This window comes from Musca domestica, unplaced genomic scaffold (assembly GCF_030504385.1).
Source record: "Musca domestica strain aabys unplaced genomic scaffold, Musca_domestica.polishedcontigs.V.1.1 37, whole genome shotgun sequence".
NCBI classification, from domain to species: Eukaryota; Metazoa; Arthropoda; class Insecta; order Diptera; family Muscidae; genus Musca; species Musca domestica.
Window position 1 is genome coordinate 8,047,327 of NW_026712321.1, and position 121,616 is coordinate 8,168,942.

The 121,616-nt window shown below is 34.8% G+C and overlaps 4 protein-coding genes and 1 long non-coding RNA gene across 7 annotated transcripts; 3 read left to right on the forward strand and 2 right to left on the reverse strand.

The window, feature by feature from the left end:
* Positions 1 to 1,012: 1,012 nt before the first annotated feature.
* On the reverse strand, positions 1,013 to 1,919 carry LOC131804032 (uncharacterized). The gene is made up of 2 exons (XR_009342871.1): positions 1,583 to 1,919; positions 1,013 to 1,521 (listed from the first exon to the last, which is right to left on the reverse strand). It is a non-coding gene; the product is annotated as an uncharacterized LOC131804032 (long non-coding RNA).
* Positions 1,920 to 34,139: 32,220 nt separating this feature from the next.
* Positions 34,140 to 101,357, forward strand: LOC101889145 (uncharacterized). 3 transcript variants are annotated; one of them, XM_020038558.2, is made up of 7 exons: positions 34,140 to 34,197; positions 83,511 to 84,645; positions 88,609 to 88,735; positions 97,739 to 97,859; positions 98,880 to 98,956; positions 99,022 to 99,403; positions 99,472 to 101,357. In XM_020038558.2, the coding sequence occupies exons 2-7, from the start codon at positions 83,695 to 83,697 to the stop codon at positions 101,315 to 101,317; spliced, it is 3,504 nt and encodes a 1,167-aa protein (XP_019894117.1). In that variant the 5' UTR covers positions 34,140 to 34,197; positions 83,511 to 83,694; the 3' UTR covers positions 101,318 to 101,357. The 3 variants fall into 3 exon arrangements, with proteins under 3 accessions (XP_019894117.1, XP_005188581.1, XP_019894118.1); XM_005188524.4 differs by lacking the exon at positions 34,140 to 34,197 and adding an exon at positions 51,919 to 52,708; XM_020038559.2 differs by lacking the exons at positions 34,140 to 34,197; positions 83,511 to 84,645; positions 88,609 to 88,735 and adding an exon at positions 94,514 to 95,395.
* On the forward strand, positions 41,482 to 42,300 carry LOC105262145 (uncharacterized). Its single transcript, XM_020038560.2, has 3 exons — positions 41,482 to 41,572; positions 41,691 to 42,032; positions 42,093 to 42,300. Exons 1-3 carry the CDS (start codon positions 41,516 to 41,518, stop codon positions 42,243 to 42,245), a joined length of 552 nt encoding a protein of 183 aa, XP_019894119.1. The 5' UTR covers positions 41,482 to 41,515; the 3' UTR covers positions 42,246 to 42,300.
* A 7,329-nt stretch (positions 101,358 to 108,686) lies between the features above and the next one.
* Positions 108,687 to 109,574, forward strand: LOC101888963 (NADH dehydrogenase [ubiquinone] 1 beta subcomplex subunit 3). The gene is made up of 3 exons (XM_005188523.4): positions 108,687 to 108,816; positions 109,064 to 109,204; positions 109,266 to 109,574. The coding sequence occupies exons 2-3, from the start codon at positions 109,068 to 109,070 to the stop codon at positions 109,444 to 109,446; spliced, it is 318 nt and encodes a 105-aa protein (XP_005188580.1). The 5' UTR covers positions 108,687 to 108,816; positions 109,064 to 109,067; the 3' UTR covers positions 109,447 to 109,574.
* Positions 109,575 to 110,098: 524 nt separating this feature from the next.
* LOC101888786 (protein Rae1) lies at positions 110,099 to 111,491 on the reverse strand. The gene is made up of 2 exons (XM_005188522.4): positions 110,688 to 111,491; positions 110,099 to 110,629 (listed from the first exon to the last, which is right to left on the reverse strand). The coding sequence occupies exons 1-2, from the start codon at positions 111,361 to 111,363 to the stop codon at positions 110,223 to 110,225; spliced, it is 1,083 nt and encodes a 360-aa protein (XP_005188579.1). The 5' UTR covers positions 111,364 to 111,491; the 3' UTR covers positions 110,099 to 110,222.
* Positions 111,492 to 121,616: the final 10,125 nt, after the last annotated feature.

Sequence of the window (121,616 nt, forward strand, 5' to 3'; positions counted from 1 at the left end):
ATTTGTTTTTTTATTTATTGCCTATGGCAAGTGACAGATATAAAGACGGACAGACAGTCATGCTGCCAGCTCCCCAGTATAATGACCATAACAAACGAACAATTGTTTGGTGTCAACAGTAAACGTTTGCCGTTGCATAATTATTGTTTACAATTCGTTGTTGTTGTCGGTTTTTTTATTCTTCTCCTCTATTCCGACTCTTGGCAATAGAGTATGAAAAAAAAAATAAATGAAATACATTTTATTTTCTGTTTCTCTTCCGTTTTTTTGGGTTTAAGGAAGAACTTTAAGAAAGATATGATGTTTGAAACTGTTTCTCAGTACTCATTATTGAGCATCATCAGCTGATTGGAAAATCAGCAGTTTTGAGGAAACTTGAACGAATTGAGAGTAGGAATCCACTAGAGGTTTAAGGTGTGTATGGCGTTATCGTAGTTTCTGGTCATTTCAAAATCGATAGGTTGAAAAGTCAAATTTTTTCACAGATGGTAAAAATCCCAGTCTTCTTTTGCTCTCGGCAAGGTATCAATTAATAATAAACAAAGTGAATGCTAGTGAATGTATTTGTGAATGGCTTAAACATTCAACGTGTTTTTTCTCTTCGTTCAGCTTTTCATTATCTATGAACATGTTAAGCTATTATCAGACGATAGGGGTTTTACTGTCACTTTTATTATCCATGTGTATTTTCGTGTGTATGTCAAAATTGCTATTTTACATTAGATTATCAGGCATGTCACAGAATGTAAAATCGTTCAAGAGTGAAAACGAAAACGGTTTTAGCTTCTCTAAAAAACGGAAAACGCAAAAATTTTGCGTTTTGATATCACTTTCAAAAAGCAGGGTGAAATTGAAATGTTTAGTGATTTTAACGTAAAAAATAAACATAAGACACATACATTTAACAGAAAATATTGTATTAACCAAATTCTCTTAGAATGAACATGTTTTTTGGAATTTATATTACAAAAAATCTATTATTTTTCTAATCCATGATGAAAACGCAAAAAAATATGCAGAAATGAACGGCAGACTTGTATTGTTGAATTATTGCCATATGTGTTGAAGAAGAAGGTGTAGAAATGTACAACTGACAGACCAAAAAGCAAGAAAGGGGAAAAACAAAAAAACAATTAATTGTTTGGTTTGAGACAGAGCGCTTCAGTCAAAAAAGGATTCGTCTTCGGAAGGTTTAACCATTCTAAAGTGAGTTCCGTCAATGCATCCTACAATTCCTGGAATTTCATAATTTTCAAAAAAGTACAATTTCGACTTTCTTTTTTCTTCGGAAGACATTCTTAATTTGATCCAATGTGGACAAATTTCAGCTTCAATTGCATTAACTCTCCACATAATTGTAGAAACTGTACTTCTCCCAAGGCTTAGCTCCATATCTCTACCTATAACTCCTTGAAATGCACCCGTATAATAGCCGGTATATTGGAACGTTTGAGGTGGGGAGAAATTTTTTCCAAAACTAAAACAAAAGCTTCTTTATTTAGCCGATAATAAGTTACAAATCTGTAGAAATAAATTATTATTAAAATAAATTTGAAAATAACTCATGCTGGTGGATCCTTACTCTGAATTTGAGTGAGATAAAGGATCTGATGCGTTGCTCAATGTCCGGCGACGAATTTTTTCAGTAGACCGCTGATTTATTTCTGCATCCATTACAGCAAGTATTGAAGCCCCTGGCATTTTTACTTTTGGAGTTTATATTATAAAAAACAATTTAAACTCCTTTTTTAACTGTCAATAATTTGTTTACGACTTTTTTTTCATGGAGTTACCATATTTTTATTTCAAAAATGTGAAATGATTTTTTTTCCGGATTAGTCAAAACGTACAAGTGCTGAAGAAGCAAAAGCAAATCGTAACGATTTGGAAAAGGTGAAATAAATCGATTTCGTAAAACTTCTGTGACATGCCTGTATATTTCATTTTCTGTAAAATTATGATACTTTATGGATGACTTTTTAGCAAATTCAATTTTGTACATTTTCTCACAAAAAACAAACCGAACTTTTAATTAAATTATAGGTGTGTCTAGTTACCCTAAAATTTGTAACAATTGTTACAAATTGTTACTGGAAGTCGTCTGTTAACCCGAAAGTTCTGCAAAAGAGAGCGGTTGGAGAGAGAAATTTTGACAGTTCTTTCAGTGAGAGTTTGCAAATTCTTGCTGGACAAATTTTTTCTTGCAATCTCTTGCAACTCTTCTTCTTCTCATTCATCGACATTCAATCAGATGTTTTCTATTGTTTATTAATTTCTTTTTGTGATTTTAATTTGAAAATATTGTTTTGGAATTAGCAAGACTAATTGTTTTTAGAGAACAACTTTACAAAATGTGAAAAACGTAAATGTTAATATGTAATAAGAAAATAAAAGACTATTTCCAACATTTTTTTTTAAAAACTTGTAAAATTAGTATTGCTTCCTTTGTTTTAATTCTCCTTATGGAAGACAAATTGGTTTGTTTTGATAAATCAGCTGATTAGTTGCAAGTTTCTGCAGGAATACCGTCTGTTTACTTTTCGCATTTTCCTTGCAAAAGAGAATAAAACTACCTTACTCTCTGGAACATGGACAATTCCTGCTGGAAAAGTAACCAGACACACCTTATATTTTTTCGATGAAAATAGGGCTCGCTTTGACCGATAAAGTGCATTTTACCTATGTATTTCACATGGTCGAAGAATATAGGTAGACGCATCGACACAGCTGCTGGGACAATGAACTATCAAACCAATTTTGAAATTGAAAATGTTGAATGAAATATTATTTAAATTTGTAAAAATTGTTGTACTAGCCTCCGAATGACGTAGTATAAGAAAACATATAAAAATCTACTTAGATTTGAAAAAAACATTTTTTTTTGACATATCAATGCTCCCAAGCGTTGATGCATTTACCTGTATTCTTCTGTCATGGTATTTCACAACTGAAATGTCGTCCATGTATCACACGATGTGTAAAATAAGTAGATTTGTATATGTTTTCCTGCGTCTGTACGTCAGTCTATATAATGTTTAATGCAGGTCCCATTTATTATCCGATACAAATGAAATTTTTCAAACAATATTTTTTTGTCCAAGGACGAACCCTATTGAGATGGGTATAATCGAATAAGGTTTAGATATAGCTCCCATATATATTCAATCGATTTCGGGTAAATTGTGCACCAAATGGCCAAAAAAGTCCAAATTACCTGAATTTGGGCACATCCGACCGAATTCAGTTTAGAAGCAAGTACATAAAAATTGATGAAAACCGGTTCAGATATAGCTATATTTCCCATATATATGTTTCATCCGATGCATTGTTTTAGTCCCTCACATTCGTAATATGGATTCGATAACAATCATATTTGGTACCAGATATCTTATGGAGCTCGGAAATACATTTGCCAAATTTTGTCAAGATCGGCTTAGATTTGTATAAAGCTTCCCATATATTTCCTTAATCCAATTTCAGGTTTATTGTGCAAATAATGGCTAAAATCAGCCAAAATGGAGTGAATTTCGTGACGTATGATTTCATTTTGTTGAACTCGGCTCCGATACATACTTATACCCTCCACCATAGTATGGAGGGTATATTAAGTTTGTCATTCCATTTTTAACACCTCGAAATATACATTTAAGACCCCACAAAGTATATATATTCTTGATCAGCATAAAATTCTATGTCGATTTAGCGATGTCCGTACGTCTATCCGTCTGTGGAAATCACTCTAGCTTCCGAACGAAATGAAGTGGGTTGATAAGACTTTACTCAAATGTGTATTATGTCTGCAGGACTTTTGGTATTGAAAATGGATACGTCCACGTTTTGGTATAGCCCCCATATCATGGTACCTCCCTTTTTTCGGTATTTTGTTGATTTTAGCGACATTATACACCGGAATTGTTTCAAGTTTCGTATTTTAGGTTCATAATGGATACTACAGCCTGAGACAGAAAATTGTCTGTGCCGACTTAGCGACTTTATTCACCGGAATTGTTTCAAATTTGGTATTTGAAGTTCGTAATGGGTGCTACAGCCTATGACAGGAGAATGTCTGTGCCGGTCCACGTCTTCGCATAGCCCCCACATAACGGTACCTCCCGAAATTCGATATTTTGATGATTTTAGCGATATTCTTCACCGGAATTTTTTCAAATTTGGTATTTGATGTTCGTAATGGGTGCTACAGCTTATAACAGAAAATTGTCTGTGCAGGTCAACGTCTTCGTATAGCCTCCATATAACGGTACCTACCGATATTCGGTATTTTGATGATTTTAGCGATATTAATCACCGGAATTGTTTCGAATTTTGTATTTAATGTTCGTAATGGGTGCTACAGCCTATAACAGGAGATTGTCTGTGCAGATCCAAGTCTTCGTATAGCCCCTATTTAACGGTACCTCCTGATATTCGGTATTTTGATGATTTTAGCTACATTATTCACCGATTTTTTTCTAAGTTTCGCATTTGAATATTGTAATGGCTTGTGACAAAAGTTACCTATGCAGGTCCATGTCGTCGTATAGATCCTAATATAACAGCTACATTCGGTATTTTTAAGATTTTAACAGAATTATTAACGGATTTTATTTATTTATTTACTTTTTTTTTTTTTTTTGAAAATTGCCAAACTCGTTCCATATGGTGGAGGGTATTCAAAGTTCGGTTCGGCCGAACTTACAGTTCTTTACTTTTTTATTCAATTTTAGAGTTTGAGATCGTAGGATTTCTCGAAAATCGAATAGTCGAATTTTTCGCAGAAGGTAAAAGTTACCGGCAACTTATCCATGGGTTTCGAAAAAGGAGATTTTTCGTGAGAAGGCATTAGTGCGTCGTTTAGTCAATAAAGTTGCCTTTTCTCTTTTTAAACTTCTTCTTTTTCGTATGGGAGACCATCAGATCCACATAAAGGGGACCATTTGGGTTTCTCATTCTCTTCTGTAAGCTTCTTCTTATTCATTTCATAGGAGACCATTAGACCCACCAAAAAGGGAAACTTTCGAGTTTCTCACAAAACATAGTTTTCTGGTTTCTTCAGCAATGCACCTCAAAAATTATCTAAGTGTAGTCTCAGCTACACTTCTTAAAATTTTGTTTGAGAGCAACGAAAACAGCTGCTTTTCCACTTTTGTTGTTGTTATTATAGTTTAGACTTTTCGGGTTTTATAAAATAAGAAAATGTCATTGTTTGGCTAATTTATTTTTGCACAGCAAAAATTGCAAATAGCTCGTCAATGATGATGGTTCGGGATGGGAGGCAACAAAAAAAAAAAGCAGCAACATCTAAATTAATTATTTCAATACCAATAGTATTGAAATGGCCAATAGTATTTGCTTTTTTTTGAAATCGTTTTTACGATAGAAAATGCAAGGCATGTCGACCCGACTGGCAATGCATTTCTTTTACATAAATCACGGCAGCACTTTTCATTCGTGAAAAGTGGACGTGGATGTTAAGATTGAAAAAAATTTTTTGACGAAAGCTCCCCACATAGCAAGTGAACGCAAAAATATGAAATAAAAAAAATTCAGAAGAAAAATAAAAAAGAAGCGCAAAATTTTTACAAAGTGAAATAAAAAAAAATTGAATTTTCAAAACAAAAAATTCTGCAACTCAAATGAAAACACATCCACAATTAATTAAGTTTTTAATTATTAACCAATTAATTCAATGCACATTGCTGCAGCGCATTGGCTGCCACAGCAGAGCCACAAAATATCGCCATTTACAAAAGAAGCGACAATTATTATGCCGCCAGCGGTAGCAGCAGAGGCAGCATCTACGACAGCGAAGAATACAACGAGATCGGCACAAAGAATTGCCGTGTAATTATTCTGATTTTGGAATAAATCCGATTAGTTATCGGCCAGCCATTCAACAGCAGCGTATAAAGTGCGTAGTTGTAATTTTTTCCGTTGGAAAAGAAAAGAAAAAAATCCGTGAAAATCCCGAAGAAATCTACAAAATTCGCCTTGGAATCGTGAAATACGTTGAGTGATATAATTTCGAAAAAGAAAAATAAAAAAATAAAATAAAGAAACAAGGAAGTCCATTTGCAAAGTGAAAATCTTTCGAGCTGTTTTCAAAACAAACAAGAAAAACAAGGAAAGGAAACCTTGAAAGCTTTTGGGGCTTTGAAAGCTTTTTGCATTAAGTCGTGGAAAAAATTTATATCCAATCTCTAAAGAACCTTGAGAGCTTTTCCAGCTTCGAAAGCTTGAATTGAAATCCCAAATATCATAAAATCTTAACAAAAAAATAAATTTAAAACAAATTTATCACCAAAAAATAAGAAAAAAATAGAACTTAAAATTGTTTACGGCTTTGGAAGCTTTTTCTATTAAATCGTGAATCGAAATATTGATCAGTCTCAAACAAGCCCGTAATCGAGTTCAAAAAAAAAGGAATCTGTTATAAAATCCGCAAAAGATACTTTAAAAGCTTTCTCAAAGCTTTATTCTATAATTCGTGAATTGACATCTTAAGCATCCTAGGCATACTTATATTCTGAAAAAAATCTATAAACGAAAATATTATTAAAAATAAAAAAAATATTACCAAAGCTTTTACATAAATCGAGAAGCGGAATATAAAAAAAAGATTGGTGCAACGGAATATTTGAAAGTTTTTATGTTATCGAAAGCTTTTATGTGAATCGTGCATAAAGCTTTGTTCATTAATTTGTGAATTGAAATCTTAAGCATCCTAAGGCATACTTATATTCCAAATTAATCTGTAAACGAAAGTATTCAGAAAAATTGAATATCCTCCATTATTAGGAAACCTTTTGTATAAATCGAATAACGAAATTAAAAAAACGTTTAGTGCAACGGAATATTTGAAAGTTTTTACGTTATCGAAAGCTTTTATATAAATCGTGATTATCGAAAATAAAATATTTTTTATAAAAAAAATCCTTTTTAAAGTTGCATAAAATATAATCCCTGGTGGATATTAAAGTGTTCAAACAGATTTGAAACCTATTTCAAAGATCAAAATAAAAAATAAATAAATTAAAATAAATATATTTAATTTATAAAAAATACACTTTGAAAGCTCAAAGCATTTGATACTAAACGTGTAAATAACGGCATAAAAATAAAAAAGAAAAAAAAAAAAAAAGAAACGTCCACCTGTCACGAAAGTATTTTTTGAAAAAAATAAATCGTCGGTAACGAACTACAGTGAAAAAAATAAAGGTTTAATTATTTTTTTGTAAAAAAATTAAGTGCTGAAGATCAGAAAAATATTTTACAAAACAAGATATTTAAAGATTTAAAAATAAATAAATAAAATAAAATAAAAACGTAGTAATTAAAGCTTTAAGTTTTAAAATCTCAGTTACGGTTTAATGCTTTGTCAAACGGCAGAACTTTAAAAACTTAACTCTCAATAACGATTGGAACAAAAAAAATATTATTCTTCAAAAAAAAATTAAAAACCATTTTTGCGTTTCAAAATCTAAAAATATAAATTAAAAGTCACAAAAGTTTATAAGAAATCAAATAAAGTCTTCAATAAGTGATAACAAAAATTTGTTGATCTTCATTCGCATCTTCGATCAGAAGGTAATTTGTAATATATTTGTAATATTTAACAATTAAGCAATTGTAAAAGCCTTATAATATGTTTCATTTAACCCTTTAACTGCCGAGAAACGATATATCGGCTCGCGCCTTTTAGCGGTTTACTACTCGCATTTTGGCAGAACTCTAACTCAAAGTAAATTTGAAATGCGTTAAAAATTATCTAATACTTATAATAATATTAGATAATTTTTAACGCATTTCAAATTTATTTTGAGCTGGAGTTCTGCCAAAATAATAATTAAAAAGTATATTTTTTTTAAGTCATATAAATATTGAGTCTCGTTTGGTTTTTACAGGGATTTTGCAGCAATATTGTAAAGCCGTAAAATGGTGCCGGTTTTTTTCGCTTCGGCAGGTGTATTTCGCACGTTACTAAAAGGATTATACACACTATAGTGCATATGAAAGGTTTTCAGGAGAGGAGTTCAAACAGAGGAAAACAAAGTTGAAGGAACAATTGAGTTGATAAGACCAAATAAACTATAGTTCCTTTTAGTTAACCGACCTAGTTCATTTTGAAGAAAGGCATGAAAAAACCGATCAACTCAGTAAACTAGATTGTCCAACTGTGGTATTGATGCTAAACCTAAATTGGTTATACATATAAATCGATCATATAATTTGGTATATAATTTACCAAAATCGATTCGGAAAAGTGGAGTTTGAATTTTTTACCACAGGTCAATGTCGACAATGACTTTCAGATTTTTCCATGGTAAAAGAATATAGGTAGACGCGTCGACACAGCTGCTGGGACAATGAACTGGAATTGAAAATGTTGAATGAAAAATTATTTAAATTTGTAAAAATTGTTGAAAAACGCGAATTATAATAGCCTCCGAATGGCGTTGTATAAGGAAACATATATAAATCTACTTATATTTGAAAAAACATTTAAATTTTTTGACATATCAATGCTCCCAAGCGTTGTTGCATCTACGTGTATTCTTCTGCCATGGATTTTTCTGAAACAAAAATCGATCAGTCGAAAGTCGACTTATATATCCCTGCTTTGGACATCTAATGCCATGTTTCCATTGGTATTAGAACTACGCTGTACGATCTCAAAATACCTTACACGAATTAATTAATTAACTTATGGAGTGATCTTTACGAAATAGAGTTAGAGTGAAAACAAGTAAAAAGCAGCTAGTTTCGGCTGGGACGAAATTTTAATATCCTCCAACGTTTGGAAGGAACTTGAACATTTTCAAAAATACCGTTTAAATGATGACCTTTATACAGGGGCATACGAAGAAGTGGACCTGCATAAGTATTTTTTTTGCAATAGGCTATAGTACACATTAAGATATTATAATACGAAATTTGAAACAATTCCGACGAAAAATGTTGCTTAAATCATAAAAATGTCGAATATCGGGAGGTACCGTTCTAGACGAAAACAAAATTTTTACAAAATTTTAACCTTCTATCTCAATTCGTTCGAAAGATAGCGTGATTACAACAGACAGGTACACCGACATACGGACAACGCTAAATCGTCTTAGAACGCTGATCTAGAATATTTATACTTTGTAGGGTCTATCATGAATATTTCGAGGAGTTACAAAAAGAATGACAAGGCTAAGGAATTGTTTGATGATTTTGCAGTCGCTCTATAGGTCTTTATTATGAACCGAAGTGTAATTATATGTGGTGTTAAAGTTTAGTAAAGAAGAAGCCTATAATTTTGTCGGGTCAGCGGATAATATTTTGTGGGCAAAATGGAAGTTTTTGTGAAAAAAAAAAATCCAAAATGTCCAACGAATATTTTATGTATTGAAAGTCACTTTCCAAAGAAATCGATAATAGAAAAAGTGGCACATCTTACCCTTACATTGATGCTGATTTCGTAGGCTTATACATTATGAAATCGAAGATATAGCTAAATATCCACATGAATCTAAAAATGTTGTTTGTTGGAATTTACTACATTATTTTGTAACCCCTTTAAAAGTAACTCTAATATTTAGTCCGAATTTACATTGGGCAAGTTTTTTTTCCAACAAGTCACTGTTTGTAGGTGAAGAGGTGGGGGGGGGGGGGGTTTGGGGTTAAAGGGAGTGTAAATGCAATTCCTTTTTATAACCGCAGCCATATGGCTAGAGAGGGTATATATCATTTGATACGGCCAAAGCGTGCCTCAGCGAAATAACGATTTTAGACCCCAGGTCTCTTTGGTCGAAATCCGTTTCAGGACATTTGGAGTCGATCTAGCGATGTCCGTCCGTCCGTCTGTCTGGCTAGTGCTCACGATAACTCTCGAAGGGAGTATCCGATTTGATCCAAACTTGGTACACCATAATATTATTGTCAAACTTAGATCGAGTTCGAAGATGGGCAATATCGGTCCACTCCTTCTGGTACCTCCCCCACAAAATGTCAACATTTTCAAAGAAAATAATTTACTGCCCAGAAGGAGAAAGGATAATTTGATTTTGCTTCAACTTTGCGAATCCTAATATTTACATCAGTGATAGGTCTGGTGCGAAAATGGATAATATCAGTCCACTCCAAGTACCTCCCCCACAAAGTGTCAAAATTTTTAATAAGAAAAAAGAGTATAAAATCCAAAATAAGCATCCGTTTCCCACAAAGCGTCAGAATTTTGAATATTAATGAAGCCATAAAACACGAATTATATATCCGATTCCATCCTTACTTGGCTCAATATTTCCATAAACACAAGATCTGTTATAAAGGTAGTACATATCGAACCATTTCTTCTGGTATCTCCCCCACAAAGGCTGAAGTTTTGAATAACCAAAACGATTATGAAATCCGAAATAAACATCCAGTTCTCTTTATATTTCACACATCCCATTTTTTTCACTAACTCAAGATGAAAGATATCGAAATGTGAAGACGGAATATATCGGACCACTCCTTCTGGCATCTCCCCCACAAAGGGTCAAAATTTTGAATATCCACAAAGTTCATAAAACGAAAAAATTAAAATTCGATTCCATTCAGACTTGGTACATCTCAATATTGCCATCAACACTAGATCTGTTATAAAGATTGTACAGGTTGGACCATTTGGTGGGCCTGGTACTTTCCCCAAACAGGGGAAACAAAACGCTCAAAGAAAGCTAGATAAGCATCCAACTCTCTTCAAATTTCACACATCTATAACTTAAGAAACAAGTCGGCGATTCTTTTCAACTAACTATATCTTAATATATCTCTTAACCAAAAAACTGAGATGAATATGGAATTTATCGAAATTTATGATGTCGCATAAGATTGGATATAAATGTTCGATTTGCTTCAAATTTTGGACATAACAATATTTTATCTGTATTTCATGAAGAAGGAAAATACTTCGGTCCGCTATATCTCTTAACTCACCCATATTTCCACATTTTCCATCTGTCTGTCTGTTGTAATGACGCTATCTTTCGAACAAATTGAGATAGAAAGCTAAAATTTTGCACATATGTAAAATTTGCCAGTAGATGTTATGATATAGCCACAAATATAACGGTACCTTCCGATATTCGGTATTTTGATGATTTTAGCGACATTATTTACCAGAATCGTTTCAAATTTGGTATTTGAAGTTCGTAAAAGATACTGCAGCATAAAACAGAAAATGGGCCATGTAGGTCCACGTCTTCGTATAGCCCCTATATAACGGTACCCCCCGATATTCGGTATTTTGATGATTTTAGCGACATTATTTACCGGGATTGTTTCAAATTTCGCATGTGAATTTCGTAATGGATACTTCAGCCCATGCCAGAAAATTGTCTGTGCAGGTCCACGTCTTCGTATAGCACCCATATAACGGTACCCCCTATATTCGGTGTTTTGATGATTTTAGCTACTTTATAAACAGATTTTTCTTCAAGTTTCGCATTTAAATATTGTAATAACTTATGACAAAAGTTGCTGTCGTCGTCCACGTCGTCGTATAGAAATTCGGTATTTTTAAGATTTTAACAGAATTTTTAACGGATTTTATTTATTTTTTTTTTTTGGAAATTGTCAAATTTGTACCAAATGGTGGAGGGTATTAAAAGGTCGGCCCGGCCGAACTTACAGCTTTTTTACTTGTTTTTTTTTACCGCGATGGACCCGGACACCTAGATATTCAATTGGAAAGCCCAGATTCAAAACCACTTGTTAGATATTGTCATGAACTTTTTAATTATAAACCTTTTGTTAATATCAATTAGGTATATCCTAGCCTAACACGGGTTTTGAATATATTCGAGTAACCGGGTCCGGCGCCCAAAAAATAATCCGAATAAAAATATCAAAAAAAAAAATTCAAAAATTTCACTACACTAGAGTTGAGCCAGGGATGGAAAATTTGGTTTAGTTGTGTGTTGAGAGTCTGTTGACATTTCGATCAGCTTTGTTAGTGTTTATGTTTTTTCTTCCAGAATTTACAAAATGTTTTTTTTTTAATTCTTTTCTCTATTTTGAAAGAGGAAAATCGAAAACAAAATCGGAATAAATCATGCTGGAAAAGCTAGAAACATGCATACCCAATATATCGTTCGATTTCGCATTTAATTCAAAATATTAGAATCTGGTACGAATTAGATATACTTCTAACCCACCAAATATTCCTAAATATCCAAAAAGTGTCATTCCTCCTCGATTTTCTCCTTTCTCTCACATTTTTAATCAACTTTGCAATAATAAAAGTCATGCCTCCGGCATATCCAAACTCTATCTGTTTTCCATACCTTCTAGGCGTATGATAACTCTTTTCAGCTTCAAACGTTTAACATTGCTCATACGTTGCAGGTACGGCCAAACCAAACTCCCATAACAAAGCTCCAGCTCTCGAGCATGCCTTCCATGGCATTCCAAAAAAATATTTGCCAAGTTAATTAAAATTTATGAACTCTTTGTTGATTCTACACTTCTTCCGAATAAATATTTGCAGCTCACTTTTTGTTCTAGTCTCGATTTGCACAAATATTTAATTTGGCTGTCGTTTCGTTTCGATTCGAAAATTTTATTTTGGGTAGCTGCAAATTATGGCGACGACGACAACGTCGACACACACGACGAAATGGTTAAACATTTGCTAAAGATTAAAAATTAATTACAGAAATCTCAATGAAAATGCTGAGGTGATGAATGATTTGCTCAGCTGGTGGTACGATTGGAGGAGGTTCTCGTTTTTTTTTTTTTTTTTTGCAGAAGACGAAATCAAATCAAATCAAATGCTTTTCTAATTTAAATTTAATGCTTGAAGTTTTGTAATTTATTGCATCATGCATTGTTTGGTCTCTTTTTTGTGTGAGGGGTATTCGAGAACCGCAATTTTTTTTTTTTTGTTTTTTTTTTTTTTTTTTTTTAAATCAAAATATCCTCCTCCTCCACCCCCATCACCTATTTGTCTATGACGTAGTTAAATAAAGAAGAGCCCCACACATTTCCCCACCCTTAGCAAGTATGTAGCACGCATATCGACCGACCACCCTCCCGCCACCTCTGAATGTGTGTGAATGACACCCAACTGGGGGGCCACAATGGCGGCAACGACATTGCCATGCAAATGCCATTGCCACGGTCAATAAGTGAATGTCTTTTTCCTCTTCAGTTTTCTTTCGTAGGTTTTTCCTTGAGAACACTTATTTTCGATTTTATTTTCTTTTCTGCCAAAGACTTTGTGTTCTTCGTTTTTTGCTGGCTATATTCTCGGTCCATTTAATTGACGTAGTTGCATAAATGTGGGTAAAGGTTGGATGGGTATTTGGCAACAAAAATATCGAACTATAACCATCGGATCAGTAAGGAAAAGTCAAAAGTCGGGCGGGGCAGACTATATGATACCCTACACCACTATGCATATTTAGTAGAGATCTCGTATAAAAATTATTTTTTTGAAGTAGATCATACCACCTATGGCTTTAGGGCAGTTATAGTTTGGTTTCGGAGGAACTAATATATGTGGGAGGCATAATCAATTCTGAATCGATTTTCACTAAATCTGACGGAGATATTTTTTATCTTTTATACTAAAATAATATTGCTATAGAGTGCATGATATCACTTCGAGAAGGATTATATTAAAAAAATATATATCGGAGCCGGGTTCCTCAAAGTGGAAACGTCCATCCCGAAATTTACTCCATTTGGGATGATATTAGTCATTATTTGCACCGTAAACCTGAAATCGGATGAGGGATATATATGGGAGCTATATTCAAATCCGAACCGATCTTGATAAAATTAGACAGAGGCATTTCTGGGCTCCATAAGATATCTGGTGCCAAATATCCTTATTGTCGAATGCATATTACGAATGTGGGGGACTTAAACACCAAATCGGATGAAACCTGTATATATGGTAGCTATAGCGATATCTAAACCGATTTTCTCCAAATTCGATGTACTTGCTTCTAGACTGAATTCGCTCGAGTGTGCCAAAATTCAGGTCATTTGGACTGATATTGATCATTTGGTGCACAATTAACCCGAAATCGGTTGAAGATATAATCGGGAGCTATATCCAAATCTGAACCGATCTTGATAAAATTTGGCAGAGGAATTTCTGGGCTGTATTCGATACCTGGTACCAAATATCACTGTCGAGGGTATATTATGAATGTGAGGGACTTAAACATAAAATCGGATGAAACACATATATGGGAGCTATAGCTATGTCTGAACCGATTTTCACCAAATTTGATGTACTTGGTTCTAGAATGAATTCGGTCGGATGTACCGAAATTCAGTCATTTGGATATTGCCCATTTGGTGCACAATTAATGCGAAATCGGTTGAAAGTACATATGGGAGCTATATCCAAATCTGAACCGATCTTGATAAAATTGTGCAGAGGTATTTGTGAGCTGTATCTGATATCTGATATCAAATATCATTGTTGTCGAATGCATATTCCGAATGTGAGGGACTTAAACACCAAATCGGATGAAACCAAAAATGTCGAAAATAGCATCAAAGTTAAGAATAATTTTAGATTTGTTCGAATTGGTCACCTTTGGCACAAATTATGGCCTTCAAACGGCCACCGTCCTGAAACCGTCAAACGTTACCCGAATGTTGATCTCAGTATTTTTGGCCAATTTCCGGCGAAGCGCTTGCTTGAGATGGTCGACACTTTGGTTTTTTTTTGTTAGTGCCAACCTTGCTTTCCAAAATACTGCAGACACAATAGTCCAACGGATTTGTATCCAGAGATTTTGGTGGCCATTGTGCGCTGAAAAAATGAAGCGAGGAACATCATTTTGTAACCATTCTTGGGTGGCGCGTGCTGATTGCTATGGTGCTGAGTCCTGTTGGAATGTCCAAAGGCTGCGGCCAAAATGTTTGCGTGCCCAAGGCTTTAATACACACTCCAGAATATTTTCGCGATAATATTCGGCATTTATTCTGATGCCACTGTCGATTAATACAAGCGGAGAGCGATCATATGCTGTTATGGGCCCACAGCCCATCAGCGTGCCCGGCGCTTGAGTTCTTTTGTCTGGTGGCCAACAGAAGGTGCACGAAATGTCTGCGTGCCCAAGGCTTGAATACACCCTCCAAAATATTTTCGTGATAATATTCGGCATTTATTCTGATGCCACGTTCGATTAATACGAGCGGAGAGCGACCATCGGCTGTTATGGCGGCTCACACCATCACCATGACCGGCGCTTGAGTTCTGGTGGCCAACCGAAAGTGTACATTTTCACCTGACCTCTTTGGCAAGTATATACGAGCGGATCATTTTGTTTGTTTACAAACTGCTGGACAACGAATGTTTTCTCATCGGAGAAAACCAAATTCGACAGTTCAGCACTTTCGCCCAAGCGAAGCAACTCTTTAGCTTTTGAGTCTATTTTCTTTCTGTTGCGGTGTATGTTCTTGCACTTTTTGGAATTTCAGTGCCTTTACCCCGAGCTCATTTTCCAAAAAATTGCCGAATGGAATATTGCGATATGTTCAGCTCACGTGCCATTTTTCGGTCACAACGACGCGATACAGCCCACATTATTTGACGTAGAGCGTCAATATTTAGCAGAACAATTTGTATTGTGTCTAGGATGATTGGTATTGAAAATGAGATATTTCGGTTCACGTTTTGGTATAGTCCCCATATAACGGTACCTTCCGATATTCGGTATTTTTATGATTTTCGCCACATTTTTTCACGGATTTGTCTGAAAATTGGTATTTGTAGGTCATAATGGGTCCTAGTTCGTGTGGCGAAACATTGAATGTATAGATCCAGGCGTTTGTATAGCCCCCCTATAATGGTACCTCCAGATATTCAGTATTTGGATGATTTTCGCCACATTTTTTCACGGATTTGTCTAAAAATTGGTATTTGTAGGTCATAATGGGTCTTAGTTCGTGTGGCGAAGCGTTGTATGTATAGGTCCATGATTTGGTATAGCCCCCCTAAAATGGTGCCTCCCGATATTCAGTATTTGGATGATTATCGCCACATTTCTTCACGGATTTGTCTAAAAATTGTTATTTGTTGGTCATAATAGGTTTTAGCTCCGGTGGCGAAACATTGTATGTATTGGTCCATGATTTGGTATAGCCCCCATAAAATGGTACCTCCCGATATACGGTATTTTTATGATTTTTGCCACATTTCTTCACGGATTTGTCTGAAAATTGGTATTTGTTGGTGACTATGGGTTCCAGCTCCGGTGGCGATACATTGTATGTATAGGTCCAGGTTTTTTTATAGCCCCATATAGCGGTACCTCCCGTTATTCGCTATTTTGACGATTTTTGCCACATTTTCCCATGAATTTAAAATTTGATATTTGTGGGTCATGGTGGGTTCTAATGTTTCCTTTACTCTAAGGTGGAGGGTGGATTAAAAGTTCGGCCCGGCCGAACTTAATGTTTTTTTTTTACTTGTTCTTCAGAAAATTCTTCTTCAAATATCAAAAACCATGTTATTGACCTCGCCTGCCACACACTTTTGATATAACTGATCGTATTTTCCTCACATCGATTTCAAAAATATTATCTGTTCTTCTTCTTCTCCATTTCGAAATGCAAAATATTCTGAAAAATACTTAAAAAAAAGAAATATTTATTATGCGGACTACATGTGATTCATGGTCGTGCCATATATATTCTTTGTTCCATGGAATAGGTATGCCAAGGCAAGCAGAGGAAAAAAATACATTTCCCCACAGCCAAAAGAACAATGACTTACCCCGTGAGTGGATATCACAACCATTCACATACCCAATGATCTGTTTCCAAATCCATCTTTTTTTTTTTTTTTTTGTATATCCAAAGTGCCAACGTAAAATGGACACAGGAAATTTCCGCCTGTGGTTGGTCGGCCGGACAATCTGTTTGGACACAAAAGCCTTAACAACGTTAAGCTACAGCGAACCCCACATCGAAGGGGTCCATTAATCCATTTAATTGCATTTTGCGTCAAAGTAAATTCCATTCAAATGAGAGCGGGACAATCTGAAACACGTTTTGCCCACCAGCCGTTAGCGTTAACACGTTTTCTAGCAATGCCACATTAGAATAGGCAACACGTGTTTTTTTTATTTTTGATTTTATTGTTCAGCATTCGAGCAGCTAGCCAGCTGGCCAGCTGTCCGAACACATATCCCAAAAAAAAAAAAAAAAAAACTGGCCGCTATGTTGTTTTGTTTACAAAAGTTGATAATTTTATGCTTTTCCCCGCCCACCAAACACTCGTGACAAACACACACGTGCCAACGTTCCGTTTCAGTATTGAAATTTAATAATACAATTTTCTGGTTTTCAGATCTAATCAAAGCTTCCTACCTTATCTCTGAAGGCCTTCAATTTACACAACTCAAAAATAAATATCGAAAAAATAAATATTTGTATTTAAATTAGCCTTTTTTTAAATCACGTTTTTTCGGAACAACAACAAACAAGTAAAAAACATTAAGTTCGGCCGGGCCAAACTTTTAATACCCTCCACCTTAGGGTAAAGGAAACATTAGAAGAAATGTGGCAAAACCATTAAAATGCCGAATATCGGGAGGTGCCGTTATATGGGGGCTATACCAAATCGTGGACCTACACATGCAATGTTTCGCCAAAGGAGCTAGAACCCATTGTGACCTACAAATACCAATTTTAAGAAAAATCCGTGAAAAAATGTGGAAAAAATAATCAAATTACCGAACATCGGGAGGTACCGTTATATGGGGGCTATACCAAAAAGTGGACCTATAATTACAATGATTCGCCACACGAACTGGGACCCATTATGATCTACAACTACCAATTTTCAGAGAAATTCGTGAAAAAATGTGGCAAAAACCATAAAAATACGGAATAGCGGGAGATACCGTTATATGGGGGCTATACCAGAGCGTGGACCTATACATACAATGTTTCGCCACACGAACTAGGACCCATGATGACCAACAAATACCAATTTTTAGACAAATCCGTGAAAAAAATTGGCAAAAATAATCAAAATACCGCATATCGGGAGGTACCGTTATATGGGGACTATACCAGAACGTGAACCGATATATCTCATTTTCAATACCAACCATCCTAGACACAATACAAATCGCTCTGCTAAATTTTGGAGCTCTACGTCAAATAATGTGGGCTGTGTCGTAATTTCAACAGACAGACAGACGGACTTCGTTAAATCGACTTAGAATTTTATGCTGATTATGAATATATATACCTTATGGGGTCTACGACGAATATTTAAGGATGTTACAAACGGAATGACAAGGTGGAGGGTAAAAAAATTAGTTACATAAAAATGAGGGCAATTTAAGTTACATACACATAAAAGATCTTGATGAGAAAACTCCTATTCAATCGGTGGCTGAATAGAAATTTTCTAAATACAGGATGGGATGAAAAAACTGCAAACAACTTCAGACTGGTGTCATTTGTAAGCCACTCTTCCGACAACTGTTAAAATTACTCTCATTATATTATTAAAAATTACAGCTCATTATATTATTACAAAGCATTTTGATAAAAATTTTCCAAAAAAAGTTATTCGTGATGGAATTCAAGCGGGATAGTGTGATTTCTTGATATTTTTGGATGGAAACCCAAAAGTGGCTATCGTTAGAGCATCGTTAGAGCTCCAGCATTTAAATGTGAATGAATCTTTTGCATCTCGTACCATCGCTCATTACGCGAGATACTGGTAGCCTATCCCGACGTCAGGGAAATAGACGGAAGAAAACAGCAGCAACATCAGCAGAAATGGTTTGAAAAGTAAAGAAGCGACTTGATCGTAACGCGCGTCGCATTGACCGAAAAAATGGCTCGTGAGCGTAAGAACATATCGCAATATTCCATTCGACAAATAATGAAACATAAGCTCGGGGTTAAGCCATTGAAATTCCAAAAAGTGCAAGAACTTACACCGCAACAGAAAGAAAATAGACTCAAAAGAGCTAAAGAGTTGCTTCGCTTGACCGAAAGTGGTGAACTGCTGAATTTGGTTTTCTCCGATGAGAAAACATTCGTTGTCCAGCAGTTGGTAAAAAAACAAAATGATCGTGTTTACTTGCCAAAGAGGTCAGTTGAAAATGTGCACCTTCGCTTGGCCACCAGAACTCAAGCGCCGGCCATGGTAATCGTGTGGGCCGCCAAAACAGCCTATGGTCGCTCTCCGCTCGCATTAATCGACCGTGGCATCAGAATAAATGTCGAATATTATCGCGAAAATATTCTGGAGGGTGTATTAAAGCCTTGTGCACCTTCCGTTAGCCACCAGAACTCAAGGGCCGGCCATGGTGATGGCGTTGGGGATTTTGGTGACCATTGGGCGCTGGAAATGAAGTGAGGAACCTCATTTTGTAACCATTCTTGGGTGGCGCGTGCCGAGTGCTGAGTCCTTTTAGAATGTCGAAGGTCTGCGGCCGAAATTATTGCCGCCATAACAGCCAATGGTCGCTCTCCGTTGGTATTAATCGATCGTGGCATCAGAATAAATGCCGAATATTATCGCGGAAATTTTCTGGAGGGTGTATTAAAGTCTTGGGCCCGCAAATATTTTGGCCGCAGACCTTGGACATTCCAACAGGACTCAGAACCATCGCACTCTGCACGCGCCACCCAAGAATGGTTACAAAATGAGGTTCCTCTCTTCATTTTCTGCGCCCAATGGATACAATCAATCTCCGGATACCAATCCGTTGGACTATTGTGTCTGGAGTTTTTTTAGGGAGCAAGGTTGGCACTAACAACACCAAAGTGTCGATCACCTCAAGGAAGCGCTTCGCCGGGAATGGACCAAAATACGGCAGAGCAACATTTGGGCAGCGTGTGACGGTTTCATTGGCCGTTTGATGGCCATAATTCGTGCCAAAGGTGACCAATTTAAACAAATCTAAATTTATTCTGAAATTTGAAGCTATTTCCGACCTTTTTTGATAGCAGTTTTCCTTCGGAAAATTCTGTTCAGCCTGGCTGAGTAGCATTTTCTCTTCGGAAAATTCTATTCAGCCTGGCTGAATAGCAGGTTTCCTTTGGAAAATTCTACTCAGCCCCTGGCTGAATAGTAGTTTTCCTTTGGAAAATTCTATTCAGCCGGGGCTGAATAGCAGTTTTCCTTCAAAGAATTCTATTCAGCCTGGCTTAATAGCAGTTTTAGTTCGGAAAATTTCCTTTAATAAAATTAAAAGAATAAAAAAAATATTCGGAAAATTCTATTATTTCGGAAAATTCTATTCAGCCTGGCTGAATAGCAGTTTTCCATCGAAAGATTCTATTCAGCATGGCAGTTTTCCTTCGGAAAATTCTATTCAGCCTCGGGCTGAATAGCAGTTTTCCTTCGGAAATTCTATTCAGCCTGGCTGAATAGCAGTTTTTCTTCGGAAATTCTATTCAGCCTGGCTGAATAGCAGTTTTTCTTCGGAAATTCTATTCAGCCTGGCTGAATAGCAGTTTTCCTTCGGAAAATTCTATTCAGCCCCGGAACGAATGGTAGTTTTCCCCTGCAGAATTCTATTCAGCCCGGGCTGAATAATAGTTTTCCCTTGGAAAATTCTGTTCAGGCCCGGAATAGTAGTAGTTCAGCCCCGGGCTGAATAGTAGTTTTCCATTGGAAAACCCAATTAGTTTTCCATTGAAACCCCCTATTTGTCTTTCTGATCAGTCTGTAACACCTGCAGCTGTTCTCTCATGTTCATTGTTAGCTGACAATCAGCTGTGCAGATTATCTGTCTGCCACCACCTATCTTGGTCTATATCTTCCTGATTTGGGTGTCATCAACTCTTCTCTTGGCTGGTTATCAGCTTAACGGGCAAAACAACTGGAACGTCTAAAGTGATATTTGCGCTTATCACCTTCACAAGTGATTAGCTTGGGGTAGGCAGGCAGACAGGCGGCAAACCAACAGACTAAGCGTTTTAAACAACATCGGACGATAATGACAGCAATGCGGTGATGATAAGTGATGGCATTAGAAGATAAGCAACAATGAAGTCAGGCAAACGGGCAAATTAAAACTGAGGTGGTAAAAACGTTCCAAATTATTTCCACCTTTACGATGGCAATCGGCTTGATCGGATCGGAGATCCAACATTACAACAATGATTTGTTTCCAAAAAAAAACTTTTTTAGGTTCATATTGGAATTCTGAAAATTGAAACGACCTTGACTGGGCCGCTACAGCCACATAAATTCCATTTAGGATTTCGTTTCCACGAACTTTGAATTACAGCTCAACACGAAGATATTAACAGTGGCGGCAGCGGCGGCGGCATTTTGTAATCAGTATTTTTTGTTGCTGCTGTTGTAAACTCATAACGTCAACCTTGACTTATCAGCCATCACGTTTTTTTTGGTTGTAATTTTGATGTGTGTGTGTGTGTTTTTTTTTCCTAATTTCAAATTACAACAAAATTGAAGTCGAGCGCGATTTGAGGTCGAGCGCGATTTGGGGGGCGTGAACAAATTACAAAAGTTTTTTTTCGATGAAGACAGAATGCCCTCAGCACTCGAATAAAACAATTATTGAAAGATTAATGAACTTTGTTGCTGCCCCATAATGGCACCAGATCTCAAATGAAACGGAATACAGGGTGAGATAAAAACAAACTGTTTTCTTCGGACGGGCCGAACTTTGAATACCCTCCACCATTTGGAGCAAATTTGTCAATTCTCAAAAACAATAAAATCCGTTAAAAATTCTGTTAAAATCTTAGAAATACCGAATGTAGCTGTTATATAAGGGTCAATACGACGACATGGACCTTAGAAGAAATCGGTGAATAATGTAGCTAAAGTCATCAAAATACCGAATATCGGAAGGTACCGTTATATGGAGGCTATACGAAGACGTGGACCTGCAAAGGCTATTTTCTGTCTTAGGCTGTTGTATCCATTACGAATTACAAATACCAAATTCGAAACAATTCTGATCAATATTGTCGCTAAAATCATCAAAATACCGAATATCGGGAGGTACCGTTATATGGGGACTATACCAAGACGTTGACCTGCACATACAATTTTTTGTCTTAGGCCGTAACATCCATTTCGAACTTCATATACCAAATTTGAAAGAATTCCGGTGAATAATGTAGCTAAAGTCATCAAAATACCGAATATCGGGAGGTACCGTTATATGGAGGCTATACGAAGACGTGGACCTGCAAAGACTATTTTCTGTCTTAAACTGTAGTATTCATTGCGAACTTCAAATACAAAATTTGAAACAATGCCGGTAAATAATGTCGCTAAAATCATCAAAATACCGAATATCGGGAGGTAACGTTATATGGGGGCCATACGAAAACGTGGACCTGCATAGACAATTTTCTGTCTTAGGCTGTTGTATCCATTACGAACATCAAATACCAAATTTGAAACAATTCTAATGAATATTGTCGCTAAAATCATTAAAATACCAAATATTGGGAGGTACCGTTATATGGGGGCTATGCGAAGACGTGGACCTGCACAGACAATTTTCTGTCTCAGGCATTAGTATCTATTACGAACCTCAAATACCAAATTTGAAACAATGCCGGTAAATAATGGCGCTAAAATCATCAAAATACCGAATATCGGGATGTACCGTTATACGGGGCCCATACGAAGACGTGGACCTGGACATACAATCTTGTGTCATAGCCTCTAGCACCCATTACGAACATCAAATGCCAAATTCGAAACAATTCTGATGAATATTGTCGCTAAAATCATCAAAATACCGAATATCGCGGGAGGTACCGTTATATGGGGGCTATACCAAAACGTGGACCTACATAGCCCATTTTCAATACCAAAAATCCTGCAGACATAATACACATTTGAGTAAAATTTTATCAATCTACTTCAATTCGTTCGGAAGCTAGACGGATTTCCACAGACGGACGGACACCGCTAAATCGACATAGAATTTTATATACCCTCCATACTATGGTGGAGGGTATAAAAACTGCAACAAAGTCAAACTCCATAATTTTTAATTTTTTTTAATTTTTCTAGAATGAAAGCAGAAAATGTCGGACATAGCATCCAATTTTAGAATAACTTTAGATTTGTTCGAATTGGTCACCTTTGGCACGAATTACGGCCTTCAAACGGCCACTGAAACCGTCACACGTTGCCCGAATGTTGCTCTGCTTTATTTCGGCCCATTCCCGGCGACGCGCTTGCTTGAGGTGATCGACACTTTGGTATTTTTTGGTGCCAACCTTGCTTTCCAAAATTCTCCAGACACAATAGTCCAACGGATTGGTATCCGAAGATTTTGGTGGCCATTTTGCGCTGGAAATGAAGCGAGGAACCTCATTTTGTAACCATTCTTGGGTGGCGTGTGCCGAGTGCTGAGTCCTTTTGGAATGTCCAAGGTCTGCGGCCAAAATGTTTGTGTGCCCAAAGCTTTAATACACCCTCCAGAATATTTTCGCGATAATATTCGGCATTTACTCTGATGTGAAAGAGCGACCATTGGCTGTTATGGTGGTCCACACCATCACCATGGCCATAGGTCGGTCTGTGGTCAGCTATGCGGTTCCAGTGTGGTCTGCGAATACTAGTGCTGCACAGTGGAAGCACATCCAGGAAGTGCCATAACGCTGCCCCCTGAGAACTGCGACAGGGTGCCTTTTCATGACACCAGTCGACCATCTGCATGAGGAGGCGAAAGTCCTTCCCTTACGTCAGCATAATCATATGCTTTCGTTGTAGAACCTGCTTAGGTGTTAGCGTAAGAGTCATCCCAACCATCATATGTGGTGGATAAATCTCCCTCCCCACCCAGGCGTTTCAGGAAGGTCTGAGTAGCATTCATACCGTTGCAGTTGCAGATGCTATTAGCAATTATAAAATAAATGCCGTCCTCGGAGTCCACCCCCCCCCCCCCCCCCCACTCCATTGCAGTTGAAGAACGCCAGCTGCCTAGATAAAACAGGGTAGTTTTGGCGCAATTACGTTCAGGATGGTGTTGTCGTCTCAATTCGTATTGGGCACGAATTGATGAAGATGTGCATGACGCCTGCCCGGCGTGTCATACAGGCCCGCACAATACGCTACACCTCTTTAATTGCATAGCCAAACCTACCCAACTCACTCCAGAAGATCTCTGGATACAGCCAATGAAAGTAGCCGAATTTCTTAACCTGGAGCTGGAATCAGATTAGAGAACGCAAACACTTGCATGTACTACTGCTACAGCAACAACAACAACCATGGCCGGCGCTTGAGTTCTGGTGGCCAACCGAAGGTGCACATTTTAAGCTGACCTCTTTGGCAAGTAAACACGATCATTTTGTTTGTTTACAAACTGCAGGACAACGAATGTTTTCTCATCGGAGAAACCGAAATTCGGCAGTTCACCAATATCGGCCAAGCGAAGCAACTATTTAGCTCTTTTGAGTCTATTTTCTTTCTGCTGCGGTGTTAGTTCTTGCACTTTTTTAAAATTTCAATGGCTTTACCCCGAGTTCATTTTCCAAAAATTTGCCGAATGGAATATTGCGATATGTTCAGCTCACGAGCCATTTTTCGGCTCGACTGCGACGCGGGGTTCAATCAAGTCGCTTTTTATACCCTACACCACAAGGTGGTCAGGGTATTATGTCTTTGTACATTTGTTTGTAACAGGCAAAAGGAAACGAGATAGACCCATAGTTCCTTTTGATGATCTGCATAGAATCACATTCTGAGTCGATTTATGCATGTCCGCCCGTCCGTCTGTCCGTCTGTCCATGTATTCATTTGTTTGACCCAAGGACGAACCCCATTGAAATTGGAGATAATCGGTCAAAATTTAGATATAGCTCCCATATATATCTTCGTCCGATTTGCCTTTTATTGTGCACCAAACGTGTAATATCAGCCCGAATAGTATGGAATTTTGCACTTACGATCAGATTGGACCTGAAAATAAGTATGCCAAATTTGATCGAAATCGGTTCAGATATAGCTATAGCTCTCCCATATATATCTTCGTCCGATTTGCCTTTTATTGTGCACCAAACGTGTAATATCAGCCCGAATAGTATGGAATTTTGCACTTACGATCAGATTGGACCTGAAAATAAGTATGCCAAATTTGATCGAAATCGGTTCAGATATAGCTATAGCTCTCATATATATTTTATCATCCGATTTGTTATTTTTGCCCTCCGCAGCCGTAATATGCATCCTGTAACCACAATATTTGGGGAAATATATCAAATACACCTCAGAAATACATTTGCTTAATTTTATCGAGATCGGTTCAGATTTGGATATAGCTCCCATATATAACTTCGTCCGATTTACCTTTGATTGTGCACCAAACGTCTAATATTTGCCAAAATTGGATGAAATTTGGCACTTATGACCGAAATGCGTCTAAAAGCTAGTATGTCAAATTTGGTAAAGATCGCTTCAGATATAGCTATAGCTCCCATATATACTGTTCATCCGATTTGTTATAATTGTTACCCACAGCCATAACATGCACTCCGTAACAACGATATTCAGGGAAATATATCAAATACAGCTCAGAAATATCTTTCCCAAATTTTATCGAGATCGGTTCCGACTTGGATATAGCTCCCATATATATTTTTATCCGATTTCAAGTTAATTGTGCACCAAATGGGCAATACAAGTCCGAATTTAAAAGCTACAAATGCTTCGGCATATTTAGTCCTTTGAACTATAAATTATAATTATAATCATAGCGTGTATGATTGAATTCTCCCATAAAAATTTTTAATTGTTATGCGGATTTAAACTAAATTAGCAAAGTGGTGTAGGGTATCATAAAGTCGGCCCCGCCCGACTTTAAGACTTTCTTTACTGGTTTAATTTTTCTTCCGTTCAATTCCTTGATGTCAGGCTACGCTACGGTAACGAGCGATGGTACGAGACACAAAAGATTTATTCACATTTAAATGCTGGAGCTGGTGCTCTAACGATAGCCACTTGTGGTTTTTGCAGACAAATATAAAGAAATCACACTATCCTGCTTGAATTCCATTACGAATAACTTTTGTCCTGGAGAATTCTCACCAAAATACTTTTGTACGCTTGTAAGGAATGTAATGAGCTGTCACTGGAATAATTTTAACAGCTGTCGGACGAGTGGCTTAGAAATGACAGCAGTCTGAAGTTGGTTGCAGTTTTTTTCATTTCACCATGTAAATGGATATCGAAAAAAATCCGCCAAACTCAAGTAATGTTCTCAATATGAAACCCAGATGAATATGAGGAGGAAAGTTTAAATTGAGCCCAGTTGAGTTTTCCTCCTTGTTTTTTTTTTTAGACGGGCTAAATAGTAGTGGTTGTCCACAAGAAATATTCTGTCCGTCCGTAAAATGTAGGAGGCTATCTGATACTCAATCCATCTGAATCTTAATTTTCGATAGAAATTTAGTATTCAACGCGTTTAAAAAAGAAGTACTCCCAATTCAAATAATTTTTTTTTTCCAATTTTTATTTATTTATTTATTTATTTATTTATTTATTTTTTTTTGCAATTTTACATCTCTCAATTTATCGGCTCAAGGTTAGGGGGGAAAGTAAGCAAACACAAGAGCACTCAAATTGCTACAGCAAATAAGCTTTTTTCCTCCATTTCTCATCATCTGCTTCTGAGTTAATGCCCCAACTGTAGAGGATTTTACAAAAGTGCCTAAATTGTTAATAAGCATCAAGGCGAATTGTCGAACCTCTTTGTCTTTTTTTAGAAGACTAAAAATAGCCGATAATAACCACCACCATCACCACAAAGCAAAGAGGAGGCAAAGAAAGACCTTGAAATCCGACATAATGGCACAGAACCCATAACGTGAAAGAAAGGAGGAAGGAAATTCGTGAGAACAGCTGCACCTACAATCCTGTCGGCAAAAAAACAGTAAAGAAAGTCTTAAAGTCGGGCGGGGCCGACTTTATGATACCCTACACCACTTTATGATTATAATTATAATTTAAAGTTCAAAGGACTAAATATGCCGAAGCATTTGTATCTTTTAAATTCGGAATTGTATTGCCCATTTGGTGCACAATTAATTTGAAATCGGATAAAGATATATATATATATATATATATATATATATATATACTAGCTGGCCCGGTCCGCGTTGCCGGCCCTTACTTTTAGTCTTTAATGCATATTTTTTTAAGCATTATAGAATTATGAAAGCGGCACAATTTTTATTATAAGTAAAATAACTCCATAGTAATTTCTAAATAGAAATAAACATTCATGGGAAAAATTATAATAGATAATAATCTACCGTCGGTTTTAGATATTTTGAATAGCCTGATCTTATTTTTCAGCCTAAGGCTATAATTGAGTGTTAAAAACCTGTATGATATAGAACTTCTATAATAGCCCCATGTGAAAACTCAGCTAAATTTTTGGTATTGAATTTCCAATGTTAAGAATATCGTGCTGCGTGGTATTTAGTTTTGTCCACCTCATAATTGAGGGCGGAATGATTTCAAAATAGTCAAAGATAATTGCTTTTTTACACCCATTACCGTGAAATATTAATTAATTTATTTTTGTCATTTAAATTGTGAGTTGGAGAACCCATAAAGTCCATATTTTTCATCATAGTATAATTCAATAACGAACAAAAAAATTAATATTCGTGATTTTTTCATGTTTCTGCCACAATTTGATATTTCGGAGTTTATGGCATGTAGATGTTAATCCCACATCTACGTTCCCAACCAATATTCTCTTGGGAGTTTCAAATTCAATAGTATATCAAATTTTCTTTTCTGACCAAACATTGGTTAGGAAAGCGGATTTGTGGGTACACTAATGTGAGAACTATACTCGAATAAATGCCTATGTGGACAATTATCTGAGGGACGATTCTCTATCCCAGAGTTGCCTAATACAATTTTTTAGCCAAATCAATTGATGAATGTGGTCAAGACCAAGATGGACTCTACTCCGAAAATTGAAAATATTATGAGAAGAGGTTTTTTACACCCTTAGAAACAAAGATGCCAAATAAAGGCCTAAAGATGAAAAAAATGTCGAAGACCCCGAACATGGCTTAAATTATATGATGGTTATACCAAAACATGATCATATTTTGTGAGGATGGTTTCTTATCAAATTAAAATGAGTGTGAGAAAAATGTGGTTAAAATGTAAACAATACTTGAAATAGGGTTGTACCCTTATCCGGGGGTCATATATCATGACCTGCAAAAGCGATTTAAAATATCTTGAAAGTTTAGGAACAATTTCTTTCTTTTTTCCTAAATGTCCAATTCGCTCTACCATTTAGCACCCTTTATATTCGGTATTTCACTGACTGCAGTTCCAATGAATTGCATTTTGAGTTCTCATTGGGCGGATTATTGCCATATGAAAGATGTAGGTCCACGTAGGTCACTCATTTTATTTTAAATATTATTCATTCAGATTTCAAGGCAATAAAAAATGTTCACTTCAATATAGTATGACAATTTGAAAAAAATCACACCAAAAAGAAATTTGTTATTAATATTTTTATTGGATACCATTCCAAAATTGTATGAATTGTCAAGCCGTTCTTTAGTTATACCTTATGTAATTTTTTCCCCGATTTGAGAATTTTTGCAATGAGATCTCTTTTTTCAAGATTTTTAGAAATTTTGACTTAAATTTGGAGTGACCGCGTTAAATTATTTCGATAACATCTATTTCGTTTCGCCACCACATAATTTGGTACTACACTTCAATGTAACCCTGCTTCTATTTCAGTTCTCAAGAAATCGAGTCAAAATTAATTGGTATTAATATTCGAATCAAAAAGAAAAAAAAAAATATTAAAAAAAAACACTACAAATGTACATTCGAAAAAAGTAAGTCAAAATAGAAAAAAAACATACAAAATAAAACATTACGATTGTACATTTCAGAAGTCAAAATGAAAATGTTAATATATCACATTTTTACGCGATTTTTTTGAATATTATCCTTTTCGGAAAAGAGACAATTCAGAATTTGTATGAATCGTTAAAATCAGATCAGCGGTTCTTGAGTTATAAGCGTAGTAACTAACACAACTTACATTTATATATATATATATATATATATATATATATATATATATATATATATATATATATATATATATATATATATATATATATATATATATATATATATATATATATATATATATATATATATATATATATATATATATATATATATATATATATATATATATATATATATCTATATATATAAATGTAAGTTGTGTTAGTTACATTTATATATATAGATATATATATATATATATATATATATATATATATATATCTGAACCGATCTTCACCAAATTTGACATACTAACTTCTAGATTAAATTTGGTCATAAATGCCAAATTTCATCCCATTTGGGCAAATATTAGACGTTTGGTGCACAATAAAAAGTAAATCGGACGAAGTTATATATGGGAGCTATATCCAAATCTGAACCGATCTCGATAAAATTTAGCAAATGTATTTCTGAGCTGTATTTGATATATTTCCCCAAAATATTGTTGTTGCATAGTGCATATTACGGCGGCGGTGAACAAAAATAACAAATCGGATGAACAATATATATGGGAGCTCTAGCTATATCTGAACCGATTTCGATCAAATTTATCATACATATTTTTAGGCCTAATTTGGGTGTATATGCAAAATTCCATTCCATTTGGGCAAATATTAGACGTTTGGTGCACAATAAAAGACAAATCGGACGAAGATATATATGGGAGCTATATCTAAATTTTGACCGACTATCTCCAATTTTAATAGGGTTCGTCCTTGGGCCAAACAAAAGATCTTTGCAAAATTTCATCTGGATCGGGCAAAAAAAGCGACCTGTACTTTGTTTACAAAAATACATGGACAGACGGACAGACGGACGGACGGACATGCATAAATCGACTCAGAATGTGATTCTATGCAGATCATCAAAAGGAACTATGGGTCTATCTCGTTTCCTTTTGCCTGTTACAAACAAATGTACAAAGACATAATACCCTGACCACCTTGTGGTGTAGGGTATAAAAAGCTATGGATCAGGAGCAGAACATTTCGAAGGCATTGCCTGTTCTACTCCCCTCCCACCCCCTATTTTTAAATCGTTAATGGCAACTACATTCTGAATAGTATAGGATTTTAGTATAAAAAGTCCTACGCCATGGATTTTGAATAGAAAATGTTGCTTCTCCTGCTGCAAACACTCAGACACACCCACACACACACCTGTAACAATTGTTGTTGTTTTTTTTTTTTTTTTCAACAAAATTTGTTGTTTTTCATTTCTATAAAATATTTTTATTTTCTAATTTATTTACAACGATGTCCTTGATATGCCATGAATTCCAAGTCCCCAGCATCGTTACCAGTCTTCAGCAGCATCCGCCCGGCAAGCAAACCTCCTTTCAACACTTTATTGTCGGCTAAGGACATTTCAGGAAATGTCAATTTGCACATCGTCGTGTCAGGAACGATGAATAGATTGTTTGCTGCATTTATTATTCAGGCGGAAGATAGAGAGAGAGAAAGGGAAAGAGTAAGAGAGAGAGATGAGAATCGTGTCCTCATCATGCACTGGGGGATAGGACGAAGTGAAAACAGATATTCAGGCAAGTTGAATAGAAGTTTACTTGGGAAGAAAACATTTGCGAGGTTTTTTTCAATACACAGCGATCTGAAAAATATTTTTAAGACACATGTAGGGAATTTTTTCCATATTTTTTGAATAATTCCAGACTTGTATGTTTATTTATAATGGCGGATTATTTGAAATCATGTAGTTGTTATACCCTCCACCATAGTATGGAGGGTAAATTAAGTTTGTCATACCGTTTGTAACACCTCGAAATATACATTTTAGACCCCACAAAGTATATATAGTCTTGATCTGCATAAAATTCTATGTCGATCTAGCGATAGCCGTCAGTCTATACATCAGTCCGTCTGTGGAAATCACTCTAGCTTCCGAACGAAGTAGATTGATAAAATTTTACTCAAATGTGTATTATGTCTGCAGAACTTTTGGTATTGAAAATGGGTCATGTAGGTTCACGTTTTGGTATAGCGTCCATATAACGGCACCTCCCGATAATCGGTACTTTGATGATTTTAACGACATTATACACCGAAATTGTTTCAAATTTGGTACTTGAAGTTCGTAATGGATATTACAACCTATGACGGAAAATTGTCCGTACCGGTCCACTTCTTCGTATAGCCCGCATATAACTTTACCTTCCGATATTCGGTATTTTGATGATTTTAGCGACATTACTCACCGGAATTGTTTCAAATTTGGTATTTGAAGTTCGCAATGGATACTACAGCCTGTGACAGAGAATTGTCCATGCAAGTCCACTCCTTCGTATATCCCCCATATAACGGCACCTCCCGATTTTCGGTATTTTGATGATTTTAGCGACATTAATAACCGAAAATATTTCAAATTCGGTATCTGAAATTCGAAATAAATACTACAGTCTGTGACAGAAAATTGTCAGTGCAGGTCTAGGTCTTCATATAGCCCCCATATAACGGCATCTCGCGATATTCGGTATTTTGATGATTTTAGCGATATTCTTCACCGGAATTGTTTCAAATTTGGTATTTGAAGTTCGTAATGGATATTACAGCCTTTGACAGAAAATTATCAGTGCAGGGCTAGGTCTTCATATAGCCCCCATATAACGGCATCTCGCGATATTCGATATGTTGATGATTTTAGCGACATTATCCACCGAAAATGTTTCAAATTTGGTATTTGAAGTTCGTAATGGATACTACAGCCTACGACAGAAAATGGTCTGTGCACGTCCACGCCCATATAACGGCACCTCGCGATATTCGGTATTTTTGTGATTTAAGCGACATTTTTCACCGGAAATGTTTCAAATTTGGTATTTGAAGTTCGTAATGGATACTAAAACCTATGACAGAAATTTGTACGTGCAGGTCCACTCCTTCGTATAGCCCCCATATGATGGTACCTCCCGATATTCGGTATTTTAATGATTTTAGCGACATTCTTCACCGGAATTGTTTCAAATTTGGTATTTGAAGTTCGTAATGGATATTACAGCCTTTGACAGAAAATTATCTGTGCAGATCCATGTCTTCGTGTAGCCCCCATATAACGGTACCTCCCGATATTCGGTACTTTGATGATTTTAGCGACATTATTCACCGACTTTTTTCGTCAATTTTCGTATTTGAATATTCTAATGGCTTATGACAAAAATTGCCTATGCAGATCCACGTTGTCGTATAGACCTCATATAACAACTACATTCGGTATTTTTAAGATTTTAACAGAATTTTAACCGGATTTTATTTTTTTGAAAATTGGTTATGATCGGATCAGATTTGGATATAGCTCCCATATATATCTTCAACCGATTTCGGGTTAATTGTGCACCAAATGGCCAATATAAGTCCTAATGACCTGAATTTTGGCACATCCGAGCGAATTCAGTCTAGAAATAAGTACTTCAAATTTGGTGAAAATCGGTTCAGATATAGCTATAGCTCCCATATCTAAGTTTTAGCCGATTTGGTGTTTAAGTCCCTCACATTCGTAATATGCACCCCACAAGAATAATATTTGGTACCAGATATCAGATACAGCCCAGAAATGTCTCTGCCGAAGTTTATCAAGATCGGTTCAGATTTGGATATAGCTCCCATATATATCTTCAACCGATTTCGGGTTAATTGTACACCAAATGGCCTATATAAGATTTAAAGTCCTCAATTTTGGTACATCCAACCGAATTTAGTCTAGAAGCAAGTACATCAAATTCGGAGAAAATCGGTTCAGATATAGTTATAGCTCCCATATATAAGTTTCAGCCGATTTGGGGTTTTAAGTCCCTCACATCCGTAATATGCGTTCGACAACAATGATATTTGGTACCAGATATTTTATAAATCTCTGAAATACCTTTGCCAAATTTTATTAAGGTCGGTTCGGATTTGGGTGTATATCCTATATATATATCTTCAAACGATTTCGGGTTAATTCTGCACTAAATGGTCAATATCTGTTCGAATAACCTGAATTTTGCCACATCCCAGGGAATTAATTCTAGAAGCAAGTACATTGAATTCGGAGAAAATCGGTTCAGATATAGCTATAGCTCCCATATCTAAGTTTCAGCCGATTTTGTGTTTAAGTCCCTCACATTCGTAATATGCATTCGACAACAATGATAGTTGGTACCAGATATTTTATAGAGCTCTGAAATACCTTTGCCAAATTTTATCGAGATCGTCTCAGATTTAGATATAGCTCCCATATATATATATATATATATATATATATATATATATATATATATATATATATATATATATATATATATATATATATATATATATATCCCTTAATCCGATTTCAGGTTTATTGTGCAAATAATGGCTAATATCATACATACGTTTCCATTTTATGGAACTCGGCTCCGATATATATTACTTAAATATAATCCTTCTCGAAGTGATATCATGCACTCTTTAGCAATTTTTTTGGTATAAAAAATTAAAATGTCTCCGTCAAATGTAGGGAAAATCCATTCACAATTGGATATGCCTCCCCCATATATCCGTTCCCTCTGGAACCAAACTATAACTGCCCTAAAGCCAAAGGTTGATAGGTGGTATGATCTACTTCAAATAAATTCTTTTGTTACGGGAGCTCTACTACATATGTGTAGTTGTGTAGGGTATTATGTAGTCCGTCCCGCCCGACTTTTGGCTTTTCCCTAATGGTTTATTAACAGATTATTTTTTAATTTTTTTTATAACATTATTTTTTAAAAAATATTATTTTTTTTTTAATTTTTTCAAAAATATTAAAAAAATGAGTTAAAAATAAATATTAGAAAATAATTTAAAAAATGCTGTATATCATTTTCAATTTTTTTTTTCAAATTTAAATATTTTTTCATTTTTTTTAAATATTTAAAAAAAATTTTTTTTTTTTTAACTTTAGATAGTTTTTTCATTTTTTTAAATACTTAATAAATATTCTTATTTCTAAGAATCTGTTTTTTTTACTATTATTTGTTAAGTATTTCATTAAAATTTAAATAAATATTCAAATTTTTTTCTCTCCCTATTTCCAGCTCAAAAATACCCAGTTTTCTCCATATTTGGCTAGCATTTCCACACATCACTCACCAAGTAAGTATTTTGTTTTATTGTGACATATCTGACTGTCTATCCGTCTCTCCGACTGTTTAGATATTTAAAACCGAACCGGAAACCATTTCGCTTTAAATGGCAATTTGAAATACCAAAACATTTCAAGTTGTTTTTAAAATAGACTCACAAACTAAATATAGATTTTAGAGTGAAAAAAATTAAGAAAAACAACAACAATGTCGACAACGACGGTATCGACCTGCCGGCCACCACCATCGGAATCATCTACGACGTCATCACACCATCAGAGCTGACAATAAATGCACTTGACATAGTCTCCTTTTATATTTTTGGTTGAAAGATTTTGAAAATAATATTCAAAGAAAAAACAACAAAATATTTATTTTTGAATGTGTTGTTGTTGGTGTTGTTATTTTGTGAGAAAATTAATAATAATACGTAAATTTTATATGCGATTCAATATTTGCATGTTTTTTTCGAGTGGTGCAAAATCTGTTGGTAGAAAATGGTGGGATTGTTTTTCGTAAAAATGTTAAAAGGGGAAGGCCATTGCAGGCGTCATTGGGAACCTATTTTGGTAGATATTTTTGTATGGACCCACAGATATATACAGAAGACCTAAGGTCTTCTACTTCTACACAGAGAAGAAGAGGAAGAAGACCTAAGATCTTCTACTTCTACATAGAGAAGAAGAAGTAGACCTAAGGTCTCCTACTTCTACACAGAGAAGAAGAAGAAGGCTTAAGGTCTTCTACTTCTACGCAGAGAAGAAGAAGAAGACCTAGGGTCTTCTACTTCTACACAGAGAAGAAGAAGAAGACCTAAGGTCTCCTACTTCTACACAGAGAAGAAGAGGAAGACCTAAGGTCTTCCACTTCTACACAGAGAAGAAGAAGAAGACCTAAGGTCTTCTACTTCTACACAGAGAAGAAGAAGAAGACCTAAGGTCTTCTACTTCTGTATAGAGAAGAAGAAGAAGACCCAAGGTCTTCTACTTCTACACAGAAAAGAAGAAGAAGACCTAAGGTCTTCTACTTCTACACTGAGAAGAAGAAGAAGACCTAAGGTCTTCTACTTCTACACAGAGAAGAAGAAGAAGACCTAAGGTCTTCTACTTCTACACAGAGAAGAAGAAGAAGACCTAAGGTCTTCTACTTCTACACAGAGAAGAAGAAGAAGACCTAAGGTCTTCTACTTCTGTATAGAGAAGAAGAAGAAGACCCAAGGTCTTCTACTTCTACACAGAAAAGAAGAAGAAGACCTAAGGTCTTCTACTTCTACACTGAGAAGAAGAAGAAGACCTAAGGTCTTCTACTTCTACACTGAGAAGAAGAAGAAGACCTAAGGTCTTCTACTTCTACACAGAGAAAAAGAAGGCCTAAGATCTTCTACAGGGTGAGATAAAGAAAAACGGCAACCAACTTCAGACTGCTGTCATTACTAAGCCACTCGTCCGACAGCTGTTAAAATTATTCCACTGGCAGCTCATTATATTGTTTACAAGCATTCCAAGGCATTTTGCTGGGAATTTTCCCGAAAAAAGTTATTCGCGATGGAATTCAAGGGTGATAGTGTGCGATTTCTTTATATTTGTCTGCAAAAATCACAAGTGGCTCTCGTTAGAGCACCAGCTTCAGCATATAAACGTGAATAAATCTTTTGTGTCTCCTACCATCACTCGTTATCGTGATACTGGTAGCGTAGCCCGATGTCAAGAAAGTGGAAGAAAAAACAGCAGCAACATCAGCAGAAATGCTTTGAAAAGTAAAGAAGCGACTTGATTGAAACCCGAGTCGCAGTCGAGCCGAAAAATGGCTCGTGAGCTGAACATGTCGCAATATTTCATTCGGCAAATTTTGAAAAAAGAGCTCGGGGTAAAGCCATTGAAATTCCAAAAAGTAGAAGAACTTACACCGCAACCGAAAGAAAATAGGCTCAAAAGAGCTAAAGAGTTGCTTCGTTTGGTCGAATGTGGGGAACTGCCGAATTTAGTTTTCTCCGATGAGAAAACATTCGTTGTCCAGCCGTTTGTAAACAAACAAAATGATCGTGTTTACTTGCCAAAGAGGTCAGCTTAAAATGTGCAACTTCGGTTGGCCACCAGAACTCAAGCGCTGGCTATGGTTATTTTTGTTGTTGTAGCAGTAGTACATGCAAGTGTTTGCATTCTCTAATCTGGTTCCAGCTCCAGGCTTAGAAATTCGGCTACTTTAATGGGCTGTATCCAGAGATCTTCGGGAGTAAGTTGGGTAGGTTTGGCTGTGCAATTAAAGAGGTGTAGCGTATTGTGCGGGCCTGTATCACACGTCGGGCAGGCGTCACGCACATCTTCATCAATTCGTGCCCAATACGAATTGAGACGACTAAACCATGCTGAACGTAATTGCGCCAAAACTACCCTGGTTTGTGTAGGCAGCTGACGTTCTTCAGCTGCAATGGAAGGGGGGTGTACACCTAGGACGGCATTCATTTTATAATTGCTAATGGCTTCTGCGACTGCAACGGTAAGAATGCCACTCAAACCTGCCTGATAGGCTTCTTGATCTAGAGGTTCTCTCTTGTAGCGTTGGACCACCCTCTCTAGATCATGTATGTCCTCCCCGACACGCCTGGCTGGGGGAGAATTATCCACCATATGATGGTTGAGATGACTCTCACGGTAACACCCAAGCAGGAACTGCAACGAAAGCATATGATTATGCTGATGCAAGGGAAGGACTATCGCCTCCTCATGTAGATGGTCCACTGGTGTCATGAGAAGGCACCCTGTCGCAGTTCTGAGGGCAGCATTCTGGCAGGTCTGGATGTGCTTCCACTGTGTAGCACTAGTATTCGCAGACGACACTGGAACCGCATAGCTGACCACAGACCGTCCCATGGCCATGGTGATGATGTGGGCCGCCATAACAGCCAGAGGTCGCTCTCTCGCATCAGAATAAATACCGAATATTATCGCGAAAATATTCTGGTGGGTGTCTGAAAGCCTTAAGCTCGCAAACATTTTGGCCGCAGACCTTGAACATTCCCAACAGGACTCAGCATCATCGCACTCAGCTCGCGTCACCCAAGAATGATTTCAAAATGAGGTTCTTCATTTCTTTTCATTTCCAGCGCCCAATGACCACATAAAATCTCCGGATACCAATCCGTTGGACTATTGTGTCTGGAGTGTTTTGGAGAGCAAGATTGGCACTAAAAAAACGCCAAAGTGTCGATCACCTCAAGCAAGCGCTTCACCGAGAATGGGCCAAAATACCGCAGAGCAACATTCGGACAGTGTGTGACGGTTTCATTGGCCGTTTGAAGGCCATAATTCGTGCCAAAGGTGACCAATTCGAACAAATCGAAATTGATTCTAAAATTTGATGCTATTTCCGACCTTTTTTGCTTTCATTCAATAAAATTTAATAACAAGTTAAAAAAAAATTAAGTTCGGCCGGGCCGAACTTTTAATACCCTCCACCTTAGAGTAAAGGAAACATTAGAACCCATTATGACCCACACATACCAATTTTTGACAAATCCGAAGAGAAATATGGCAAAAATCATCAAAATACCGAATATCTGGAGGTACCGTGGACCTATACGCACAATGTTTCGCCAGCGCAGCTAGAACCCGTTATGACCAACAAATACCAATTTTTAGACAAATCCGCGGAGAAATGTGTCAAAAATCATCAACATATCGAATATCTGGAGGTACCGTGGACCTATACAATGTTTCGCCACCGCAGCCAGAACCCATTATGACCAACAAGTACCAATTTTTAGACAAATCCGTGAAAAATGGGGCAAAAATCATCAAAATACCAAAAATCGGGTGTTACCGTTATAAGGGGGCAATACCAAAGCGTGGACCCATAAATCGCCACACGAACTTGCACCGACCTACAAATACCAATTTTCAGACAAATCCGTGAAAAAATGTGGCAAAAAATCATCAAAATACCGGATATCGGGAAGTACCGTTATATAGGGGCTATACCAAAACGTGGACCTATATATACCATGTTCTGCCACCGGAGCTAAAACCCATTACGAACTGCAAATACCAATTTTCAGACAAATCCACGAAAAATGGGTGCGAAAATCATCAAAATACCGGATATCGGGAGGTACCGTTATATGGGGACTATACCAAAGCGTGGACCCATAAATACAATATTTCCCCACACGAACTAGGACCCATTGCGAACAACAAATACCAATTTTCAGACAAATCCGAGTAAAAATATGGCAAAAATCGTCAAAATACCGAATACCGGGAGGTACCGTTGTATGGGGACTATACCTATATATACCATGTTCCGCCACCGGAGCTAAAACCCATTGCGAACTACAAATATCAATTTTCAGACAAATCCGTGAAAAATTTTGGCAAAAAATTATCAAAATCGGTAGGTACCGTTATGTGGGGACTATACCAAAACGTGGACCGATATATCTTATTTTCAATACCAACCAACCTAGACACAATACAAATTGTTCCGCTTAATTTTGACGCTATACGTCAAATAATGTGGACTGTATCGTGATTTTAACAGTCAGGCGGACGGACACATTTCCAAGGTGGAGGGTATAAAAAATGTAAAAATTATGGCGTTTGACTTTGTTGCAGTTATTTTTTTATCTCACCCTGTACTGCTATTATTAAAAAATTTTGTTTAAAATCGGTTATGGCTTCTTTGGTATAGGGTACCACACAATTCGGCCCTGCTAAATAATTTGTAACAAATATTTGTGGCATTTATTTTTCAAATTTTCACGGTTCACATGATTCGGATGTGTCATCATCATTCCGGCACTTCTTTACATTTTGAATTTGTCGGTTTTAATGACCCAGATTTTGTTTTTTTTTTTTTTTTTTTGAAAAGTGTCATATGATTTATTGGCTGATTACAACGGCATGGCGAACCCATTTTGTTTTTGGGCCGCAGACAAATTTATGAAAATTTCACAGCAGGTGATGAAAAAATAGAGAGAAAAAAACAACCAACCCAAAAATAGAAAACTATAAATTTGAAAAAAAAAAAAAATAAATAAAAATAAAAATGCCAATTAAAAGTTCAAAAATTACAAAGTGTTTTCAACAAATTACGATATAATTTAAAAATAATTTCAAATTTAAATTAAAAACAAATATTCCTACAAAGTTTAAATAATGTTCTTGGTTGAGTCTTCCTTAGCGTCCTCTTGTGCATTATTATTTTCTTTCTTCTGTATTGGTGTCGCTGCTGCAAATACTTCTCAAGTACCATTGCCCAAGTGCATACTTCAAATTATTTCCAAATATGTCCCTGACCTTCAATGGCGTTTGTGTTCTTCCTTCATTTCTGCCGTCCTTCCTTCCTTCCATGCATTCTTTCTGTCTTTCCTTCCTAATTGATGTTCGTTTTTCCATTACATTGGGTATGTTTACTCACACACACATACACAAATTTCCGCATCTTGAAAGGCAAATGAACGAATAAAATGTGGTCTTGGATAAAGCTTAAAACGGATATTTTTTCAAAATCAAGGATGTTTTTTTCAAAATCCAGTTTTTTTTTTTTCAAAATCAATGAATTTTAAAAAAAACTTTTTTTCAAAATCGAGAATTTATTAAAAAAATCCTTCATAATTTCGAAAATTTCTTTCCTGGATTTTTTATACCCTCCACCATAACTTTGCCATTCCGTTTGTAACTCCTCGAAATACTCATGTAAGATCCAACAAAGTATATATATTCTTGATCAGCGTAAAATTCTATGTCGATTTAGCGATGTCCGTCTGTTAAGTTCGTAAATGGGTCATGTAGGTCCACGTTTTCATATAGCCCCCATATAACAGTACCTCCCAATATTCGGTATTATGATGATATTAACGACATTATTCACCGGAATTGATTCAAATTTAGTATTTGAAGTTCCAAAGGGATACTACAGCCAAAGACAGAAAATTGTCTCTGCAGGTCCACGTTTTCATATAACCCCCAAATAACGATACCTCCCGATATTCGGTATTTTGATGATTTTAGCGAGATTATTTCAAATTTCGTATTTGAAGTTCGTAATGGATACTGCAGCCTAAGTCAGAAAATTGTCTGTGCAGGTCCACATTTTGGTATAGCCCCATATAATAGTACCTCCCTATATTGATGATTTTAGGTACATTATTCACCGATTTTTTTTCTTCAAGTTTCTCTTTTCAATATTGTAATGGCTTATGACAAATACTACCTATGCAGCTCCACGTCGTCGTATAGACCCCAATATGACGGCTACATTTGGTATTTGTAAGATTTTAACAGAATTCAACAGATTTTATCTTTTTTTTTTGAAAATTGCTAAATTCGTTCCAAATGGAAGACCTTAGTTCTTCTCCTTCTCTGTGTAGAGGTAGAAGACCCCGGGTCTTCTTCTTCTATGTGTAGAAGTAGAAGACCCCAGGTCTTCTTCTTCCCTGTGTGGAAGTAGAAGACCTTAGGTCTTCTTCTTCTCTGTGTGGAAGTAGAAGACCTTAGGTCTTCTTCTTCTCTGTGTGGAAGTAGAAGACCTTAGGTCTTCTTCTTCTCTGTGTGGAAGTAGAAGACCTTAGGTCTTCTTCTTCTCTATGTGGAAGTAGAAGACCTTAGGTCTTCTTCTTCTCTGTGTGGAAGTAGAATACCTTAGGTCTTCTTCTTCTCTGTGCAGAAGTAGAAGACCCTAGGTCTTCTTCTTCTTCTTCTCTGTGTAGAAGTAGAAGACCCTAGGTCTTCTTCTTCTCTGTGTAGAAGTAGAAGACCCTAGGTCTTCTTCTACTTCTCTGTGTAGAAGTAGAAGACCCTAGGTCTTCTTCTACTTCTCTGTGTAGAAGTAGAAGACCTTAAGTCTTCTTCTTCTTCTCTGTGTAGAAGTAGAAGACCCTAGGTCTTCTTCTCTGTGTGGAAGTAGAATACCTTAGGTCTTCTTCTTCTCTGTGTAGAAGTAGAAGGCTTTAGGTCTTCTTCTTCTCTGTGTAGAAGTAGAAGACCTTAGGTCTTCTTCTCTGTGTAGAAGTAGAAGACCCTAGGTCTTCGTGAACGAAATAGGTGATAATTATAAATTCTATGGTATTTTGTTCCTGCCATTAGAGGTATTACTGTATAATACATAATAATAATGAAATGGCAATTAAAATGATGCAATATTCGCAGTATCTGTGTTTGTAGATCTCTTGCTAATCGATATTAGAATAGAAAACATTTTTTAATGCTTCAATGATGACGATTTGCAAAATTTTTGGCACATTAGCATAAATTACTTCATAAAATGGAGGACAATTCAAATTCAAAATATAGTTAATAATATAGTTTGTGGTTGCCATTCGAGTACGGAAGATGAAGCTCATAGTCATACATTTAATATTCACATTGTATATAATCGCTTCGATTGAGGTTAGTTTTTATAATTTCAAAATTTACAATAGTTTGAGAAAAAAGGAGAAGAAATTTGAAGTTATTAAAATTAAATTTAATATTTTTTCATTCTCTGCGCTGATTTTCCCATTTTTAGTCCTCCACCAGACGTTTCAATTTCGTTCTGACCGAATATTTTTGTAAAAATTTCACGAGTTTGGCCCGTTTCTCAAATTGTGGTTTCATTACACCAGATAAACCTAATATCTTTTATCTGAATCAGCAGGCCGTGTTCGAACGTGATTTGGGTACAAAGTTCTATGTACGAATATGGTTTCACTTCCGGCAGGGGAGTATGCGTAACAGTATTCGAATTATGGATTTGAAATTTAAATTTTGTGACATTTGGGATGGATCGACGGAAAATCGCCTGCTCAAGACAATCTTGAGTGAAGTTCGTAGGACATCGAATCTGCCGCATATGTGTCCGGTAAAAGGGGTGAGTTATGGGATGAGTTTTGTAATTTGGATTTTCTTATTGGAATTTCTTTGTTTCTAGAATTTCTTGTATAAAATGGAAAATTTCACCGTCACCGATAAGTTTGTGCCCACCTATGCTCCGTTTATGAATTTCACCGTTGCCCTGGAGTTTCTGGAGAATGACAAACTTTTTGCCATCACAAAAGTCTCCGGAGCTGTGGCACCGAAATGATATGCAATTTTCGAAAAATATATAAAAAAGTGATGAAAAATAATAAAATTTTTAATTGGAAACATACAACTCAAGTTGATCGTTATCGATATCGAATTTCGATAAATATTCTATAAAACATCAGTGAAGAATTAGCTACAAAATAGTTATCGATTAACAATGAATGGGTTTATTGCTGAGCGATAAATTTTATCCCTTTTCGATAACTTATCGATTAATAACTATTATGTATAAACCATTTACGAGAAATTTTCTGTAGAATCTTTTTTGCTTATCGATAATGTTAGCTTGAAATCTTTATAGCTGAATGATGATCGATAAATATTTTAAAGCAAAGATGTCAGTAGTCGATTTTCGATACATTTTCTATAAAGCACTTATCAATCACTAACCAGTTTTCAGTAAGAGAGTTTTATATTCACAAGCAATAGACAATCACGGAGGAATTTTCTGACACCTTTTTTTCGATAAATTGTTATTTGAATATGGTCGAATGGCATTTTAGAGTGAAGTTATTATAATCGATTTGCGGCAAACATTTATCGACGACCATCAAATCTTCTATATTTATCAAGTAATGATACGATCGAGTCATCGAGTAATGATACGATTATATAAAAAGTAGATCGATTAACGGAAAATTATTTCCGACCTCCATAAACTATTCAAAGAACATTCATTGTTAAGCGATAATCGATAAATATCCTAAGTCAAAGAAAGCAGTGAACAATAAATATTACATATGGATAAGTTATCGACGTTCCATACATATTTTATAGCACGCCTTTTTAATCGGTTGAGAGTTATCGGTCACCGATAACATTTCATATAAGACGGGTGCAAATTTAATAGAAGATTAGTAGTTAAGGGATTATTATTATCAAATATTCTAAAGAAAAATTATCGATTAATATTTTATTGTTAAGTTATCGATAGATATTCTATTAAATAAATATGATATGTCAAAGATATCTGTAATCGGTAAACACATACTAGTATTTTATATATTTTACTACAATGTTATTGGTTATCGATAAATTGGCTATACCAAACTTATTTGTAAACGGCAAATATTCTATACAAAATTTATCGCTTATCGATAGATGTTTTATAGAAAATTAAAAGTGGTATGTTCTATAGGAAATTTTCTATAGGAATTTTTTTTTCGATATCATAAAGGAAAAGTAGGTCGTTCAGAAATTTCAAAGTTCGAAAAAATATATTCAGTATTCAATCAACGAGATATATTTCGATATTTTCTCACCGCTCAATTTTCATTGGATCAATACACTCAATTATAAATAAAGTATATTGATCGATTCATTTTTAGTCTGCTCCAGAATGTAAAGGTTTCTACTACGATAACCGATTTCCGAAGAACCCATATCGAAGAAAATTGCGAAGCTAGTAGATCCTGTTAGAACGGAGCAATTATAAAGAAATGTTACCAGTAATCGATAAATGTTTTAATGATATGGTAAAGTTATCGGTAACTGATAAGGAACTATAGAATATTAATATTCTATAGCCCTTTATCAGTTACCGATAACTTTACCATATCAATAGAACATTTATCGATTACTGGTAATTTATCGTTCGTTAATAGAAGTTTAATAGAAAAAAAAAATCGGCATCCGATAAATCTTTTAGAGCAAATTTATCAAATGTCACGTTAATATTTATTTACGTATTTCACAAATTTCATTTGCTAAACAAAAACAATACGCATTTACTTCCTTGGCCCTAAACTGCGTCTTAATCTCCAAAAACAATTGACTTTTACTTCCTGCGGAAAAAAAAATGCTCCACCTGAGCACACGGAAATTCGCATTAGTAGGCTTGCCTCCTATTAATCTTTGCTTGTTTTCTTTCCTCCAAAAGAATCCAAACAAGCAAACAAACCAACAACAATAATAAATTATCTATGGATTGTTTAATTATTATATTTAATTGCGAATTTTCCAGATTACCAACCAAAGAACGAGAGGATTGAACGAGCAACCACTTGAGAAATTTAATCTCTATTTGAATTTATGTTCAGGTGAAACAAAAAAACCCAGCCATTTTTTTAAAGTGGCTCATTCATGGAAATGTTGATAGCGGGTGGGGACCAAGCATTTATTATTTGTATAGAAAACAATTATTTAACAACAACAAAATAATACTTGTTTTTTTTAATTATTTTATGGAATAAGACCTTTCCTTAAGTACATATTATTATTATTGTTGTTGTTGTTTTTTTGAATCATAAACAAGGGAATCTAATGCGGTAGCTTAAGTGCAAATGACGCAAATTGGGTGGTAAATATTTTCTAGGCCATAAAAGACTAGGGTAATGAATGAGAAGCAATAAAGGTAGGATTAAAATTGTTTCAGTTTTGTTTGGGGTCAGATGTATATATTTTCTATAAAAAAATCGAACTGCAATATAAATAATATACTCCGGAAAGAATTCTACTGCAATGCACCATAATAAGTAGTCAAGGAAGGATTCAATGAATCCTTGAATTCCTGAATTTCCTTGAATTCCTGAATTTCCTTCTACTTCAAAAGTCTTAAATTCGTTGTGTGAGGCCTTTTTATATCCTCAACCATAGCATGGAGGATTAAGTTTGTCATTCCATTTGTTCACCGACATTGTTCACCGGAATCGTTTCAAATTTCGTAATGATAGTTCGTATTGGTTACTACAGTCTGTGACAGAAAATTGTCTATGCAGGTCCAGGTCTTCGTACAGCCCCTAAGTATCGGTATCTCCCTTTTTTCGGTATTTTAATAGTTTTAGCGACATCATTTACCCGAATTGTTTCAAATTTCGTATTCGTATTGTTTCAAAACAGTATTGTAGCACTGGGTACTACAACCTATGCCTAAAAATTTCGTATGTGGGTCCACATCTTCGTATAGCCCCCATATAACGGTACCTCCCTATATTCGGTATTTTTATGATTTTATTTATCGGATCTGTTTCAAATTTCGAATATGAAGTTCGTAGTGGGTACTACAGCCTATGAAAGAAAATTGTCTATGCACGTTCAGGTCTTAGGATAGCCCCCATACAACTGTACCTCTCTATATTGTTATTTTGATGATTTAAGCGACAGTATTTACCGGATCTGTTCAAATTTCGTATTTGAAGTTCGTAATGGGTAATACAGCCTATGAAAGAAAATTGTAAATGCAGATCCAGGCCTTCGTATAGCCGCCTGATATTGGTTCCTCCCTATGTTCGGTATTTTTATGATTTTAGCTACATTATTCTCCCGATTTGTTTCAGATTTCGTATTTGAAGTTCGCAATAGGTACTGCAAGCTATGACAGGAAATTGGAATTGTTTTAAATTTCGTATTTGAAGTTCGAAATTTCTATTACTGCCTATGACAAAAAATTACTTCTCCAGATCCACGTCATCGTATTTTTGATTTTCAAGTTCCTTCCAAATGGTGGAGGGTAATAAAAGTTCGACCCGGCCGAACTTTTCTACTTTTTTTTGAGAATTCTAGCCCTACCCCTTCATCCAATACCAAATTTAGTACCATTTAGTACTTTTCGTACAATTGTAATACACATTTATAAAACCATCTCCACGTCTCAATTCCAGATACCAACAGAGACGTCAATACTAAATTTGAGGATTCCAGCCCTATCCCTACACTCAATACCAATTTAAGTACTATTTAGTACTTCGTATAGCCGCCAGATATCGGTACCTCCCTATGTTCGGTATTTTTATGATTTTAGCTACATTATTCTCCGGATTTGTTTCAGATTTCGTATTTGAAGTTCGCAATAGGTACTGCAAGCTATGACAGGAAATTGGAATTGTTTTAAATTTCGTATTTGAAGTTCGGAATTTCTATTACTGCCTATGACAAAAAATTACTTCTCCAGATCCACGTCATCGTATTTTTGATTTTCAAGTTCCTTCCAAATGGTGGAGGGTAATAAAAGTTCGACCCGGCCGAACTTTTCTGCTTTTTTTTGAGAATTCTAGCCCTACCCCTTCATCCAATACCAAATTTAGTACCATTTAGTACTTTTCGTACAATTGTAATACACATTTATAAAACCATCTCCACGTCTCAATTCCAGATACCAACAGAGACGTCAATACTAAATTTGAGGATTCCAGCCCTATCCCTACACTCAATACCAATTTAAGTACTATTTAGTACTTTCTGTACAATTATAGTACATAGTATATATATATATATATATATATATATATATATATATATATATATATATATATAAACTATACTATAGTACCAACAGAGACCTAAATATCAGATTTAAGGATTCCAGCCATATCTCTTCACCCAATGCCAAATTTAGTACCATTTAGTACTTTTAGTACAAATATGTGACACATTTCCAAACCAACGCTAAAATCTCAAACACAGATACCATCAGTAATCTAAATATCAAATTTCAGAATTTTATCTCTTCCCCTTCACCGAATACCAAATATAGTACCAATCAGTACTTTTAGCACAATTATGGGACACACTTCCAAAACCACATCCATATGTCCAGGATACAAATGAATTGCGGCCCTAATAGCAAATTTCAGATTTTAAGCACTTTCCCTTCATTCAATATCACAGTGTACGAAATATAGTACTATTTAGTACTTTTCGTGCACTTGTAGTACATATTTCCAAAACCACCTCTTTGTAACAAACTTACTACGAACAGGGAGGCCAAAACAAAATTGCAAAATTTAACATTCACCTTTAAGCAAATTGTTCCAAATTTAGTACCATTTAGTACCTCAAAAAAATTTCAAAAAAATTCCAGCTTGATCCGTTTACCCCAAACCAATGGTTCCAAATTTAGTACCATTTAGTACTGTTCGCACACTTAGTACATACTTTCAAAACCACCTTCATACATCGAACTTACTATCCAAACCCAAATTTTAGCCTCAAACCAAATTTTAGCTCTATCCGTTCACATGGTACCAAATGGCACCATTTTCCCATCCATGAGAGCCATGGCACATTCCAAATTTCAGAGTTCTGGCTCGTTATGTTTGTCCAATACAACATATTCAATGTTTAGTACATTTTTTCTTTTAGCACGAATTTTGCACATCTACACACCAAAACTGACCATGGAGTGAAATTTGAACATTCTAACCTCAGCCGCTTCGTCTGGGTGTTAATTCTCGATCAGTTAGTGAGTCAATTATTTCACTACTCTTTTATATGTGTCAAAGACATAGAAGTGTAAAGATGGGACAAGACAGTGTCAAGATATGGCAACCCTGTGAAAAAAGCTCTGTTGTTATGATATCGTAACAACATAGTTAGCAATGTTATGCGATTTAAACCGCTTAGGCAATACGCAATTAACTGGGAAAGTCTATGGAATAGAATTTTGAAGCCACTTTTTTGGATTTTTCAAACTCTTATTTCTCATTCGTGTTTGTAATTATGTTTTTTATATTAACATTCCTCTGTCATGAACCGTATTGTAGACACAAACCATTTGCTCAAAATGCATTTTGTCTAGTCTTTACCATTTTAGGTCTTTGTATGTGTATAGGTAAGGGATATGTAGGTCGACTTTCGAACAGCTGTAGGCAATTATTTTCCATATGTAACAGGTGGAGCAAAAGTAATCCTCTTATCAGAAAATGCTATAAATTTTACGATTGGTCCCTAATGTCTACAGCCAAAAAATATTTATAACATTTTCTGATAGGAGGATTACTTTTGCGCCACCTTGAAGAACTTTAAGATATCCTCTGATGCTTGAACAATATTTCAGTTGTGAAATACATAAGTATAGTTCATATGTACTTTTTCGATCACAGCGAGCCCTATTTTCAACGGAAAAATTCAGTTATTTCATTACTCTTTTATGCATATAGATAAGGGATATGTAGATCGACTTTCGAACAGCTATATGCAATTATTTTCCATAGCTAGAAGTGGAAGATATCCTGTGATACATAAACGATACTTCAGTTGTTGGATACATGAGTAAAGTAAATATGTACTTTTTCGATAACAGCGAGCCCGACTTTCATCGGAAAAATATAATTTAATCAAAAGTCTTGCTTGTTTGTTTTTTGTGAGAAAAAATATAAAATTAAATTTGCGGTAAAATTTCATTTACCCTATTGAGGAAAGGAAAGAGGGATTCTGAGGAGGAGAGGAAGGATTCTGAAGCAACGACCCTTATTAATCATTTAAGGCACACAGACACTTTAATAAGTACTGTAGTTATTATTCCATTAAAACTATCAATAATGAAATCAATTTGGTATTTATTGAAAATACTTTGACAACTGTTTTCCATGTTGTCTTCTTTAAATCGAAATATAAATTCCCATCAATCACAGGTGGCAGAGTGGGGCTATAGCTACATGTAATTAGGTCTTAGCGGCTCGTGAAAACAATTTTTTCAATTACCAAGAACAGCATTACAACCCACCCACCGCTAAGGGATACAGGTGATATCCCTCGAAAGAAAAACAATTTATATTCATATGCTGGCTTAAAATCGTCAGCGTCAACGTCACATTAGTGAGACAACACTGGAGGAGGCAAAAACCAATGGAAATGATGGCTAAATCGCGTGCTAGACATTTTCAAACAAAACGCGAAAGAAACTTTGTTTCTTCTTTAATTTGCCAGGTTTTTTTTCAGCAGTAGTTTCTGCTAAAATTAAATACAAAATCACTGTTACCAATGGCTAAATGACGTCAACTCTTGTTATCAGTCAGTCTGTCAGTGTTTTTTTTTTACAGAAATAAATTTTTGCTTACAAGAGAAAGATAAAAACATGAAATACTGCTGTAAAATGGGCAGACAAAAGTTCTCACTGAAAGTTTTTTTTTATGGAAAAGTTTTAAGTTTTGGGGAAACCTTAGAAAGAGATTTTAACAGAAAACTACTCATAAGGCCTTTTCTAGCTGTGATACCTTATAAAAAGCCGTGGCATATGTCATAAAGGACGTGAAATGCCAGACAATTCGAGATTATACTGAAAGGAGGACATAACCTCAACCTCAGGTTATGAACCTCACTTATGACAAACCGATTTTTTAAACTTGGTCAGAAGAGTAGCTAGTTCCATATTCTCCATGTTTCGAAAACTAGTAAAAATATCAAAATTAGATACTGAGATGAAAAAACTGCAACCAACTTCAGACTGCTGGCATTTTCAAGCCTACAAAAGCATTTTGGTGAGAAAAAAGTTATTCGTGAAAGAATTCAAGCGCGATAGGGTCATTTCTTTTTATTTGGCTGGAAGACCACAGGTGGCTATCGTTAGAACACTCCAGCATTTAAACATGAATAAATCTTTTGTGTCTCGTACCATCGCTCGTTACGCGAGATACTGGTAGCGTAGTCCGACGTCAAGAAAGGGGACGAAGTAAAACAGCAACATCAGCAGAAATGGTTCGAAAAGTAATGAAGCGACTAGATCGAAATCCGCGTCGCAGTGGCCGAAAAATGGCTCGTGAACTGAACATATCGCAATATTCCATTCGGCAAATTTTTGGAAAATGAGCTCGGGATAAAGCCATTGAAATTCCAAAAAGTGCAAGAACTTACACCGCAACAGAAAGAAAATAGACTCAGAAGAGCTAAACTGTTGCTTCGCTTGACCTGAAGTGATGGACTGCCGAATTTGGTTTTCTCCGATGAGAAAACATTCGTTGTCCAGCAATGAGCTCGGGGTAAAGCCATTAAAATTCCAAAAAGTGCAACAACTTATATCGCAACAGAAAGAAAATAGACTCAAAAGAGCTAAAGGGTTGCTTCGCTTGGCCGAAAGTGGTTTTCTCCGATGAGAAAACATTCGTTGTCCAGCAGTTTGTAAACAAACAAAATTATCGTGTTTACTTGTCAAAGAGGTCAGCTGAAAATGTGCACATTCGATTGGCCACCAGAACTCAAGCGCCGCCCACGGTGATGGTGTGGGCCGCCACACGCTCGTATTAATCGACCGTGGCATCAGAGTAAATGCCGAATATTATCTTGAAAATATTCTGGAGGGCCTATTAAAGCCTCGGGCACGCAAACATTTTGGCAGCAGACCTTTGACATTCCAACAGGACTCAGCACGATTACAAAATGAGGTTCCTCGCTTTATTTCCAGCGCACAATGGCCACCAAAATCTCCGCATACCAATCCGTTGGACTGGTGTCTGGAGTATTTTGAAAAGCAAGGTTGGCACTAAAAAATCGATCACTTAAAGAACGCTTCGCCGGTAATGGACCAAAATACCGCAGAACAACATTCGGGCAGCGTGTGACGGTTTCATAGGCCGTTTGAAGACCATAAATCGTGCCAAAGGTGACCAATTCGAACAAATCTAAACTTATTCTAAATATTGATTGTATTTCCGATTTTTTTTCTTTCCATTATATAAAATTAAGAAAAAATGTAAAAATTATGGCGTTTGACTTTGTTGCAGGTTGTTTTATCTCACCCTGTATGTACCCATTGAGCCAAAAATGGGTTGGAAGAAGCACGCGATAAACTTTCCTAGCAGAGCACGCTTTTTGACTATAAATTTCAATGATTTGCAATATTCCTTTTGTCATGGATAAATTATAGATCAAATTTAAGATGTTCGACAGTGAAACAATACATGAAACGTACGTAAGCTCTCTCTCTTCCTTATGAAGATACCATCGATTGAAAAATCAAGTGAACTTTATTATTTTATATTTTCTCTGATGTTCTGTTTACTTTAATAATGTAGCTCCAGATTTTGGATACATAAACTGTGCGCAATGGATAAAAATCACCTAAGGTCTTCTCTTCTATTGATCTATTGATTGATCTATTCTTTTCTTCTCTGATATATGCAGCTCCAGATTTTGGATATATCAACTAATGTTAGAGGCAATTTCTTTATATCCATTAATGGCAGAAGTGACAAGCTTCCAAAATCTTTTTATTTCATATCGATATGACCATTTTTACCAAAGTTACAGCCATTTGAAAATCACCATAAATGTACTCTTTTCTGTTTGCCCCATTATTTTTCGCCGTTAGTTGGCGAACTATACATCACTAATACAGGGTGACACATACAACTACTTGATTACACCAACTCATCATAATATGACAAGGTTTTATTAAAACACTAAAAGAAGCCAAAACACCCTGTTGATCGCCAGGATCAGGATTATGCCTTGTTATACGGCTTGTGGCAGCTGATAAGAATCCCAATTCTTTTCCACATAATTTTGTCCTTTTCAATAACCAACATTCCAATGCCTCTTTACCGTATACTCTACCCACAAAGCAATGAGTGTGTTTTATATGTTCCCATTAAAATAATTTGCCTACTTTACTCATGAGAGCATCCCTGCAAGAGAGCGAGGGAGAGAGCGAAAATGAGTTTGCGTTTTGCCTCGGAGAGAGTTCATTGACAAAAATAAAACAGTGAGAAATGAAATGAAATAAAAAAGAAAACCCAGCAAATGAAACGCCAGACAAGGCATGTGGAATATGAAAAAAAAAGTTCAGTGCTCTATTAAAGAAAAAACAGCTGATTTCTTTTCATGTGGTCTCTTTCTAGCCAACACCAAAGAAATGGCAATAATGATAATAATAAAAAACAATAAGAAAATATCAGAATAAATCTAATCGTTTAATGGCAAGCCAGAGGCCCCTAGACAACAAGAGAGTGGATTTTTATACGAGAGCCAAAAGTGGCGAGTGGAAAACGACACACACAAAACACCCACAAGAGCAGGCCAGAGTGGGCTAGAGCAGCAATGAGTGCGCCGTGAACTATGATTGGATGGATTTTGTCGGAAACTCACTCAGTCAATTCAATTGAGGCACTCGTTTCAAACGGACGTGTGGACGTGTGAACGCGGAAGATAATCGAAGGAAACAAAAAACTTCTCTAAGAAAGCAAAAAAGCTAAGATTTTTTTGGTGATTTTCATATTGCCCCTTAATTTCTTGTCCTGTAAAGCGTGTGAGGAAAATAATTTCCGTTTCTATATCCATATACTGAAAGAAGTTAATACAAGCAAAGTAAAAAGAAGAAGCATATGAAAAAATATATGTATAATATAGAAGAAAGCTAAACAGCAAACAAAAAAAAAAAAGAAATAAATTGTTAATTTTGTTTTTATAATTTCACTTAACAACCACCAACAAGAAAAAGTGATGTGAAACAAAAATAAAAGAAGAGCAAATAATTAAATTGAAAATAAAAAAAACAACAGCAAAGTGTAACAAATTTTGTGCAACAAAATTCCGAAAAAAAGCAAAAGCAAGAAGAAGCAATTTACAAAAATCAAGTGAAAAAAGTAAATGGAAAAAATTTCCATTCAGAAATTTCTCAACTAAAAAATTTTGTCATCTTCGTTGTGTCGTGTTTAATAGCCATACATTGTGTCGAAGTATCTGCAAGATTGCCACCACTGCTGGGAGAACGGGTAGTGCAAGTCATAAAAAAAACGGAAAAACAAAAAGGTAAAGCAATAAAATAAAAAAGCAAAAAACATAAAATTAAAATAAAATCTAAAAAATTGCAAACAAGTTTCTTTTGACATGGGTAAATTTTTTTTCTGTTCGCTCGTCGCTCGTTTGTCGTGTCTTTTGCCATCGTCATTGCGATTGTGTGTGAAAAGTAGTGTGCAATAAAAAATAAAAGCAAAGAAGACCAGTGGAAACACAAGAAACAGGCTCAAAAGCAAAATAAAGTGCATGAGTGGATTTGCGTATTTTACAAAGAAAAAAATCATATAAAATAACAGAGAAAGAGAGAGGAAATGAGTCAAATTTTTAAACTCTCAGTTGGAGAGTTAAAATTTTGTCTGTTTGTCTTCTTCTTCTTCCTCTACGCCACTTCAATTGTGTTTTGTCTGCCAAAAAAAAAGAAAAACAAATCAAATAAAAACGAAAACCTACCATCAAGAGGTCGTCGTCGTCGTCGTGAGTCTGATTGCCTGTCTGTTGTCCGTCCGTCCGTTTGTTCGTCACAACAATTACTTTTTTTGTCTGTTTGGAAATGTCATGTTGTTGTGTGTGTTGTGAAGTCACAACAACAAACCAAACAACCATAACTAAATGCAAAACAGTTCATGGGCCACAAACGGCAGAAGACTGCAAGTCTCGTTGAAAGCCAGTGAAGGAAAAAAGAAAATAAAAATAATAATAAAAACCAAGATAAAACAACAACGCCGCCACCACCAACTACAAGTGACTTTTTAACGCAGTTGTAATGATGTGTGCAAAAAATCAAACAAAAGCGGGGATTACAGAAGAGTCTAGATAAGAGTAATTCGTATGGTTTCGGGTAAAGGCGTTAAATAAATTAAATTAAAAAAGGGAATTATCTTAAATATTTTAGGGAGCGAAATTTTGAAATGGTTCCTGAAAATTAAAAAAAGGAATATATGAAAATATCCAAAAAGGAAAATTTTGAGACATGTACATGGTGAGATAAGAAAACTGCAACAAAGTCAAACGCCATAATTTTTGAATTTTTTTTAATGTTTTTGAAAAAATATATTGAAAAAATGTCGGAAATAGCATCAAATTTTAGATTAAGTTTAGATTTGTTCAAATTGGTCACCTTTGGCATGAATTATGGCCTTCAAACGGCCAATGAAACCGTCACATGCTGCCCGAATGTTACTTTGAGGTATTTTGGACCATTCTCGGCGAAGCGCTTGCTTGAGGTGATCGACACTTTGGTATTTTTTAGTGCCAACCTTGCTTTCCAAAATACTACAGACACATAGGTCCACCGGAGATTTTGGTGGCCATTGTGCGGTGGAAATAAAGCGAGAAACCTCATTTTGTAACCATTCTTGGGTGGCGTAGGTGTGTGAAAATTTAAAAAAACGCGGCAAAGACGAAACTGCTCTACATAATTTTCATCTGTAATTCAGAAAAGTAACATCTCTAATTCAGATTTTGGAGCAACTCAGACGGAATGTTTTTATATCCTCAGCCATACAGAGGGTATATTTCATTTGATACGGCCAAAACGTGCCTCATCGAAATAACAGTTTTAGACCCTAGGTCTCTTTGGACCAATTCCGTTTCAGGACCATCCGCCCATCCTTTCGCCTGTCTCTCTGGCCGGCTGGTGGGCACGATAACTCTCGAAGGGAGTATCCGATTTCGCCCAAACTTGGTACATCGTAATATAATTGCCAAACTTAGATCGAGTTTGGAGATGGACAATATCGGCCAACTTCTGGTACCTCCCACACAAAATGTCAACATTTTCAAAGAAAATAATCCACTGCACAGAAAGAGAAAGAATGATCCGATTTTGCTCCAACTTTGCGAATCCTAATATTTACATCAGAGCTAGGTCAGGTGCGAAAATGGACAATATCGGTCCACTCTGTCAAGTACCTCCCCCACGCATGGACAAAATTTGGAATAATTATATAATTCTTATAAAATGTGATGTGAGATTCCGATTGTCTTCAAAATACACAAATAACAATATTTTTATTGATCAAAGGTCTGGTGTGAAGATGGAATATAACGGTCCACTACTTCTGGTACCTCCCCCACAAAGGGTCAAAATTTTGAATATCCATAAAGTTCATTTAACGCGAAATTAACATCCGATTCCATTAAGACTTGGCACATCTCAATATTTCCATAAACACAAGATCTATTATAAAGATGGTAGAGATCCCACCATTCCTTCTGGTACCTCCCCTACAAAGGGTAACATTTTTGAATAACAAAAACGATTATAAAACCCGAAATAAGCATCTGGTTCGCTCCTAATTACACACATCACAATACTTTAACTATCCCAAGGTCTGGTTTGAAGATGGGATATATCGGTCCTCTCCTTCTTGTACCTCTCCCACAAAGGGTCAAAATTTTGAGTATCCATGAAGCTCATAATACGCGAAAATAACGTCAGATTTCATTCAGACTTGGCACATCTCAATATTTTCAACAACACTAGATCTGTTACGAAGATGGTAGAGATCGGACCTTTCCTTCTGGTACCTCTCCCACAAAGGTTTAAAATTTTGAATAACCACAACGACCATAAAACACGAAATAAGCATCCGGTTCTCTTTATATTTCACACATACCATTATTTCTACCAACACAAGATCTACTGTGAAGATGAATTGTATTCGTCCACCCCTTCAGGTACCTCCCCCACAAAGGGTCAAAATTTTGAATATATAAACGAAGCTCATAAAACGTAAGATTAACGTCCGATTTCATTCAGACTTGGCACATCTCAATATTTCCAACAACACAAGATCGCTTACGAAGAAGGTAGAGATCGGACCATTTTTTCTGCTATCTTCCCCAAAAAGGGTCAAAATTGTGAATAACCACAACGATCGAAAAACACGAAATAAGTATCCGATTCTCTTTATATTTCACACATACCATTACTTCTACTAACTTAATATCTGCTTTGAAGATGGTCCACTCAGTCCACTCCTTCTGGTACCTCCACCACAGAGGATTAAAAGTTTGGAAAACAAAACGTCCATGAAACGCGGAGTAAGCATCCGGTTCTCTTCATATTTTATATATCCTAACATTTTTGCTAACACAAAATCTGTTGTGAAGATGATTGATATCTGCCATCAGATTCTGGTACCTCACCCACAAGTGGCCATAATTTTCAATACTTTTATCTGTCATAAATTCCAAAAAAATCAGCGATTCTTTACAACTTCCTATAACTAAATTTTATTTATGATTTCCGCATAAAATTGGTCATAAATGTTCGATTTTCTTGTAATTTTGCCCATACCAATATATTTATCGGTATTAAATGAAGTATGAAAATCAAATACTTCGCTCGACTATATCTAGCACCCCACCCCAATTTGAACATTTTCTAAAAATAATCAATTATCTCATATAAAGTATAGAAAGTAGTCGATATAGTCCAAATCTGGCACGTTGTAATATTTTTATCAGTCTTAGGTCAGATACGAATTGGTCAATATTGGCCAACTGCTTCGAAACCTCCCCCATGAAGGTTAACAGTTTCAATAATCATAACTGAAGGCTGGGGGTAGAAATCTGTTGGCAAAACCGACTGATAACTATTCTACTTGTTTTATTTACATTTAATGGAATTAAAATTATAAGCCCGCAGAATTTACTTAATTCAGTGCAAGATAAACGTAATATTCGACATATATTTGTTCCATCCAATTCCAATGATAGTTAACCTAATTTTCTTCACACAAATTTCCAATATAAACTTCAATTTCTTACGGTTGCCTCTTCTAAATCTGCCTATTATTGTAGGCTTTCACACAGTCCGCTTCGACTGACTTTTTCCTTATTTTAATGATTGAAATTTCATTCACTATTTACCTAATATAATTAATGGCTACAAAATAAATAGGCGCAATTTCTTGCATATACCAAGTTGCAATTATACAGATTTAACTGTATTATTGTCAATGTTTTTTTGCTTTGGTGGTTAATTTCTGTGTTTATCCCCTCAAATTGTTACCACTTCAACGCGTATCTCAGCGATATGGTCATACCACAGACGAAAACGACGTTATGGTTTAGTTGTTGGTGTTGTCCCTCAACAATATTTATATTTTGTATAGTTATTGCATGGTTGGTCTCTTTTTTCCCTCTGTTTCCAATTCCAATCAACACGTCATGTTTTGGGGGCTTGTTACGTTTGTTTTTTTTTTTTCTTCTCTCCCCTGTCTTTAATTATTCGTTGTGTGCTAAAGTTTTGTTTTTGCTTAGGTTTTTTTTGTAGCCAAATCAATCAAACAAAACGGCATATGGCATTTGCATTACAATTCAATTAATCTCTAATGCTACTTCTCTCTTTCTCTCCCCCTCTCCTCCCATAATTGACTCTCATTAATTGAGTAATAAACCGCTACAAAAACTTATTAAAAGAGCTTACATGGTCATGGTATGTGACAATTATCTGTGTTATGTTGTTATTCTCTGAGTGTAATCAATCATAATCATTTACTGTGAATTTTGTTCGAGTGTAGTTTTTTTGCTTCTCTCAATATTTTTTTGTGTTATGTTTTTTTTTTTGTCTTCTGATAAGTGTGAATCTTTTTAGTTGGCTTTGTTTCCTTTTAGTTTTGTCGCCCATTTGTCTCAATATTGTTGTTGTTTTTGTTCTGACTACAACTTTTCAATGCACACTGCCTTTCGCGTTTTTTTTTCTGCTTCCCATGCTGTCTTTGCTGACATGATTGCCATTATTCTTTTTTAAATTTAAGAAAATCCCCTTTTTGGGAGGGAATTGTGTGTTGAGATTTTTTTGGATTAATATTTGCAATGGTAGTATTGCAGGGGAATGGATTTTAGACCAGATTTACACTAGGCAATTATAATTGCTGCAATTTATTGGTGAGAGAGATTGGTGAGAGAGGTTGGTAAGAAATAAGGGACCCCATTTAATCCCTGTCTCCTATCAACAAACTGACAATTACGGCAAATAAAATTACTCTATTTGTATCTGGACCAAAATTCATTCATTTTTCATCCAACCTTTGAAAATATCGACATAAATGTTACGCACAAAATTTTCCCCTTAAAATTAGACGTTTGGAGATGGGTGTCTTAAAAGGAATTTAATTTTGTGTTGAGGTCAAAAAATGCCATAAAGTCGTTGTACCTTTGTTGATTAGGTTGAAAAAGTTGCTGCCCTAGAAGAAAAAATTGAAAAAGCTTTGTTTCATTGAATATATATGTGTGTTTGTATATAGCTACCTTCGTATTACCCTGATAAGATAACAAGAATTGTATGCCTGAATTTTGTTTTGGAGTCAATGTTTTTTTTCTGAATATTTGTAATAAAATTGTTGGTTTTTCGGTGGTAGCAGCCTATACGTGGAACAATATTCTATTTTCAAATAATTTAAAATCATTTTGGAGTAAGGTGGAGACCTAGGATTTCTATAGAAAACTTGGTGGAGACCCAGGATTTTTAAAGAAAACTTGGTGGAGACCACAGATTTCTATAGAAAACTTGGTGGAGACCACCGATTTCTATATAAAACTTTGTTGAGACCACAGATTTCTATAGAAATATTGGTGGAGACCACAGAATTCTATAGAAAACTCGGTGGAGACCACAGATTTCCATAGAAAACTTGGTGGAGACCACAGATTTCTATAGAAATCTAGGTGGAGACCACAGATTTCTATAGAAAACTTGGTGGAGACCTCAGATTTCTATAGAAAACTTGGTGGAGACCACAGATTTCTATAGAAAACTTGGTGGAGACCACAGATTTCTATAGAAAACTTGGTGGAGACCACAGATTTCTATAGAAAACTTGGTGGAGACCACAGATTTCTATAGAAAACTTGGTGGAGACCACAGATTTCTATAGAAAACTTGGTGGAGACCACAGATTTCTATAGAAAACTTGGTGGAGACCACAGATTTCTATAGAAAACTTGGTGGAGACCACAGATTTCTATAGAAAACTTGGTGGAGACCACAGATTTCTATAGAAAACTTGGTGGAGACCACAGATTTCTATAGAAAACTTGGTGGAGACCACAGATTTCTATAGAAAACTTGGTGGAGACCACAGATTTCTATAGAAAACTTGGTGGAGACCACAGATTTCTATAGAAAACTTGGTGGAGACCACAGATTTCTATAGAAAACTTGGTGGAGACCACAGATTTCTATAGAAAACTTGGTGGAGACCACAGATTTCTATAGAAAACTTGGTGGAGACCACAGATTTCTATAGAAAACTTGGTGGAGACCACAGATTTCTATAGAAAACTTGGTGGAGACCACCGTTTTCCATAGAAAACTTCGTGGAGACCACAGATTTCTATAGAAAACTTGATGGAGACCACAGATTTCTATAGAAAACTTGGTGGAGACCACAGATTTCTATAGAAAACTTGGTGGAGACCACAGATTTCTATAGAAAACTTGGTGGAGACCACAGATTTCTATAGAAAACTAGGTGGAGACCACAGATTTCTATAGAAAACTTGGTGGAGACCACAGATTTCTATAGAAAACTTGATGGAGACCACAGATTTCTATAGAAAACTTGGTGGAGACCACAGATTATCTATAGAAAACTCGGTGGAGACCACGGTTTTCCATAGAAAACTCGGACCTTTTAAAATGTGTTTTAAACTAATTGTAAAATGTTCAATTCCCTTTAGTCCGAATGAAAAGCACCATTTTTATAAGAATTTTTACTGGGATCATGGTCGGAGATTTTTAAAGAGCCTTCAATAGACCTCTACCCTATCTGATTCGAAAAAAAATTTTTTAAAGCCAAATTGAAGTTATTTTGCATTTAGAATATTCTAAGAAATTCATAGACCTCTGGACTTCCCAATGTGGTTTCAGTGGTTTATAGCTGTTGTTTTCAGCGTGGTATAAGGTTACAAAAATTGGTAAGTCATTCCGTAAGTGTTTTTCCCCTACTTCATTTTCGAACAATGTATTCAAGTATAAATAAATAAAAATGACATTCGATAGCCATATATTTTTTTCCTTTGTCCAATTCGAAGTGGCTTGTGAAAGGTTTTGTTTTTCCACTTGGCTTTTGTTTTGTTTCATTTTAGGTTTTGTTTAATTAATAATTCAGTTTTGTGTAAACAGTTGTTATTTATAAAAGAGGGCAATGATATACTATATATAAATAAAAATAAAAACGAAAAAGAGAAGAGGAACTGGGAAAATGTTAAAGAATTGCCAGAGCAAAATAGACTAATGAGCCTTCAGATATGTTATTTTTTTTTTTTTTTTTTGGAAGAAAATCTGAGGCATCTGAAGTGTGGATATATGTTAAAGGGTTGCCAGACTCAATATGAAACCTCAGAAATCCCCTTGGGGTCTAGAGCAAAGCATTTAAAATATTCGATACCAAATTTTTCGAAAGAAAATATGTGGGAAAATTTTACAGAGTTGCCAGAGTGATAAGCACACGATTTTGATACCCATTTTTTAAGCAAATATGACGCATTTGGGTTTAATTTCAATTATTTTGATTTAAGAAAAAAAAAAACCCGAAGTTGTTTGGAAATCCTACAATGAAATTTTCGAAAAGAAAAATCTGTGACTCTTGCAATATCGGTCTGACTTCCAAATTATAGGTTCAAAACATTTAGAAATCTTTTGTAGAACTGACTTCCAAATTGTAGCCTCAAAACATTTAGAAATCTTTGGTAGGCCCACAACAGGATTATCCATCTTGGCACTTTTTTTTCACATTATACGCATTTCTTAAATTATTTCCAGTCCAAAATTTCGTTGCCATGTTGAGTGTGGCTTCATTAAAAATTCCATGCCCCATATGCTACGCAGTAACAACAAGAAAAGACAACAAAGACGAGAGACACAAGGCAACATATTGCATGACGTAGATCACGTAGCATCGTTTGTTTTAGTCTCAATATTTTGTTTTTAATTTTTTGGCTGAGTGCGCTTTATTCAAGAAGTAACCCAAAATTGTGTGTGCCTCATGGCAAACTAGTTTCTTTTGGTGGGTATGTTGGTTGCTAAGGCGCAAAAAAAGGGTAATGGAATATTCTACACAAAAATCAAGGCGGCAGTCGGACAAGTTAGTCAGACGTCATCCAACATATGTACGTATCAACTTTATAAGGTACGTTTTTTTTCTGAAGCGAGTTCAAGGGCATTTGAATTGAAAGTTTGAGGTTTGGGGGTTTTATGAAATGAAAGAAGATTTGGAATTTTTGGCAAAAGACAGCTACATTTTAAACAATTTTTAAGACAGAAGATGGAGAACTTCTCGAAATAACACATTGAAGAATATAACTTTGGGAGTTATCTACAGAAATCATTGGTTTTTCCTATGGAAAACCGTGGTCTGCACCAAGTTTTCTATGGAAACCGTGGTCTACACCAAATTTTTCTATGGAAAACCGTGGTCTCCACCAAGTTTTCTATGGAAAACCGTGGTCTCCACCAAGTTTTCTATGGTAAACCGTGGTTTCCACCAAGTTTTCTATGGAAAACCGTGGTCTCCACCAAGTTTTCTATGGTAAACCGTGGTCTCCACCAAGTTTTCTATGGAAATCCTTGGTCTCCACCAAGTTTTCTATGGAAATCCTTGGTCTCCACCAAGTTTTCTATAGAATATTTTGAAGCTTAATGACCTTGGTGGAGACCAAGGATTTCTCTAGAAAACTTGGTGAAGACCACAGATTTCTATAGAAAATTTGGTGGAGACCACAGATTTCTATAGAAAACTTGGTGGAGACTACAGATTTCTATAGAAAACTTGGTGGAGACCACAGATTTCTACAGAAAACTTGGTGGAGACTACAGATTTCTATAGAAAACTTGGTGGAGACTACAGATTTCTATAGAAAACTTTGTGGAGACCACAGATTTCTATAGAAAATTTGGTGGAGACCACAGATTTCTATAGAAAATTTGGTGGAGACTACAGATTTCTATAGAAAACTTGGTGGAGACTACAGATTTCTATAGAAAACTTGGTGGAGACCACAGATTTCTATAGAAAACTTGGTGGAGACTACAGATTTCTATAGAAAACTTGGTGGAGACTACAGATTTCTATAGAAAACTTGGTGGAGACCACAGATTTCTATAGAAAACTTGGTGGAGACCACAGATTTCTATAGAAAACTTGGTGGAGACCACAGATTTCTATAGAAAACTTGGTGGAGACTACAGATTTCTATAGAAAACTTGGTGGAGACTACAGATTTCTATAGAAAACTTGGTGGAGACCACAGATTTCTATAGAAAATTTGGTGGAGACCGCAGATTTCTATAGAAAATTTGGTGGAGACCACAGATTTCTATAGAAAACTTGGTGGAGACTACAGATTTCTATAGAAAACTTGGTGGAGACTACAGATTTCTATAGAAAACTTGGTGGAGACCACAGATTTCTATAGAAAACTTGGTGGAGACCACAGATTTCTATAGAAAACTTGGTGGAGACCACAGATTTCTATAGAAAACTTGGTGGAGACCACAGATTTCTATAGAAAACTTGGTGGAGACCACAGATTTCTATAGAAAACTTGGTGGAGACCACAGATTTCTATAGAAAACTTGGTGGAGACCACAGATTTCTATAGAAAACTTGGTGGAGACCACAGATTTCTATAGAAAACTTGGTGGAGACCACAGATTTCTATAGAAAACTTGGTGGAGACCACAGATTTCTATAGAAAACTTGGTGGAGACCACAGATTTCTATAGAAAACTTGGTGGAGACCACAGATTTCTATAGAAAACTTGGTGGAGACCACAGATTTCTATAGAAAACTTGGTGGAGACCACAGATTTCTATAGAAAACTTGGTGGAGACCACAGATTTCTATAGAAAACTTGGTGGAGACCACAGATTTCTATAGAAAACTTGGTGGAGACCACAGATTTCTATAGAAAACTTGGTGGAGACCACAGATTTCTATAGAAAACTTGGTGGAGACCACAGATTTCTATAGAAAACTTGGTGGAGACCACAGATTTCTATAGAAAACTTGGTGGAGACCACAGATTTCTATAGAAAACTTGGTGGAGACCACAGATTTCTATAGAAAACTTGGTGGAGACCACAGATTTCTATAGAAAACTTGGTGGAGACCACAGATTTCTATAGAAAACTTGGTGGAGACCACAGATTTCTATAGAAAACTTGGTGGAGACCACAGATTTCTATAGAAAACTTGGTGGAGACCACAGATTTCTATAGAAAACTTGGTGGAGACCACAGATTTCTATAGAAAACTTGGTGGAGACCACAGATTTCTATAGAAAACTTTATTCCGGTCATTTGAATGATGTCGAAGTATTCTTGATGATGTAGATACATTATCCAAATTATATGACTTTCCATTTGAACAATCTAGATACATTATCCAGGTCATACAACCAAAGTATCTACTTCATATGGAAAAATACACACGTTCAAAACAACGAAGCTACTACGTTGAGGTTTCTGAACCAGACGATTGCCTGTACCTGCAGCAAAACAGCTGTTATCATAAAAAATACAAATTTTGACATATGTTTACATTTCAAAAAAAAAAGCCAAGGCAATTCGACGGTAGCTAGCAACAACAACGAAAATTAAAATAATAAAAAAAACAAAGAAATATTTTTTCCAACAGCTGTTTAACTTTTCAATTATGAGCTTCATTAACAAGTCTAAGCGTAGCTTAGTAGCAGCTTGGCGGCAGTGGCGGCGTCGGCAAATACAATGACTTCTAGATTTTCAATTTTAAAAAGCTCAATTGTTTGAGCGTGTGCGTGTTTGATGTTTTTATTTAATTTTTATTTTTTTTTTTCGTTGAAAATAAAAATGTTCGGTGCGTCTCGGTCTTTGTTAATCAGGTTGTTTTTTTATTAAATCGTTTGATGTTGTTTTTTTTTTTTCTTTCGAAAAAAATTTCCGGTGTTTTTGTTTTTCTGTTTTTTGGTCGCTGCTGGTAAATTTCCCACATCAAATCGAGAAACGAATTGTTGCATGCTAGTTCCAAGTGGAGCATGAACAATTCAATATTTGTATATAAATGTTATGGCAAAACTTTTTCTCACACTCACTTCCAAGGTGTGATATATTTATTAGCATTGATTGAATTTAATTTGATTTGATTCAAAAACCTAATTTCAAATTTATTAGCATCGCTGATTAAATGTTGATCAAATATTTATAAAGTGTTTTAAAAAATATAATTTGTTATTGATTGATTTAGTTGCGTGATCGACCGATCGCAAAGTGCCAAACAAAATATTTGTCCAGAAAACAACATCCGATCGGGGAAAGTAAACATATTTACAAATTAAATATTTGTAAAGGGTATCTAATTTTTTTTACAATTTAGAGGTCTTTCAGGGATGTGAGGCATTTAAAAGGTCATTAAGCTTCAAAATATTCTATAGAAAACTTGGTGGAGACCAAGGATTTCCATAGAAAACTTGGTGGAGACCAAGGATTTCTATAGAAAACTTGGTGGAGACCAAGGATTTCTATAGAAAACTTGGTGGAGACCAAGGATTTCTATAGAAAACTTGGTGGAGACCAAGGATTTCTATAGAAAACTTGGTGGAGACAAATAATTCTATTGAAAACTTGGTAGAGACCAAGGATTTCTATAGAAAACTTGTTGGAGACCAAAGAATTCTCTAGAAAACTTGGTGGTAGAAATCCTTGGTCTCCACCAAGTTTTCTATAGAAATCCTTGGTCTCCACCAAGTTTTCTAAAGAAATCCTTGGTCTCCACCAAGTTTTCTAAAGAATTCTTTGGTCTCCACCAAGTTTTCTATAGAATTCTTTGGTCTCCACCAAGTTTTCTATAGAAATCCTTGGTATCCACCAAGTTTTCTATAGAATTCTTTGGTCTCCAACAAGTTTTCTATAGAAATCCTTGGTCTCCACCAAGTTTTCAACAGAACTCTTTGGTCTCCACCAAGTTTTCTATAGAAATCCTTGGTCTCCACCAAGTTTTCTATAGAAATCCTTAGTTTCCACCAAGTTTTCTATAGAAATCGTTGTTCTCCACCAAGTTTTCTATAGAAATCGTTGTTCTCCACCAAGTTTTCTATAGAAATCGTTGTTCTCCACCAAGTTTTCTATAGAAATCTGTGGTCTCCACCAAGTTTTCTATAGAAATCTGTGGTCTCCACCAAGTTTTCTATAGAAATCTGTGGTCTCCACCAAGTTTTCTATAGAAATCTGTGGTCTCCACCAAGTTTTCTATAGAAATCTGTGGTCTCCACCAAGTTTTCTATAGAAATCTGTGGTCTCCACCAAGTTTTCTATAGAAATCTGTGGTCTCCACCAAGTTTTCTGCGGAAATCCTTGGTCTCCACCAAATTTTATATAGAAATCTATGGTCTCCACCAAGTTTTCTATACCCACATGACTTGGATAATGTATGTTTACTATCCACAGTAATTCAACAAATTACTGCAAAATATATCCTCATTAGCCATGCAAAACGGCTACTCTATCTACATTATCCGAGAAATTCAAATAATAAATCTACCCAATCAAAATAACATCAGGTATGTCACATATCTGCCACCCTCTAGAGTAAACAAGTTGTGGGAACTTATAAAATCATAAACGTAATCTGAAAATAATAACAAAAAAAAAACACAACAGTGTGATAAGAGGAAAACGTCACTGAAATAAAAGAAGAAAAAAAACAACAACAACGGAACGACAACATTGCCAATTGAAGGCATTAAAGTTGACTATGTTTTTTTTCGCTTTTGCTTCATTTATTTCTTGATAAAAAAAAAAACAAGTTGTGCCCAACAACAATGAGCCACCCATTCGTCGGTAGATAATATTTGGGCTTTAATGGCAGTCACAGTTTACATTACTCATCAACATCGTCAACATCACCAGACATCTTTTATGTCATAGCGTCAATTAGTTTCACAGCCGCCCAGATAAAAGTCGACAAAAAAAAAAACAACAACACCAGTTAACAACAACAGCACGGTGTGCGGCGATGTTATGTCAAATTGCTACTTTATTATGGCATCCAATTGCGACCTGACATTTCTAGAATTGTGCAAATTTCGTGAGGGAACTATTTTTCTCCCCCTCCCCCACCCAGTCGGTACTTTTTTTACAAAAGAAAGCACTTTACATTAAACGATTGTTCGGTAAGGTGACTTCATCTAATAATTTTCATTATTATTTAACAGTTTCTTTTGTTTTTTTGCGGTGATGATGTGGTGCAATAACACGACACCTAGTGTAAGTTCCTCCCATCGAACAATAGGTAGTAATATTTCAATTATCATGCCATTTTCTTAGGAAATTTCAAAATTCGTTGCTAATTTGTGAAATGTACGAACATTTACCAGCGACAAACCACAAAGCATTTTAGACTTTTCGTGATTATTTCCAAAACGCTGTATTAGGGTTAAATGGGTCCGATATGTCCAAAAATCATACAAGTTAAAAAAGTATGATTGCTCGTACCATCGCTTGTTACCGGTAGCGTAGCCCGACATCAAGGAACTGGACGGAAGAAAACGGCAACATCAGCAGAAATGGTTTGAAAAGTAACGAAGCGACTTGATCGAAACCCGCGTTGCAGTAGCCGAAAAATGGCTCGTGAGCTAAACATATCGCAATATTCCATTCGGAAAATATTGAAAAATGGATGGAGCTCGGGGTAAAGCCACTGAAATTCCAAAAAGTGCCAGGAACTTACACCGCAACCGAAAGAAAATAGACTCACTAGAGCTAAAGAGTTGCTTCGCCGAAAGTGGTGAACTGCCAAATTTGGTTTTCTCCGATAATTCGACATTCGTTGTCCAGCAGTTTGTAAACAAACAAAATGATCGTGTTTACTTGCCAAAGAGGTCAGCTGAAAATGTGCACCTTCGGTTGGCCAGCAGAACTCAAGCGCCGGCCTTGGTGATGGTGTGGGCCGCCATAACAGCCGATAATCGCTCTCCGCCCGTATTAATTGGCCGTGGCATCAGAATAAATGCCGAATATTATCGAAAAAATATTCTGGAGCCTTAGACACGCAAACATTTTTGCTGCAGACCTTGGACATTCCCACAGGACTCAGCACCACCCACCACCCAAGAATGGTAACAAAATGAGGTTCCTCGCTTCATTTTCAACGCACAATGGCCACCAAAATCTCCGGATACCAATCCGTTGGATTATTGTGTCTGAAATATTTTGGCAAGCAAGGTTGGCACTAAAAAGTAACAAAGTGTCGATCACCTCAAGCAAGCGCTTCGCCGGGAATGGGAAAAAATACCGCAGAGAAACATTCGGGCAGCGTGTGACGGTTTTATTGGCCGTTTGAAGGCCATAATTCCTGCCAAAGGTGACCAATTCAAACAAATCTAAACTTATTCTAAAATTTGATGCTATTTCCGAAAATTTTTTATGGCGTTTGACTTTGTTGCAATTTTCTTTTATCTCACCCTGTAAATAAAACTAAACATTTTCGAACGTTCTACTATCTTTAATATTCTTAGATTTAATTTCAATTTTTTTTTTTGAAACCTTAACTTTGGTCTCCGTTTTAGATAATCTTTTATTTCCATTTTTCCAAAAAAAAAAAAAAAAAAAAAAAAAAAAAAACACTTAAAAAAATCTTATATATGTGCATCTAATCGATTTTATTTGGAATTCAATTCAACTTGACGCCATAATGTTGTTTAGGTATTATGAGATTCAATTATTTTTTCAAAATTGTTTTGTTTTTTGATTGATGTGTGATTTTTCTCGACTCTCGATATTGTCAAGATTACCAAGGAGGCCCTTGAAAAATATTGACATTATTTTATGGAAATCTCTATTGTTTTAATCAATAATATTTGAAAAAAATGCAAACAATAAGCTTCGCCACTCTGACGTACCAAGACACAAGCTGTTAACGCCAAGACGTGATAAAATTTAATTTAAAACAAGTTTATTGTGTTTTGTTTTCATTTTTTGTTTTTTTTTTTTTTTTTTTTTATTCGGGGTTTCGATATTCAAAAATATCTAACTGAGCTGAGTTGAATAATAAATAAATCTAGTTATGAAAAGTTAAACATCTCTAAACTTCGCCAATGTCGGTTGAGGCGAATTTGTAAATACCCTACTCAAAACATTTTTGATATTAAGATTTTCAAGTCATTGGGCCGAAAGTCTGCCGGGCCGAACTTTGAATTACCTCCACCATTTGGAACAAATTAGGCAATTTTCAAAAAAATAAAATCCGTTTAGAATTCTTTTAATATTAGGGTCTATACAACGATGTGGACTTAGATAGGCAACTTTTGTCAACCTACTTCATTTCGTTGGGAAGCTAGAGTGATTTCAACAGGCGGACGGATATACGAACATCTAAATCGACATAGATTTTATGCTGATCAAGAATATATCTGCTTTATGCAGTCTAAAATGTCCAGGTGTTACAAACGGAATAACAAACTTACTATACCCTCTATGCTATGGTGGAGGGTATAACAACAAATTACAGGCGAATTGATTAATTTTTTTAATGGCGCCCAACATGGGGCTTTTCTCTTAAATATATTCCCAGTTGGATCTTTAGAAATTTTGATCAAAACTTCTTTAACATTTTGAATCCATTGATGCATAGTCTTCTAAAAGCCTCAAGACTTGTTCCGGTTTTCATTAGCAAGAAATAGCAAACTTTGTTATCAAATGTGGGATAGTGAGCTTTACAGAAATAAAGGGAATTTTTGTATTTTTTTTTTTTTTAATTCGTAAATTGTATAGTTGGCGCCCAACGTGAGGTGCTTCGTAACTTCACTTTATGACAATGACAGTGCAATATCTTTTATTCGAGACTCTAGCTGAAATTGATTTTTTTTTTAATGGCGCCCAACATGGTGCTTTGCTCTTAAATATAATCCCTATTAATTTGTGGACCTTTAGAACGCATAAACTAGCAGATTGGTTGAAAATATAATAACAATTCCTGAACATTTTGAAGTACTGAAATGACGCCCAACGACAAACAGCATTGTAAAAACTTCCAATACTTGTAGCTGTTTTTCATTTGTAAGAAATGCGGGATGGTGAATTTTACAAAAACAAAGAGATTTTATTCAAAACAAATGGCCGAAAACCGGCTCGAAATTTTGTTTAAATTCGTAAATTGAAAAGTTGTTGAAAATGGCGCCCAAAGTGCGGTACTTCGTAACTTCACTTTTTGTCCATGACAATGCAATATTTTACTATTCGAGACTCTAAATGAAATCTGATCGGGTTTTTCAAACAGCTAAAACAATTTTTTCAAATTCGTTTATTGGTCAAAAAAATTAGGGTGGCGCCCAAAGTACACATCCTCATAATTTCACTTTATTTTTTAGTGTCATGCCAGCGCAATATTTGTTTATTTAAAATGTGAATTTTATTTTAGAATTTTCAATGGCGCCCAACGTGTGCTATATATGAACCGATTTTCTTCAAATTTGATGTACCTGCTTCTAGATTGAATTCGGTCGGATGTACCAAAATTCAAGTCATTTGGACTTATATTGTTCATTTGGTGCACTATTAACCCGAAATCGGTTGAAGATATATATGGGAGCTATATCCAAATCTGAACCGATATTTGTTTATTTAAAATGTGATTCGAATCTATGTAAATTTTATTTTAGAATGGCGGCCAACTTTTGGTCATTTATTATTCCCTATTTCTATGATTTCATAATGTTTTTTTTTTTACTAAAATTGAAGCCGAAATGTGGCGCCCAACATGCGAAACCTCATAATTTCACTTTATTTTTTATAATTACAATTAATTTATGTAAATTATTAATCGAATCTATGCGAATTACATTTAAGAAGTTTAAATGGCGCCCAACGTGTGGCCATTTATTATTCCCTATTGCTATGATTTCATAAACGTTTTTTTTTTTTTTTTTTTTTTTTTTGCTAAAATTTAAGTCTTAATATATTACTTAAAAACATATATAGCTTATCATTTTCGAATTTCGCAGAATGTGGCGCCCAACGTGAGGTTATTGTTTAAACTCTTACAAAAATGTTGCTAATGGTTCGTGATTTCGCCACAAGTGGTTTACGTTAAATTCAAGATAAATAGTTTAAGATGATGTAGGGTATTCAAAACAAATATATAATAATAAATGAAATAAATTAAAATAACAGTTAGAAAAAAAAAATACAGTTAGACATAATGCTAAGCTAGCTGTGAGGTAATTTGAATTGAATATTGAATATTCGGTATTGTTGTGATCTTTTTTTATTTTTTTTTCTATTCATTTGACAAAAGTGTTCTTCCATTTCTAATATTTTCCTTTTTTTTCAATTTTCCCCCATTTTAAAATTGTTTTCATACTTAGCTTCCTTTTTTAATCAAATTTGTGTTCCCAAAAAGATTACAAATTAAATTACAATTTAAAATGTATTCAATTGAAAAATTGCACTTGAAACTAATCGCCCAATAAAATAGCTGCAATAAACGTCACAATAGAGAGTGGAGCGTTGTGCCAAAATAAAAATAACAGCTGACGTGAAAATATCGCTTTTTTAATTGCTGTGTTTCCTTTTCCTAGTATTTACGACTTGCGTTTTTTTTTTTTTTTTCTCAAAACAAATATTGTCTCGTAACAATCGGTTTGGGTTGGCACTATCAGGCCATAACAAGATTTTTATTTTGAATATTTTTTATTACGAATTTCCAAGATTAGACAACAATAATTATCAGGGCTATTTATAAGGTTTACTTAGTACTAGTTGCGTACTTTTTTTGTAATGAAAAAAAAAAGAAAATACAAAATAAATAAAACTGTGGATTTTTCTAAAAAAAAAGAAAAATGGTCCCCAATGATTCACTGACTGACAAAAAAAGGAAAGGTTCAGATTTCTCGTATGAAAATAAATAAGTTCTTACTAAAATGGCGCCCAACGTGAGAGTGTCTCTATGTTTGAGTTTTGGAATAATTGTTTAAGTTTCAGAATAATTCCAAGCAATTTTAAAAACATTCCACATTTTAATTATATTTTGAAGACACTTAAATGAAATATTTGAAAATTAAATATTTATATTAATTTACAAAATGTTACGTTGGGCGCCATTTTAGGTAAAATTAAATGTTTTTATTCAATAGCAACTCGAGTTAAGAAAAAGAAATGCTTGTGTTCTGGATAGATCATATAATATATGGATGAAATTAAAATAAGTATACGTTGGGCGCCATATATCGAACAAAAAATTATAAATCGAATAACAAACATTATTTACGACAGAATTAGGGAATAAAGGAAAAAGAGGTTTCAAATTTATTTAAAAACATTTGAATCATCCTTTGCTAACCGTTTTTTTAGCATATTTAAAAATTTCAAAAACTTCAAATATGGGTTTATGAAAGCAAAGCTATCGGAAATAGCATCAAATTTTAGAATAAGCTTAGATTTGTTCGAATTGAACACCTTTGGCACGAATTATGGCGTTCAAACGGCCAATGAAACCGTCACACGCGACCATCGACTGTTATGGCGGCCCACACCATCACCATGGCCGGCACTTGAGTTCTGGTGACCAAGCGAAGGTGCAAATTTTCAGCTGACCTCTTTAGCAAGAAAACACGATCATTTCTTTTTTTTACAAACTGCTGGACAACGAAGGTCGAATCATCGGAGAAAACCAAATTCGGCAGTTCACCACTTTCGGCCATTGGCCAAGCGAACAAATCTTTAGCTCTTTTGAGTTTATTTTCGTCTATTTTCGTAGTCATATGGCTGAGGGTCATCGGAGTACAGCAAATTCGGCAGTTCACCACTTTCGGCCAAGCGAGGCAACTCTTTAGCTCTTTTGAGTCTATTTTCTTCCTGTTGCGGTGTAAGTTCTTGTACTTTTTGAAATTTCAATTGCTTTACCCCGATCTCATTTTTTAATATTTGCCGAATGGATTATTGCGATATGTTCAGCTCACGAGCTATTTTTCGGCCACTGCGACGCGGGTCGCTTCTTTACTTTTCGAAACATTTCTGCTGATGTTGCTGCTTTCTAACGTCCAATTCACGGTAACGAGTGATGGGTACGAGGCACAAAATATTTATTCACATTTAAATGCAGGAGTGCTCTAACGATAGCCACTTGTGGTTTTCCAGCCAAATAATGAGAAATCACGCTTGAATTCCATCACGAATAACTTTTTCTTCTGTAAAATTCTCACCAAAAAGCTTCTGCACGCTTGTAAACAATATAATGAGCTGTCACTGGAATAATTTTAACAGCTGTCAGACGAGTTGCCTAAAAATGACAGCAGTCTGAAGTTGTTTGTAGTTTCTTCATCTCACCCTGTATTTGGTTTTTTTTTCTTTGTTTTCTAGAAATCTGCCAATAATAATTATCATTAAATTATAATTTTCCAAATATGCCAAATTCACTCAAGAGGGGATTTTTATTGTTTTAATCATCATCTATAAAGATAATCGCCAACCAAGCGCGTGCACTTTTTTATCTTCAAATAGCAAAAAAAAAAAACACTTGAAATCATAAAATCCCCCGATTAGCCAAGTTTTATTTGCACAATATTTCATAGCTCAATAATTTTATATTTATATTCTGGTTTGCAATTTAAAAACAAATCACCACACAATAAATAGTCTATTTCAATATCACGCCAATACCAAAATTAGCCATTGATTCCAAGAAAAATAGGTTGTTTTTAGTACCACCTCCATATAAGCAAATATTGTCACATTATTAAAAAAACAGCAACTCTAATCGTCTCATAACAATTAAAATGACGCTATAAGCTATTCATAGAACTTATATTTTTCTGTTTTTTTTTTTTTTTCATTTTCCAAGTGGCCTCGATTTCTTTCCCAACTAGACTCATTGGCGCAAACTGAAAACGCCTGTCTTTCTCCTCCTATGATTACTCAACATGGAGGAATTTCTGTTTTGTTTTTTCTTTTTTTTTCATTCATATTTCCATTCTGATTATAAATAGATGAAAAAAGGAAATCACAATTTTAAAAATAAAAATATAACGGATGGAAGAAAACAAGATAAAAAATGTATAAATAAAAAAGAAGATCTACAGCTGTCACAAGGGGGTCATGTAGGCAGATAACAAGACTCTGAGGCCTAAGGCAGCATTTGAAAAAAATAAAAATGTTTAAATAAATATGTAGAAAATTGGAATGACAGATAGCAGGACGTTTGAAGTCCGTAACACAGAAGTCTCATAACCCTTACCAAATGTCTTTCACTTTCCCATTGAAGAAATCCTGGTAGCTTCATTAGCCCCATAAACCATTACCAAGTAATGTATTTTGTGTTACCAAAAATAATCAATATTCTTCTAATATACATCTTTGACCCTAATAAAAATTATAAAATAAGGGTTAATTACTCAGAACGTCGATCCCAACAAAAAAACGTCTTTCACTTTCCCATTGGAAAAAAACTGATAGCTTCATTAACCACATAAGCCATTACCAAGTAATGTATTTTGTATTACCAAAAATAATCAATATTCCGTACATCTTTGATCAAAATAACAATTATAAAATAATAGTTAACTACTCAGAATTTCGATCCCAACAAGAAAAACCTATAAGCAACATGAGCCACTTGAGTCATTACCAAGTAAAGTATATGATGCCTTTTTGCATTGCCACGAAGATAAAAATAATGTCTTTTTTTTCTTACTAACCATAATTACGCTTATTACTACGTGGCACTTATGATTCAAAACCTAATTCGTCAATATCCTATGCAACGTTCCCCATGTTGGGCACCATTTTTTTAAACAGTAACCCCTTACCAAACGTCTTTCACTTTTCCATTGAAAAAATTCTGGTAGATTCATTAGCCCCATAAACCATTACCAAGTAATGTATTTTGTGTTACCAAAAATAATCAATATTTCATACTTCTTCGATAACAATAAAAGTTATAAAATAATGGTTAACATCTCAGGACTTCGATCCTAACAAAAAAGCTATAAGCAACGTGGCTCATGTTGCCTCACTACCAAGTAAAGGAAATATGCAGCCTTTTTGCTTTACCGCAAAAAAAAAAACTTTTTATTCAATTATCCCTAATTCGTCAATCTTCTATGCAACGTTCTCCACGTTGGGCGCCATTTTTTAAACAATAACCCCTTACTAAATGTCTTTCACTTTCCCATTGAAAAAATCCTGGTAGTTCATTAGCCCCATAACCCATTTCCAAGTAATCTATTTTGTATTACCAAAAAATAATCAATATTCCATACTTCTTTGAGCCCAATAAAAGTCATAAAATAATGCCTAACTTCTCAGGACTTCGTTCCCAAGAAAAAAAGCTATTTGCAACATGAACCACTTGTCTCATTACCAAGTAAAGGAAATATGATGCCCTTTTGCATTACCATGAAGATAGAAATAATGTCTTATTGTCCTTAATAACCGTTATTACGACGTGGCATTTACGATTCAAAACCTAATTCGTCAATCTCCTATGCAACGTTCCCCATGTTGGGCGCCATTTTTTTAAACAATAACCCCTTACCAAACGTCTTTCACTTTCCCATTGAAAAAATCCTGGTAGCACATAAACCATTACCAAGTAATGTATTTTGTGTTACCAAAAATAATCAATATTCCATACTTCTTTGAGCCCAATAAAAGTCATAAAATAATGCCTAACTTCTCAGGACTTTGATCCGAACAAAAAGCTATAAGCAACATGAGCCACTTGACTCATTACCAAATAAAGGAAATATGCAGCCTTTTTGCATTACCACGAAGATAAAAATAATCTTTTTTTCCTTACTAACCAAGCTCATTACGACGTGGCATTTATGTTTTAAAACCTATCTAGTCAATATCCTATGCAACGTTCCCCATGTTGGGCGCCATTTTTTTTAAACAATAACCCCTTACCAAACGTCTTTCACTTTCTCATTGAAAAAATCCTGGTAGCTTCATTAGCCCCATAAACCATTACCAAGTAATGTATTTTGTATTACCAAAAATAAACAATATTCCATACTTCTTCGACCCCAATAAAAAAAATTAAAATAATGGTTAACTACTCAGGACTTCGATCCCAACAAAAAGCTATAAGCAACATGAGCCACTTGATACATTGCCAAGTAAAGTGATGATATGCCTTTTTGCATTACCACGAAGCTAAAAATAATTTATTTTTTTCTTGCAAACCATTTTTACGCTTCTTACGACTTGGCACTATTGATTCAAAGCCTATTTCGCCAATATCGTATCCAACGATCCCCACGTTGGGTGCCATTTTTGTAAACAATGTTCTTATCGATTTTTTAACCAAGTTTTTTTATGTCTTGGTACTTTGAATGGTCAGTTACTTTACATATTTCAGGATTATTACCATAGATTTGACTTTTGACATGGCGTGTCTAAAAATCTAACCCTCGTTGGGCGCCACTTTGATATATTTAACATTTTTTGACAATAATCAAAACGAGTACCAATAATATTAGGAATATCTTCAAGTGATTTGTTGATAACCTAATGAAGCTCACTTATGGCGCAGCCCCGCGTTGAGCGCCAACTGAGTTATTTTTTTTGCATTTAAAATATTTTACTGGATGTTTTAAACTCGTTATATACTATTATGAAATGACCCCATATATTTTTAACACAACAAATTTTTTCTCAACACTAAGTTTAAAAACAACTTTGCCTTTGGCACCACTTTATATACCCTTAGTATTTTTGACAATAATCACAAAAAATACCAATAATATTGAAAAATTTGCTTGAAGAAAAACTCGTACATATCCTTCACAACGCCATTTTTATAAACAATGTTCTGGGCGATTTTCTGACTCCGCCCTTTGAATGCTTAGTTACTTTACGTGCCTCCACATATTTTGTGCCACCATTGTTGCAATGAGGATTAAAAACGACTTTTCCTTGGGCGCCACTTTGAATATTTTTAATATTATTGACAGCAGTCAACAAATACCAATGATATTTAAAAAAATCTTCCATATCCCCACGTTGGGAGGTATTTTTAAAAACAATGCTCTAAGCGATTTTTCACTTAGCATTTTGAGTACTCATTACCTATAATTTTTTTAATTATTACAATAGACTCGCCTTTTGGCAAAAGCTCTCAAAACAGTTAACTCTCGTTGGGCGCCACTTTAAATGTAACGTTTTTTGACAATATTGAAAAAGAATATCAAAAATATTAAAAGTAGTGTGGTTGCATTTGATATGAAGTAACCAGATAAAGCTCGCTTATGGCACTGCGCCGCGTTGGGCGCCAACTGTGTAAAATTGCTTTGATATTTAAAGTATTTTACTGAATTATTGTTTTTTTTTAATTCTTCATATAATTATAGATCATGACTCCAAATATTTCGAATATAGTTAAACATCATTAGGCGCCACTTTGAAAACATTTAACTTTTTTTGACAATAATCATAAAGATTATTGGTAATATTTAACAAATTTTCAAGTAATTTGAATAATGGCATCCCTGCGCGTTGGGCGCCATTTGAGTAAAAATTAATTTAAAATTTAAAATATATTTAATGTATTTTTTAAATACGTTACACGATGTTAAATAAGGACTTTGTTTGACATATTTTCAAGATAAGAACGTTTTTTCCCAACCGTAGATTTAAAAACAACTTTACCTTGGGCGCCACTTTTAATGCTCTGACAATAATAACGACTATAACACCAATAATATTAAAAATTGGAAGCATTTTTTCTGTATTTCGTATGAAATGGCTAAAAACATGGCGAAACGAACCTATGATGATATCCCGCGTTGGGCGCCAATTGGGAAAATCTTTAATTTTACATATATTAAACGGGATTTTTCAATTCGTTATAGAAATTTAGAACTTAACTCGTAAATCTTTATTTTGTTCAAAAAAAAAAAAAAAAAAAAAAGCTGAGCATGGTCTTTAATTCAGAACAAAATAAATGTGAAACCCTGTCAAACCCTCTGTTGAGTAAAAAGTGGCTTTGAAATGTTGCAAATTTTTGGGAAAGGGCTTTGAAATGTGTTTGCAACATTTTGAAAATCTTTTTCATTCAACAGAAACTTTGAAAGAGCTGCTCTTTTATTTTGTTTTTAATTAAAATTCCTAACCCACTTTTTTTTTTGATTTAATAACAAATGTACCGATTTCAAAAAGTTTGCGTGTCAAGGTCTCTCCTGGATGTGAATCAATATTTCCCATTATGTCATAAATTCGGATCTGTCATTTAAAATTCTTCTTCTACATTCTGACGGGAAGCATTTACATTCTGTGTCAATTGTTTTGTTTTCGTCAATTACCAATTTAACAAGAGGTTATTGTTTTTAATTAAAAAAAAGACAGAAACAGAGAATATGGGAATTTTCCAAAATTGTTTTTTTTTCAAAGGTAATTGAAAAACAAACACACAATCTCATTGAATCATTTTAATGGGAATGGAAAGGTTTTGTCGAAGAAAAAATATGACATGCAGGAGTGGAAATTTTTCAAAAGAAAAATTAAAAATTAACGAATTAATAAGAAAATAACAAAAACAAATTAAAAACAATTAAAAAAGAAAATATTAGAAAAATTACAATAATAATAACAATTTTTTTTTATAAACTATAATTTTTTTATAAACTATAATTTTTTGCAACAACAATATAATTTTTAATAAATAAAAATAATGCTAATATAAAAAATGTATTAAACAAGTAAAAAAGCTGTAAGTTCGTCCGGCCCGAACATTGAAGGCAGTTTTCAAAAAAATAAAATCCGTTAAAAATTCTGTTAATATCTTAATAATACCGAATGTAGCTTTTATATTAGGGTATATAAGACGACGGGACCTTCATAGGCAACAAATGCGAAACTTGAAAAAAAATTGATGAGTTAGCTAAAATCATCAAAATACCGAATATAGGGACAATTTTCTGTCATAGGCTGTAGTATCCATTACGAACTTTAAATATCAAATTAGAAACAATATCGGTGAATACTGTCGCTAAAATCATCAGAATACCGAATATAGGGAGGTACCGTTATATGAGGGCTATACGAAGTCGTGGACCTGCACACACAATTTTCTGTCTTAGGCTGTAGTATCCATTACGAACTCCAAAAACCAAATTTGAAACAATTCCAGTGAATAATGTCGCTAAAATCATCAAAATACCAAATATCGGGAGGTACCGTAATATGGCGTCTATACGAAGACGTGGACCTGCAGAGACAATTTTCTGGCATAGGCTGTAGCATTCATTGCGAACTTCAAATACCAAATTTGAAACAATTCCGGTGAATAATGTCGGTAAAATCATCAGAATAATAAATATCGGAAGGTGACGTTGTATGGAGGCTATACGAAGACGTGGACTTGCCCAGACAATTTTCTGTCATAGGCTGTAGCATTCATTACGAACTTCAAATACCAAATTTGAAACAATTCCGGTGAATAATTTCGGTAAAATCATCAGAATAATAAATATCGGAAGGTGATGTTGTATGGAGGCTATACGAAGGCGTTGACTTGCCCAGACAGTTTTCTGTCATATGCTGTAGCATTCATTACGAACTTCAAATACGAAATTTGAAACAATTCTGGTAAATAATGTCGCTAAAATCATCAAAATACCGAATATCGGGAGGTACCGTTATATGGGGGCTATACGAAGACATAAACCTATACAGACAATTTTCTGTCATAGGATGTAGTATCCATTTCGAACTTCAAATACGAAATTTGAAACATTTTCGGGGAATAATGTTGCTTAAATCACCAAAATACCGAATATCGGGAGGTACAGTTATATTATTTCTATACGAAGACATGAACCTATACAGACAATTTTCTGTCTTAGGCTGTAGTATCCATTTCGAACTTCAAATACCAAATTTGAAACAATTCCGGTAAATAATGTCGTTAAAATCATCAAAATACCGAATATCGGGAGGTACCGTTATATGGGGGCTATACGAAGACGTGGACCTACATCACCCATTTTCAATACCAAAAGTCCTGCAGATATAATACACATTTGAGTATAATTTTATCGACCTACTTCATTTCGTTCGGAAGCTAGAGTGATTTCCACAGACGGACAGACGGACGGACAATGCTAAATCGACATAGAATTTTATGCTGATCAAGAATATATATACTTTGTAGGGTCTAAAATGTATATTTCGAGGTGTTACAAACCCTCCATAGTGGAGGGTATATAAAGCAGTAACTGTTGCGTAATAAAATCCAAGAGTTCTAATTTTTTAAGAAAGCTACACCTAACTACCCACTCAAGCCTCAATTTTCTTCCTTGGAATTACTTTTTTTCGAGTAAAATAAATAAAATAAAAATAAAAAATAAAAATAAAAAATAATTTTTAGTCACCATCGACGTTACTTCTTCCCAAGCACGTTTTTGGGCCATCGTCTAAATGACGTCGACATAATAGGACAAAAAAACACATTTTTTTGTTTTTACCGTTTTCCAAGCTAACTCTTTTGTTGACAATAAATAAAACGTTAAGTCAAGACAGCACCGTGTATGTGCAAAGAATAGAAAAGAATAGTCAAACGAAGAAGAATGGTTTGAAGGCAGATACACGTCAGACACTCAGACAAGTGGGTAGGTAGGCTCCACAAAACATACAAATAAAAAACAAAATTCTATTTCCAATTAATTTGTTTTTAACGGTGTCATCTGCACACATTTTTCTAGACTTATTTATCTGCGTATGTGTGTGTGTGTGGGTTGTTTGTTGAAAATTTATGGCTGGAAAAAAATACAATTTTTTGTGCCTTCTGGGAATCAACATATGTTGGATGTTTGCCTTTGTTGTACTTGATGTACATAACTTGTATGTTTGGCTGAGCCAGACGGGCAGACCAAGTGGCGTTGTGATTTTAATTGCTGTTGACCTAGTTTTTATTATTTTGAAAACAAATCCCCCAAAAAAGTGGAGTAATATTAGTAATATGGGAATAAAATTTGATTTTTTTTGGCAAAGCTAATTTTTGGAAGTATATTAAGAATGTATTTTGGAAAATCTTAACAAAAATCGATTGATCTCTATATATAAAAGAGTAGTGAAATAACTGACTTAGCCAATCTTGGTGTGTAGGCTTGTAATAAGGCTGTTTTTTGGACATTCATACTAAAAAGATACGAAAAGTACTAAAACCTACTAAAAATTGTATTGGACAATCGGTAGGGGGTAGAATTCTGAAATTTGAAAAGAGAGTCACTGATGGAGTGCAGATTAGACGTAAACAATGGCTTTTGGAAATCCGATCTTTAATGTTACGAAAAGTTCTAAAATGATACAAAACTTCTAAAATGGTACCATTTGGCTCTAAAATGATACAAAACTTCTAAAATGGTACCATTTGGTATTATGTGAACGGATAGAGTTGAAAATTTGAAATCAAGATTGAAAAGTAAGTTTGATATATAAAGGTGGTTTTGGGAGAGTGTACTAAGTGTGTGCGGACTGTACTAAATTACACTAAATTTGGAAGAGTTTGGTTTAGGGTTTAGATGAACCTGGAATTTCGAAAATTTGCATTAGAGTTCCTGTTGGTGGTGCGTATGTGATAAAGAGGTGGGTTTGGGAGAGTGTACTAAGTGTGTGCGGACTGTACTAAATGATACTAAATTTTGGAAAAGTTTGGTTTAGGGTGAACGGATGAAGCTGGAATTTTGAAACGTTGCATTGGGGTCCCTGATGGTGATAGGTATGTGATAAAAAGGTGATTTTGGAAAAGTGTGTACTACAACTGCACGAAAAGTACTAAAAAAGTACAAATATTTGGTACAATTTGGTATTGGGTAAACATGTAGAGCTTGAAATCTATTTTTATATTCTCCACCATAGTATGGAGGGTATATTTAGATTGTAATTCCGTTTGTAACACCTCGAAATATACATTTAAGACCGCACAAAGTATATATATTCCTGAACATCATAAAATTCTATGTCGCCCGCATGTCCGTCTGTGGAAATCACTGTAGCTTCCGAACGAAATGAAGTAGGTTGATAAAATTTTACTCAAATGTGTATTATGTCTGTAGGACCTTTGGTATTGAAAATGGGTCATGTAGGTCCACATTTTGGTATAGCCCTCCCTCCCGATCTTCGGTATTTTGATGATTTTAGCGACATTATTCACCGGAATTGTTTCAAATTTGGTATTTGAAGTTAGTAATGGATATTACAGCCTATGACAGAAAATTGTCCACGCAGGTCCAAGTCTTCGTATAGCCCCCATATAATGGAACCTCCCGATATTTGGTATTTCGATGATTTAAGCGACATTATTTACCGAAATTGTTTCATATTTGGTATTTGAAGTTCGTAATGGATACTACAGCCTAAGACAGACAATTGTCTGTGCAGGTCCACGCCATCGTATAGCCGCCATATAATGGCACCTCCCGATATTCGGTATTTTTATGATTTTAGCAACATTATTCCCCGAAATTGTTTCATATTTGGCATTTGAAGTTCGTAATGGATGCTACAGCCTATGACAGAAAATTGTCCGTGCAGGTCCACGCCTTCGTATAGCCCCCATATAATAGTACCTCCCTATTATCGATATTTTGATGATTTTAGCAACATTATTCACCGGAATTGTTTCAAATTTGGTATTTGAAGTTCGCAATGGATACTACAGCCTAAGACAGAAAATTGTCTGTGCAGGTCCACGTCTTCGTATAGCCCCAAATATAATGGTACCTCCCTATTTTCGGTATTTATATGATTTCAGCGACATTATTCACCGGAATTGTTTGAAATTTGGTATTTGAAGTTCGTAATGGATACTTCAGTCTATGACAGAAAATTGTCTGTGCAGGTCCACGTCTTCGTATAGCCGCCATATAATAGTACCTCCCTAATTATCGGTATTTTGATGATTTTAGCTACATTATTCACCGGAATTGTTTTAAATTGGGTATTTGAAGTTCGTAATGGATGCTACAGTCTATGGCAGATAATTGTCTTTGCAGCTGCACGTCTTCGTATAGCCCCCATATAATGGTACCTTCCGATATTCGTTATTTTAATGATTTTAGCAACATTATTCACCGGAATTGTTTCAAATTTGGTATTTGTAGTTCGTAATGGATACTACAGCCTAAGACAGAAAATTGTCCACACAGGACCACGTCTTCGTATAGCCCCCATATAATGGTACCTCCCAATCTTCGGTATTGTTATGATTTTAGCGACATTATTCACCGGAATTGTTTCATATTTGGTATTTGAAGTTCGTAATGGATGCTACAGCCTCTAACAGAAAATTGTCTATGCAGGTCCACGCCTTCGTATAGTCCCCATAGGACTGACTTTAAAAATCTTAGAAGTTATTTTAAAATTCCCGCAAAAAAACACTTAAAAGTCAAGGGAAAAAATTTAAAAACAAAAAATCACATAAATTGATCTTCAATAGTCGAAGCTTGGAGAACTTGAAATGGAATTGAGCAATCCTTGAAAAATCTTAGAAAAATTGTTTGATAAATCTTAAAAAAACATGCCATAATAGCCATTTAAAGGGCATAGAAACAATCTTGTATGAAAACATACTAAAAACACTAAAAAGGATCTTGAAACTTTTTCTAAAAAAATCCTCGAAAACTCTTAGTAGAATCATTTATAGGGGCTATAAAAATTTTAAAAAAAAATCACCGCAAAAGACATTAAAAGAAATGGAGAAATTCTAAAAAAAAACACGTAAATTGTCGATGCTAAGAAAACTTAAAAAGCCCTTGTAAGAAACCACATAAAAACATTTAAAGAGGTCTTTAAATTTATTCTTAAAAGTCCTTTAAATGCCCCTGAAAACTCTTTGTAAAATCAGTTAATGGGGGGCTATAAAATTTGTTAAAAAAATCTCCGCAAAAACCTTTAAAAGAAATAGAAAAATTCTAAAAAATCCGCATAGCCTCTAAAATAATGGATGCTAAGAAAACTTAAAATTCTAAAACCCTTGAAAGGACCTAGTAAAAAGGTTTTAAAAATCCATGCTGAAAGCCCTTGAAAGGGCGTAGGTAAAATCTTATAACAAACCACAGTAAAATCAATTTAAAGAGTCTTGATTTTTTTTTTTAATATTCCCGCTAAAAGTCCACCAAAAAGGGTATTGAAAACCAATTTTAGAAGTCCACATTAAAACCCTTAAAATTGGTCTGAAAGCCCGTATAACAATTCTTTTAAAAATCCAGGGTTAAAGCCCCTTGAAAGTCTACAAAAATCTCTTTAAAGGGCCTAGTCATATTATTTGATATATCTGCGCTAAAACCCCTTTAGAGGGTCCTAAAAAATCATCAAATCAAAAAAAAATTAAACCCCTACTAAAACTTCGCTCCTACTTATTTCCAATTTTGCTTACTTCCTTCCCTGCTTTTATTGCCAAATTTTATTTCAAAAATTGAATTTTCCTTTATCCTTGTCTTGGCCACCTAATGTGCGAAAGCAAAGTTCAAATATCTTCGATAAAGATAATCATCTCATTCTCATGGTATTGACCTAAATTGACATGCAAAGCATGCCTCTCCCTCTCTCCTCCCCCACTAACAGCAAACGATTGCCATAACAAATAATTGAACCATATGACCCAGTTATCAGGGGGGAATGGAAAATTATTTAATCACACAAACAGAAAACGAGTAAACAATGGCACACCTGGCAGGAAAGAAACACGCATACTTTCCTATAACCACCACCACACCACAAGGTCATCATCATCATGATTTTCCATTGAATGCTTTCAACTCGACCCAATCACATTAAATCTGAAAACAAATAGATATTAAATTTCTCTTTCTTTTTTTCTTTACTTTCAGATATTGAAAATTGACTTGGAAATTTACTTTCCTGGATTCAAAGAAGGTCTGGATCGGATTGGCCACAACAATCAGTCGTCGCCTCCTCCCAAACTCTTGCCAAACGTATTTTTTAGCAACTGTTGCTAATTTATTTTGAACCGAGACGTCGGACAATTGCTTAAACTGTTTTACGTGGAAGGGTATGGTATATTTTCTGGGGGACTGGGGCATGGGAGATTCTGACTGTGCGTCATATCATCAACATGTTCCAAATACAATACAACAACACCAGCAACAATATCATCATCACAATGAGTTGCAAGAACAACAACAACATCATCACCACCAGCACCATCATCAACAACAACATCAGCAGCAGCTGCAGCAACAACAACATGTTGGCCAAGTTGCCCCAACTTTAAATCAATTGTCGCCATTGCAGTTTGGTAGTACAACTGGGTCAGCCGCTTATCTAAGCAACGTAACAACACCACCACCATCAACGGTTACATCGCCAACAATCAGCAGCAACACCACCAGCACCACCACCCAACAACCCCAACATGTTGCCACAAGCTCTTTGGTCACTGCCAATTTGCAGCAATTGTCTGTAAGCAGTAATAATTTGAAATCATTAGCAGCCAACAACAGCAGCTCCAGCAACAATTCCAATTCCAATCTTGTACATCCACTGCAGCCGCGTAACAACAATCAGCAGCAGACGCAGACGCCACCACCACCCCCATCCCAACAAACAACACAATCTCATGCATTGGCCAGTGCTGCCGCTGCCCTCCATCAGTATTTAGGACATCAACGTCAACGTTCCGAATCCTGTGCCGGTCTAACCACCAGCAGCTGTAACAGTGTTGTTGATTTCATACGCGCCAAACATGCAATCTCGGAAACGTTGTCCGCAACAGCAACTTCTTCGTCGTCGGTTGGTAATAAAAACGGTTGCTGCACACCGGGCAATTTTAATCTCAATGGAACAGCAACTTTAGCCACAGCACAGCAGTCCTTTAAACAACCGCTATCGCAACAACAACAGCAGCCGCAGCCGCAGCACCATCATCATCAGTTCCAGTCGCAATTAAGCAAGGATCATTTGGAAAGTGAAGATGAAGTTGCTCTACAGCCGCTATCAAATCAGGTAAATATCAAAAATAAATAAATAATATTTCACTGAACGTATAATTTATTGACATTTGCAGAGAGGTGAAGGGTATTGAAGGAAAGCAAGATTCAAAAGACAAAGAAGTAGAGGGTGGTTATTCAATAAAAACTAAAGAAATGCAAAACAGCCCAAAGAGTAAATTAAGTCAATGGTGTTGTATAAGGAAGGCCGGTTTAGGAGATCTTCTGTTGTACAAAATTAGAAAGTAAATTCCTTAAAAGTGGTTTAAGGAGGTCAATAAAGTACCAGAAAAAATTGTATCTCTACAAAATGGGTCTAGAAAAGCTTAAAAATCCACTTTAGAATGTCTCAAAAAGGGTTGAGGAAAATTTCTTAAAAAAAAAACTCTCTAAAAAATCTTGGAAAGGCCCCGAAAGATATTTACAAACTCACTTTACAAATCTTCTAGGAAGCCTAACGTTGAATATCATAACCTTGAAGAGGCTTTAAAATCTAACTTAAAAGACCTTGAATAGTCTAGATTTCTTAAAAAAATTCCGCCCAACGCTAAAGGCCTAGAACATTTGAACTCACACTTTAGAAATCCCTGAAGAAACCTATCCTTGCAGATCATAGCCTTAAAAAGGGTTAGGAAAAAGTCTTTAAAATCTAACCTAGAAAGGTCTTGAATAATATAGATTTCTTAAAAAATTCTCCTCCCTATGCTTTTAAAAGGCCTAACAAATTTACACGTAATGAACCAAGAAATGTCTTTAAAATCCACGCTAATGTTTATTAAAAGGCCTTGAAAATTTATTGTAGATACCCACCCTAATAGCCTTTAAAGTAACATAGGAAAATCATTTGTACCCACTTTTAGAAACTCACTCTAATAGCCATTAAAAGAACATAGGAAAGTCATTTAAAGGTCCTAGAAAAATCTTGGTAAAACTCTATATATAGCCCTGAAAAGAAAAAGAAAAAATCAGTTAAGAAATCTATATAAAACGCTCTTTAATAGTCGATCCTGAAATAATTTATTATGGGCATGAGTTATTCTTAAAAAATCAGAGAAAACTTCTTTAAAAAAATCTTTTAAAAGCATCTAATAAAAAATCTTTTATCAATCTATACAAAAACGCCTTAAAACGGGCGTGGAATAGTTCTTATAGCTTATTGTTAAAATCCACGTTAAAATCTTAAAAAAGACCTAGAAAATTTCTTTTCAAAAACTATGGTTAAAAGCCTTAAAAGGGCCTATAAAACTTGTTTTAAAAATCCACATTGAAATTTTCGTTTTCAAAGTCACAATGGAGGTCTTAAAGTGGCTCATAACAATTCATTAAAAAATCCGTTCTAAAAATCCATCCTAAAAGCCATTTCAAAAAGGCACGCTAAAAGGAGTTTGAAATGTAATGTTGAAACCATAGAGAGGGTTAGAAAAAATGCCGAGAAAACTTATTTAAAAAGTCCGTACAAAAACCGCCTTGAAAGGAAATAGTAAATTTATTTAAAAAATCCCACTGAAAGCCTTAAAAATCGCCGCTACATTCCCTTAAAAAGGCCTAGGAAAATTCTTTCAAAATCTACGCGAAAAGCCTTTAAAGGGCCCTAGACAACTCTTATAAAATTAAACGTTTAAAGTCGTTAAAGAGGTCGAAAAAAATCATACTTTTGGAAAAAAATCTTTTAAAATTTTCTTCAAACCCCTAGATTCCATAAAAAATCTCATTTAACCCCTTTAGAAAAATTTATTTAAGAAAATACTTTTAACCATTTTTTTCGATCCTAGTTATCAATTTCAACCATAGGATCAATTTCAATTTCCATTGAAATTTCACTTTGGAACAGCCTACCATTGGGCTAGAATATATTTGTTTTCTTAGGGCTAGGAATTTCTTAAGAAGCCCACGTTAGAACCTCCTTCAATGGGACTAGAACATTCCTTAAAAATTCACGAAGAATCCCTATGAAATTCCTTTAAAATCCATGTCAGAACCTCCCGTAATAGATCTTCAAAAATTCTTTAAAATTACTCATTAGAACCAAGACTGGAAAAGTCCCTAAACATTCACACCAGATCAGTCTATTCTGGATCAGTGTAAAATTCGAAATTGATTTAGCAATTACCGTCTGTCTGCCTGTCTGTTGATATCACGCTACCCATCGAACGAATTTATATAGGAGGCTAAAATTTTGCATAGATGCATATTTTCTCAGTAGGCAGGGTAAGTTCGTAAATGGACCAAGTCGGTTCATATTTACGTATAGCCCCCTATAACGATACCTCCCGATATTCGGTATTTTCATGATTTTAGCGAAATTATTTACCGGAATCGTTTCAAGTTTCTTATTGGAAGATATTAATGGGTACAACAACCTATGGCAAAAAATGTCGTATGCAGGTCAACGACAATATTGACCGGAATTTTTTCAAATTTGAAGTTCGTAATGGGTACTACAGCCTACAGCTTCACGGTCCCACGTCCACGTCTTCGTTTAGTCCCGTATAATGGTTTCATGTTAGTGGTAGTTTTCGGATTTCTTTTTTGAAAAATTTCAAGTTCCTTCCGAATGAATGCTATTAAAAGTTCGGTTCGGATAGAACTACATTTTTACTTGTGTTTTGTGTTTTTGGATATATATAATCCACTTTGAGGGGTATTTAAAAAATATTTGAAATATATATCAATATTCTGCTGCTTCTCTTAAAGCACACAAGTACTATGCAATTACATCTATAGCACATCTGGAAGATCACATATGCTAAGCTTAAATCTGGCTGATTGAAGAAACCTTATTTCGTTTGAGTCTGACAAAATGGCTTAATGAAACTAAACCGTCTAAACGACTTGAAGTTCTACCAACGAGCGTTTATCTTATCTATTATCCCTATCGAAATCTAACCTCTTTAAAGTTCACTGTAACATATGGGCCATGACGTCCCAACAAGTCGAATACCTGCCTACTGCTAAAAATGTTTTCATAGTGGGACTATTAACTTAACCCCTTTCTTGCCCAGTTTAAGAATAGTTTTTATTTCGTTTTAAAAGATATTTGAACAGAATTCCAACCTCAAATAATGTCATTTCTTAATATATCTAAATTCCATTACTCAGTTATTGTTTGGAATCATATTTCATTTTTTTTTTTTGTTTTGTTCGTTTTGGTCTTTGTTGTTGTTTATCCGAATACAGAAGTCTCAAGTTCTTTTTTTCTATAATTTATTACTGAAACTGGAGTATAGGGGCGTTTTTTTCACAAAACATTTAATGCTTACATGGGCAAGAAATATGACAACTAACAATGGACACAAATGTGGAAACAAAGAATGTTTATTTGTGGTAATTTATTTCGATTCAAAAAAAAAAGAAAAAAAAAAAATCATTTATGAATAAACAAGAAATGGAACAGAAATCCAAGGCTGCAAAAGACCAAAGGTTCTTTGTGGCTGCCCTGTGATTCAATATGAAGAAATATTGGAAATTATGTGATTTATTTTTCTCGTATTACACTTATGGCATTTATTAATTATACAGGGTGAGATAAAAAAAAATGGCAATCAACTTCAAACTGCAGTCATTTCTAAGCCATTCTGGAAAATATTCTAGAGGGTGTATTAAATCCTTGGGAATATTGTGTCTGGAGTAATTTGGAAAACAAGGTTGGCATTAAAAAATACCAAAGTGTCGATCACCTCAAGCAAGCGCTTCGCCGGTAATGGGCCAAAATACCGCAGAGCAACATTCGGGTAGCGTGTGACGGTTTCATTGGCCATTTGAAGGCCATAATTCATGCCAAAGATGACCAATTCGAACAAATCTAAACTTATTCTAAAATTTGATGCTATTTTCGACATTTTTTTTTTTTTTTTCAAAAAAAAAAATTAAAATTATGTCGTTTGACTTTGTTGCAGTTTTTTATCTCACAGTAAAATTATAAGGCCCGTTACTATTGGATTTTAAATTAATTTCTTTTTTTTGTTGTTTTATATTCCAGGTCGGAGGACACACCCGCCTATTGCTGCTTAACCAATCGACTGTTATAAAACCCTTGAATTTGCGTGAATTGGATTTCTATCAAAACATTCCGCAGGATATACAGAAGTTTGTTCCCAAATATAAAGGTAAGCCTTTGATTCAATTTGCATTTATTTTCCTTTTTTTTTTTTGAATTTTCAAGCCTAGAAAAGAAAATACATATACATTGTTTACCACCCCCTACTCTACTTCGTTTCATCAACATTTCGTTCATGCTATTGAAATAAAGTTTATATGAAAAAGAAAAAAAAAAACAAAAATAAAATATATGACTTGTTTATCAGCAACATTGTATGTATGTATTTTAATGTTTGTCTCTATCATGTGTAAATAAAGTTTGAAAAAAAAAATACAAAGATTTATGAAAAAAAGCTAAACAACTGAAGAGAATATACAACAACAATACAAACATTTATATTTATGTCCGTACCAAAAAATTCATTCATTTTATCATTTATATAAAAATATATATATATTTATATAGTAACAATTCTACAGATAACATACAATCATCATCTCAGTAGTAGTCCCCCCTTACATTTTATGTAAAATGTAAATGTAATGTTTAAAAGCCAAAAACTAAAACAAAAAAAATACTATGAATCCCAACAATAGGTTATACGTTTAGAACACTACAAAGAATTGTATTTCTATTCTATTGCAAAAAAACAAAAACTATTTAAAATATTTTTTCGTAAAAGAAAACAAGCTTTCAACACTTTGAGGGGGGAAAAAGAACTATAAAAATAAAGAAATAAATATACCCAAACAAATAAATAATACAACAACACATCCACATCCCCCCAAAACTGTTGTGAAGTTTTTGCTGCAATCAATATTATTTTTTTATACTTCTTTCTTTCGTTTACTTTTAGTGAGCTCCTCCATACCCCCTTAACTAAATATATTCATACCGAAAAACCATGAAATTATAAACAAATACATTTTTTCCAACTAGTTTTGTTTTTACGTAAATCTAAGGAAATATCTGTGATAAAAATAAATTGTTTTATTATTATTAAATAAACAAAAGTGCAAAAAAAAACAAAGAAGACTGATGTTGTAAATTAACAAGTGCCACAAATTTTAATTATAAAACTATTTTTTATAACCATTTGTTGTATACATTTATATTTCTACATTTATACAAATATTTATTGAAGATGAAAACAAAAAAAAAAAGAGAAAAATAAAATACATAATAAAAATAAACTTAAAATCCAACCAACTAGCAAACATCCTTAAGCATCCCATCATAAACTGCTGCATTGCTTTTGCGAATACCTGGTCTTGGCAAAACTACAAAACATTTCAAGCTGTTGAAAAGAAAATTTCTCGAAACGCGGGCGTATAAACAAAGGGAGTGTACACAGTTTAGAAACGTTTTAGTTAAATTAGAAAAAAAAAAAAAAAAACAATTCTTTAAAGGGCATTGAATGATGAACATTTTCATCCGTCTTCTATCAAAGCTTTTCGAAGAGCAGGCAAATAATTGAATTACAATTTCGAATGGCGAAAATTTTAATTCAATTATTTGCCTGCTCTTCCAAAAGCTTTGATAGAAGACGGATGAAAATGTTCATTATTGTCTGTCATAGGAAGATATATAAAGACATTTAACCTACTTCTTCTGCGAGGGATTGTAGTTTTTCTCTCAGAAAAGTCCTCTCGGTCGGTCCTCCTGTTATGAAAAGGACACGGTAAAGAAAAACAGTTTTAGCTTGAGTTTATCCTTCAAAATATTCGTCGAAGACTCCATAATGTTAATTTTTAGCAACAGCATAGTATTCTGTTGAGCTGCTGTAGGGCTTTTAAATCTTAATATTTTTCCTAGGATGTTTGGTATTGAAAATGAAATATATCGGGTCCGTTCAGATTTTTTGAGGTGTTATTCCTTAATTTCCAACTAAATCAGCTGCTACATGATATTTGGGATTCTCAGTGGAAAGTTTAACTCCTTGCCAAAGTATCAGAGTAATTCCTGATTTTCGGTATTTTGCAGGTTTCTCACCCAATTTTCAACCAAATCAGATTTAATTTTCTCAGTGGGTAGAATTAAACAAAAAATATTTAATTCAGGTCCAATTTGTGGCTTAGCGCCATACAACGCTACCTCCGGATTTTCAATATTTTAGAAAATTTCGGTCTCAAATTCTAATCAAATCAGCTGTAACTTAATATTTTTAGTCTTATGTGGGTAAATTAACTTTTCGCAAAAAAAAAAATCAATGCAGGTCCGCTATTGGTATAGTGTTAGGGTCATTCCTAATTTTGGAGGTTCCGGCCCTAATTTACAACCAAATCAGCTGTGGTTTGACATTTCTGATTCTTCCTGGGTAGTCCTCACAGAAAATATTCAATGCCGGTCCACTTTTTTGTATAGCCCCCATATATTGGTACCTTCTGATTTTCGGTATTTTTGAAAATTTGGCAATTTTTTTTTTTAAATCAAATCAGTTGTAAGTTTGGAGATCAAATATATGCTTCGTTACGCACATGAAATATCTCTTCTCAGTATTGGTATGCAGGCTCACTCATCATCGCACAGTGGTCGCTGCCATTGGCCAAAATTCAAAAAATGAAAATCAGATATTTATTGTCAAATGTGTACATATGAACTCTTAAGAGGTTAAGCTTTTTAGAAAACATAATAATCTTGACTTCATTCTAACGGTACACTTCGAAATTAGCATCAAAAAAGAGAAAATGTAGTTAGTTGCTTTTTTCAGTGGGATCAGTAAAAAAAAAGAGTAAAAATAGATCTGTATTACAAAATTAAATACATTTTAAAATTACAAGTCTTGGCATTATTATTGAAAAGCAAGGTATTGACTTATTTTTAGTGCAATAATTTGTGTGTTTAGTAGTTGTGTATAATATAGACGATGTGAGTGTTCTGAGTGGCCTTTAAGATTAATTTTGAAAATAAAATTGGATTTCAGTTAAAGTTTTAATTGTTTTCCCCCCTGAATCCTCCAATGTGATATTTTTCACGCCATTAGTAATGGTCCTAAGATTCTAGAAGTGCTAAATTAACTTTCAGATTTTGTCAGATTTGTATGTTATGCCCAATATACTGAAGTGACTTCGCTCCAATTTTGTCAGTTCTATGGTGCTAGTAACATAGGATATGTTATTGTTGTTTGGGATTGATAAGGATATAATTGAGGGGTGTTTAATAATGTTGCCTGCATTGTCTTCTGGGTATAATATTAATGTCGAAAAATTTAAGGACTCTGCACAGGAAACGGCTAAAGAGTTAACAAATAGATATCCATGGCACTATCTTCCACCCGCAGCTAATAAAATGTTAATACATGCACCCGACATTATAAATTTGTCATTGTATCGATTGGAGAATTATAGGAGGTGGCCGTGGAGGCTAGAAACAAAGATATAAAAAAGTTTCGACTAAATCATACCCGAAAAAATTCTCGTGTTTCAACAAACACAGATCTTATTAACCGTCTTCTTCTGAGCTCTGACCCTTTTATAACGGGACAGCGAACGTTACCAATCAATAAAAAATCTATATTATTAAAATCTGCATTTGATTTACTTGAATAACACTGAAATTTATAAATATCCATTAGTAACTTTGATTTAATTTTACATTGAATTGTTTATTTTGTTTACAGAAAAATTGTCTATTTTGTTTACAAAAAAAATAATCAAATTTGGAATTGATTTGTATAAAAAATACCTCTATTTTTGAAGGTACCTTTACAGGGGGACTCTACTTAAAGGCGGGCCGTTCCAAATAATTTACAGTAAGACTATTTTTTAGCTCTTTAGAACGTAAAATGTCAAATAACAGAACAATCTAGTGTAGAAATGTGACCAAAATTGGGTAAATAACCCTTATTCGGGAGGTACGTTTTAAGGCGACCATGCCAAAACATGCATCGACCATATCCATTTTGTCACATTTTTTATTTTTATCCCATCAAGGTACCATAACCAAAGAATCATATTGATATCTGCACTGAAAGTATTTTTGGCCGCTGTTCCCATACGACGTCGACCACTGTGCATCGGTTAGTTGGATACAGGTTGACCTTACGTTTCACATGACAATTTCCGTCTTGCTCGTCCATCTCTCACAGATCCCGTCGACTGTACATGGCCAAACAAAGCTAAAACTGATTTATAATAATGAAGGAATTAAGAATTATAATTTTAATCGGTTGAGATATTATTTTGGGTCGATTTCAAATTGAAGCTATATTTACGGATTGAATTTATTATTTGATGTTTAGTGGTTGGCCAAGAGGGCGATGACTTTGATTTTTATACCCATATGGCTAGAGAGGGTATATATCACTTGATACGGCCAAAACGTGCCTCATCGCAATAAGGGTTTTTGGACCTAGGTCTCTTTGGACCAAATCCATTTCAGGACATTTGAAGTCGATCTAGCAAAGTCCGTCCGTCTGTTTGTCTGGCTGACTGGTACGCACTATAACTACTGAAGTGAGTATCCGATTTGATCCAAACTTGGGACATCGTAATATTATTGTCAAATTTAGATCGAGTTCGGATATGGACAACATCGGTACGCTCCTTCTGGTAACTCCCACATAAAATGTCAACTATTTCAAAGAAAATAATTTACTGCACAGAAAGAGAAAGGATAATCCGATTTTGCTCCAACTTTGCGAATCCTAATATTTTCATCAGTGCTGGGTCAGGAGCGAAAATTTACAATATCGGCTCACTCCATCAAGTACCTCCCTCACCAAGGGTTAGAATTTTGAATGATTATAACTCTTATAAAATGTGATGTTTGTATCCGATTGTCTTCAAATTACACACACCACAATATTTTTATTAAACCAAGGTCTGTTGTGAAGATGGAATATATCGGTCCATTCCTTCTGCTACCTCTCCCACAAAGGGTCAAAATTTTGAGTATCCATAAAGCTAATAAAACGCGAAAGTAACATCCGATACCATTCAGACTTGGTAAATCTCAATATTTCCATCAACACAAGGTCTGTTATAAAAATGATATTTACCTCCCCCTCATAGGGTTCAAGATTTTTGCAATACAAAACGCTCAAAGAAAGCGACATAAGCATCAAATTCTCTTCAAAATCCGAATATTTTGCTAACGCACCTCACCCATATTTATATGTAAGAAATTTATGATTACTCGTAAAGTTGGACATAAATATTTGATTTCCTTCAAATGAATACTTCGGTCCGCAATATCTGTTAGCCCACGCATATTTCCACATTTTCTAAAAATTTGTATAGGATGTAGTCGCTATAGTCTAAATCGGACACGTTGTAATATATCAGTCTTACGTTAGATACGAATTGGTCAATATTAGCCAACTGCTTCGGAACCCCTCCATAAAGGGTCAACAGTTTGAATAATCATAACTCAAGGCTGGGGGTATAAATCTGTCGGCAAACCCGCCTGATACTATTTTACTTGTTTCCTTATATTTTTGTATTTTTTTATTAATCAAAAAACTCTTCCCGGAAATGAAAATAAACTTGTTTTTTATTTTATCAAGTTCAACTTTTACCCTGACCACCATCTCCTCCAGTTACTGTGTACACTCCTATTTACAAAAAAAAAAAAAATACAATAACCAATCAATAGTTTTAGGTTGCTTTTACATGTAAGCAATTAAAAGAAACTGTGATTTCAAATTAATGGCAAAATTCTGTTTGTGAATTGCTTTTAATTGTTTTTTTTTTTATTAATGAGAGTGAGACAATTAAAATGGAATTCATGTGATTTCTTTTGATTTTACAGCTTGTTTTAATTGAACTGCTGAACCACCCCATCGACAACAGTTTCAATATAAAACAGCAAAATATCAAGTGTCTGTGTGTTTTTTTTATTTGATTTGTTTTACATGAAAATAGTTAAACAATAGTTTTGATCAAATGAATTCCGAAGAAGAAGGATATGTGTAAAAATATGAGAAGAGAAACGGGGTAAGTGCACAAATTAAAACAGTCCAGAGCACAAAAGAAATACGACATATTAAATCAGCCTACCAGAAGCAAATACTACCAAAACTCTCTAGGATAATTTAAGCCTTAAACAAAAAATAATTGTATTATTTTAAAAACAGCTAGGCCGGCTGCAAACGACCTACCCTTCACATGATTGTTGCTGCTGATAAGGCGTTGCTCTCTGATTCGGGGAGATTAGCTAACAGAGGAAATTCTATGGCTAAAGAAAAGGACGCCTTGGAAGCACAAAGGAAGTGGCGCTTGGTTGGCAAAAGAATAAAATGAAGCCGTTGCCGCCGCCCCCTGTCAACATTACCCCATGCAGAATGAAAGCGTAATATGTTGTAAAAAAACACAATATTTTTTTCTACTACTTCTCCCCCAACCAAAAGTACAAAAGAACAAACAATTTCTATCTATTATTGTTTCCTTGTATTCTCACACAATACAGAATGCATCGCAACGTCCGTCTCGTGTATAGTGGGTCGGTCGGTCGCTCGCTCGCTCGCTCAAATATATGCGTTCGCAAAACAAAACTCTGCTATCGTCCAACGTGTCGTCTGGCCACTTAGGGACCATCTCTCTCTCACTTGCAACACGAAGAACCATAGCAAAACTCCAAAACCAAACCAAATGATATCTCGCTCACCTCCTACCTATACCACTCCTCCTTCTCATCCAAATACAAACTTGTTGGGGTATGAGTGAAACGAGATTAAAACTAAGCCAAACAAAAATCCGAAACAAATACCTTAAGCGAAGTACAACGGGTTTGTATAATATTTGCATTTTTATTCAAATTTGATTATTATCATTATTTATTTTCTGAAATATTATTTATCAATTTTAGATATATACATAAGTATTAATTATACGATATTCGTATTTGTATGAATTTTATATAGCTATTGTATATTTTGTTCTAATAACAATTAAGATTTATAGGTGTGTGCCAAAAAAAAACGAAAACAAATAATTTTTGTTAAAAAAATTAAATCTGAAACGCGAAGGAATTTGATTCCAAGTTGTAAAAAACTTAAGCTCAAAACAAAATATTCAATTTACAACGAAGCCACTGGAAGTGTGTGTTAAGATTCTCCTTATTACTGGGTAGTCCAAACTGAATCAATTAATTTTTTTAATGAATTGTTTTCTTTAGAAATTTATTTGGATATAAAAATAAATAATTCGATCTACGTTTAGATATAGCCTCTTGATTTTTCGTATATTGCAGGTCTATGCCCCACTTTCGAACCAAATCAGGTATAATTTGATATTTCGCGTTCTCAGAGTATAGTTTTTCTTCTCGCAAAAACTTTCAAGGCAGATCCACTAGTTCAGTGTTTTTGAGGGCTTCGGTCACAATTTACAGATATAGCTTCTTTGTTTCGTATATTGCAGGTCTATGATCCACTTTCGAGACAAATCAGGAGCTTCTCACAAGAACTTTGAAGGCAGGTCCACTTTTTGGATTATGTGACGGTATCTCCTGAATATCAGTGTTTTTGATAGTTTAGGTCCCAATTTTCAATCAAATCAACTGTAATTTGACATTCCCGTTTGTCACTGGGATGTTTAATTCCTGACAAGGAATATTCCACGAAGGTTTACTTTTTTCGATTCTGCTATAGGCGTAAAATATAAGACTAGAATCTTCTTCACCGACTCCATGGATAAGTTAATCGATATTGGAAGATTCTATCAGGGAGGATTGTGCCGATCTATAATCCGTAAGCTTTCAGTAATGACACTTGTTTAAATACTACTAAACCCTGCTTGGATATATGTCGAGCTAACTGAACATTCCTACCTGACGGTCTCCGTTATGTCATAAATTCCGGCTGAAAACCTAATGTCTTATTTGACGCGGCATCTGTAGGAAGATGCCATCGATGTTGTTGCATTGGGTGCTGCCGATTGTTATAATTCACATTGTCCAGGCTTCAAGTTTCCCGTAGACATGAACTTCAATTTCAATCGAACCTGACAAATCTGGTATCAATTCCAATCAGACGGTCTCCGTTATGTCGTAAATTCCGGGAGGAATTCAAAGGTCTTTTTTGACGTGGCATCTGTAGAAATATGCCATCGATTTTGTTGCTTTGGGTGCTGACGATTGTTATGATCCACATTGTCCAGGCTTCAAGTTTCCCGCAGACATGAACTTCAATCGAATCTCACAAATCTGAAGAACAAATGTCTTATTTGACTCTGCATCTGTACATCAAAGCCAAATTCGTTTTCCCATTCTCTGACCCCTCAATTACTGTGTTTTATAATATCTTGTTGATTCCATTGATTTTAATTCCGTCAATATTCTTTAGCCTTAAATGCCTTTATCTGTGTCGTAGCGTATAAGTGTGAATATTTTCTGTAAGAATTCCCGCCTTTTTTGATTATCTTGTGATGATCGGTGTAAACAATCATGATACTATCGATTTGATTCCTTCTTCGATATATTTAAAATCGATTATTCCTTATTAAATGGCATACACACCAACGAACAAGTTTGACAGTTATAGTTATTTCATTAATTAAAAGCAATCGACCTAAATTCAATCGTTTGCAAAGTAAAAAATATTTTAAAATAGGAATATTTTTGTAATTAACGTATTATACAATATTCTTTTCAAAATTTTAATATTTAACTAAATAAGTATTATTATTTTTTTTTTATAATTTTGTAATTGGCTTTAAACATTATTTGAAATTTTCATTTGTAAGGGAATTCATTAAATTTATTATCATTCATGGGGACAGCATTTCAAAAGCTTTCATTGCGAAGCCAAAAAAAAACTTCTCATCTGAAAGCGATGTGTGTGTGCTCAAATTCATTCATGCCTTTAACTCTTTAAATATTTTGTTCACAAAACATTTCTTACTTCAACGGGTCTTGTCCCCCTTATGCGTGTGTCTTAATAAACATTAATAATTCTCATTTGATTTAGTTGTATTTTTACTGAAATACCAAATCACAGCATTAAGGCGATTTTCAAAAAAAAAAAAATCAAATATAAAAAAAGATCTGTCTATATATAATTTTATTAACTTCGTTACAATTTAATCTATATTTTACTAATATCTTGTTTGAAATGTAAAAAATGTATTTACAGGCGTTATGCAGGCCACCACCATGGGAGGTTGTAAATTGGAGAAACGTTATTCGCCCAGTTTCCGTGAAGAACCCCAACGCAAGATGAGCGCCTCGAAACGTAAACGGGATGAAATTCTAAGGTAAGGTTTAAGTTTTTTGGCAATTATTTTTGCCAACATTGTTATTGTTTTAGTCGGGAAACAGATGCCGAAAAATGGTCTCAATAGAAAATAGAGAAAGGTGGGGAATATTTTAAACTATTTCATTCCTATCTCAGTTTTCTTATGTATGCAACTGTATGCTTGGTCATCTGTCTCCCGAATAATTTCCCAAAAGATCATTTTTAAAATATTTTCAATTTTTTAGATATTTTGTGGTTATGTTTGTGTGATGTGAAGAGAGGGAGAGTAATTGAGAAAAAATGAATAAAATATTGGGTATGAAGCCAAATCAATTTACTTTTTTTGTCTTATATATTTGAAATGAATTGTATATAAATGTGCGGTTGAAAAAAAAGTTATCGAAATTTCAAAAAACTACACCTGCCCTATAGCCGAAAAGAGTAATATTTGCTAATTTATAGGAAAATTTATAAAAAAAACATACACATTTGAAACTGATAAAGAAATAAAGCATTTGGATGGATAGTGGTATCTGAATCGGATCAGGTGCGATCAGGTTCGAGGTTCACACACAAAGAGTTTTACCACAGAAAAAACTGAAGATTTCTGAACGAGCGGGCCAAGACATAACATCATTGTCTACCCCCTTTCTTCTTACCTCAGTTTTTCTTTTGGAAAAATGTCCCTGTCTAAAACGCGTTTCTAAAAGAAAAAATTGGTTATAGGGTGTGGTGTATTTTTTAAGAAAAACAAAAAACAAAATTTCTCTGCTACTTATTTTAGGGTCCAAAAGGCCGTGTTCAACCTTAGCAAAGAAATGAAAAAATCGAAACTGGTTGACAAAATCTAGTTTTAATGGCCCAGATCACCTACAAAGCCCCCCCAAACCAAACAAATCGCAAAATAATCCAAACCAAAGTCTAATGTTCCTTTGGAAAACAACGAACCACTAGAAGGGTTTTTATGCCAACAATATTTCTTAGAAACCAAAGAATCTTATCGTTTAACACTCTTCAATTTCTCTCTCTCAAATTACAGAATGAAAGTTCACAAGAATGGTAATGCCGCCGATGTTATCAAAAGTATATCACAATTGGACAATTCCAACAAGCAATGTAAGTTAGAGGAGACATCAACGTAAATTGGTATTTTTTTTAATTGAATCTTTTCTCCACCATAGATTTTCTTATGTTGGAGAATATAACATCTCAATTCCGCAATCCATGCATCTTGGACCTGAAAATGGGTACACGTCAACATGGCGATGATGCTTCGGCCGAAAAACGTTCCAAACAAATGGCCAAATGTGCGGCCAGCACATCAGCCTCGTTGGGTGTACGTTTGTGTGGCATGCAAACCTATCAGGTACATTTGGACCAGTATGCCAAACGTGACAAATACTGGGGTCGTGAATTGAATGAGAGTGGCTTTAAACAGGCTCTGCATGATTTCTTCTATAACGGCTATCGTTTGCGTACCAGAGTTATACACAAAATTGTACAACGTCTATTGCAATTGAGACGGGTGATTGAGAAACAGTCCAGTTATAGATTTTACTCCTGGTAAGTTGAAAAGCAGCAATCTCTTTCAGAGAACAAATATTAATCCATTTAAATTTTGCCTTCCCCAGCTCCCTTCTAATTGTCTACGAGGGCTATGAGGATAATCCCATGTTGCAGCCAATGGATTTTGATGATTGGGCCACACCCTCAACACCCAAGAAACCAACCAAGAAATCTAATACCTTCGATTATCATCCAGACAACAGTATTGATGATGATGACGATGATATTGAGGATGAGGTGGACCACGACGAAGAGGAGGAAGGTCATGAGGGTGGCGATGAATTGGAATTGCATGATACCGATGAAGATTTACATTTGGTTGCAGCCGACAGTGGCAATGCCTCGGCCACCAATAGCAGCACAGGTGGCGAACAGTGTTGCTATGATGCGGATGCCTCAAACGATTCAACCACAACCAATGACATGAATCTCAGAACCCGCATAAAACACTTACACAACAGTTCAAGGGCCTCACCATCGACCCCAGTGTCGTCCTCAGTGACCGGTAGTGGCTCCAGCACAGCAACAACGGCGGTGGCAACAGCAGCATCGCGTGCCTTTGACAAGCACAACCTATCATCATCCTCCGATGAACATGAGGAGGATAACCACAACAATACTTTGATGATGAATGACAGTGATAGTAGATCTATGCCACCACCCCCACCATTAGCCGGTTCTAATGTGGGCCTTTGCAAATCTTCGGAATTAATAAGGCCATCAGCTTCATCAACCCCCAATACACCTGCACCATTCATTCCCATATCCGAAGAAACAGTATTCCTAGATCCTGAACCGCCAATGCCTAGCATAGCCACATCATCGCCGCATTCGGGTGATTCTTGGATGAATTACAGCAGCAATAGCAGCGATGATTTTTCTGGTTTATCGGAACAAATCAAGGCTGTGACGAGTGGCCGTCAAACAGGCAATAACAGTTCGGATGAGGCATCATCGGATTATGACAGCAGCATCATCAGTCAAACGGAGGTAATGCTTAAACGTTACAAATCCCAGCAGGATGCATTTGAGGCAGCGGCCGCTGCTGCAGCAGCAGTCAATACCCCACCTCTGACACCCAAGCCCGTTATGCGCAAAAAGCACAAGAATTCCCCCTTGGCCTGTAATACAGTCAATGCATCGCCAGCATCCTCGACCACATCTTCATTGAAATCGGTTAAGGGCGGTGTTAAACGTTTGCGCTGCAAAGACGATGATGATGACGACGACGATGATAATGACGTTGCATACAAAGATGATGCTAGTGGTGTCCAGATGGAGGAAACAATTGTTAACAAATCTTCGCAAGCCAAGAAATCCACCAATAATTCTAAAATAGTATCCTCATCGTCGACGCCGGTTTCCATTATGAATTCACCAGCCAAGACGACAACCCAGCAAATACCTGCCTCAGCAATGGAGCATGCACAAATAAAGTCAAGCCTAGGACAGGCAATGATGGATACAACAGCCGTGAACGCAACACCCACAGCCTCTGCATCCGATACTAATTCCATGACATCCACACCAGCCACAACGCCCACAGGACCCTCTTTGCCCCCTCCACTTCATCATAATCATGGCCAGAAACAACAACAGCCGCCACAGTCACAAAGGGATGTGCCCATTAAACAATTGCCCAAAAAGTCCACACACAGAAAATTCCTGCAACATGTTTCCAAGTCCTTGGACATTGATACTCCGCCAGCCGCCTGCGATGATATGCACTGTGTGGTGGATGTGCGCCTAATTGATTTTGCCCATACTGCATTTGTGCCACGCAATGGTTCCGCACTCTTCCCAACACCGCCCACCACCATACATCATGGACCAGATAGTGGTTTCCTCACCGGGCTAGACAGTTTAAATCGTTTACTAACGGAAATTCTCAACGAAGAGGTTATGTGTTAAACAAACGGCCACCCGAATAGGCTAGGGAAAAGAAAGAAAATACAATTCTTCAATGAGGTATTAACTGAAAGCTTTATAACACAGAAACAAATACAAATGAAAGAAACAAGGAAATAGCTACTTCATAGAAAAAACAAGAAACAAAAAACATACATACATGTATCTTATATAAGAATATACATACATACACACACAGAGATAGAAAGTGGTGATTTCCTTAAGAAAGAAAGAAAAACCCCCAAAAGAAAGTTTTTTTTTAAATTCTCGATTTTGATTTTCTCCTGCCATGGGGAAAATTGCAGGTTTAATCATTGATTTTGTTCAAAAACTAAACATTATAAAGCACAGAGATCCCTACCATCACCAACCACCACTATCAACATTTTAAGGTTAATTTAAGGTTAGGGTTGATTGATCCACATTGTGTAAATTATAAATCATTTTACATACAACAACAACAACAAAAACACATCTTTAGTAAAAAAAAAATAAATACCCTCCTATTATCCATCCCTGTCTAAAACAACAAATGCATTAATTAAACAAAACAAAAGTGTAAACAAAAAACAAACTTAAGAGTGAAATCATGCCAATGTGATACTGTTCAAACAAATTGAAAATGAATACTGAAAACTGATGAAACAACAACAACAAATACTAATAATAATAATAATTATAATATTGAAATAATAACTCCCAAGTAATTTTTTTATTTTAAAAATAATAATATTGTTAAATTAAGACTTATTACATATTTTTTAAAGCATAAGATTTTGAAAATAAAACCATACAAAAATATTTTTTAACAAAAAACACAAAAAGATAACAAAAGAAAAAACAACTTGGATATATTTGATGATCTCTGTCTAACTTTCTCTCTCTCTCCCTCTCATTATTTATCTCCCAAAGAAAATATTTCCTTGAGTTTAGAAAGTTATGTTTTCGCTCATCCTACTACCATTACTTTTAACTCTCTATTTAGAGTTCCTACTTTTTTTGTTCTCCTTTCCCCCATTTGATTATGTTCTTTCCCCGAAACATGGATAAAATGCATTGACAAGAACTATGTTTTTTTTTATTTCTTAATATTGTAAATTATTATTACTACTACAACAACAAATACTACTATTACTACTACTACTACTACTTTTACTATTGTTAATAGAACCTGACAACGATTCTTGACAAAAGTATTTTGTTTGTTACCTGACTTGTACCAATTAAACCAAATGAAATAAAAACACAAAATAATTACTTGTATAAAACTGGACATTTCCTAAAAACATAAAAACAAGCAACTTGCATAAATGTTTTTTTAAACATTTGAAACAATATGTTTATAAGAAAAATGTGGATACATGTTTTATCTAAAGCTAATAAAATGTGAATAAAATTCTCGAAAAATAAAACACGTTTTGTGAGGTTAGGTATCGATTCAAATGAAAGGGAACTGTTGGACGTTTGGATGATTCCTGAAAAGGCTGCAGCTAATGGGGTAATCCTTCGTTGTCATTCCTTCGTTCGTATAATGATATGCATTTACTAAAGAAATCAGTCTTCTTGAACAAAAGTTGAGCTCCGAAGGTTGAGGATTTGGAATGTGAGAATTTGGTATATAATTTCTTGGAAGATGTGAAGAAAGATTTGATTTCTAAAGCTAATAACATGTGAATAAAATTCTCGAAAGATAAAACACGTTTTGTGAGGTTAGGTTCATATTCAAATGAAGAGAGAACTGTTGGACATTTGAATGATTTCTGAATAGGCTTCAGCTGATAGGGTAATCTTTTCTTATCTTATAGGGGTGTAATTATATGCATTTACTAAATAAATCCGTCTTCTTGAACAAAAATTGAGCTCCGAAGGTCGAGGCTTTCTTCACAACTGCGGGAAAATTGGAATGTGAGAAGTTAATTTCTTGAAAGATATAAAGATTTGGTTTCAAGGTTTGTTCTTTAGAGCATCCTAAAAAAGAATGCTATCCTATCAGATTTCAATGCGTTTTTCTGATAAAAAGAAATTGAAAGGAGAAGTTCAGAATATGGAATAAATCGTAAATATTTGCGAGAGCTTATTGGTTAGATCCCAGTGAACAATAAACAGTTGGAGCTATAGGACACTGAGATTAGCCAATGCAAAAAATGCGAAATATTGAAAAATTGGAAGAACCTTACAAAATACAACTTCCTTCGGCTACGTATATTAAATATAATTTTGTATAAGGCATGAATTTTCAAAGGGACACAAGTGATGATCACATAAAAGAGGTGCTAGGCTTGGAAAAATATCTCTTTTCCAAGCCCCGAGATATGTTTGGAAAACACGATATTAAATATAATTTTGTATAAGACAAGAATATTCAAAGGGACACAAGTGATGGTCCAAAAAAAGTGGTGCTAAGCTAGGGAAAATATCACTTTTCCACTCTTTGTTAAAGCCCCGAGATATGTTAGGAAAACATGTAAATATATTCTTCAAATAGGGAGGTGTATAACTGGTTTACTGCCTTCCAGCATTTTAACTTGCTCTTCCTCTCTTTGTAGATGAATGGGTACTGCTACTAATATCCACTTTTATAGAAGATAGTTTACCCGCATCCGAATCGTACCAGAAAGCTGTTGAATTTTTTGTGATTCTTTAATGTTTTAAGACCTCAAAGATTTTTTGTCCGCAAAGGCATATCAGGCGACAAAAAGGATAATAGGTTTCTTGTATTCCCTGCATTTAACGGAGACAGGAAAAAGTGGTATTTCGATGCCCTCTAGCGCCTCTAGTTACCGCTCAAAATATTGTGTGTGTGCTTTAACTGTTTTTGTCTGCAGTCAGCAGGCTGCCTTGCCCTTTGGAGTTTGAGGCTGGATTTTGCCCCTCAGATACATCATCGTTATCCCTAAGGATTTTGTAGCCGCTTGTCCCCTTTCAAGTGGCCATAAGTGCCACCCTGTTGCTGCTCAAAAGATTATGGATGTCTTTGCTTTCAGACTAGCTCTTGTTGTTCCTCAGAAGGTTTTAAGACCTCAAAGATTTATCGTCCGCCAAGTCATACCAGTCTAGGCGAGAAGAAGAATAGGCCCCTTGTATTCCCTGCATTCAACAGAGATAGGAAAAAGAGGTATCTCCATAGTTGACATTGTTCCTCAAAAGCTGTAACTGTCTTTGCCTGTTAGCAGGCTGCCTTGCCCTTCAGAGAGACTGCTGCTGTTGTTGTTGTTCCTCAGAAGGTTTTAAGACCTCAAAGATTTATCGTCCGCCAAGTCATACCAGTCTAGGCGAGAAGAAGAATAGGCCCCTTGTATTCCCTGCATTCAACAGAGATAGGAAAAAGAGGTATCTCCATAGTTGACATTGTTCCTCAAAAGCTGTAACTGTCTTTGCCTGTTAGCAGGCTGCCTTGCCCTTCAGATAGACTGCTGCTGTTCCTTAACTGATTGATGCTGTCTTCGTCCTTAGTAGATTCAGTAGGTTCTCATGAGTTTGAGGCTGTATTTGCCCCTCTTGTACATCATCGTTATCCCTAAGGAGTTTGCAAATGATTTTCCCATTTCAAGTGGCATTAAGTGTCCCTTTTGGAATTTGTCCCCTTTCTGGTGGCTGTATTTTCCCCTCAGGTACATCATCGTTATCCCTAAGGAGTTTGTAGCTGTTTCCCCCTTTCGGGTGGCATAGGTAACAATAAGTGTCCCTCCTATTGCTGCTCAAGAGATTACAACTGTCTTGGCCTTCAGACTTTCTCTTCTGTTCCTCAGGAAGTTTAAATTGTCTTTGTCCCCTCATGTACGTTAGCATTACTCAATAGGAATTTGTCATTTCCCCTTTCTGGGGGCATATGTGACAATAATTGTCCCGACTTGGACTTGGACTGTCTAATTTTTTCGTTGCAGACATTAAGATGATTTAAAATATATATGGCTCGTCTTCATAACGCCTTTGAGATGGATGTCTTTGTCCGTTAGCATGCTGGTTGCGTTTATAACTCGCTGGTAGCCCCCGTTGCCGCTTAAGAGATTGTGGCTATCTTACCATTCCGACAGAGTCTTGCTGTTCCTCAAGAAGCTTTTCCTCGGGCGCCCCATTGACAAGGAGCTGGTAGCTGTTTTTGTCCTTCCGATGGCTATGATTGCCCCTCAGAAGCCCTTAAATGTATTTTTTTTAATTATTTCAGCATTATGATGCTCTGACTCATATGGCTCCACTTCAGGACGCCCCAGGTAATATTAAAGAAAGTATAACATTTTATAAACATATTGTTTCACTTGTCTCATAAATTAATAATCATATACATACAAACGTTTTTTAAGCGTTTTGCAACACACATAGACATGACATTACAAGGAACGTGACCTTATCAATTGTGAGTATACCTCATGATAGGCATCCTAAAATTGCTATATATATACAAATATTAAAAACAAATCTTTGTTTAAAATAAAATACAAAGTAATTTGCTAACATTTGGATCATAAAAAATAGGCAAACTAAGACAAACTATGAAAAATAATAACAGAAAATTAATTCCAAGGACTTAAAATGGAAAAAAAAAAAAAAACAAATAATTGGAATACTATAAAATTCAATATATTTTGTATTCGAAAATCATGTAAAGTTATATGGAAAAATAACACATTACACATAATTGGCCTCAGACCTCCTTGAGCCAGATTCAGTAACAGAAATTGATTTTTATTTTTTATAGAACTGTGTGAAAATCTAGCTAAAAAAATTCTGTTTCTGTTTCAAATTAATTGTAGTCTACATATTGGGAATTTGACAAAAACAAGAAAATTATTTTAAATATTCTATTGAATTAGGACACTTTGTGAAAATGCTTCCATACATAATTAGAATAAAATTTGAGAATATAACATAAAAATTTGCTAAATTAATAGGCACTGATTTTCTACTAAGAAGAGCAAACACAAAATGTTTATTCACATTGATGATTAAAAAAACAAACTAGAATTGGTTACTTATAAAATTAGAATGGCATATTGTGAACTCAAAAAGAAACATGTTTAAGGAGATTTGTAAAAATTAATAAAAAAAATGGTTCTTATTTGAGTTTGTAACGTAAATTAAAATTAGCAATTGTTTTGGCCAATTTCAAACAAAAATATATCTTAAAATTTAATTATTTACATTTTTTTTTTTTTTTGGACTGTCAAGCGAGCTCTCCTATGTTTGGAGTACAAACTGGCTTTTTGTATCCTGAGGATCGCCAATTCTGCTCTCCACAATTTTGTGAAAAAAGTTCTCCTAATATTTGAGTTTAAACATTAAAGCAATTTATGTATGAAAAAAAATACAAAATGTACAGCGTGAGATAAGAAAACTGCAACAAAGTCAAACGTCATCATTTTTTTCTTAAATTTTATTGAATGAAAGCAAACAATGTCGGAAATCGCATCATTTTTTAAAATAAGTTTAGATTTGTTCGAATTGGTCACCTTTGGCACAAATTATGGCCAATGAAACCGTCATACGCTGCCACGATTGTTTTCTTTGTTACAAATTAAATAATTTTAACAGCTGTCAAACAAGTGGCTTAGAAATGGCAGCAGCCTGAATTTTCATCTCACCCTGTATTTTCGAAAAAAAAATATTCCATTATTTTCCATTGGGCAAAAAATACTACATAAAGACACAAGATATTCAGTCACATACATTAATACCCATTTGCAATACACCTAAGGCCTCGTTTACATTGAAGCCCTATTATTGAAATAACACTCATCTGTTTGACCAATACTTTCATTTAATAATTGTCAAATAAATCATGATAGATTTGGGTGTTATATCTATAAAGGATTTTAATGTAAACATGCCTTAAGAAAACACAACAACTTATTTTAAACATAAATATTTTAAAAGTATTTTACTTTCTCAAGAAATATAATTTTTTTCTCTTTTTTTGTACTAAATAATATATCTTATTATAAATATTAATTTTAAATAATATCTAAAATATATACTATATATTGTATTTTAATAAAGAAAAAATCAAATTTAAAACATTTTTCGTTTTTATAAGCACATAGAATAATATCACAATTGAAAAAAAAAAATATAAAAAAATAAATGAAACAAAAATACATAACATGATAACCCTCCTCCCTCGATCCTCCAACAAAAAATAAACAATACATTTAAAACAAATCTTAAAAATACATATATGTATGTGTAGTGGTTAAAACAGAAGACATAATAAATTAAATAAAAATTGAATTTTGAAAGAACATTTAACAAAAAATTACAAAATAATTATAAATTAAATGCAATAAAACTATACCTACATGTTTCAAAATAAAACTTAAAAATGTGTTTCTTTTTTTCGATAATAGGATAAAAAAGGCTATTGGACTGCTCCAAAAACTTGCAACTTCTTATTGAAAACTTGAAAAAAGAAACTATTAAAATTCATAGGCGAATTGGAGCGCAATGAGGTCAAGTATACATAAACGGCGAGATAAAAAAACTCCAACAAAGTCAAACGCCATAATTATTACATTTTTTTTTTTTTAATTCTATGGAATGAAAGCAAAAATGTCGGAAATAGCATTAAATTTTAGAACATATTTAAATTTTGTTCGAATTGGTCACCTTTGGCACGAATTATGACCAATGAAACATACGCTGACCGTATGTTGCTCTGCGGACAAAGGTGTGCGACCAAAATGTTTGCGTGCCCAAGACTTTAATATACCCTCCAGAATATTTTCGCGATAACATTCGGCAGTTATTTACTACTTCCGGCCAATCGAAGCAAATCTTTAGCTCTTTTGAGTCTATTTTTTTTCTGTTGCGGTGTAAGTTCTTGCACCTTTTGGAAATTCAAAGGCTTTACCCCGAGCTCATTTTTCAATGTTTGTCGAATGGAATATTGCGATATGTTCAGCTCACGAGCCATTTTTCGGCCACTGCGCCGCGGGTTTCGATCAATTTTTTTCTTTACTTTTCGAACCATTTCTGCTGATGTTGGTGTTTTCTTCCGTCCTCCGTCCACTTCCATGAGCTGGCACTGGCGTAATTTAAACAGCGGGGTTCTGACAGCAGTCTGAAGTTGGTTGTAGTTTTTTTCATCTCACCCTGTACATTAACAATCAAAAGAAAATCCAAAAAGTTGTAGAAAAACTAATATGGGGACAATTTATATTAAAAACAAATATTCATTCATTTTCGTAAGTGCCTGCAATTAGGATTTTTTTTTTTTCATTTCATGCATCATTCCATCCATCCTCTAGTTTTCGTTCTTGAGGAGTTGCTGGTATTTCATGTATTTTAGTTCCAACTGCTATAAAAATCAAGGAAGTAGCTTTGAGAGCGAAAAAACAGTTCATATGCCAATAGGAACATGATAGAATTCTTGTTTAAAAAACATCGATTAACGGTTACTTTAGCTGCCGGCCCCCGTATATCGATTGCAATATTTATACTATCGATACTGCCATCGGTTGTTTGACAGCTCTAATTTCTTGTGTTTCATTGGTGTGCAGTTAAAAAAGGTAATTTTAAGTTTTTTTGCGAATAATCTTAGAAAAAAGGTGTGCATACGGAAAACAAAATAAATTTCAATACTTTTATTCTCAACAGTGTAAAAATATATGAAATTATTTGCATAGATCTCTTGAAATAAACCAGAGATTTAGCAAACTTACATAACCCCCTATACAAAACCAACGTCAATGTAGAATTGACACTGCTTAGCACAAATAAACAATAACCAATTGCTATTCCATTTCATATTTCCAGCAACATGGGTGGTCACGGACATGGACATGGTGCACCATACAAGGTACCAGATGCCAATATCTATAAAGTGGAAGATGTCCCCAAATTGGTGGAAGTAAGAGAAGCATTGGCCCGCCAGGGTCTTAAGGATCCTTGGTTGCGGTAAGTATTATTTGGAATCTTAGAGAATATATAAGTAAATTGTGTACCTTGCTTTTTTCAGCAATGAAGTCTGGCGTTACAATGCCAAAGAATTCGGTACACATGCCTCTCGCTTGAGAACCTTCATGTTGCGCGGTTTCGTCTTGGGTTTGGGCTTGACTGCCGCTACCGTTGCCCTGGAAACAGTCTTTGGCGGTGACGATCATCACGGCCATGGACACGGTGAAGAGGGCCATCATTAGTGTACTAGTAAATATTAATTTGTACAGAATTTAAGTTAAATTTGTTCGCTATTAAATAAATTGTTCGCCGGAAATGTGCACGAAATTGGAAGCAATTGCAAGGTGGAATAAAGTAATTGTGTTTCGAACTGAAATGGAAACTTCACCTCGGGTAATCCTTGGGATCTGTTTGCATAAATATTCCACATTATATGAAAATCCGAAGTTCCTTAAATACATTTGTATTCTTTTTATTGTTTCACGAGCAGTGAAGGCCTTGGGGTCCTGATCCCTGCGACATATTAGTAATTTTACAACGGATTTACATTTTCAGTTCCACTCCATATTCCCCAAATAAAGGAGGTTAACCTGCAAATACCACTAATCTAAACATGTGAACATTTCCTAGTTTTGTCGAAGATGTGTGCCTAGAACACTTGAAACAATCGATGTCTAGTACGCCTACACAACAATCTTTGAGGGTGGTGCCTATGGGATACCCCATTGTTGGCACTGGAAAAATCTACCCCAACGAATTAGCCTGTAATTTTTCTGTTGATGTAGAATTACTCTGGTTGTGGTATTTAAATTTGGTAGGTACTGTGATTATATTCTATTGCCTGGCATATTACAAACGTATGCATGAGGACAGCATTCATTATAAACTCTCAAAATATTATTTGTTTATAGATTTTATTTGGAAAAAATTGATATCGGGTGCTTACAGTGGAAAAAGTGGGAAATTTGGGGATGGAATTACAAATATTATTTAATCCTAAAAATAAACAAAACAGATTTTACGTTGAACGTGGTTTCAGCTCATCAAAACATGATCTTAAAAATATTTGAGGTTTCTTGGCAGGATTAAAGTATTCATGTCCCTTGGACCAATCATAGCCGACGGCGTAAGCAAAGATATGACCCGAAGCATTGAAACCACATTTTGTTATTGATTGATCCATGGTCTCGGAAGACTTAAGTTTGGTACGTGCATCCTTGTCCCAGAAACTGAAGGTGCCATCAGAGCCAACAGTTACCAAGGTGCCATGTACGGGATGGAAAGATATGTCATTTACAGCATAGATGTCTTGATAACCGGCTGTGCCCGAAGAACGGTGACACTTGAAGGTAAAGTTGTCCTTTGGATTTACCGGTTGTACATACTGGATGGCAACACGTCCCTCAATGCTGCCCAAGGCATAACCTACAATAATGTTTTAGTAAATGACAATTTTCAATCACAAATTAATTTGATTACATACCTGTTGGCTTCTTATTCTTATCCCGGAAAATGGCAATGGTCCTGTGTTGATATTTCAAGGGACTTTCCTGGCGTTTAAATTCGGTGGGGCTATTTTCCAAGGAATAAACAATCAAGCCCCTACCGGCTGTGCCCACCACGGCCATGGGAAAATCTACATCAGCACAATAGCAACGTTCTGGCAAATTTATGGCCATTATGGGATTTGGTGTTCTTGTGTCCCAGAATTTTAAAGTCTTGTCCCAGGAGCCGGTCATGAGGCAAGTATAATTTGTGCCTTTTACCCAGTGACAAACTTTTACCGGTCCATCATGGGCGGCAACTTGCATCTGTTGATCTGATGCCAAATCCCAAACTTTGACCTGTTTTTCACTGGCAATAAATACCTTGGTACCATCATCCGCCCAGCTAACATCCAACACCGGACCGCCCATGGTCTTCATTGACTTGGGCACAGTCTTGCCGGTCTGCTCCACCTCCCAGCATCGTACACTACAATCCCAACTTCCAGCTATAAGGAAATTTTGTTGCAATGTTGCTGGACTGAATTCTAGTGCTGAGACAGAATCTTCTGGAGGCGAAGCCACTTCGAAATCGTTCATACGATTCGTAGAGGTGGTTGTTGCAGCAGAACCAAAGGCCGATGTTGTGCCTCCTAATGTTGATTGGCCGAACATATTGTTGCACGCGGTTTATTGTATTCCCTCAAAATTTTCGCAATGATGCCTTGAGAAAAAACTAGACTTATGCAGCGGCTACGTTCCAAAATGAACTTTTGTTCAATTTTTTTAGTTTATTTTGTTTCATTATTCATTTTGTTCCATGTGCTTCGTTTCGTTTCTTGAATATACTACGCAGGGTTGCCAGTATGTTACAAAATCGCCATTATTAAAATTTGATTTATAACTTAGTGTTTACACTAAACCACAATATTATATTATATATACAAATAACGTAATAATATTATATATATAAATAACATGGAGTTTACACAGAAAATATTGTCTCCAATTGCAATTATATGTTACTCTTGATTTTGGTAATCATTTTGATAATAATAAAAAAATTATGTGGGTTCTGGTACGAAATATTTCCTAAAGTATTATTTTACAGGTTCTGCGACAGAGCTTTCATTAAAAATAATGTAATTTAACATAAGAAAAAGAACAAACATAAAATCGAGAGGCAAATAAATACATTTTTAAAACTTATTCTCGTGGCAAAATCAAATATGGCAGTTCTTTTTCTAAATAAAATTTGTCATAGAAGTTATTTTTAAAATAACTTCTGGGGAGAATATCCCAGACAAAAAACAAGGGAACTGATGAGGATTGGTGGCTCTTTCCGAAACCTAGGTATTCCCTGCCTTTCCCCCTGGTAAACATTACCATCGTTCTCCACTAATAAACAAACATTGTTTTTATAAAAACAACAAAAAAGGGGTAAAGCCTGAACATTTTGCAACAACAAAATACTACGGTATCCCGAACAAACAAGCCACACTGTTCTAAAATTTATTTTTATATCTTGAATAGTTCCATACAGCGAGCACCATAATTTAAAATAAATAATAATTTCTTATCTTCGGCATTCCGTGGTGTGTGAAAACAATTTTTTTTATCCGAGGAAGATACATTTTAATAATTTTTTCTTCTACAAATGTAGATGTCATAACTTTAATCCTTAAACAAGCCTTTTTCGTACTGATAGTTGTTGTGTAGTCCTCGAATGTTAGTTATGTTAGTCTTTAAGGATTAATAAACCAGTGTAAATAGTTGGAACTTGCTGAAAAACTGTCAAAAATGTTTGACATATGGATTATGTACTTAAACTGACAATCATGGTAGAAGAATATAGGTAGACGCGTCGACACAGCTGCTGGGACAATGAATGAATGAATGAATATGTTGAATAAAAAATTATTTAAATTTGTAAAAATTGTTGAAAAAATCGACTTATAATGGCCTCAGAATGACGTAGTATAAGAAAACATATAAAAATCTACTTATATTTCAAAAAACATTTAAAATTTGTTGACATATCAATGCTCCCAAGCGTTGATGCATCTACCTGTATTCTTCTGCCATGCTGACAATTAAGCTGAAAATTTTCTATAATTAATTAAATATCAATTCGACTGAAAAGCGCGATCTGATTCTTCGCCAGGGTTATATTAAAATCAATAAGGCGCGAAATTTAATCTTTCCATAATCTAGTCTCAATAACCTTATTTGACTGATTTATTAATTTCGAAGAACCTCAAATAATAAAAATTAATATATATGGTCTGCATGGTAGATTTAAGAAGGTAAAGCTATGCAATTATATGTTTTCAATTTTTCAAAATTGTTCATTTGACAACATATCATTGTTAAAATGTAAATGTATCCGTTGTACACACACAAGTCAGAGATGGGAACCTGTTTTCTATGCCAGGAAATTTGACAATGTAAATTACAAAAGATGCAGAGATGGGTATGCCTATTGGAAATGACTTTACCTTTTTAATTTTGCCAGGAAGAAGTACAAAATATAATTTTGACAATTCAATAGCATGGAATTACCTTTTTGATACAACAATGCGCATTCTATGTCACCTATAAACACTAAGTTTGTAACGTGCTCCAGTTATCAGACGATTTTTCATGATTCATTTCTATAAACCATGACTCAGCAATGACCACGATATGATAAATAAATGTCATGTTTCCTTTTACTCATTTAATCACTACATAAAGTGATGAAATTATGCGTCAAATAGTGCCCGGCATTGACGAAATTTATTTTGGTATGGTGAAAGTAAAGTACAAACCATAGTAAAAGAATACAGGTAGTCGCAACGATACAGCTGTTGTGACAATGAACTGTCAAATCAATTTTGAAACGGAAAACTTTGAATGAAAAAATATTGGAATTCGATAAAATTTTGAAAAAAGCATATCATAACAACCTTGGATTGGCTATACGACGCCAAAACATTTAAAAATCTACTTATTTTTGATAAAAACATCTAAAAAAATGACATATCGATGTATACTTCTACCATGACAAGTAGTCGCAACGACACAGCTGTTGTGACAATGAACTGTCAAATCAATTTTGAAATTGAAAACTTTGAGTGAAAAAATATTGGAATTCGATACATTTTTTTTTTAAAAAGCATAACATAACAATCTTAGATTGGCGTCGTATAAAAAAAAATAAACAAATAATTAATAATTTTTTAATTGTTTTCTTTTTTCAAATATAATCAGATTTTTATATGTTTTCTTATACGACGTCAATTGGATGTTATTATAGCAAGCGTATTTCAACAATTTTTACAAATTTGAATAATTTTTCATTTAAAAATTTAATTTCCAAAATTTGACAGTTCATTGTATCTTTTCTTCTATAGCCATAGAATAATTGTCGTCTAGTGTAAATAATGGTTTAACCACTAGAAAACTGATTGGAAAAATGCATTAAATCGTAGCATACCTTTAGGATGATAATAAACACATCATGTTCACATCATAAGTTTTAATTCATAATAACATTAATGACATTGAAAATATAAACAATTACTAAATAATTATAGCTATTGAATGAGATTTTTATTAACCCACAATTAAAACATTGAATACTTACAATATTTTATGTCAATAATTTTCTGAATTTTATTTCCGTTAGAATAGAAACATTTTTGTTAAAATATGAAATCTTTCGATTATTGCGAAAATATCTACCTTTACAAAAATATTCAAATAAAACAACAATTTTTGTTTAAATTTAAGATGACCCTTCTGACGTTATTTCGTCACCTCATAACTTACCTTATGCCATTAATATCCGGTATTGCGTGTTTGTCGTATACAATTCTCGAAATAATTGCTCTCCCCCTTTTTTGGTTTACTTCTTGAATTTTTCATCAAAAAAAAGCACACGCTTCGTTCAAAGGTGATTGAATCAGACAATGCATTCCATGTAAAATGTTGTTTTTTGTTTTTACAAAAACAAATAAACTATAGCAGTGAGAAAAATCCCCGCACAATCAGAAAAACAGAACATTTAACTGTGCCCAACAATAACATTGGTAACCTTTCAATATTGATTTGTAATTTGGAACATGTGTCACATGCCTACATAGTACAGAAAGGGTAATATGTATGATGCATATGTATTTGAGCACCATACACAATAAATAGAAATATACTTGACTGGTGGTAACAAAAAACCATGAAGTTACAAACGTGTATGTGTCTTTAGCTAAGACACAAATGATTTTGAAAAAAATAAATGTAAATGCATGAGAACACAAATATGTCAAAACTTTTAAAATTTATTTTTCAAAAATAACAAGATTTTTATATGTTTTCTTACATGACGCCTATCGGAGGTAAAATATGCATTTTTAGAACAATTTTTAGAAATTTGAATAATTTTTCATTGAAAATTGCCAAATCCGAAATTGTTTTGACAGTTCATTGTCCCAGCAGCTGTGTTGATGCGACTATATGTATTGTTCTATCATGTGTAAATGTGAGAGTACATAAGCAGTTTGGTATCATGCATGGTAGTTGCATTGACACAGCTGCTGGGAAAGTAAACTGTCAAACTAATTTTGAAATTGAAAATTGTGAATGAAAAGTTATTTAAATTCGTAAAAAATTGTTGAAAAATTAATGTCATAACAAGCTCCGATTGGCGTCGTATAAGAAAGCATATAAAATTCCACTCATTTTTGAAAAACATTTCAAAACTTTTGACACATCAATGTTCCCAAGCGTTAATGCATTAACCATGGTACCATGGCTAGACATATTAATGTCAAATTATAAAAGGGAACAACGGCAGGATTTGAGTGCGGCTCTGCCATTCCGTTATGATATGTCACATATCATGCGAAGACTTCAAGCTGCTTATGTACCCACAACAACCAAGGTAGATCTAACAGGTAACCGCATCGGCGAATTGCTACAACAAAGCAACTTTTGTGGTCCCCTCAAATGTCAAAATTGGCATCTAAGGCGAAAAACATAAGTTGTGTTCCAGTACTTTTTTAGTAGTAAAACTAGCAGAAGAGAGAACAGTTCGAATTGTCATTCTCATTTAGGTTTGCTCAAAAAATAAGGGAACGGAAAGTTAGCAGAAATGCGATAAAATGTCAAAATTCAAAATTCCAAAAGTAAACAGCCTAAATCGGACTGGTGAAACCTTACTGAAAAGGGCGCCAACATTTAATAAATGAGTATTGAAGACGATACGTTAAAATTAATAATTTATAATAATAATTAATAATCTGATTCCTCATTTAGCCAGTCCTCTTCACTGCTGGAATCATCCAAAAGTGAATACATCAGTTCCTCCATATTTTCTCTTTTTGTTTTTTGCACGACAAATATTAGTTTTTCTTAGTTTTCAAGTTGATCATTTTCTTTATTGAAATGTATCAATACATTTTTCAACCTTGTTAGCCCTGCCAATTAAATGTCAAATTTAAAATATGCACATTTCTGCTCGGCCAAATTCATGTAGCTAAAACAAGCAGAAATGTGCACCACTCAGCGCCATTTTTTCTCGAGAGAGCTGCAAGTTTTGCTAGTTTTTGGAGTACGGGAACGCGTTGTAGCAGAATTAGTGCTAATTAGTACTAATTTGCAGGTTCTGGAACACAACTATTGATTCGCCATGACATTTAAAGGTTGCGGCAAATTTGTTTCAACCAATCAGAAACGAGGTATTTGCTACATTTTATTTTGTGTGCCTCTCGTCGTAAACGAACATCGCAATAAAAGTTTTTATTGTAAAACAAATAAGAGTAAAATAAGTATTAATTGTAGTATTGCGATATTTTTTAAACCAAGAAACTTATAATGACTATATTTTACTGGTTGAAACCGAAAGTTTTCCGGATCTGCAAATGACAAGAGTCGAATTCTCGCACTACTTCCCGTGATGTGCTTTGGGAATCTTAGATGTTGAGGCTAACTTAATTCTTAAAGCTGCACTCCATTCTAACCTCCTTCCTTCATTTTCTTTTAATTTTTTTACTGGTTTCACTCTTAACTTGCTCTTAAATAATTTGAAATATTATAAAAAGGTACTTTTCGGGAAGACAACATAAACAAATTAGTTGTTGCATTCATTTAGGGCGAATATTTCATTACAACAATTTGTTTTGACATTTAATGGTGCCGTCAGCTGGGCTGATGCGATTACCTAGTACATCTACCTTGACAACAACTCTGTAGATACCATGGTAGAATAAAGAAGGTAACATTGACAACATTCAATTGCAGAAGATTCAGAGCTGGATATTATTATTTGAAATGAGGTTACCTTGTACTAATTGGACTTTTGTAGATTCCTTCAAATGTAAATCATGTTACATGCATTTGTTTTGCTTAATCCGGATTTATTGAATCAGGTTTAACATAAAAAATATATCTTCTCACGACCGGATTTATTTTAAATTAGGTGTGGAACCTACAGGGTGAGATCTCGTCAACAGGTCGTCCGACAGCTGTTAAAATTATTCCAGTGACAGCTCATTATATTGTTTACAAATGTACAAAAGCATTCTGCTAAGAATTTTCCAGAAAAAAAGTTATTCGTGATGGAATTCAAGCGTGATAGTGTGTGATTTCTTTATATTTGGCTGAAAAAAACACAAGTGCCTATCGTTAGAGCACTCCAGCATTTAAATGTGAATAAATTGTTTGTGTCACGTACCATAGCTCGTTACCGTGATACGGGCAGCGGCGCCCGACGTCAAGGAAGTGGACGGATAAAAACAGCAACATCAGCAGAAATGGTTCGAAAAGTAAAGAAGCGACTTGATCGAAACCCGCGTCGCAGTGACCGAAAAATGACTCGTGAGCTGAACATATCGCAGTATCCCATTCGGCAAATATTGAAAAATGAGGTCGGAGTAAAGCCATTGAAATTCCGAAAAGTGCAAGAACTTACACCGCAACAGAAAGAAAATAGACTCAAAAGAGCTAAAGAGTTGCTTCGCTTGGACGAAAGTGGTGAACTGACGAAATTGGTGATGGTGTGGGCCGCCATAACAGCCGATGGTCGCTCTCCGCTCGTATTAATTGACCGTGGCATCAAAATAAATGCCGAATATTATCGCGAAAATATTCTGGAGGGTGTATTAAAGCCTTGGGCACTCAAACATTTTGGCCGCAGACCTTGGACATTCCAACAAGACTCAGCAGCATCGCACTCAGCACGCGCCACCCAAGAATGGTTACTAAATGAGGTTCCTCGCTTCATTTCCAGCCCACAATGGCCATTAAAATCTTCGGATACCAATCCGTTGTCTGGAGTATTTTGGAAAGCAAGGTAGGCACTAAAAAAATACCAAAGTGTCGATCACCTCAAGCAAGCGCTTCGCCGGAAATTGGCCAAAATATCGCAGAGCAACATTCGGGCAGCGTGTGACGGTTTCATTGGCCATTTGAAGGCCATAATTCTTGCCAAAGTTGACCAATTCGAACAAATCTAAACTTATTCTAAAATTTTAAGCTATTTCCGACATTTTTTGCTTTCATTCAATAAAATTAAAAAAAAATGTGCAAATTGTGGCGTTTGACTTTGTTGCAGTTTTCTTTATCTCACCCTGTATATTCTACCGTAAAACATCACTGGGTGCTGCGTTAAGGTGGGAGTACATAAGCAGCTTCAAGTCTACACATGGCATATTTTGTGCACTCGAATCCTGCCGTAGTTTTTCTTTATAATTTGCATTTTCTGTAATTTACCTTGTCGAATTTCACTGCATAGAAAGCATGTTTCCATCTCTGATTTGAGTATGTACAATGAATTTATAAATAGACATTTTGTCAATCAGATGTTGTCAAATGGATAATTAAAAAAAATAAAAAATTAACATATGATTGCATGACTTTACTTTCTTATTTACTTTCTTATTTTTACTGCAATTTTAATTTCGCACAACAAAGGAACAAAACTTTTGATTAAATTGTATATTTCTGTTGAAAATAGGGCTCGCTGTGATCGAAAAAGTGCATATGTTTTTTACTCATGTTTATCACAACTAAAATGTCGTCAATGTGTCACAAGATGTGTGCAACTTGTGCATATGGAAAATTGTCTGACAGCTGCTGAAGCTTTTTTTTCTCTTTGACTACTATTTTAACATTTTTATTTTTTTTTATTTTTTATGTTATCAGATGAAGATAATTTAATTGTTTGTAAACTCTGTTTATGGTAAAATTATGAAGGTAAAGTCATTTTAAATGAAAATATCGATCTCAACATTTCTATAATTTACCTAGGTTAATTTTATTGATTTGTGTACATACCATGGTAAAATTAAGAAGGTAAAATCATTTTAAATAAGCATTCCCATCTTTGCATTTTCTGTAATTTGTGTAATGGCTGAGGATTTATAAATATAAATTTTGAAAATGAGATGTTGTCAAATGAATAATTTTGAAAAAATTATAAACATATGATTGCATGACTTTACTTTTTTAATTCTACCATGATTCTGCCGAACTCACTTATAGGTGTTATGGTGAGAATACATAAAACTCTTTTTTTGGCTGGCTTAAGGCTGGGGATACATAAATCGCTTATTTGGCTGTCTTAAGTCATTGGCTGGCTTCTTCGTAAAGGAACAAAGGAATTTTAGGTTGACTTAGTTCGATTTTGACCCTAGACTTCTTTTGTTCATTTCCGAAGAAGCCAGCCAAATAAGCGCTTTATGTATTCCCACCTTAAGTCATCGGCTGGCTTCTTCGTATAGAAACAAAGAAGTTTTAGGTTAATTTAGTTCGATTTTGGCCCTACGCTCTTTTGTTCTTTTCCGAAAAAGCCAGTCAAAAAACCTTTAATGTACTCTTTACTAAGCTAATTGAACGTTTTATTCAATGTTTTTACTAGAAGTGATTGGGTAACCTTTTTTTTTTGAAGAGTTTAAACTTGAAATAAAGAACTCTCTCAGAAAAATAATAATAATAAGATAATGTGACTAACAGCGTAAACTGATTATTGTATTGAAAATATTTTTCAAAAAAAAAAAAAATCTAATTAGGAAACAAATTTCAAACATGAAAATAAAATAATTACACAAAACAAAAAAAATAAAAAAGAAAATATTAGAAAAACAAACAATGGTAAGCATTTCACACCCATTACCTTTCAATTGTTGTTGTTTTCTTTTAGTCGTCTCTACGAAAAACCCCCCAAAATTTTGAAAAATGAACTTTAGCAGTGAAACAGACGAACGATCGAACAACATTAACTGAAACCGGCAAATCACAAAAAAGAGCGACGGACACAACAACAATTTTGAAGAAGATACTAAAATTCCCACCGTTTTAACACATTTGAGGTCTTTTATCGCAGCTGTTGATTGATAAACCAGCCGTTGGCCCGTCTGGCTTCAACGTTTTCGCGCTATTGCCGTTTGGGAGGGCATTCAGTGTGAGGGGATTTTTTTTTGATAAATCAACAAATCTATGCAAATTGTTTTTTTTGTTTCGTTATAATTTTTTAAATGACCTTTTGTTGTTGTTGTTTTTTTTATTTGGATCAACTTGAATGTTTCGCATAGCGGAAGGGTCTAGCGTCTTCGTCGAAGCAAAGAAGAAGTGTAGAGGCATTAATCAAATGGGTTTTTAGCTATTTTTAGAAAAGCTTGTAATTTTTTGTAAATTTGACTAATGAATTTAATTATATGTGTAAAGGCACATCATTGTTGCATGATAGTTGTTTCCAAAAAAAATTTTGGTATTGTGTTTACAGGCATTAGGATTTTGTGTGTCACAAATTAATGAGAAATATGTGCGTACGTGACTCAGTGTTGGTTTCCAAAGAAAGAAATACGAATTGTCTGTTTTTTTTTTTATAAAATGTAGGTTTTATTCCAAAAAGGAATGTTGAAATAAGTGAAGAATTTGAAAAAAAAAGACAGGAACTTAATATATCATAAAGAGCGTTTACATTTAAGCTCATTATAATGATAAAGTAGGTTTTATAAATCAATTTGTGAAAAGGGTTCGATAACTTAGACGTGACTTAAATAAGACAAAAAATTGAAAATGATCGTAAAGACATATTACTTATATTACGTAAAATATATGAAAATATACGTGGTAAATATCAAGAATATACACATATTACAATTACGCGTTTCTATGTAAACGTAGTCTTATTTAAGTTTTTTATTTAGAATAAATCGGCGGTAATGGATTTGTCAAGAAAAAAAAACCACCACAGATCTGTTTCGATATGGTCATGGCCCAATCATAAGATCTTCCTTCAAGCGAATTAAATTAAAAACAGCAGTTATTTTATAAGATGAAATCATGGTAGAAAAATACAGGTAGATGCATCAACGCTTGGGAGCATTGATATGTCAAAAAATTTTAAATTTCTTTTCAAATATAAGTATATTTTTATATGTTTTCTTATACGACACAAATCGTGGGTTGTAAAGATATGCATTTTTCAACAATTTTTACAAGTTTAAACAATTTTTCATTCAACAATTACAGTTCCAAAATTGGTTTGACAGTTCATTGTCCCAGCAGCTGTGTCGATGCGTCTACCTATATTATTCTACCATGCATTTCATCCACGAAGAAGCCAACCGGTGACTTAAGCCAACGAAATATGCTCTTTATGTATTTCCAGCCTAAGTTTAAATTTGTTCGAATTGATCACCTCTGGCACGAATTATGGCCTTCAAACGGTCAATGCAACCGTCACTCGCTGCCCGAATGTTGCTCTGTGGTATTTTGGTCCATTCCCGGCGAAGCGATTGCTTGAGGCGATCGACACTTTGGTATTTTTTAGTGCCAACTTTGCATTCCAAAATATTCCAGATACCATAGTCCTACGGATTGGTATCCGGAGATTTTGGTGGCCCTTGTGCGCTGGAAATGCAGAGAGGAACCTCATTTTGTAACCA

Coding starts and splice junctions, on each gene's coding strand:
- LOC101888786 (XM_005188522.4), bottom strand. CDS start 111,363: ATGTTCGGCCAATCAACATTAGGAGGCACAACATCGGCCTTTGGTTCT. Junction 110,630..110,687: donor TAAGAATAAGAAGCCAACAG/GTATGTAATCAA, acceptor ACATTATTGTAG/GTTATGCCTTGGGCAGCATT.
- LOC105262145 (XM_020038560.2), top strand. CDS start 41,516: ATGAAGCTCATAGTCATACATTTAATATTCACATTGTATATAATCGCT. Junction 41,573..41,690: donor ATATAATCGCTTCGATTGAG/GTTAGTTTTTAT, acceptor TCCCATTTTTAG/TCCTCCACCAGACGTTTCAA. Junction 42,033..42,092: donor ATATGTGTCCGGTAAAAGGG/GTGAGTTATGGG, acceptor CTTTGTTTCTAG/AATTTCTTGTATAAAATGGA.
- LOC101888963 (XM_005188523.4), top strand. CDS start 109,068: ATGGGTGGTCACGGACATGGACATGGTGCACCATACAAGGTACCAGAT. Junction 109,205..109,265: donor CTTAAGGATCCTTGGTTGCG/GTAAGTATTATT, acceptor TGCTTTTTTCAG/CAATGAAGTCTGGCGTTACA.
- LOC101889145 (XM_020038558.2), top strand. CDS start 83,695: ATGGTATATTTTCTGGGGGACTGGGGCATGGGAGATTCTGACTGTGCG. Junction 97,860..98,879: donor AAACGGGATGAAATTCTAAG/GTAAGGTTTAAG, acceptor CTCAAATTACAG/AATGAAAGTTCACAAGAATG. Junction 99,404..99,471: donor AGTTATAGATTTTACTCCTG/GTAAGTTGAAAA, acceptor TGCCTTCCCCAG/CTCCCTTCTAATTGTCTACG.